Source organism: Microcebus murinus, chromosome X (assembly GCF_040939455.1).
Source record: "Microcebus murinus isolate Inina chromosome X, M.murinus_Inina_mat1.0, whole genome shotgun sequence".
Classification (NCBI taxonomy): domain Eukaryota; kingdom Metazoa; phylum Chordata; class Mammalia; order Primates; family Cheirogaleidae; genus Microcebus; species Microcebus murinus.
Window position 1 is genome coordinate 117,708,278 of NC_134136.1, and position 110,301 is coordinate 117,818,578.

A 110,301-nucleotide genomic window follows, 5' to 3' on the forward strand; every position below is an offset into this window, starting at 1 on the left:
ACTCCCCTAGTTAAAACCTTCCAATGATTTCCAGCTGCTCAGAAATAATATCTCAAATCCTAATCATGCCCTGAGTAGAGATGAAGGGAATGCTTCCCTTCCTCTCTCTCTGAAGGTTTGCTAAAATGAGCTGACAATAGGCAGATTAAGAGGAGAAAAGGTATACAATTTTATTTACCTGCACTTTGACACAGGGGTCCCACAAATATGAAACTCAAAGAAGGGCCAGATGGTTGAGACTTAAATACCTTCTTCATAGGGGAGAGGAAAAATGGGGGATGTAGGTAATTGTGAGGGGTAGTAAATGATTTTCAGGGGAAATATATGAGCCCAAAGAGCAAGCAACTGGCCTGGGACAAAGTTCCTCTGAGCTTTGGGCGAGGTGGTGGCAAATTGTGGGAAGGTGAGAGGTGAAACTTCACAGTGTACGAAGGTTGTCTTATCATGCAGATAAATTTTCCCAGGTAATCACTCAGAGGTTCACATAGAAGAATACATAAAAAAGTCTCTCTGGGTGTGGTGATGACTTTTATTCTTTCCTCTTCTCTGGTGGTTAATCTTTCCTGGTTATTTGATAAAATTTCTAGGGAGAAAGTTTTAAGACAATTGCATTATTTCTGGAGGAAGTTCCCTTAATGGGATAAGAGAACTTCAGAGAAAGTTCCTCCTGGTGTCAGTGAGGTGCTTCCAGAAAGAAAGGGAATCAGAGAGTGAGGGCAGATCAGAGAGAGACCTTGGTTCTTAGGCTTATTTCTGAAACCTGTCCTTTTTTTTTTTTAATTCGAAGCACTCAGCATGCCAAAGTGCCATATTTTGGGGTATTGTTTTCTGAGCTCCACCACCTTCAAGACCTTACATAAACATTCTACTGCCCGCTTATCCAAACTCACACTGCCTCCACATGGGGCTCATCTGATTTCCTAGACTATGCCAAGCCTTTTATCAACCCAGGGCCTTTGAACTTGCTGTTTTTCTGCCTAGAGCATGCTTCCCCTGGCTTTTTGCAAGACTGACTCTTGTTCAACTTCACCGTCGTTCCTGAGAGAAACCTTTTGTGGCAATTCCACCATAAGTACTTCACTTTCTCTCTATCATAGCTATTAACTTACGTGTTTCCTTTCATTGTTTGTCTTCCTCACTAGACTGTAAAGTCTATGAGGGCAGGAACTATGTCTGTGTTGTCTCTACTTCTTAGTACAGTACCTAACATATAGCAGGTATTCGAAAATGTAGCTTGAATGAATGAGTTAATCAAAAATAATTAGCCATTAAACAAGGCACAATGAAGGTGTATTTACACATAAGATAATAGCTATAAGAATACATAAAAAGGATATGATTAATTCTCCTTGTTAAATAATAATGATTACAATGAGATAGAATTTAAGGCAAAACTAATCTATGCTGTCAGAAATCAGAATGATGTTTTCTCTTGGAGAGGTACAGGTAATGACTAGAAGGGAATGTGGGTCAGGATTCTAGAGTGCTGTTTATATTCTGTTTCTTTATTTGGGTGCTGATTATCCAGGTGTGTTCAGTTTGTGACTGTATACTTATGTGTACTTTTCTTGAATATACTTATATGTATTTTTTCTTCAATTAAACAATAAAATTGAGGGAAAACAGTTTATATGAACCATTTTACATCAAAGTACAATAAGTAATGTTCATAATGATGGCCTAAGTCATCAAAAAGATTGAGTGTGACCATTTTCAAAAACTTGAAGTGCACATAATGTAGTTTTTAAAAGATTTTCACTAAAAACAGTTCACATTATGCCACATAGGTGTGTCTATTACCAGGAAAACTGACTTAGGTAGAATGCCTTATGTTTCAATGATGCTCAAGAAATAAAATATTAACACATGAATGCCATTAAAACAACTACAAAAACCAGGCCAGGATTATTCTCCCCCCCTCATTTTACAGAAGAGGCAACCTCAGGGAGGTAACCTGATTTCTTCAGTTGCACATAGAGAAAATGGTGCTCAAAGGCCTAGAGTGCAGACTTCAAAACCAGGACACTATGCTTCTTACTATTCATTGTATGAGTACACAGTGTCAACTGAAGAAATGATGAGGTTCATAAATTTGGATAAGAGAGCTCTATTTCTCATAAAGGGTTACAGCCTACAGGGTGGGAATTCTGACAGGCTGGGAAGCAGAGCTTCTGGCAGAAGCCAAGGACTTGTACTTTGAGGGAGGGACAATGGGAACAGGAATTTATGCTGAGTGGGATGGTCAAATATACATATTTAAGCTATGGGAGGAGTCATGAATATTTAAGAAAGGAAAAACACGTGCATGCACAATTGAGTTTTGTGCCCCTTTATGGAGTTCATGTTTAGAGAATGGCTGACTCTAATGTCAAAAAGGGAACCAAGGACATGAGAACCCTTACTGTACATACTCCATAGACTGGTTAAAATCACTCTATGGTTGGTGGTCTCTTATCAGGAAAGAATGCTGGTCAGTTATAGTGCTAAAACCACAAATAGGGAGGAGTGGATCACAAGATTAGCCCTTAGGTTAGCAAGGGAGGGAGCATAATGAGGCCTGTCTGACCTCCCATCTTGTCATGGCTGAGAACTCAGTTTTAAGATTTCTCTGGGGTCCCCTTGTCCTAGAGAGGGCTCTGTTCAGTCAGTGGAAGGGGCATTAGGATTTTATTTTAGTTCACAATGTTAATCTGGAAAAGAAGAAGTAAAGACAATGGCATTGAGCCATCTCAAGGAGAAGGGTCTGTTAAGATGATGTGTGGCCACCCATCTTCAAGATTCCCCTTAATAGCTCCCATGCCTCCTCCTCACCTCCTTTGAGTGGTACTTTGACATTCTTTTGAGCCATAAAACTATGATATTTCAATAGGTATTCACTGAGTTTTACCATGTATATACCTGGGCTCTGAGTAGAGCCATCTTTTATTTCTAGAAGCCTTTGTATCTGTTCTCTAGTTATAAATAGTATTAATAATAAATATATACAGAAATAACCTTGCAAAATGAATATATTCTGTTGGGGTCTAGAAATTTGACCTCAAAGCATTTAAGCTAATGTTAGGTAACCACTTTAACATTCAAGTTCTAGATTCATGACCCAATTAAGGACTATCAGGTCCATATTGAGTGAGGAAGTCAAGTGTTAGAGGAAAAGAAAGAAGTGAAGCCTACTCTTATGTATAGTGGTTCTGAGAAGGCCAGATATCTCACAATCCTATCACATCCAGAGGGCTTGGTACAGGCCTCTTCTTAGGTCAATATGATGAGTGTGTGTACATTAGATAAAACCCACATAGCCACAAAGTCCCACGGGCCTCAGAAAGGGTAATACTATGGCCCAGGAAGAGCCTTGTTCCAAAGCTCTTCCTTGTTCCAAAGGTAAAGCTCTAGGTAAGACCCAGAATTGAGATAAGATCTCAGAGGAGATTAGTTGAACAAAGCCATACTCACCTTCCCAGATCTATAGAAGACCAGACACTGTATGGCAGAGAAAGAGTCATAACCCCCAAAATTGCAAGTTTTGCCAATATTTTTAATGCTACAGTGGATGCTATGGTCTGTCATCCCAGATTCAACCAATAGGACTGAGACATTTATCCATTATCCCAACTTCCAGGAATGTTGTTGGCTGGTAACCATCAGTTGAGTCCCTGTCTAGGAGTTTCCATAAGCCAAAAAGAGCTAACTGCCTTAAGGTTATACTCCCTGTGTATGGGTAGACTTCATCCAATGACTAGTCATGGCTGGAGTCAAAAGCCTGGTCCCTTTGTCCCTCAAGGTAGGACAACACTGAAGAACCATCCCTAGGAGATATCTGAGATCTTTACTGCCACTGCATCACAGTCCTGCTTCCTTCACTTCCGATGTTCACCTCAACACTTCCAGGTGTTGATCCAAAGGAGGATCCTTAATACATTTCCTGTACATGAAACTGGTTCAGAGTCAACTTTCCCAAGAATACGGAACCTGACCTCAAACAATCCCTCATAAAACATAAAAGATACTATAAGTTTAGGAAACAGAAAGGCCACAAGTACAAATAGCTAAAATATGAAATGCAGAAAATACCTTTCTTAGAATATTATATTAGAAGCAGTAAGCTGGGAAACTTTGAAAAGAGGTCAATATACTTGATTTAAAAAAAAAAAAAAGATTTAGTTTAGACTTAGTATTACTTTTAAAGATGTTCCAGCCTATGATGATTTTAGAACTAGAGATCCTAGCAGAAGTGCTGAGTTTTCATTTGTGGTAAACTTTGCATAGATCGACCAAGGGTTGGTATTAATATCTAAGAAGCTCATACACATCAATTAATAAAAGCATGAATACCTCAAAAGATATAAATGTTTAATGGTGTAAGTATACAACTTCAAAAGCAGCAAATAAGAACAATCTCCAGTAATAAAAAAGTAATTAAAACTAAATAATATTTTCTCTATTAAATAAGTTTTCACATTAAAAAAGTTATAAAATACCTAACCCTGGTAAGATTTCAATGAAATGTACTCTTACTTACTACCAATGGGGAGCAAATCAGCACAGACTTCTTGGGAATCACCTTAACGTTTGATATTAAAACTAAGATCAATATTCTTTGTTAAAGTAATTCCATTTCCTGGAATCTATCCTAAAGAAACAATTCCAAATATAGGAAAAGCTCTATTATACATTCTTTTTATCACATTAATTCAAGTTGCAAAAACATGAAAACAAATAAATATGAAATTTGATTAGGCCAGGTATGATGGCTCATGCCTGTGATCCTAACATTTTGGGAGGCCAAAGCAGGGGGATTATTGAGGCCAGGAGTTTGAGACTAGCGTGAGCAAGGGCGAGACCCCATCTCCACAAAATTTGACAAATTAGCTGGGGATGGTAGTGCGCACCTGTGGTCTCAGCTACTCGGGAGACTGAGGCAAGAGCATCTCTTGAGCTCAGGAGTTTGAGGTTCCAGTGAGCTATGATGAGGCCACTGAACTCCAGCCAGGGTGACAGAGCAAGGCCCTGTCTCAAAAAAGAAAAATTTGCTTAAAAGAGTCATAATATGCCTTTTATGGGCTGTTATGCAAATAAAAAGTAATGACAATGAGTTTAAAAAATGTGGAGAATGCTCATAATTTAATGTTAAGTGAAAGAAGAAAGGCACATAAGTTCTATATTTCCTCTCTGCTGTTGAGTAGAAAATTTCTCTTCCATTGATACTACTTTTAAACAATTATATCCTGCATTTAAACTATTTTTTCTCTCAAAAAGTTAGAACACTGAAAATATATTGTCTTTGTCAGTTTTATTTAGTTTTAAGATGATCCTTATCATGTTGGATATGATTCATTCCCATCAGTTTTCTCAAGGAATTGGACAAAATGGTTCACTGAAACTTTGATTGGAATGCAGCACAGTAGCAAGTTAAAACATTGTCCTACTGTGCAGTGGTTTCCATGAATTTTAGGGCTTTTACACACTCCAAAGCCCTGGACTATTGCCTTAACTGTATTTGCTCTAGCAAATGCAGTAACAAGACTTTATTTACTGAACCATCAAAGAGATTTTGCCTCAAGGTCTCTTGACCCATAAAGCCATCAACAGTAAAGCTCCAGGACATTCTGGCAGGGATACTGCACCCTACTCGTGTTAGCTCTGGCAGGAAGTTACACTTTTGTACTTGAAACTGCACTTCATCATTAACTGGTTAGTCCCTGTGTTATTTGAGCAGTGTGCAGTCAGAAGTAAAGATAATAAGCTCTATGTTTTGTACAAATGTTCCAGAGCGAAATCCACAGTGATTAGAAATACAAAAATGCTTCTACCATGCTGCATTTCTAGAAAAATAGTTCTTGAAGGAAGGAATGCTCATCAGATAGCTTGTTTGAGACTTACTTCCTTAGCCAAATTGCCCTGGAGGACTTCGATACATATAAAATTCTATTCTTTTATTGGAGCAGTACTTGGAAAATCACTTATGTATTACCAAGAGGTGTGTCTATTTTCAATCACTTTAAATGTTTGAGGTTTTATCTCATTTCAAACCAAAAAACTGTGGTGAGAAATATATCATCTGTCCTCTTGTCATATAACTTTGCAAAAATTCTTTCTTTTTTATATTTTAATTTTAAAACCAGAACTAGAGCTTATAATAATAATTATTTATAACATCTTAAAATATCTTAGCTATTAAAATAATGCCTTTCTTATTTTTTATACTTGAACTTTATCGCTTTGTTTCTTCTCATCAGGATATGATTTTCTATAAGAAGGTAATAGGAATCTGAATTTTAAGAGCAGGTAACATTTGTTAGAACCATATTATTTGTCACAAACAGATGATTTATATGCACTCTTTAACCAAAACAAAACAAACAAACAAACATTTCTCTTAAGGCACAATTATTACAAATCCATTTCTTCAAAGTGACACTCTTAATATTCAACAGGATATGCAAGTCTTTGGAGGAATTGGAATTCTCACAGATTGTTCGTAGGAATGTAAAATAGTACAATCATTTTGGAAAACAGTGTGGCAGTTTCTTAAAAAGTTAAACATATACCTACGTACAATCCAGCCATTCCACTTCTAGATATTTTATTCAAGAGAAATTAAAGCATAAGTCCATACAAAGACTTGTACACAAATGTTCATAGTAGCTCTGTTACTAAAATCTCGGCACTTGTCCCTGAGGCTGCATCAGAAAAACAAGGACAAGTGGTTTGAGGAGAACGAAAGAGAGATTTATTAATTTGCCAGCAATGAGGAAAATGGCAGATTTCCATTCCTCATCATAAGGAGAGATACAGAGCTTTTTGAGGGTTTTCAACTTCAGGGCTGTTGTTCTTCAAGTACAGTTGATGATTCTGATTGTTCCATCTCAGGTGAAGATGATCCTGTGAACTCTGTCCCAGACCTCCGCTGCTTGGACCTCGGCTGCCTGCACCTCCCCAGCGGATGTCTACCTGGACAGTTCCACTGAACCATCTCCTGTAGCACAAAGAACAAAGGATGCTCCCCTGCCTCTCCCAAACACTGGCCTGAGGCACGTATGCAGGCTTCAGTTCTCAAAAAGGGTGAGGGGGTTTTAAAAACACAGAAAACATTTTTACTCTTTTTCTGGCCATCCCTTCTGTTACAGCTCTATGTAATAACCAAAAACTGGAATCACTCAAATGTCTATCAGGAGGTGAATGGATAAACAAATTGTGGTATATCCACAATTGTCCAATATCAGTGATAAAAAAGAATGAACTGTTGAGGCACACAAAAACATGAATGCATTTCAAAATAATTATGCTGAGTGAAAGAAACCATATAAAATATAATACGTTCTGTTTGATTTCACATATATAAAATTCTAGAAAATGCAAACTAATCTACAGTGACAGAAAACAGATCAGTGGTTGCCTGGGAGTTAGATGTATGAGAGGGGCAGGAGAGAGAGACGACAAAGGAGCTCAAGGAAACTTTTGAGGCTAGTAAATATGTTCATTTTCTTAAGCATGGTGATGGCTTCAGCCATATGTACATATGCCAAAATGTATCAAATTATACTCTTTAAGTATGTACAGTGTTTTGTGTGTCAATTATACTTTAATAAAGCCCTTAAACATAAATAAATATAAGTAAGATAGAAGGAATAACATTCAATAGAACAAAGGTGGTACAAAAATAGCAAGTGATAACTGAGTTTCTTTAAAAAGATATAGAATTTACACATCCTTTTTTTAAAGGAATTACTTGGGAAGTTACATAAGAACTAATGATAGACTTGGAAAAATCTTGTGGAAGGGACAACCACTAAGCAACTTTCTATTCACTAAGTCACCAGCTATGTAATAATATTTCTAAGATAGATAGAAATGTTCTATAATATTTTGTCAATAATTATGTAGATTAAAATATCAGCAACAACACTACAATCAGAGATTTGGGGAGAGGATATTTGCAGTAGGATACTGAAGAAATAAAATCCTGGTCCAAATATGACCTAAAGTTTCTCCATCCATGAAGAAGAATATAAAAAATTAAAAATCTCCTAGACTACACAGCCGGCACTCATCTTACAAATTATAGCTTATTACATGGGCCAGAAAAGGTGCTAGGAGTGCATATGAAGACACATCCTACAAAATCCCTTCCTTTAATAAAAGTCCACCTATGAATAAGTTATCCAAGCATCCATCAGTAATTAAAACTTAAACACAATAGAAAAATTTTACATTTCACTTAGGGACAAGCTGAAAAGAGACAGTGAAAGAGAAAGAGAGAGAATAAAGGTTAGAGGCCTGAGGGTCTGCCATCTCTGATTTAATGTGCTAGGAAGCAGGTATCCTAAATGAATTAGGATTATTGGATCTGCCTTCCTCCTTGAAACAAGGGATAATCCTATTGAATATATCATCCCTCTGAGGCTGCTTGGAACTGCTGTTTCACCCTAAATCTTCTCTGGATCCTTTTAGAAAATAGCTTTGAGATGACATGATGAAAATGGACTTTAGGTCTTGTTTTTAATGATATTCATGTAAACAGATAAGCTCCCATCTAAAAGCCTGACATGGACAAAGGCAAATGTTGTAAGTAACACAAGTACGAAACATGCAAGACAATGAAAAGAAAACCAAGGAATATAAGAAGAGATGAGAGGAGGGAAGAAAGCCCCTAACTATGATTATTTGGAGGTAGAGAAGGAAACAGGGTTGCCTAGAAAGGCAGATCTTGGAATAACTAGGACCCCACAACATTTACTGATGGCTACAGCTTCATTAGGAGATAATAATTAATTTAATCTAGAAGGATGAATAGGGAACATCCAGGCAAAAATTCATATAGAGGGAGAAAGAAGCATAAGAAGTAATACAAGTGAAAGGGTGACATTAGGAAACATTGTGCTGCTATTGCAGCATAGAATGTGTATATATTGGGGATAGAGAGTGAAGAAGAGGGTGGAGGCCAAAACCAGGAAATGACATTGGTACAATACAATTAACTTGACTTCAGATCTTACTCAGATTTTACCAAAATTTTTAAATTGAAGTGCTAGCATTTCAATAGTGGTATGTATATAAGTCAAGTATATTTACTAATGGCTTATGTTGGCCATCATTCAGAAATAACCTCAGTGATGCTAGTGAACAAGTACCAACCTATATAAGTACATATCCTGGTATAAGACACAGATATCTGCTGTCTAGTTAGGAAGCTACTATAGGGGAAGAAAAATAATTTTCTCTCTACCTTTGATAGTTCTTAGTTGGGATGGCACCTTGTAACATAAGACAAATTAACAAGAGAAAAACAAACAGAAGTTTAATAACACATATACCTCATATATATTAATACATGTCAGATACCCAGGAAAAATGAGTAAATCTCAAAGAGGTGGCTTTGAATTCAGGCTACATATCATCTTTAGCTGAGAAAATCATAGTATAACAAGAGTCATGTTTGTTATACAGATTTAAGTCTATGCCTTTACCATCAATAAGTCTCTGGTGATTTAGTGTCTTACTTCTCTTCCTGATATAAAGATGGAGATAGCCTTACAAATGGATATTTTTTTATAGATATAAATTTCCCTTATAAAGGGTATCTTCTACTCTGTTTTCAGAGCTTCTCCTATGGCTGCTGCTTCTCAAAATACTTAGCTCAAAATAATCGTTATGCCAAACAGATATATTTTGAGGTGGCATGTTCTGGTCTCCTATAGTCATATTTTGAGGTGGTGTTAGGGCAGAGAGAATGATACCCGAAAGCATTGTGCTTTGACATGTCAAGCACTTTTGAATTAAAGGAAATTGGAAGGCATTAGAAGCTGCCTCAGAACCAAGGACTTTCTAACTTTCTCTTGTTTCTCTCCCCTAAGCACAAGGAGAGACTCTCTGGAATTTCCTTATCTAAGAAAATTTCTTTCCAAAATAAATACAATTGTCTTAAGACCCCTTCCCTAGGAATCTCATCAAATAACAAGGAAAGATTAACCACCAGAGAAGAGAAAACACTAAAAGTTGTCACCATGACCAGACAAATTTTTAATCTATTCTTCTGAGGGAAGCTCTGAGAGGTTACGTGGGAGACTTTATCTGAATAATAAGACAACCTTTGTTCACAGTGGAGTTCTGTCCTTCACCTTCCCACCACCTCCCCCAGAGTTAAGAGGAACTTTACCTCTTTGGATTCATTCATTTATGTTGAAATCATTTATTAACCCTCACAGTTGCTACACCCCCCATTTCCCTCACCCCTATAAAGATAGTATTTAAGTCTCAACCATCTAGCCCTTCTTTGAGTCTCATATTTTATATGGCTCTCATGCTTATGCTGTTAATAAATTTGCATACCTTTTCACCTGTTAATCTGTCTATTGTGCTCAAACCTTCAGAGAAGGAAGGAAAATTCCTTCTGCCATATTTTGGTCTCCTACACTGGACAATGCAAATTAGAGATGAATACACAATCCAAGTTATTAATAAAATTTCAAGGTTGAAGCAGTCCTGTTGGAACAACTGGAAACATGCTTGCAGTGGTGACTTCATGTAACCCAAAGATAATATGGCAGAAAAAATTTTAGATCTAAGTGTTGAAAGGGCTGCTTGCCATTTCTGATGGAACAGCAGGTATTTATAAGCAATGACTTTGATCTATTGAATTTGGAAGTTTTCTCCTTTGATCCTCAATTGTGAACAAATGAGTTTTCCAAAATGAAAACAGAAAAAATAATGGAGAATGGATTCCTCTATCCCCAGGGGACAGTGTTCCTAGGAGCATTTTCCATGGAAGTTACTTCTTCCTGGACTCAACAGACGCTAAACATCTGACTGTTCAAAGGGTAATGACTGAAGTGGTCATTGAGATCTAAAAATCAGCAGAGATAAAATAAAAGGAAAAAAATTAAAAAATTAAAAAAATAAAAATCAGCAGAGACTAAAAAAAATTCAATGATTTCTGAGTCTGGGCTGCTTGTTTAAGACAAATGGTCTTAAAGATTTTTGTGCCATGGACTCTTCCACAGTAATAATGTTTCTAAATGAATAAAGTACAAGATCTAAGATTACAAATGAAACAAATTACATTGAAACACAGTTGTGAAAGTATAGAAAATTTTATAATATAATAATATGTGTGATTTTTATTATGCATTAAATAGCAAGGTCTAGTAGTGGGCTTTATGAGAAATTTTGAAGTACAAATTGAGCATCCCTAATCTGAAAACCCCAAATTTGAAATGTTCAATATCTGAAACTTTCTAAGCACCAACATGACACTCAAAGATCATGCTCAAAGGAAATGCTCATTGGAGCATTTCAGATTTCAGATTTTTAGATTAGGAATGTTCAACTGGTAAGCAAATGCAAATATTCCAAAATCTGGAAAAAAAAATTCCAAAGTCTGAAACAATCCTGGTCCTAAGCATTTTGGATAAGGGATACTTAACCCATATTGTGATTAGCATAAAGGATTTTCAAGATATCTATAAGAACTGCTATATGATATGACAACATCTGTGATATTTGTTGGTGACGAAGTCACAGGTACTGCTAATACTAAAGTTTTACTTACATTCATAATCAAAAGAAATGTTCATTTCACTTAGAAGTTAGTGAAAATAAAGATGTAATTTTTTTTTTTCCTTTTCAAGATCACAGATCTTCCTGTATTCTATTAGCTGACTCCAAGTTAAGAACCTTTGATCTAAAACTGTGTGGCCTTATTGTACGCCCCCACACTGGATCTGCCAGTGTGTCCTGAGAAAACCCCCATTGTATAGCAAACTACATGCTCTGAGACAATAGCCAAGCCTTTCCAGATCCCTCACCTCTTTCAAATCATAGAGAAGTGGTAAAGAGCATATGCAGGGCCTGACAACTCTGCTACTTGCATAGAATTTGCTTGTGTCTTTTTATCGGTAAATCCTTCTGCTTGTCCTGTCTCTGATGTCCCTAGGGCATTCTGATCTTTTTTTTATTGCAGTAATCATGGTTTCAGCTTTTAGTTCCCTCTAGGAAAAACCTTTTTAAAAATTTTATCTCAATATATTACAGATGTAAACTGGAGGGATTTCTGTTGACATGGATCCTGTACATTTGTGGTAGGAGCTGTTACCTCCAAATGTTTATTCCAAACATGAAAGCAATTGAAAATAATGAGAGGCTGACTCATGTTCATACTTACCAACCTAAACCGTTTTGAGGAATGTTCACCCTCATACAAAGGACTGTGGTGGCTGATAACAAATGGCACATTCCAATGTTCCACTTTCTCTAATTAAACATTCTTTTCCAGCTCAGCAAATTTAGAGTGATATGGTCACTGTCCATACACACTGTGATTACTACTTCATTTTTGAAATATTTTTAAGGGACTCATTCAAAAGCACAGCATGCAAAGTGGACATAGCTCCAAAGTCTTGTTTATCAGTTGCTATAGTAGGTCATATTGACACAGTTGCCCATCAGTCAGGGTCCTGATAAGAAACACATGACAAACTCAGCTGGGATATTTGTACTGACTTTTAAAGTAGGGAATATTTACAAATTCACAAAGGTATGGGCTGGGTTAAGGGAACCAACAAGGGATGTTGAAGCACCTAGGGACTAGCCATTATGGGAAGCCATTACTTGGTGTGACAGGATATGGGGGTAAAAAGGTGTTAAGGGATCCCAGCTAGAAGCTAGACCTGTGCAAGATTACAGGACAGAAGCAATCGTTAGGGGGAGGCCACAATGGCCATGACCTCAGCTAAGGGAGGAAGGGTGAGGAGGGATGGTGATAGTGATGAAATAAACATCCTGACCTTTCTTTCCTGTGCTTCAGTCTTTTGCCAGCTCTCACGCCAATGGCCCAAGCCAATCAGAAGCTAAAAGGCAGGGGTGCCCAGGTGATGCCTTACATAGGGGTCAGAGAAGGGCAGAGAAGGGTCAAAAATCAATGTGAATGAGGGAGAAATGGATAATAACCAGCACATGCCCCCAGCCCTTTTGAACAGTGCTTATACAAAAACAGGTTGAGATCATTGAAGGCAGTTATCTAGTTTATAATTCAAGTCCCTCTTAAAATGATGCTTTTAAGGAAGGTCTTGTTTTCCTAGCTTCCATATTGATCAAATTGTGTAGATAATTGTTTGTTTACCCTACCATTTTCCTTTGCCTTCCTGGTCCCCATCAGTGGGAATGCCTAGAGCTGTATCTCTTAAATGAAGCTGATTTGAATTTAATTGCTTATCTGCTCAAAGGAGGGCCCTGCCTGGCTTTTTAAAGAAATCATTCTTGTTCAAATTGTGTCTCGAAATATTGAAAGTTAAAGAGATGATTTAAAGAAGAGCCTGGACTTAAAATTGCCTAGAGCGGCATGATTCAGAGGATTCTCCGAGTTTTGTCTATTTAGGTGAAGGGAAGAATAAACACATTTGTAAATGTCAGATATGGCCCTTGTGGGGGCTATTGATGCAGACAGCCAGAGCCAGCATTTAAAAAATTATCCAAAGGGCTTGATTCAATATCATTGCTGACCAGAAGTCTGGGAAAGAATTGAGGTTGATGTATTTAGAAAGCCCTACCTTTCCCCGATCTTCCGTCCCTGCACACAAGAACTTCTTTAAAGGGGCAGCAGTTCTTGTGGTATGAGTATAAGAAGCTTCACCTTCAACCATTGAGTAACTGGAATGATGTACTTCCCACCTCACCATTATACATCTAGTACCTCACTCTGAACTTAAGTAACCTGTCACTTATTAAGGAACTCAACCACAGACATTTATAATTCTTGTATCTGGGAGATTCTTCTGAGAATTTAATTCAGTCCACATCTATCATACCTCAGCAATACCATCACTAGTTATCACCATGATAATTAGTGCAGCCATTTCTTTCAGTGGGTTATACTTCAAAGTTTTATTCTGGTTGTTTTCAGTGTTTTCCCTTGCTCCCTCTTCTCTCTCACTTATATACTACGGACCAATTCACTCTTCCAGCCTACAACAAAGTTGAAATAAAGATACATAAAAATATTCCAAGAAACTTTTAACTTAACTGTCAAATGAAGATTCTCAGAAATGTGTATGCCAGATTTTCTTCTCCCAGAGATTAGATGAGACAGAGCATAGGCAAAGTGGAAAGAAATGGAAAAGTAGAGACTCAAATGGAAGAGGAAAGACAGAAGAATGGGAGGAATAAAGTTTTTGTCAAATAACCAGAGAGCTGAATAAAAGAAATTAAAAGGAGGGGCTGTCTTTGAGTGCAGATTCCCCTTCTTCCTCTTCTGCCAACTCATAACTCATGGACAATCCACCTTTCAGCAACATTGGACATTTCTAAGTCTCCACCACCCCCACCCACATTCACCCCTGACCAAAAGGTAGAGATGGGGGCATGAAAGGAGAACCTCAGCTCCTAGTAAGGTGGACCTGAACAGGGCCAGCAGAGAGTATCCTCCTTGAGCGGGGCCACAGTAGACACACATTTACTATTCCATGTTCATTTGAAGAACTGTATCAGAAAGATTAAGTTTAGCTGCTTATGACTGAAAACCCCAAATAATAGTGACTTAAACAAAAACAAGTGTATCTATCATGTAAATGGAGATTAGCAATGAACATACTCCTTCCAATTATTTTGCCAGCCTCCTTCTATCTTATGACCTAAGATGGCAACATGAGTTCTAGCCTTCATGTCTACAGTCAGGTAGCAGGAAAAAGGAAGGAAAGAAGAGGGGACAATCCTTCCCTTTAAGAAAACCTCCTCAGAGTTTCTTTCACATGACATTTTCAATTATATCTGTTGACCAGAGCTCCGTCACACTTAGCTGGAAGGGAGGCTGGGAAATGATGGTCTTTATTCTGAGCAGCAAAACTGTGAGTTCTATTTCTATGGAAGAAAGTGAAAACAGATATTGAGGGATAACTGTCTCCTCCACAAGGATAATCAAAATGATCTTCCATTTACAAGGGAATAAGAGATGGGTAGAAGATTAGAGTGAGAAAGACAGATAAAAGAACAGAAATAATGTCAAGAATTTATCCTTTTTAAGAGTAAAAGTATACTTTAAAAATCAGTACCTCATAATGAACAGGTAATTTTAATATATTTGTACTATATGTAGTAGAAGATATAATACTCACAGTAGGACCAGGGGATAGACATTTATTAAGGACTGGAGCTGGATCATAAAGGGCTGCTGTCAGGGCCAGGTAAATCATTTGCATGGCCCAGTGCAAAAATGAAAATTCAGAACCTTTTGTTCAAAAAGGGCATTGTTAGCAGGGCACAGTGGTGGGCACCTGTAGACCCAGCTACTCAGAATTCTGAGGCAGAGGCAAGAGGATCACTTGAGCCAGGGAGTTTGAGATCAGCCTGGGCAACATAGCAAAAGCCCATCTCTAAAAAACAGGAGGCGCATTGCTAATGCTATATGCAAATAGGGCAACAATGGTGTCACAAGGAACAGAGCACATGCATATTATCTCTTCAGCTCACGTGCACACTCCATTTCCCAGTGAAGTCTCATTGGGCTTCATTTACAAAACATGTCTTTAAAAATAAAATCATTAACAATTTCAAGACAGAGACAGTGAGGCATTAAACCAAGGGCAAGGCCCTTCTGAGTGTGAGGCCCTGTGTGATTGCATAGGTCACATGTCCATGAAGCCAGCCCTGGGTGCTGTATCAGGCATGGAGATACACCACTCATAATCCCCCTTCAAGAAAGGATTCTGCCCAGATTTGAAGAGTATGTTTTTCTGACAGCCTCCAGCTGTGATTTTCCTCAGGATCTGCCTCAATTTTAGAGCTAACTTCACAATATTCTTGGGAAATCACAAGCCAATGACTAAGCAAAATAGTCTTCTTAGGGCAATCCCAATGAATGACTAAGCAAGGCAGTGCCACTCAGGGCTGGCCGTTTACACCCAACTCAGGGCTTCTCTAATGGGCATCCTTTGCTTGGTGGTCCTGCTGGGCTGGTAGAGACTTTTCAGATCTGCAGTGCAGAGACCCTGATGGTTCCTCCTGCCCAATCCTGCTTCTTTTCACAGCAGGTGATACTCCCAATAAACCTTTTGCATTCCTAGCTCCATTTCCACTTCAGCTTCCCAGAGAATCCAATCTGTGACAGCTTCATAAGGAGATAATGATTTAGTCTAGAAGAATAAAGAGGCAACATCTAGACAAAAGTTCATATCAATGGAGAATGAAGCCCAGGAAGCAGCACAAGTAAGGGGGTGACATTATAAAACATTCAGCTGCTATCACTGGCACATAGAATGTGTGTGTGCTGTGTGTGTGTTGTGGGGTGGTGTAGGATGGGAGAGGAGAATGCAGGGGCAAATCAGTAAATTGACATTAGTATAATGAAAGTAACTTAACTACAGCTATTCCTCGGATTTTGCCAAATAACAATATTTTAAAAGTTAAAGTGTTAGCATTTCAATAGTGATATGTATACATATCAATTATAATTGTTAATATAATTGCTAATAGCTTATGTAGACCACTACTCAGAAATAAGTCATTTTAGTGAGTACATACCAATCTATACAAATACATTTCCTGATTTTGATAATGTACTATGATCATGTCAGGTGTTATAGTTGGGGGAAACTGGATGAAAGGTACACAGGATCTGTCTTTATTATTTTTGCAAGTTCCTATGAATCTATAATTATTTCAAAATAAAAACTTAACATTTAACTTAATGTTTCAACAATTCTCTCTTATTGTATACATTTTACTTTATGCAATTGAAACCACCTTCCATTTAAATTTTTATCATGCTTTTTATATTCACTCAAGCTTATACAGTCATGCCATATAAACATTCCTTGTCACATAATTTTTGAAGGCTGCATGACCTCCAATAACATCTTCATAACATCTTTCCTATTTACTTTTTGTTTCATGTTTCATTGTTCTGAGTTTTAGAAGGTTCTCCTTTGGAGGAGGTTATAAAAAATGATTGAAATAAAGTCTTTGTACATAAATCTTCTGCCTGTGTTTGTATTTTTATGAAAGATTCTCCAAAATGGAAATGGTAGTCAGTAGGAGTGAACATTATTGACACTTTTGATACACACTGCCATATTGTGTTTCTAATAAGTTTGTACTAATCCACCCTTTCAAGAGTTAGGTGAGAGAAAACCTTTCACTGCATTATTAAATTGTCATTTCTGAAAGAACACACCAAAAGTGAATTTAAACAGCAGATTACTGGAGAATTTGGAAAAATGAAGGTTAATATAGAGTTTACTGGCTCCTTCACTACTAGCAGATACCATTTTGGTCATACCTAGAGATTTCGTTTTTGCCAACTAAAATTGTCAGAGCAGATGAATGGCAAACAATCAGAGACTGAGGTTGCTCTCAAGTTAAAATATGTTTATTCAAAGAGCCATGTATTCTAGGCCTGAAAATGGCAAAAAAAATGTTTTGTGAAAATCAAGGTATCTGATTCATAGTCTTGCTTAGTTGAAAGCTGCCTGCACTGGATGTCTTCTAGTTCCCCCTCCAGATCTATCTTCTACTCTTCTCCACACTGCTTTCTGCCATGAGATGCTATCCCATATAGTCTTAACAGACCCCATATTCTCTGCCTTCTGGTTGAATTTGTCCCATGGAGAGTCCAGTTGGGAGATAATATGGAAAACGTAGTAAGTTTGAGATACTTATTCCATGGCTTCCTCCCTGTGAGGTCTCCAGGGGCTACCTATATCTCTCAACCAATGGTTATAGCTCCTCTCAAGCTGGTCCTCTCCATACGACTTTATCCTCCCAGATTGCAATAACTACTCCCTCCTTCCATTTTTCTGGCCCTGCCTAGGGTCATAATAGCTCTGCTATTACTTCCTCAGGGGTACCTCACTATCCTTTGTAGTCTCCCTCAATCCTGCCCACACCTTCCACTTATGAAACCATCCTCAAATTACTTTAATTTGTATGTGACTTTGTTTTCCTGGTGGGTCCCTTCTTCAAAGAGTGGCCAGCTGTGGTAGCTCTGAGGAAGATAGGGGTACTCTCTTATTTCCAGAGAAGTTATGGACCCTGTCACAGTAAGGACTGTGCTTGTGCTGCAAGGTACTGTTGCATGAACTGGCTGCAGGAGAGTGGGCAGATGCAAGTCATGAGGTTGTTTTGGCATCTGTCAATCTTGTGTTAAATATTTTTAGCAAGTAACTGCCTTTACAGAGATGACACAAAGATATTGGGAATTTGAAGGCAATGGTCTCTCAAATAATTTCCATGACTTAAAATCGAGTGCTCTAGATAACAGAGGGGGGGTCAGTGGAGAAGTCCCAAAAGCATGTGACCAGAGGAATTGAGGAAAGCTCATAAGCAATGATGGCATACAGGAAAACTGAACAGAGTGGCCTATGTGCACGTCCTACCTTCTGAGATGAGTAAAACTTAGCCATGGAATGGACATGTTGGGCAGACCTAGGGGCAAGGCTATGCCTAGCCATATTTGAGCCTGAAGGCAAAAGTAAATAGCATAATTACTGCTTCTGTCTTTATTTTAAAATTTAACATTTTGTTCATCATGAAATTTGCATTAATTCTGATTTTTTTTTTTTTTTTTTGGACCAAGTCTCACTCTGTCACCAGGGCTAGAGTGCCATTGTGTCAGCCTATCTCACAGCAACCTGAAACTCCTGGGCTCAAGCGATCCTTCTGCCTCAGCCTCCTGAGTAGCTGGGGCAACAGCCATGCACCATGGCTAATTTTCTTTATTTTTGATAGAGACGGTATCTCACTCTTGCTCAGGCTGGTCTCAAATTCCTGACCTCAAGTGATCCTCCTGCCTTGGCCTCCCAGAGTGCTAGGATTACGGGCGTGAGCCACCACACCTGGCTGGTTCTGATTTTTTAAAATACTGAATTAAAGCATTTGTCTTGATTACTGAGTTTTTGATACCCCCTTTAACATTGTACCTGAGGAAAGTGCCTCATTTGCCTCACCCTTGTCAGCGGAGACTGCCACAAGGAGTCATCTTTGACTCTTCTCTTCCCTTCACACCTCATGCCTGTTTTTATTGGTTCTACTTTCAAAATATTTTCAGAATCTGACTTCTTACACGTCTACCACTCAGGTTCAAGCCACTGTCATCTCTCACCTTGTGTTCTGGTTACTATTCCTGTATAACACATTACCTTAAAACATAGTTTGTTTTGCTCATGATTTTGTGAGTCAAGACTTCAGGAAGGACTTGGCTGAGCAGTTCTTGTTTGGATGACTTCCACCTCTCAGAAAAACTATCCAAAGTCCTTAGCAAGACCCTACGATATTTGCAACCCCATTTCCCACACTTCCCCATTGCCTACTTTACTCTAACATTGTGGGTCTCTTTTCTGTTCTTCAAACCAGCCAGGCATATTTCTAGCTTTATAATTTTGTGTTTGCTATTCTTTTACCTGGAATGCTATTTCCCTAGATATCTTCTTGTCTATGCCCCTCAATTAATTGACATCTCTACTCAAATATCACCATATGGGAGAGAACTTCCCTGAGCACCTTGTACAAAATATTAAACCCTATTCGATTACTCTCTTTCCCCTTGTTCTGCTTGATTTTCTTCAGAGTACTTTTACCACGTGAAATATTATATAGCTTTTTCATTTATTTTTTGTTGTTTCTTTTGCACTCCCCATTAGAATGTAAGCTCTGTGAGGGCATAGACTTTATCTGTTCTGCCCCCAACGTAGCCACAGCATCTAGAACAGTGCCTGGCACTGAACAGGTGTTTAATAAATATCTCTCAAATGAATCAATGGATGAAGACAATGATAATTGATCCCGAATGAAATATATATTACCATTTTTCAAAATTGCATTCATCCATTTTATGGGTAAACCAAAATGAATTTCACAAGTCCCTTATATTTGGGTTCTTCTCAATGTATCACTTATATAACAATAAACAAGTGTATAGATAAATCCCTTCTTGTAATTATTTTCTTAGGACAATTTCCTTAAGTAGAATTACTAAATGAAAAGATATCCATGTTTTCCTATTCTTTATCCCACAAATTTGCAGGGAGCCACCAGTCACAGACCCACTAATCAGTGACACTGAATAGGCCCTCCTAGGATGTATTGGACTTTCTCAGGACTAACCAGGCAACAAAAGTTGAGACAACAAAAGCCCTTTATGGGTGAGATTTCTTATTAAGACACACTCCCCCGGGAGCTTGGCACATATGGATCATAGGGTATGCTGCTTAATAGCTTAAGTGTCTTAGAACTCCCAGTCCTTTGAGACTGGCCACTGGATGTGACTTGAAAATCACCTCCCCCCCATGGCAGAAGACGAGGGAGTGCTCCCACTTGTTCACAAGTCAAGCTCTCAAGGATATAAGACAAGATGAGAAGGACTCTTCATGACAAAGGATGCAGAAAGAGAGACAAAGAAAATAAAAACTATTTCTAGGAGAAAAAGTATCACACAATATGAATATTCAGGGCATCTACACATATATATGAATATATATATATAAGAATATATATATATATTATATATATAATATATATATATATATTCTTTTTTTTTTTTAGATGGAGTCTCACTTTGTTGCCCCGGCTAGAGTGCGGTGGCATCATCATAGCTCACTGCAACCTCAAACTCCTGAGCTCAAGCCATCCTCCTGCCTCAGCCTCCTGAGTAGCTGGGACTACAGGTATGTGCCACATGCCCAGCTAATATTTTCTATTTTTCGTAGAGACAGGGTCTTGCACTTGCTCAGGCTGGTCTCAAACTACTGACCTCAAGCAAGCTTCCTCCTTGGGCTCCCAGAGTGCTAGGATTACAGGTGTGAGCCACCACGCCCAGCCCAAGGCATCCATACTTTTAAGATTTTTAATAATACTACCCTCAAATAGACTATTGCAATCTACACTTCTATCAGGAACATATGGGAGTGCTTTTTTCCTATAATCCCAGCTCAGAGTACTATTTCTTAATTTATCTATTTTAGAAACTGTCTATTGACTTCCTAGTAACTTAGGTGAGGATTTTATTCAGTTATACCACTTCCACATTCTCTCCTCACTACCATTTTTGGTTGTTGGTCCATTAATTTAGCTCCTCCTTTATCTTTGAGTAGTATACTCCAATCCTTATTTCAGTTTCTACCAATTTTCTACAGTATATTTTGACACTTGATAATGATGTGACACTTGTACACTGTCCTCTATTCCCTCCTCCCCATCACTTGTCAGCTGTTCCTTTCGTTCTATATTGTCAAGATCTGATAATGTTTAGATTATTTTCTGTAGCCATAGCTAAGTGTTCTAAAAGTGGACAAATCAATAAAATACTTATGAAATAGCATAGTTATGAGAATACTGTTCATTGTAGAGCCAAGTACTATGGCATAATTATACAGTGTTTTCTTCTCTCTGGTTTCAAGGTCATGATCCCTATGCCAAGCAAAAGAGAATTTGCCTAGTGTTGAGGCCAAATGGATTTATTTGCCTTTCTTAAATGCAGCAAATCGGTTAATAATGCCACACTTTTGTTTGTTTCTCTGTGACTCTTTGAGAGGACAATAATTGGCATTTGTAGGGGAAAAGAAATATCTTTTCTTCCCACCTTAGACTCATGGCTAAGGCCACTATAACGACATACAGATTAACAAGAGAAAAGCATACAAATGTATTTCCTATAAGTCTTACGTGGTCTGGGAGCTTTCAGAAATGAAGACCCAAGAAACAGGTAAACTTGTTTATTTTTATTAGGTTTGATAAAAAGTGGACAGTCGTGGAGAAGTATGATTGGAGGACAAAAGGGTATGATCTAATGTTAATAAACTGGAGGAAACTTAGCAAGTCCTGTTTGTTCAAATTCTAGTGTCCCTATGTCTTTAGAAATAAGGATGCTCTTTTCCTCTGGGTATAGGAAAGGCATCTCTTGATTGAGGGTCTTTTGACCTGTTTCAGGGGAGCAGGGTGGGAGACGATTAGAGAGTGACCTTCTTAGGTTTTATGACCTGCTTCAGGAAGAAGGTTGAGAGGAAGGTGAAAGTAGCCTTCCTGCTTCGGTGGTTTTCTTAAATGCCAAGGTGTCATATTTTGAGGTAGCATGTCCCGAACCCCATCATTTTCTTTACCATACTGCTAATTTTTCCAGTTTACTCGTTCTTGATCTCCTTTGGAATCCACTATATTCTCCTTAGAGCTCACTGAATTTTGATTTGGCCTATTTGTATTCCAGACTGTTGATTGGTCATCATTCTGATATTTCATTGAATTTCCAGTTAGTTCCTTTCATGGAATAGCCCTCTTAGTTTTCAGCCTTATTTTTCTGGAGTGCATTCTTAGGAAGTTTTCTTTCAGAAAGAGAGGTAAAGTTTTCTTTCTTCTTGTGTGAAAATAAATTTCTTTTGCCTTCATAATTGATTAATAACTTACTTTGGTAAAGAATTTTTGGCTCAAAATATTTTTTCTTCTGAACTGTTTTCCCCCAACACTTAATATTGAAAAAATGTCAAACCTAAAGAAAAGAATACTTTGATCAACACAATATACCCTTCATGTAGATTCACCAATTGTCATATATATTATCACATTTTCATTATTTGTCTGTTTTTCCCCTGAATTATTTGAAAATAAGTTTTAGCACTCATAACATTTCCCCTCAAAGAACTTCAACCTACATATATCCTAATCATAATAACATTCTCCCCCATAACCATAGCACCTAGGAAAATTAACGCTAATCAAAAATATCATCTAATATACAATTTATATTTAAATTTTCTCAATGTCTATAGCTTTTTAATTTTCCAACCCAGAATCCAGTCAAGTTTCACACAGTCTTTGGTTATGGCTCTTTATTCTCTTAATCTTGAACAATCCCCCTGCTTTTTAGTTTTTTTCACAACAATGACTTTTTTTGAAGGATCCAGTTGCCTTATAAGATGGCCTATATCTGAATTTGTCTGATTATTTCCTTATGGTTGGATTCAAGTTAAACATTTTTTTTTTGTAAGAATACTGCATAAGTAAGGTTGTGAACTTCTTATTACGTCTCATCAAAGGACATATTATTAATATATTAGATCATTATGATTAGAGACCTTAAGTTGATCATATGGTTTAGGTGGTAACTGGCAGATCTCTTAACTATAAAGAACAATTTTTTCCTTTATAATTAATAAAACAATGTGTGGAGTGATACTTAGAGACTTTGTGAATGAACAGTTTTCCAGTATATTTCACTCAAGGTTTTTAGCATCTGCTGAAATCCTTGCTTGAATAGATTCTTACCAGAGTTAAAAGTGGTGATTTTTTATAATTTCTTCTATTTACTACTTGATATTTTAATGTAAAAAAATAGTTGTCTTTTTTAACTCCTTTCTCCCTATGTTTTATTAACTTATTATTTTGGATTATCACAATGGGCTGATGGGTATTTTATTGTTTCATTATTGGAATTCTTTTTTATGCTCAAATTGTTCCAATTCTAAGCAACATTACTTATCGGAAAAAAGTACCCTCTGATTCATAAATAGCATCTGGACTAGTAGACACTATAAATGAACTCTAAATCCTAGATGCAAATGCCATAATTTTGGGCTTCCTTTGGTGTGTTGACTGTTACAATTGGTTATGTCCCATGTGAGGAATCCCAGAAGCTATAACTGTGGAATTATTATAAAAGTTATTGGCTTCTATGGAGCATAAGGCTGCTAACCAAGGCTAGGTTCCACACTTGTCTGATGTGAAACTTTTTTCCTTGTACCTAAACTACCACTTGGGAAACTAATTAAAATAGCTGCAGTGTAGCTATTTGGACTGCTCTATGATCTGCTGCAAGAATGCCCGTGGAAGATAAACACTAGACACAGTCCACTGACAAGCTGTGGTTTCTGTCTTGTATCCTTTTGGGCAGACTGATGTCAAATATAGTCCATTGTAGTTTCATGAATCTGAAGGTTTAGTTGAACCCATGAATATTCCCTGATGAGAGCTGCACTGTTTTAAAAAGAATACTCAGAGAAATTTCACTTCCATTCCTACCCCTTTCATCCCATTCTCACCCATTTGTCCATATATTATTTTCTCCTTCCTATTTTTTGCAAATGTAAGTAAATGTTTTTCTTACAGGAAGATACAAATCCACCCACACTCACACAAAGAGATATTATATACATTCTTTCATACCTTGATTTTATCACTTGATGATATATCCTGAAAATCACTCTATATCAGGTCATAGAGATCATCATTTTTTCTTTTTTTTTGTAATGGCTGCATAGTGTTTCATTGTGTAGACATATGCAAGAAATAGTCTTTCTTGGATGTGCATGTAAATTGTTTTGAATATTTTGTTATTCAAAATAATTCCATAACAGATAACCTTGTACATATGTTTTTTCTGTTTGTGGAAGTGTATTGTTAGTGTAAACTCCTAGAAGTAGGGTTACTGGCTCAAAGAGTAAATGCTTAAGTGATTTTGTTAGATATTATCAAATTCCTTGCCACAACTGTACTGCTTTGCATTTAAGTCAGCAATGTATGAGAATGCCATAGATATCTGCAGACAGAGAATAGTATTTTCAAAAACAATTGTCTCCAGAACATGCATAAAACTAGGCCTCTATGAAACAAAATCAGGAAGTCATAAGGAGAAAATTCACCAATGTATGCATGGCATAAATGAAAAGTGAATTGGCTGAAATAAGAATTTAAAGTAAACAACAAAACAAACCCAAAGTCTACAATGAAATGACATAGTTAAAATCTGCATCAGAAACAGTAAAATAGAATTAGAACTTTAGAAAATTAAATCAGTAATATAAAGGATAAATCTAATTAACTCCCTCAGAATTCAGAAGAAAAGGACAAAGAGATGGTAACAATGATAAAGGACATAGAAAGGTGCTCCGATAAGATAATTATAGGTGTTTTTCAGGAAGAAACCAAAAACTTAAAGCAGAAGCAATAATCCAAGTCAGAGTAGGAAAAAAAATGCCCTAACATAAGAATTAATAAAATCCCCGAATTAGAAATCCACAGATTTCTGATACTACACACATATAGACACATAGACACAGACAATCATATTGCCCTCACAAAATTGTTTAATTTCAGGGATAAGTAAAATGATTTCCTATGAGTATTCTGAAAATGAAGACTTCTTTAAAAAGGCATTAAATAAGGCTGCCAGATATAAATTTCTCACACTGATGCTTAGGAAATACCATTAGTCCAATTAAATTAACCAAGAGTATTTTTCATGGATGACATTCTGAAATCCATTTAAATATATAAGGATATATTAATGGAAGGAATATGTAAGAATATTATAAATAATTTGTAAAAAAAAAAAAGACTATTGGGAAGGGACTAATCCTTCTATCTGGTAAAATCTACTGTAAAGCAACAATAAATAAGTCAATTTGGTATTGATGGCAATGTGGCAAAAATAAGCAGATCAGTATAACAGGAGAGAGCTCAAAAACAGATTTCAGTATTTATGTTGGATGAGGTAACACTAATCAGTGAATGGAAGGATTTTTCAATAGGCAGTTCTGTTACGATTGGTTAACTATTTGTGGTAAAAGAGGGGAATCCATTAAGATCCTCACCCTATATAGCACATCACAAAATACATATCAGTAGATTAGGATTGAATAATTAAATCTAAAAATATCAAACCATCACAAGACTAAAAGAAAATGTAGATTTTGTCCTTAAGATCTCTGAAAGACAAGAACATTCTAAGTTTAAAAGCAATGAAAGAAATCACTAAATAATCGATATAAGCACATAAATTTAAAATTTCTGCATACCTAAAATGTCATAAATAGTACTAAAATATAGATTGGAATGAGCAATCTTGAGTGAAAATAATATACATGGGGTTAATGTCTTATTATATAAAGCACTTACAGAAATGAACTACAGAAAGATACGAACTGATAATTCACAAGAGATTGAAGTGGCTAATAAATATATGATAAAAGTATTTTATCAGTAATGAAAGAAACACTGATTTAAGTAGCAATGCCATGCTAATTTTTCACCTTTCAAGTTAAGAAATGTTAAAAAGTTAACTTGCTTAATGTTGGAGTAGGTGCAGTAAAAAGACAGCCATTCATAGGCATTGGTGATCAAGTATAAATTTATATGGTCTTTTGGGCACATAATTTGGGAACTTCAATCAAAGAACTTAATAATACTCCTACTTTTTTACCTCATAATCCTATTTTCAGGATTCTATCTCAAAGAAATGCTAAGAAATATATACAATATTTTATGCATAAAATGTTCATCCCCATGTTATATATTAAAAATTCAAAAGTACTAAGTGCTTAATGTTAGAGAATAATGGTTAAGTAGATTACAGTACATGACATGAATATATAATTTAGTTTTTAAAAATTAAAATGCAAATATGTATTGAGTAATGATTACATGTCAAGTACTACACTAAATATTTTAGATTCATTTGCAAATTTAACCTTCACTTGAGCTATGCTGGATAACTTCCCTTTGCCCCTCTGGGTGCACCCACTGCATTTCTCTACTCTGTTCTTGCCCCTGAAGGCTGACCTGTGTCAACTAAAGAAAAAAATCAAACTTTTAAAGAATTAAATTTAGACCAAATTAAACTATAGACTAAGATATAAAGTCTGGAGCAGCCCTTATTAAAAAGTTCTGTTGGACTGCTCCTGCACAGTATACTGAGCAGGACTGCTCACTGCTTATATACAAGTGATAGGGGTTTAGTACGCGCAAAATTACATCAAACTTGCTCAGAAGTTACACTGAAGCAGAATTACATCAAGGTTTGGGCATAAGAATACACATCTGGTTATACATTACAGAAGCATAATCACTAACCCTGTCAGACATTATTTTATGTATAGAGAAAGGCAAGGACTAGAGTCATCTTTCTTTTAAGGAATATAGTGACTCAGGCATAGATGTGGAGGGGCTGTGTGCTCTATCGTGTTTTGTCTTCAAAGCATCTTGCCAGAAAACTACACTCAGTCACAGAGGAAGGGGCTTTGTGAAATTATGCTGGCAAACAGAAATGAGCAAACATGGCTTCTTAGGTTTGCTACTTTGTCTCACGCTGGAACAACCTGCATCAACAGGCTCCATTGCCTTCTAGCTTCTGGTTGGGTTAGGTCAATGGAGAGGACCAGCAAGATACTGGAGGTAGTGAGGGTGATTGGATATTTCTTCTTTGAAGAATGCCTAACTCTGGTTTCCCTGTATCAATCTACTCCTGCCCTATTACTAACATGGCAGGCATATAGACCTTTTCAAAATGCAAGCTAGGCGCATCACCCCTTGATTAAAGTCTTGCAGCCGTGTCTGTTGCTCTTAGCATAAAGACCGAGGATGTTACCTTGGCTCAGACACCTCAGCAGCCTTGTATCTTGTGCTTCTCCCTTTGCTGTCAGCTCCACTGGCTTACTTTACATTGTCCTGATAAACCATGCTTGTTTCTACCATAGCACTTTTGCCTACATTGTTCTGTCTTTCTGGAACATTTTTACACTCCCTGTCCCAAAGTTAACCTCCAGAGGGATCAGGACAACCTAACACTTTCTTATCACTATGGATCTTTCCAACATAACGATTATCAAAGTTTGTATTTACACATCAAGCATGCAGTTGTCTATTTCCTCTACTAGCTCCTCCACGAGACTGTGTGTTCAATGATGATGATCTCTGTCTGTCTTGTGTTGCCTGCGTGTCCCCAGTACCTTGCTCTATGCCTAGCACATAGTGGAAATCGAGCATTTGAATGAAAAGAAATGAAAGCAATGAAAATAAGGAGAAAGGTGGGCAGAATCACATTATAAAGAGCTGAATTATTTATATCTATTATTTCCTTTCTTTATGTTTCAAAGTCTACTGAGAGAAAAAATGATTTTAATTTAGTCAAGTCTCAAGTCCTATTCTAGGAAGTAAGAGCTTTTAAAACAGGATGAAGAAAAGACGAACTCCATATTTCCTTACAGTTTATTCACCAAGATGTTTGATATAGAATGGAGGGGGCAGGAGAAATGTTCATAGGCGGGAATGGATATCTAGTTAACTTTCTAGTGTTCTCATCGCTTACTCTGAATTTATGTCATAATTTTATCCATTTTTGAGGGTTCCAGTTATAACGAATTCAGCTTTAGGAGGATAAGAAAAAGGGGGCATTTAAAGAAGGGATAAAACTAGCAAACAGACAGCTGACTGCACAGTAAAATATGTGCACTAAATCAACACTCCTTTCAGTGGGATGAGGAAAACACATTTTACTTTTTTAATTCTTTCTGCACCTTGGCCATCCCTTGACCTTCGCTTTTTAAACTGCACTTAATCTGTGGTAGCCGAGATATTTTTCTAGCCTACTTGCTTAGATTTTGGTTAAGCGCCTCAGCTTGAAAAACTCCACAGACAACCAATAGTTGCCAAGTCTCCCCCAATTGACAGTTACTTCTCGCTCCGCCCCCTCCCCAGAGAGGGCGCGGCTGCGCAGACCTCAACGAGCCCTCCCTGACGTCACAAAGAGCCAGACCAAGTAGGGCGGCGACCCCGCGACCCTCCAACCCTAGGCGGGTGTGCTTCCTTCAAACACTTGCTTTCCTAAGCCCACTCCGGCCAAGATCCCTTTCAGTTAAAGTCATAGAATGAAAGCACCAGGTTGAGACTCCAAGAAGTCACGCCCACGCCCACTTCCTCACTCTTGCCAAGCCATCGCGCCCCCCCCGCACCCTACAGTGGCATTGCCCGGCTACACCCAGTGGGAGGGTAATTAGTGCGCGCCGGCCGGTAGGCGGGGAAGGCGGAGCCAAGCCGCACCAGCTCAACATCTCCCCGCCTTCCTCTGGGCTGGCCTCCCAGGGCGGGCCTCCGACAGCGTGGACAAGGGACAGCCGGGTTGAAGAGGCAAGCGACCATAGGGAAGGGTAGCGGAGGGCAAAACACCGCCCCCAGCGCCCAGCGCGCTCCAGAACCATGAGCGCTTACAACTCACCCCCCTCCCACGGCGGCTCCGGGAGGGGGCGTGAGGCGGAGCTCTCTCCTCAAGCTGGGGACAACTCTGTCCAGGTCCCGAACGTGGCTTCCAACTCTGGTGAGGCCTCGTCCTACCCAGAGGAATGGAGCATCCCCTCTCACTGGCAGACCCTCTTCCACCCATTGCCTAGCTCCCTGTCAAACGCGACCACTGTGGACGCGGCCGACAGCTGGAGTACTAATGTAACTTCCCACCTCAGCACCAGTTTTGACCAGAAGATTGACTCCGACTCCAAGACTGGCTGGGGCTTCAGCGCCGATGGCCTGAACGATCAGATTCCCATGTCTGCCGCCTTCTACAACACCTCTGATAGGGCCGCCCCAAGCTCCAGCCAGGACACCGACATCTCCCGGTTATCGGTGGCAGGATCTCTCCCACCCTTGAGGCCCTTGCGAGGGCCAGTACAAAGGTCAGCCCAGCCCTCAGTGCCCAGGTACCCCCAGAGTTCAGTCGAAGGATCTGCCCTGCCCTCGGAGTCCTCCCCTATCTCAGTGCCGGACTACCCTTCGTTATCGGTACCAGGACCTAATATACCCGGTAACATTTCTCAAATGTCCATGGAGGGACCTTCTGTACCCTATAACACCCCCCGAGATTCAATACAAGAGCCCGCCACATTCGAAGTGCCCGACTACCCCTGGATATTGGAACCGGGATCTCCTATGCCCAGCACCTTTTCCCAATTGTCACTACCAATACCTCCTACACCCCATAACTCCCCCGGGAATTCAATACAAGAGTCTGCCCCGCCCTCAGTGTCCAGCACCCCCCGGGGTTCAGTACAAGGACCTCCTCCTGCACCCAGTAGTCCTTCCGAAGTGCTAATACAAGTATCTCCTAAACCCAATAACTCTCCCGAAGTGTCAGCACAAGGGTCCGCCCCGTTCCCAGAGCCCGGCTCCCCCCGAGTATCTGCAGAAACATCGGCTCCGCCCTCGGGCGCTCCCGGAGAGTCAGCAAATGGATTCGCCCCGCCCTCAGCGCCCGGCTCCCCCCGGGTATCTGAGGAAAGATCGACTCCGCCCCCGGGCTCCCCCGGAGAGTTGGAGGAAGGGTACATCCCGCCCTTTGGCGTCCCCACTCCTGTACCCACGCCTCGGGAGAATCTCTTCCAAAGAATGGCGAGTCGGGAGAAGACGAGTGTAGCAGACCACATGTTCGACGTAGTCGTGATAGGAGGCGGCATCTCAGGTCAGTGTGGACAGTAGCTGTGGCCTGAGGGGCCCTGGCCGGCTCGGGGTAGGGGGCTAGAAGTAGCGTTGTGCGGTTTGGAGGGTCTCTCATCTATGTGAGAGTGTAGCCATGGTCGGCTCGGATCCTGAGAGGTGAGAGTGGGGGTTGGGCCAGTTTTGCTGTTGGTGTGAACTGGGGGAGGTAGGCACAATAATTTTACTACTACTATTAAATACTAATATTTAATGAGATCTTGCTGTGCAGTTATATTTGGTACTTTACATGTATTTTCTCAGTCCTCAGCAGTTCTGTGAGGTGGGTACTAAATTCACCCCCGTTTTACGAAGCCAAGAAACTGAGGTCTGGGGAGTTTCAATAACTCTCCTGAGGTCAAATCGCCTGGCTTGGAAGTGGCTGAAAGATTTTCTCCCATTTAAGGCCAGCAATCCTAATTCCGGAGGTAGCTGCTTTGCCTCACTGATTTCATATCCTTTGCCTTAAACAGTACATCAGCGTATGCATTTCTGGTATTGAGGTATTATTATTCCAGCCCTGCTCTTCTCTAAGCATCTTTCCTTAGAAAATTTGGTAGGTGAAGAGGAAGCAGGCAGAATCATTTAGGAAAAGGTTAAAAAAAGAAAAAAGGAAAGAGGGGTGAGTTCTTAGTTTTAAATTACTCCTGCCTTTTTTTAGAACTTGCAGGAAGTTGTAGGGCATTTATTGCCCCAAGGGGGTCCCTTTTTGAATCAGAGGCTTAGTGCCCTATTTCATCCTCTTTCCTTCTTTCCCTGAGAGTTCCCCCTTCCTGAATCTTGCCTTCTGATGAGCCAGCTGTCAGACCTGAGATCCCCTGGTCCTGGCTTAGGTTTGTGGCTGATCAAGTGAGGGGTGCATGAAGCTTTTTAGTATCTTGCTAGAAGCCTTGTCATGATTCATATATTAAATTGTCACGTGTGTTGTCATAATTGGTAAAATGTTTGAAATTTAGGACTTGTGTTGCATTTCATTCCTAGCTAGAATCCCACACTGACCTCTCCACTCCACCCCATACTTGCAGGATCTGATTTAGACAGAAGAAGAAAGAAGGTGGGAGGAAGTATGTAGGGTGGCCCCACAGTAGCCATTTTTATGTATAAGCCTTTTGAGGAGACTGTGAACATGCTTACAAATTAGTTTTAGATGGAGATAGCTTTTGTCTTGGCATGTTTGGGATGACCAGTCATAAGAGAAGAGAGTGGTGTAATGAACTGTTGCTTTGACAATTCAGCCAGTGCCAGCAAAAACACACATATATGTTGGAGCATCAGAGGAAAGCAGATCCTGGTGGAGAGTAAGAAAAAGGAGTATTTCTCTTGTTTCCCTTCATTTGTTCATTCATTCAACAAATACTTGTTGAGTGCCGGCAATGAAGTAGACTGGTGTTTCCAAAAATGTAGTCATTCTAGGTAAGCTTCCTAGAAGCAATATCATCGTTGATCACTGGGAAATAAATATGATGATAATGTGCTGTGAAAATTGATTGGGAGTTCTTTGTCCTTTCCCATCTCCATATTATCCTTATTCCACAATTCAGGGTTCCTTCTGCAATTTTATTCTTTTCTGTTTTTTATTCTGTTTCCAGTACTCCTTAAGGAATACTGTCTTTTATTCCCTATGCTTTCTTTCTTTCCTTACTTTCCTGTCAATACTTGGTCATTAGCAGAGGTAGATTTAGCACATAGCTGATGAACCTTATTCTTTATACAGCCTTACAACTGCAGGTCTTGTCTGGTTCTCATTGTAAATAACCAGTTTCACACTGAATCTTGTGTGCACAATTTTTTCTTTCTTATTGTATATAAGCTTCAGGCCCCATAAAACCTGGATCTTTCCACGGTCCAGGATCACCATTAATTATTAATTAATTTCCATTTGGGAGAGGTAGAGGGCAAAGATTTCTTGTACAGTATTTCACACACCTATTTCAGAGACCAGCTTCTAGTCCATCAGCAACTGGTAAAAGTACTTGGCTTCCTGTAATGTTATCTCCATTAGTTATATCTGAGTGATTTTTTTAACTCACAGACCAGAAACATTGCTTTCTGTCTGTAGTACCTTTCCAGATAGTTCTCAACTAAATTAAAGTAGACGTAAGTCTGGCTCAAGTTAGATCCTGGACATAGACTGGGTGTTTCATGAGCAGGTGAGAGGCATCACTTCTCAAGCATTCTTGTGAATTCAGGAACACATTATCTTTGTGTGTGCTTGGCAGTATCCCATGAGTTACTTAATAGTCCCTGGGTCAGTTTTAAATGCCTTTTGATATTCCTTATAACTTTTGTCAGGATTTGCACTCTTTGATATATTACCTACACTTTTATAGCATAGCGTCAATACTTAGTGTCTGTGGTGCTATTCCTATTATATAGCTCCAAAAAGAGTAAATATTCTCAATGACATTACTCAAAACCTATCTACATTATCAGCATTATCTTTTATCTTTTACAATTCTCTTTGCACCAAGAAATAGCAACATGCTGCTGTATCTCCTTTTTGTAATTAAAAAACATAAAATAGAGCATGTCTTACAGCACAAAATTCTTTTCTCCTGTCCACCCACCAATCAATGTCATATGGTATACTGTGTTAGTGGTTGAGAGGGGAAACAACCTTGCCCATTTCTTAGTTTCGTGGTATCTTTAACATGCTCTTACCCTTATCCATCATTCCTCATGTATCACACATTCGTCTCTTAAACTCCTTTCATGTTTTCTGTGACACTGTTGGATTTTTATCCCACACTGATTGCTCCTTTTCCATTCCTTTCATTGCGCTTATATTCTTGCAAACTTCCAGTTTTGAAATGAGCTGTAGGTTCTGCTGCTCATCACTTTTGGGCTCTTCTGCATACTCTCCACTTTCTTATTCTGGGACTTCAGCTTTCTCTTATCTATAGAAAGCTCTCAAGTCTCTAATTTGAATTCTTTTCTTTCTCCGAACACCTATTCCATAGTTTATCTGTTCTTGGATATTTCACACTTTAATACTTCAGATTCAACATGTCCAAATGCTACCCTGCCTGCCAAACCAGCCTCTCTTCCTCAGTCCCATGACTCTGTTCTTGGCCCTGCCATCCTCTCCATCATTTTGAACACATTCTTTTCTTTGATTTTCTACATCCTTTTAGTAGATCCTTGTAACTCCTCTTTTGGGCTATCCCTCTTCTTCATTCCCTGTGATGCCCTCCAACCCCATCGCTGAGACAGACTTTTGACCCCTGAAGCCTACCTGGTCATGACCCCCTTCCCGGTGGGTCATAACATATATGACCCCTTCCCAGTGGGTCATATAACCTTTACAGCAATGGCTCTCCCTTCATGTCCATCCCACATACAGTGTTCTCCCAGACTTGATTTTTCTTAAATGCTCTTTCATCACCTCGCTCCTCTGCTCAGGGCCTTAAATGGTCTCCTATTACCAGCCTCTCAAGCCCTGCTTCCACACTCCCAATTATCTGGCCCCACTTTGTTGGACAAGTAGCATTTCTCACTATTCCTCAACATAGACTTGAGCTTTAGTCCCACTGCCTCTTGACCTCAGAGCTACACTATATTTATTTTGTCCTTTCATGCCTCTCCTGTTTTTGTCTTTCTTAACATGGAGGTGCTTTTCTCTGACCATTTATATCCTATCCATCCTTCCATACCTGGTTGAAGATCCTCTCCTTGATCACTCTGGCTCCCATTGATTTTTCTCTCCTCGTGTAGAGCTTGTAATCTATACTTAATGATTTGTACTTATTTTCTGTCTCTTATTTCTTGATTTGATTTTAAGTATAGTATGGTTCCGTCACTGACTTTAGATACTAGTTCCTGTTCATGAGCTGTCACAAATATAACATATGACAGAACGCTAGTGGTGGAAAATTTTAAAATCTGCCCTTAACTGAGAATTTCTCAAATGGTTCTCTTTAGGGAGAGAAAAAAAGAGAAAGAGAAAAAAAGCCTACCTCCAGTGGACAATGCATACTTCCTTCATGGGTCTGTTTGAAATTTCAGAATCTTTGTGATCAAAGAAGTTTTAAAAGGAAATCTAGTCCATTACCTAAGATTTCAATCCTTTGGACAGCATTTCCTTAGTGATTATCTGGCTGTAACTTTGAATACATTTAGAGAAGGGAAATACTCTATCTCCCAAAGCAACTCATTATAAATAGAGGTGACTGGCTCCTGGGCTTAGTTCCAGTATTTTAGGAGCCTCTACCACAGGCTAGGTAGCACATGGGTAAAGAAAGAGTTACATAAAGATGTGTAAGTAGTGTCCCTGCACATAAGGTGCCTATGCCTCTTGGTAGAAGTAATCAAATGGGTAAATAATTGACATGAACACAAAGAGATATATATTAATGTTATAAACATGAACAAAGTTCTGGAACCTTGAGAGATAAGTAGAATTTTAATAGGTAGAGATAAGAAGATGGAAAAAAGATATACCAAACAGTAGAGATTGGAAGAGCACAGATAGAGTCATGAGGGTGTAAGGCAGACATGAGCAGTGCTTAATTTAAGCCCATGGTGAGAGTTCCAGGAAAGGAAAATAGTTGCTTCTTATGCCTCTAGGGATGTGATCGTAGTAGCTATTGAGATAACCCCCAGTGTGCCTCATCTGCCCGTGATTTTTGTGCCTCTGTGAACTGTGGATGGTTAGCGAGTATACAGCAAAAATACCTTAGTCATAATGCTGGATGGTCCTGGGTGAATAGAGGGTTTCTCCATGGTTTTTTTTTTTGCAATTAAATTCCAATTGTCAAGTGGAAAGGGCTCTTAGTGTCCAAATAATGTTTAAGCAATACAACTTCTCTCTATTTTTGTCCATGAGCCAAGCTGTACTAAAAAAAATGAAAGAACTAGCCACCCAGAACTCGGTGCTGTGTAAAACCAGTAAGGATTGAATTGTTCTCATCTGAGACAGAAAAGCTGTTTCACAAGAATGACTAATGTTCGGAGTTCTAATGATTGAATCCACAATATACCACAATTTCCCTTTTTGCTGAAACACATCATCCATACAAATCATTTCTGCCAGGACTATTTTAGGCATTTTAACTCAGAACTTGGCAGAACATATGGTGTGGTTTCGTAGTGACTAAGAAAAGCTTCCATTTTTAAAATGCTGCTTATTTTTGGTGTCTTTGTTATTTAGAGATTCTGAGGTTCAGTGTTGTCTGAGCATTAATTTCATGCCTTTTAGGATACTTCTCTGCCCTTATTTTATTTTTTTTATCAAAATGAAACTAGGATACTTTTACTTTATAGACTTTTTCATGCTGAACAAAGAATATAAGAATTACATTTATTTGGGTTCTGATTTTTTTTTTTAAATCTTCATGATTGAATGAACTTTTGGGTTTATTTGACATTTAATGGGTAATTTTAGCATTTAGTCAATACTAATTGATTTGAATTTATATATAATCCTCAGCTAATATGAAAAATTTATTTAAGAATAGATCTAATTATAGTATAATTCCATACATCACAGAGGCCAATAATGGAGAAAAAGAAACGTGGAAGCCCATTATGGGCAAATATTGGATCACATAGTCATACAGTTGTGGCATAGAAATATTTCAACATATGAAAAATCTTGCAGTATTTGGATTCAGGTGTACCCAGAGAGAATGAAGTTGTATTGTCGTTTTTTATCACATACAGAGACTTGCAAGAGTGCCAACTCTGTGATTTAGAAAGTATAGACACCCAATAAGTACTTGTTTAAAGAATATATTTACATATATAAGATGGATAGATTTCATAATGATAGGGGTTTTTTTTTCATTTTAAGTTCGAGTGATTAGAACTTTTACGAATTGATTCAAAACATTCTAAATGTTGTGAGCATTTGAGACAAGTTGATTGTTGGGCTGTTTCTCCCCCTTTATTGTGACAAATATTATATATTTTTACCAATAATTTATATTTTCCTTCAGACAATATATTTCCTGTTATGTCATCATTTAGCATTGTGTAAAGTGTTTGAACTGTGGTTTTTGTCATCTAAGGCACTAGATTTAGTTATATGTGCTATATCTTCTGGTATCTTTTTTAGAACTTAGTTTCATGAAGGTCTGTCTCCTTAGCTTCCTTTTAAGACACCTCCTCAATAATTTCTTTCTTCCATGATTTATTCTGGAAATGGTTTGCATCATTTCATATTGACATCTTTCACTCACTTAAATCAGTGCCTGGGTCTCTCCACAGGTGGTCATTCACCCCTTCCCCATGGCTTCTCTGAGTCTTTGTGTAAAAGCCCTTTTCTAGTTGTTGCTAGGCCAAAATAAACAGAGCCCCATTTATTAACAATATTTAATTTGATCGATTAGGTAAGAGTGTCAATAAAAACATAAAAAGCCAGATGATAAGCTTTGAGAGGTGAGTTAATTACATATTAACCACGTCCAAGGGTCACAGAATGGTGGCCTATGACAGTTCAAAGGGACAGAAACGGAGGCTCAGAGAGGTCAAGTGAATTACCAAATGCCACAAAATTCTTAATGACATAACTTGACCTTGGACCCCTAAAATACTGTCTTCCAATACAGGGCTCTTTCTGTACCTCACCTCATTGGACTTTCTCTGTCAGCCCATCTATAGATCTACAATAAACCTTATTATTGCTTTATGTTGAAGCTTGATGCTCTCAAACCTCGACAGTAGTTAATACATTAGAACACATTACACGAAATGTTATTGCTTTGAGAACATTTAAATTTAAAAACATGGGGCATCCTATTAGGTAAAATGACTTTCATGTGACAATTTTATTTCCTTTTTGAAAAGTTCATTCCTAGTACGTAGAGATTATCTAATCTCTACGATAATGTGTAGAGATTGTTTGAATAGTTTAGATCAGTGATTCTTAACCTTTTGGATTAAATGTCCTTTTGAAAATTTGATGAAAGCTATTGCACCTTTTCACAAAAAAAAAAAAAGGAATAGATGTTTTTTCCCCCTGTACTAGGCCATCTAGAACATCTGATGTTTTAGAAACCTCTTCAATGTCACTGTCCCCATAGTATAATTATTTTGGGCTGAGATTTCATAGAAGTGGTCAAAAGTAAAAATTCAAAGTATTCATTACATCATTAAATAGTTATTAGTAATGAATTTGTAAATATACCATGATGAAAACAATCAACACAGGCTGAAAACAAAGGCACCTACATTTCTTGTATTAAGCCCACAATAAATAGAGAAGGGAACCTGACATGTCTTGAAAAGAAAGGATTTGGGAGAAAACATTGGTGAAGGAAATGATAGGCTGTGGTGGTTGATAGGATTTCTTTTAGTAATTTTCCAAGATCGATATTTAAAGATTTTACATATTGAAGTGAAGCTATTGATATTAAATATGCATTTCTTAGTTAATATGCATTTGTGATAGTTTGTAAAGATCATTGGCCATTGAAAGCATTTGACAAAATTCGGACCCAAATGGAAGAGGGAACTTTTGGTCTGAGGGCTTTTCCTAGTTTATCTGTCAGCCTAGTTGTCTGTCCAGTAACTCGTGTGAGGGATAAGATCCCTTTGTGTCACAGGGGTTACAGCTATGAGCCTGAAGAAATGTGGGTATTGAGGTTGGTTCAGAGGTCCAGTGACAACACAGAGAAAGAAATATTTAATTCTACCTGGAGTTGAAAAGACAAGGAAAGGATTTCATGGAGGAAGTAATGTTTGATGGAAGTGTCATAGATTTTGGATAAATTCTGAAATGTAATGAAGATGACCTTTAAGGTAACCATTAAATGAGTTAGCTGAGAGCTATGGCTAAGTCAAAGACCTTTCTCTTGTATGCTTGCATGTATTTGTTCATTCATTCAGTAAATATTTGTCGATTGTGTATTCACTGTGTGCCTTGAGTAAAATTTGTGGGTTTTGCTCTTTGCTCCTGCTTCAGGAACATTGCCTAAAAAACTTCAGTATGAGTTGATGTTTGACTATACTTTTTATTGTCCTCATTGTGTTCAGACCAAGAGTCCAAAAGTGCAATTAGTAAGAATTCTATTGGCCAGAGACCAGTTCACTGAATAAAAATTTACTTTAAAATGTATTAATATTTTGCAGTATACTCTATACATATTCCTAGGTGATGATGAATGTCAAAGTTGCAGAAAAGTGTCACTTTTAGGAATAAAGAGAACTATGAGAGGCAGCAAAGCATAAGCCATAGCTATAGCTATGCCAAAGCCTCACTCCAACTCTCAGCTTGTGCTCTAGGCATCATTCACCTCAGACCCTATGGGAGCTTATTACGCTATTTGAATTATAAGAGATGAAACCAGCTGTCCCAAAGTGTATTTTGAAGTATGGTTTTGGTTTTGGTTTTTTAATGCAGAGGGTGGAGAAATGCTGAGATAAACAAGTCTCTTTGCTATAGGACTTCTCCGGGCTTTTAATATGCCAGTGTGTATTAAACATTTTCTGAAAGGAGGAACAATATAAGATGTCCCAACTTCCAAGAACATTGACATTTTCCCCCAGAGCATCTTGCTTGAGGACTAGTGTTCCATAAAACATTTTGGGAACTACTGCTTTAGACTACAGCCATCCCAATGTGCCGAATCTGAGGACGGCAGTATGGAGTGCCCCTGGTATATTTTACGTTTCAATGAAAGAATGAGGTGAATAATGAATTAAGGGGTAATTGCATTCCCTAAGTTGGGTGAAATCCTTTTATCTTAAGTGAAGATGAATGCTGAACAATAATCTAATAAATTAGGACTGTCTAGACAACCAGTCTGTCGAATTCAGGGCAAATTGAAGTTAATTGTTAGCTTTCATCTATTTATCATTTGAGACAGCCCTATCATTTTAGCTTATCAAAGGGATTAGAAGATTTGGCCTTTCCAAAAGCAGAAAATTATGTCTCTGAAGGGAAGCCCAAAATACAGATGGGTATAGGTATAGATTAAATTGATAGGAATGGTTTTATGTATCACAGACAAGTTTGTGTGTGTACATTGATATTCTCTCTGTCTTGTTTTAGATGTATTAAATTTGAGATGCCTAAATGAGCTAAATGTGTGTTACAAACTTCTCGAGAACAAAAATGTGTTACGCATCTTTGTATCCCTAGAATGGAGCCTGCCACATTGCAAGTGCCCAAATGCTTGTTGCAACAAATAGTAGAACCACATACCAAGAAAACAAAATCATGCTCATGCAGATGAGGGCAACAGGAAGTTTCTAATGATACTTGGATTATATTTATCTCAAGCAACTAAGAAAGACTGACAAGGATAAGATGCCAGGTCATTTTAACTTTATGCCTAAGTAAGTCAGCAGATTCTAAATACTAAATACTCTTTTTTCTTTTGCTAAAAAGCACAATACTGATTCCAAGATGAGAAAATGTGCTAGTAGTATTTACAACCTGTTGCCCTCATCTGCATGAGCATGATTTTGTTTTCTTGGTATGTGGTTCTACTATTTGTTGCAACAAGCATTTGGGCACTTGCAATGTGGCAGGCTCCATTCTAGGGATACAAAGATGCGTAACACATTTTTGTTCTCGAGAAGTTTGTAACACACATTTAGCTCATTTAGGCATCTCAAATTTAATACATCTAAAACAAGACACTTAATATTTTCCCATGACTCATTCTTCCCCTGGCCATTTCCACCTTAGTATATGGCATTACATTTACTCAGTTGCTCAGGAATCTTTGCACTTTTCTTCAAGTTTGACATTCATCATCCTCTAGGAATGATTATAGAGTATGCTGCATAATACATTTTAAAGTTAATTCTCTATTATTCAGTGAAGTGGTCTCTGGTCAATAGAATTCTTTTTTTTTTTTTTTTTTTTTTTGAGACAGAGTCTCACTTTGTTGCCCAGGCTAGAGTGAGTGCCGTGGCGTCAGCCTAGCTCACAGCAACCTCAAACTCCTGGGCTCGAGTGATCCTTCTGCCTCAGCCTCCCAGGTAGCTGGGACTACAGGCATGCGCCACCATGTCCGGCTAATTTTTTTTTATATATATATCAGTTGGCCAATTAATTTCTTTCTATTTATAGTAGAGACGGGGTCTCGCTCTTGCTCAGGCAGGTTTTGAACTCCTGACCTTGAGCAATCCGCCCGCCTCGGCCTCCCAAGAGCTAGGATTACAGGCGTGAGCCACAGCGCCCGGCCTGGTGGTCAATAGAATTCTTACGTAACTGCATATTTGGACTCTTATATAACTCCACTTGGACAGTGGGCTGAACACTCTGAGGGCAATAAAAAGTATAGTCAAACATCAATTCATACTGAAGTTTTCTAGGCAACGTTCCTAAAGCAGGAGCAGTGGGCAAAACTCACAAAGTTGACTCAAGGTGCATAGTGAATGCACAGTCGACAAATATTTACTGAATTAATGAACAAATCTTGGAGCCATTCTTGACTCTTCTCTTTTTGTCATACACCGCATCCATTCTGACAGCAAATCGTGTCGGCTGTAGCCTCAAAATATCTTCCAAATTTAACTGTTTCCCACAACTGCAACCACAGCCACCCCTGTCCAAGCCATTGTGGTCTTTTGCCCTTGTCCAAGCCACCATGATGTCTTGCCCAAAGATCTGCCTCTAGTACTAGTCTCCCGCTTCCTTCCTCTTTTGCCCCTTTACAGTTTGCTTTCCTTACAGAAACTAGGATGATCTTTTAAAAAGTTGAAATAAGATGAATCACTTTCCTACTTATAAACCTGTAGTGGCTCCCCATCACACTTAGACCAAAACCCAGTATCTTTTCTATTGTCTACAAGGCTTTATGTCATTTAGTCTCTTCTTACTTTTCTGCTCTCATCATCTCTTCACTCATTCCCTTTGGCTGTGCCAGCCTCAGTATTCTTTGAGCACATGAGCCTTATACCTGTCTTTCCCAGAAACTTGTGTGACTTACTTCCTTACTTCATTAAAGCCTCTGCATTAATGTCACCTCTGAGATGTGTTGACTGATGGTCCTATCCAAAAGAGCACTCCCCAGCTCCATAACTCTTTCTTCCCTTAATCTGCTTTATCTTCATAGCACTTAATATTTCTTTAATAGTTGATAATACAATATTTATTCCTTTTGTGTTTGTCTGTCTCTCCCATAAGAATGTAGGCTTCATGAGGACTTTGTTATAGTCACCTCTATGTCACAGCACCTAGGACAGAGCCTGGACCTAAAAGGAGTACAGTATTATTTGTTGGACAAATGGATAACAGAATGAATGTAGCTGGGTTTATGATACTTGTGAAGGTGTAAATATATGTACTTGAAAAGGATTCAGTTGCTGTTCATGCCCTAGATGCTTGTCATGAAGATGGCCCACATTTCATATATCTGTAGGCTGTATTTAAAACCTTTTAAGGGGAAAAATAATTTTGTATGGAAAAATTGCTAGTTTGTGTATAGTAGTTTTTTCTTTGCAAATAAAGTGATGTTCTATGTAAAAGGCATGCAAGCAATAGATTCAAACAAGTATATATTGAAAGATGACTCTTCCTTCCATTCTTGACCCCCAGCAGTGCAGCCTGAAAGATAACTGCTGTGGTTGTTTATTGTGTGTATCTTTTCAGATGTTTCCTATGTAAGTATAAAGTATGTACATTGTTTTTTTTTTTTCTATAATGGGTCCATACAATATACAGGGATCTCGACCTTGCTTATTTCACCTTATATATTTCAAAGAAATTTCACTCCTTTTAATAGTAGTATAGTATTTTACAGAATGCCTCTACCATGTCCTTATATGAAGCTCTTTGAGCACATGGTGAGTTTATATGTAGGAGCGCTTACTAGAGATGGAATTGCTGGATGAAGGGAATGCACATTTAAAGTTTTGATGGCTAATACCTACAACATCGATCACTTTACTTTGCCACCAACAGTGTAAGAGAAGTTCTGTTTTTCCATATCTAATTCAATACTTCTATCCAATAAGTCAAATGGTACCTTATTTTAATTTATATTTCTCCAGTTGTGAGTAAGATTGAGCACCTTTACATTGAAAGACATTTACATTTCTTCTGTGAAACTTTACATTCACATTTTTTACCCATTTTAAAAGTATGTTTTAGGCCAGGCGCGGTGGCTCATGCCTGTAATCCTAGCACTCTGGGGGGCTGAGGCGGGCGGATCGTTCAAGGTCAGGAGTTTGAAACCAGCCTGAGCAAGAGCGAGACCTTGTCTCTACTAAAAATAGAAAGAAATTAATTGGCCAACTAAAAATACATATAGAAAAAATTAGCCAAGCATGGTGGTGCATGCCTGTAGTCCCAGCTACTCGGGAGGCTGAGGCAGAAGGATCACTTGAGCTCAGGAATTTGAGGTTGCTGTGAGCCCGGGCAACAGAGTGAGACTCTGTCTCAAAAAAAAAAAAGTGTGTTTAGTTTTTTTATTATTGAGTTGTGAGAACTTTTTATATTTTGAAGAAATGAATACTTTGTTGACTGTTGCAAATATTTTCTTTTTCTTTTATGGCTTCTGGGTTCTGTGTATTTCAAAGAAGGCATTCTTTACTCCGAGAATATTATTTTAGAAAAATCTACCCTCCTTTATTCTAGTTGTATTTGTTTTTATTTTTTTATTTATTTATTTTTTTGAGACAGAGTCTCGCTTTCTTGCCTAGGCTAGAGTGAGTGCCGTGGCGTCAGCCTAGCTCACAGCAACCTCAAACTCCTGGGCTCAAGCGATCCTCCTGCCCCAGCCTCCCGAGTAGCTGGGACTACAGGCACAAGCCACCATGCCCGGCTGATTTTTATATTATATATATTAGTTGGCCAATTAATTTCTTTCTATTATTATGGTAGAGACGGGGTCTCGCTCAGGCTGGTTTTGAACTCCTGATCTTGAGCAATCCGCCCTCCTCGGCCTCCCAGAGTGCTAGGATTACAGGTGTGAGCCACCGCGCCCGGCTGTTTTTATTTTTTACATTTAAATCTTTCATCTGAGCTTATTCTGAGTAAAGAGTTAGAGAGAGATTCTTTACTTTTTTTCTTTCCCCAAATCTGATGTCTCAACACCATTTATTAACTAAACCAGGATTTGTCTACTAATTTGTATAATTCAAGGTACTTCTGGACCATTATCTTTCACATTTCTCTCTCTAATCTTGTACCAGCACCACTCTTTTTACTGTAGCTTTGTCATATATTTTAATAAAAGGTTGGGCTAGTTATGTTATTTTTTCAGGAATTTCCTGGCAAGCTATTTTTCCATATGAACTTTAGAATCAAGCTCTTTAAAATAAAGAAAAATAGTATTCATATTTTAATTGAGATTTCATTACATTTGTAGATTTAATTGGAAGAATTAAGGTCTTTATAATGTTTCCTCCTATCCAAAAATAAGGACTATCTTTCTATAATTTCACAACTAGACACCTTACTCCTTGAATTCTTTTCTTGTTTTTCTCTTTTGTTCATTCGTTTGTTCGTTCCTTCTCATCAGTTTTCTAGGCTAAGTGTCTACTATCTACACACAATGATAATTTTATCTCTTCTCTAAATGTTATGTGTCATTTCACTCTTATCTAAGGACATTGGCTAGCTAGCCACTCCAAAAGTCGTGGAAGCTTTCCTAAGTCACTCTAGCCAAACTTGCTTAAGTACCCTCATAGCACCTTTTGTATACCTTTATTATAGTCTGGAACACAATGAACTTGATAATATGTTTATCTTATTGAACAACTCTAAAACATCCTGTACACATTCCCACAGAAGTACTTTTCCACAGAACACCCTTTGGGAAACTCTGAGTTGGAGAAATCAGGACCATGGAAGTATTGCTTAAGGAAGAACTTGAGGTTACAAATAAGTGATCAGCAATACCAAGTACAGCACAATGAAGTTTAAGGATTGAAACAAAACCATGAGACTTAGAAAAAAGGAGGTCATCGATGACTTTAAGTATAATGGTGATGATGCCAGTTCACACTAATGGGACATTTACTACACACCAGTCACTTGGCTGAGTAATTACATGCATTACCTTGTTTAATCTTCACATTGGCTCCCAAAGCAGAATGATTATTATCTCTGTTTACAGATGTGAAAACGGTCTGAAGAAACTTGCCTAAGATTATCATGCAGTTAATGACAAAATGTAATTCCAAATCACACTAGCTTTACAGTGGAGGCTCTTCCACCTATCACTAGGACAATTGGATGGGAGTCTGCCCAGGAATGTTTCATTTGACCAAATCATTATGAGATTTTTTAAAACTGAATGTCTTCAGTAGGAATGCCTGTCATTGAGTTTGTGAGGGTTTTTGAATTGTAATCTCTGAAGTAGTCTATTCATTCATTAATAAATTATTTCAATAAATATTTCCTGAGTTTCCACTGTGTGCCAAGTACTATGCTAGGCTCTGGAGATGTAACAGTAAGCAAAAACAAGCAAGCACCTTACTTTCATGGAGGCTTAATTAAACAATATACAAAAAAATTGTGTGTGTGTTTGTGTGTGTATACGGTGCTAGGTGATGATATGTGCTAAGAAGAAAAATCATTGTAATAGGGACAGAGTGTGACAGATGACTATATTAGTTGTCCATTTTGACAGTAGATGACTATATTGGTTGTCTACTCTGACAGTAGGATCACTGGACATCTTTCATGAGGAATGTGCTACATTTCAAGGTTTGTTCTAGTGAGGAAATGGAGACACCAAATCATATGTTGTAGAAAGAAAATCAGAAATTGCACAGGAATTGGAAAGGGTGGCACAAGTCAGATGGAGGAATTTCTTTCTTTCCTAGGATAGAGTAATGTAAATGTGCTTGAAATACATAAAGCAAGTGGCCCAGGGCCACGGTAGAAAAGGCAGGGGCAAGTGTGGAACCTAGGTTCTCTGGTGACAGGAAGCTTGAGATTTATGTCCCAAGAAGCAAAAGGATCATTTCCTTGGAGGCTTCATTGCATATATTAACTGTCAAGGTGCACTATGTGGGTAAAATAATTTCCTATACCAGTTCTCTGGGGACAGTAGCCATTTGGGGGCATTGAGAGCACTGCAGAATTGGTGAGAAGAGTTTCTATGGGCAGTGGCTTTAAGAAGCTGGAGGTCAGTTAAGTTGCCATGGCAACACCACTGCTGGCTGCATACATCTCACCCAGGCTCTCCTGATCTAATAACCAGAACTAACATTGCCTTGAACTCTCAAACAAGGTGTGCTATTGGCAGACTTGCTTCTTTTTTTTTTAACCTCTCTATTAAATCCATTAATCTATTTTATTTTGCTTTCTGTAAAACCCAAATGATGAAAGAGAGAGAAATCAGGAGAGGAATTGTATTGTTTTAAACTCACTATCCCTATTTAAAATACTTATTGCAACTAAATTAAAGATTCACCTGTGCCATGAGCCACTATTTTCCTGTTTTCATGTTTTTGCATTTTCAAAGTGGTTTCATCTCCTTATACACATAATAAGGCCTTAACAAAATCTTTGTGAATGTTGCCTCTGCGGGCTCTCTGCTCTCATAGAAAACCATAGGACATTCAGGAATCGTGGGCTCTTTTTTTCCTAGTGCTATGCTAGGTTTGGGAGAGGGAGACCTCTGGTGTAGGGGATGGCAGATTTTGAAATGCCCACTTAGACTTCTCTAAAAAACACAGGTGGGAGAATTACAAACTTTTAACACTAGGACACTTGAGAGTCTGGCCCAAAGGCCCCTTCCAAGGTGGCCTCTCATGTACAACTCAGTGAATATCATAAACCCTTGCTGATTTAATAGACATTGGTAGCCTGAAATCACACTAGTAGTGTGAAATCCATGGTGAGATTGTATAATACACCATGGAAATCCAAATATTGCAAAACATATGCTCCCCCAACTCCATACGTTTCCCCTCCCCAGCTGATTGTTAATCATTTACTGGCATACCTGTATCAAACCCTTTCCTTATCTTGCAGGTAGGGGGAGTGGTGAGAAACAGGCTTCTTATCACTTTAGATTTCACGTGGCCATTGAATGATGGAAAATGAAAGAAAGAGAGAGCTATAATGCACAATGTTCTTCATTTTTGCTTAGTAATCTATATTACTTTGGAACAAGATTAAATAAAAGTAAACCTTTTTTTGAGATGAGAGTTTTCTCTTTTCATAATAAATATGAAAATAAAAATGTGTGATTATAAAGTCTGTTTTTATAGTAACCACATTTTATTTGGTACCTTGCCTTCAGACTTAAGAACCTTGTCTAACAATTGTATCTCATTTAAAAAAAATACTAAATAAACGTTTTGAAAGATTATGGCAAAAGTCCTTAAGCTAATCTGTAGAGTTGAAAATTGAGATATAATTTTCTTTCTGTAAGTAATAGTTGAATTTTGTAGTGATAACGGGAAGGTAGAATGCATAGTGAGTGATACACAAAATAAATATGAACAAGAGTTAAAGAATATAATTTAAGACTTAACATCTTTAGTTTTGTCCATTCAAATCAACAGATAGCCACAGTTGTTATATTAGAAAAGCTTTTTTGGACTGTGGGTGTTTGCTTGAGCTTTATGACTTACTGAATATTCAAAAATAACTACTTTCCTAAGCATCTTACCTTTATTTACATATTGTGTATTTTCTAACCTTTAAAGGATCATGGAAGTTCCTTATCAGGGTCTTCTTCACAGTAAACTTGCAAACTGAAACATTAACACCTATTTACTTAGCATCTTAGAAGAAATATGCTTTGCGTATAGTGGATTTTTCGAAATAACTTGAATCTTCCCCCTTCAACTTCCAAGATCTTTTTAAAACTATTTTTCTGAAATCCATTCTAAATATTTTAAACATATTCTTTATTTCTTAAGGTAAGAATTTAAACTCTCCTTGTTGAGATAGGGCCAATCATTTTCCCATAATGTAGAAAAACTACCTTTTACAACTTTTTAATTTTATTTTGCTATGTCCTTAAATACCAAATTGCAAAGTTACCTTTGTCACTGGTGTGATCATTGTACTAGCTCAGATAGTCCTGCTCCCCACATCCCCTTTAGTCTCCTGAATAATATTTATTTATTTGACACTGAATGTCACTCAGCAAACTTGGTTGGAGTTATATGCTAGATTAGATTCTATTAAGGTTCCAAATGAGGGTGTGAGAAGTAAAATCCTTTACTTTTCAGGAGACTTTGTTGTGATCATCTCAGGCACTTGGTTTTCTCATCTGAAATATGGCGATAATGAAATCTACTCCGAGGGATGGTTGTGAAAGGCAACAAAGAAAAGCAGGAAATATATCTGTAGAGTGTCATTGCAAGATGCCACCTCATTGTGCCTCCATGGGTACAACTGCTACCTGTCCCACTGTTGTTGATGTTCAAAGACACTCCTGCTTCTCCTTAGGTAGTGTGGAGAGGGCAAGTTTCTCCTCCTTAGAATGACAGCTGCCAGGGTAATTCTAGTAGTCTCTTGGTTATATTTATCTAATTAGTTTATAGTTAGGTTTATTAAAAGGAACAGGGAAGAAATGAAACTTTTTGCATCCGAGTTTCTCTATTTTTAAATATGGAATATTACTATGAGGAAAAACCATGTTAATCTCTTTTTACCTAGTAATGCCCATTCTAGAACTTAACCCTGAAGAAATAATCAGACATAAGAACAAAGATTTATGCATATATATATTTTTCGTTTCACCTTCATTCCTTTTTTACATCAGTCAGCACAAGAAGCCTTTGGCTTTGTCCCAGAAAATAGATTACACCAAGATTGGCAGACATTGGCTTGAATTTATTTAACTGTTAGGGGATGCCTTTCTTTGTTAGCAGATTCCAAAGATTTGTTGCATACCTAAATGTTTGACAGACATCAGCAAGGTAAGGGTAGTGTACTTGAAAGGGTCAAAATTGCACACAAACATTAGCAGATGGCAATGCTGGATATGGTTTAGACTCCCTGTGTTTTAGATCTTATAGACCCAAACTCATACATGGCTATGTATATCCCGTGCTGTTTTGTGCATGAATAAAATACTATGTCAGCCTGGATCCTCTGAGAGCAGGCATCGAGACAGAACTAGTTGTCTAAGAGATTTATTGTAGGAAAAAGCCCATGAAGGATAAAGGGGAGAGAGAGCAGGAGTAAGCAATTAAAAAAAAAAAATAAACCAAGGTAGTCCCACCCACAGTGTATAAGTGTTCCTTTCTCTCCACATCCATGCCAGAAAACTAGTGCAACCTCTATAGAAAATAGTATGGAGGTTCCCCAAAGCACTAAAAGTAGACCTACCATATGATCCAGAAATCCCACTACTGGGTATTTACCCAGAGGGAAAAAAGCTATTTTATCAAAAAGACACCTGCACTATAATGTGTATTGCAGTACAATCTGCAGTCGCCAAGATGTGGAATCAACCCAAGTGCCTGTCAATTCGTGAATGGATTAATAAAATTTGGTATATGTACACGGAGTACTACTCAACCATAAAAAATGAGTTAATACCTTTTGCAACAATCTGGATGGAACTGAAGACCACCCTCCTAAATGAAGTATGCAAGAATGGAAAAACAAACACTACATGTTCTCACTATTAAATTGGAACTAACTGATCAGCAGTCATGTGCACAGATGGAGGTGAAATTCAACGGAAATCATGTGGGAGGGAGTGGGGAGGAGGGGATGGGTAAATCATAACTAATGGGTACAATGTATGTTACCTGGGTGATGGGCAAACTTATAACTTTGATTCAAGTAGTACAAAAGTAATCCATGTAACCAAAATATTTGTACTCCCATGATATTCTGAAATAAAAAAATAAAAAAGGAAAAAAAATTATTTCTTCTAGGCTTGCATAAAAGCTTTTCTTTAAACTACTTACAATACCCTTTTATCATATGCCTTGCAATATTTCTCTGTACACATTTTAATACATATTTTTGCATTTATTAATGAATAAAATTTTATTTTCCCCATTTTCTAAAAAAATAAGAAAAAATAAACCAAGGTAGTCCTGTATAATTTTCTACAATCTGGATTTTGTTGATTGCATCCTGGTAGTGTTATTAAACATGTTCCTCTGACCCCTTGCTATCAGGTGTAGAGGCTTGATCACATTAGAATTTAATTTGTTCCTTCCTTCTGTCTGTCCATCCATCTGTCCTTCTTTTTTGCGAAACTTATTCATAGGTAGTGGTATGTACTTCTATCCAGAGACAGATAACATCTGGTTATCTCTTTTTTGTATGTATTGTTAGCAGCTGTTGATGATCATTATGCTAGACCCATTAATTCATTAGAAGTTGCAAAATGCTGACATTCTAATTATTTCTATCTTTACTTACTAGTTGACATACTTTTATCCCTTCATTAGCTATTTGGGTGCTTTGAGATTCAGTGTAAATAAGAAAGGTAGGATGAATGCTAGACTCTTTTGTTTATCATTTTTCAAAATGATAAGTTGGTTCCTCATCATTTTCCAAAGGTAGCCAATGAGAATTTTTGTGTTTGTTTAGTATTGTTATGAACTCATGGATTTAAGCCATTGCAGTCATCTTTATTTGATACTCAAATTATTCCATCTTTGGCCAGTGGGAGTATATAGGTAGGCTTCTGAGTCTTATTGACAAAATCCTAGTAGTTTCTGACAGTCTTCTTGCTTTCTAGTATGATCTAATACTCCAGGCTCATCTTATACATTTCCTGCTTCAGATCTAATATAGGTCACAAGCCATGGCTCATTGTAGTAGGAATTGATTTTTTGGAAAACAAAATCTGGGTGTTAAGAGTGTTCACTGCTACTGGGCAGGTTATCTTTTCTATGCCTTTTCATTGAGCAAGACTAAGAAATATGTTTCTTTTTAAAAAATATAGAGTATGTCTAGAGATAATACCAATAATTCTAATTCACATTTAGAACTATAGGATTATTATTTCATCTCATAATTGTTACATCTGAATTTCCTTATCCCCATGCCCCAAATCCTGCATCTCATCAATACCTACCTGACTACTCAATTGCTTTATCCCACACTACACATATAACAGTCTCAGGATAACAACACTAATACTAGCACCAACCAAATTACTATTGAAAAAAAAAAATGTTTGCAGTTCTTTCTATCCTTAGGGTATCTACCAGTAAATGAACCATCAAATGACTATGTTTTAAAATCACTTGGAATAGTTCATCTCCTCAACCATTTGTATATATATATCTACATATCATTTATATCATTTTACTAGTCTTATCCCCGGTACCATTCTTATTTCTCTTTTACTCTAATATTCTAACTAGCATTTCCCCCCCATGGTATGATTATCTCTATAGTTTGCTTCATTTTTTTGTAATGACGAATATAAAGATAAGTAGATACTAAGATACTGTTTGAAGTACAAAAATAAATGTAGATTTAGAAATAAATGTATGCGCACATATATTTCCTTACTCTGGAGCTGAGAGCTCCTAGAAGCAATGACACCCAAGTTACAATGAGCACAACTAGAGCCTAGATCTTTGTTTCTATACTATTCTCCAATAAATGGGACCAAGGCTCATTGGAGAAATGGCTGATTCTAAGGCTGGGGCAGGGAAAGACAAGATGAGCCTGGAGCATCTTGTAGTACCAGAAAGTAAGGAAGTATACATACACACACACACACACACACACACACACACACACACACACACACACACCCCATATGCACACATGCACACAAAATAACGGGAATACTGAAAGAGCTCTCAATGACCAAAGCTGGAACAATTTGACCAATAAAATGATATCATAGTATCAGATTCTAACCCAAAGTATAAAACAAATATCTGTGAGTCCATATCAATATAAATAAATGATCAGATAAATAAATAAATGGGAAGAAGAGACAAATACCCAGTGCATAAGAATTCCAAATACTGTATGTATGGGGTTATTAAATATGAAATGTCCAATTTCCTTAAGTGCTAAGTTTGACAGTTGATAACTCTGACATTTCACTTTGACATTTATTATTTTATTTTTATTGTGAAGATACATCCTCAGTCTTTCAAAGCACATTTTGGCTTGTGATTATCTGTCATATTTTTTTTTTAGAACTAAAATGAAACCATGGATAAGTAAAAAATTTGTGTTATTTTCAAAGATGAGTTCCATCATGGAACATATGCAGTGCAAACACCTCAAAATATCAATGAAGTGTTTGAGAAGGATGTGGTTAATGAATGTACAGTACATCAATGGTTTGAGAAGTTCCATTTTGGTGGTTTTAATCTTGAAAACGAGCCATGTGGGCGACCTGAGACCAAGATGGATAATGATAAGCTGAAAGCTGTAGTGGAAGTGAATCCATCTCATCCTATGTATTTATTAGCAAGTGTTAGCATTATTATTCCAACAATTTTGGACCATTGGAAACAAATTGGCAAGGTAAAGAAGCTGGATAATGAGTTTGCATGAATTAAATGAGCATCAGAAGAGAAATTTTCTTGAAGCTTGCCTTTCTTTGCTGTCATGACATAAAAGTGAACCATTTTTACACCATATTGTTACATATGATGAAAAATAGATTCTTTTTGACAATTGCAAGTTTTCACTACAATGGTTGGATAAAGATGAAGTGTCAAAACACAGTCCAAAACCAAATATTCATCAAAAAAAGCTAATAGCGTCTAGTGGTCCAGCACTGGTATTATCCATGACAGCTTCATGAAACCTGGTCAATCGATTACAGCAGATGTCTACTGCAACCAATTGGATGAAATGATGAGGATGCTTGCGATGAAGCAGCTGAGATTGGTCAATAGAGACAGGCCAATCCTCTTGCAAGACAACATTTGACCACATGTCACACAAACAACATGGCTCAGACTACAGAATCTGGACTTGGAAACTCTCTGACATCCACCATATTGACCAGGCCTTGTACCAACCAACTACCATTTCTTCCAGTCTTTGGACCACTTCTTGTAAGGAAAAATATTCAATTCTCAATAAACTGTGGAAAAGCGCCTTTCATGATTTCATTGCTACTCGCTTTCCAGGTTTCTTTGCTGCTGGCATAAACAAACTACCGTTAAGGTGGCAAAACTGTGTTGATAGTTGAGGCACATACTTTGATTTAATTGTACTGCTTCATGTTTGAGATGTAATAAACTAAGCTTTTGATTCGAGATTGGACATTTCATATTTAATGACTTAGGTGTGGGCTACGCATAGCCTTCCTTCCAAAGAGTACAGTATGGAAAGGGGGGAAAGAAGTAACTTTATGGTGAAGAAACTTGACAAACACTACCTCAGCCAGGTGATCAGATCAGACTCAACATCACTGATAAATCATGTTGATAGCATGCACCTTGAATATGTTGATCTACAACATTTTCTCTACTTTTCTGGTATTCCTATGTTGGGTTTAAAATATTCTTTTCTGAAAGCTTTTATTTATAAGTGAAAACCTGTTCTTGGCTGTGTTTGAGCCAGTGAATAAAGTATGAATCATGGTTCCTACCTGTTGGTAACTTAGAATCTAGTGAGGGAAAGATCTACCAAGCATGTAATATAGTTGTAAATCATAGGAAGTGACTATATAGGGTTTTCAAGTTGAGAAAAGTGTAGATATACTGAGGCCTGGTTTACAGGAAACACATTCTTCTGTTTATACTATTAGGCTGTCTGGAAGAGGGACACAATAGGGGTTGATTTAGGGCCTCAAAAATTCTCTAAATGTGATATAATTGTCACCAGAAAACAAGATATACATTTTAAAAATTATTACATTTTGTTTCTGTTGATCAACCTGAAATGGAAGATGACTAAACTAGTCGTTTGGGAATCCCTTATGACAGATAATAAAATTGATGGCTTAATCAGTCACAGTGTGATCAGAATTTATTAGAAAGACAGCAAGATCATTGGATTGGGTATGATACCTTGTGTTCATTTGATGTGTTAAATCATGGATGTCTAGCATTTAGATGTTCATATGTTTTTCTCTTTTGTTTTCCCTTCAGGATTGTCTGCTGCCAAACTCCTCTCCGAGCACGATGTTAACGTTTTGGTTTTGGAAGCACGAGACAGAGTTGGCGGACGAACATACACCGTGAGGGTAAGTGATATTAATATTTACATATAATTTCTCATTCAAACAACAAGTGAGGCAATTGGAAGTCACAGGGGTAGAGGAGATCTCATGAGTTTCATGCAGGCAAGCCATTTGTACTCCATAGCTCTAAAGTACTTCATCAAATAAAAGTCCATTCTCTTCAATAAGCACTCACTAAAGAGTGACAGGCTCTGACCTTCAGTCACTCACATTGTAGTGACGACAACAAACGTGAAGAAATAATTTCAATATGGTGTGATAATCTCCATACTAGAGACTTAAATCAAATGTGTAGTATCTCAGGTGGGGTTACAGTTTGGCTGGACTGGAAGTGACTATATACCCACAACACACACGTCCACACACACACAGACATGCACACTTGCTATATGTTCCTTATTTATCTGGTGATACACAGCTTAATAAAAGTGTGGTGGCTACAGTAAGCAGGACTAAATGTAGCATATTTTTGTGCAACTTTTCTCCTTGGCCCTTGTTCCCTAAGAGGTATGCTGCTGCCAGAAACACTCTTTGCTCAGGTTGGGTCTGGCTACATATGAGAAGGAAACCCAGTTCTCGCTACATCATTGCCTTTTTATACTTTTTCCATTCTGGACAAATGCATGCTCACTATTATTTAAGATATTTACTATTATTTACTAACTATTTACTACAATTTAAGGGAATGGTTGCAGTTATTTGAATCTGTGGGAGCTGATGAAAGTACATAGGGAGATAATGAAGGGTGGGAAGGAAACAGGGGCAAAGATGGAAGTTTGGGGCACATGCAGATAAAAGCCAGGGCAGGGGCAGAGGAACCAGAGAGAAGCAGTAGAGGCAAAGGAGGAGGACCAGACTAGAGCAGTGCTTTGCAAGTCACTGAATGAAAGAGGAAGGGATGCTCAACGGAGTCAAATGACATAGGATAAAGGCAGAAAAGAGACCCTCACATTTGGCAGTTAGAAGGTCATTAATGAGACCCTTTGCTAGAGCATACAAATAGAGTGTTAAAGGCTGGGGATCTGAGGACAAGACTATTAAAGTGACTGGAAAGAGAGGATGCATCTATCTAACCAGAAGTTGTTTCAGTGAGACTAATAACAAAATGGCTTAGGCAATGATAATAACAGAATATAATGGCTTAAGCAATGCAAGCATTTGATTATTTCACAGAAGTCTGGTGGTAGGTAGTCCAGGCTAGTGCAAGAGTTCAGTTAAGTCGTCAAAGCTTCAGGCTCTTGCTATCTCTGTGCTTTTCCATTCATTTCATATTGGCTTATCGCCTTGTGGTAACAAAGTGGATGCTGTGATTCTAAGTGTCAAGTTCTCACTCAGGGCAAGGGAAATGGAGGGACAATATCAGCCTTGTCTGCAACAGAGGCTTTCCTTTAGCAGAAGACCCCAGTGACATTTGCTTTAATCTCATTGGTCAGAGTCGGGTCACATGGCCACCTTCAGCTGCTAGGGAGCCTGGGAAAGCAAGTATTTAACATTTCCAGGCTGCATAATAGAAGCAGGCATGGGAGGGAAAATATGAATGGACATTGGAATAACCAATAGACAACATCTGACCTAGGATATTGTAGCAGCTCTTTCAGTCACACTATGCCATGCGACCCTTCTGTCATTGCTTCTTACCATTTTAAATATATAGGGATATATCATAGGCCTATTTCCACCTTGCTCAGCTTTAAGAATACTCGACAGCCTTGCTACTCATAGTGTGATCTGTAGGTCAGCAGCCTCAGAAGCAACTGGGAACTCAATAGAGATGCAGAATCTCAGGCCCTGTCCTAGACCTGCTGAATCTGAATCTGCATTTTGACAAGATCTCCAGGGGACACTACAGAAGTGCTATTCGATGTTTGCTTGCTTGCCTTAAATTACTGTCAATCCAGATTAAATTTATTTGGGGAATTTCTGAGTACTCCCTTAGATGTAGTCCACTGGGAGGCTATTGGTTTGGGAGTGAAGAGCCTAGGATTCTAGCTCCTGTACTGGCCTGATACATTGTCTTGGGTAAGTTCTATTAGCACTTTATATCTCAGTTTTCTCATCTGGGCAATAAGATAAAATCTACATGCCCTAGAAGAAGATCCCTTCCATCTTCAAATTCTAATTGAAGGCAGAGTGTTGTAGTGCAAAGGAAGAGTTGCATATTCTGCCTGTATGTCCTTATTAGATATGATTCTTCTGTCATTTTCTGAAAAATACTCCTTCATTTTGGAGATAGTTATTAAGTTGTTCCTTAGCCCTACTTTTCTTATCTCTGAAACCTTTTGGTTATTAAATAGGAGCATCAGTCATGTTGCAGATTTTCAGTTAAGAACAAGTTTCTTTGTATAAGGGAAATGAGAATTCCAACATGCTTGTCGGCATCTGTGTTATTGGCCTGGGCTGCTGGGCCATACTGCACCATTTATATGTGTCAGCACCATACAGGAACTATTATTGTATATTCAGCATGATATTATACCCCCCTTAGGTAGGTGAGAAAGGAATCTCTGAAATGCTTAGAAATTAGGACTTAGCATTTACATTTCAAATGACTAGAAGGAGAAAAAGAGAGCTTATAGGAAGCAGGGATGAAAATTGTATTTATTAAGAAACTGAATCAAATACTATTAAGAATTGCTTATAATAGCATAATCGATTATGATAATTTTGGGAGGAAATGTCATAAAAACTACTCTGGGTCTTTACTGAAATGTCAAATGTCACCTGAGAGCTGTTCAGATAAATCTCTCATTAGTTCAGAACGTCCCAATTTTTTCTAATGTGATTCATCCATAATTCTTCAGAATCAAATACATAAAGTTGAAATGCCTGCAAGCCACCATAGGGTTGGTATATTTGTTTTCTAATATAGTTGCATGTTTTCAGCTTCTTCAAAGGCTGAATAGTGAGATCTTAATCAAGACCCTAAAGACTGTGGTACAACATAGTAGAATACAATATTACACTTCTAATGTTTTCATGGCACCTCATTTAAAATGTTTATATTGTTTCTATTATTTAATGTTTAAAATGTTTCTATTGTTCTAATGTTTAAAATGTTTCTATTTTGTAAAGAATCATTTTGTAGAATGCCTCACTCTTTTTATTGCTTCATTTAGGATTGTTTGCTTTAACGATAGTGTTATTGTTCCAAAGACATCATGTTTGAATATTCCCAAGAGTCTTCTTGCTATCTTTGTAAACGCCCAGAAATTTATTGAAGTACTGACTCCAGTTTTGTTCTTCATATCTTAAATTGGATGTTGGAGACTAGAAAATATTTGAAGGACATTACCAATGCTTAGTAAAAGAGAACATAAGGATATATGAGAGACAGATTAAAAAGTCAAAGAAGTACTTCATTTCTGATCTTTGGACAGAATGGAAACCCTGAGTAACTCCCCACTGAAATAAGTAAAATGCAGAATAAAATATACTGTGTTTATCTGACATAGAAGTTTGAAATTTACAGATCTCCTGGATGTTGAACAGGTATCTCAAGCTTCACAACATATCCCACTTCTGATCTTCTTCATCTAGACTGCTACACATGAGTAACCCAAAGGCAAAAATCATAAAACATACAAGCAAACAAAGCACCAAAAAAGAATAAGCAGAAAAAATGACCCAGAAAGATTTTGTAATAGTTGAATTATACACAGAACATAAAATTACTATTTAATATGTTTTAAGAAAATAAATTCTTGGGCCGGGCGCGGTGGCTCACGCCTGTAATCCTAGCTCTCTGGGAGGCCGAGGCGGGCGGATTGCTCGAGGTCAGGAGTTCGAAACCAGCCTGAGCAAGAGCGAGACCCCGTCTCTACTATAAAAATAGAAAGAAATTAATTGGCCAACTAATATATACAAAAAATTAGCCGGGCATGGTGGCGAATGCCTGTAGTCCCAGCTACTTGGGAGGCTGAGGCAGGAGGATTGCTTGAGCCAGGAGTTTGAGGTTGCTGTGAGCTAGGCTGACGCCACGGCACTCACTCTAGCCTGGGCAACAAAGCGGGACTCTGTCTCAAAAAAAAAAAAAAAAAAAAAAAAAAAAGAAAATAAATTCTTAAAACTAGGAGCAGGGAAAAATAAACTAAAAAAATCAAGTAGATTAAAAATGATTTCTAAAGATGAAAATATACCAATTAAAATTTTATTAATATAAAGTTGGTGGATAGATTAAATAGTATATTAGACACAGCTGAAGAGTGAGTGAACTGATAACATCTGAAGAAATCATCTACAATGCAGTTCAAAGATAAAAAACTGGAAAATATGTTGGGGGAAGCAGAGAGATGGAAGATAGTGTTATGATGATATAAAAAATTAGTGGCTAAGGATTTTCCAGCATTATTGGAAAACAACAAGATACCCAACATGCCCAAAGCATGATAAATAAAAATAAACTCTCACCCAGACATAGAGAAACTGCCGTATACCAAAGAGATCTCAAAAGCAATTATTTTTCATAAGATAAAAAAGGCAAATCATACCATACTATGAAAAGTCAACAATTAGACGTATGAGTGACCGTGACTCTTCAACAGCAAAAATAACTGCCAGAAGATAGGGTAATAATATCTTTACTGTTCAGACAGAAAGAAAGAGAATGGGAAATTCTAACCAAACTTTGTTACCTGCTAGAACTATCTTTTTGTCCAACTGACAAAAATAGAGAGTTTAGGACCCGTAATGGGAAGAAATTACAAAGAATATGGTTCAATCAGAAGGAATATGATTACAAATAAAAGATCTGAGATTTAAGAGGGGACAGTGAACAAAGATATTGGTAAATCTTTAAATGTAGTTAAGTAATATCAACAACAGCATAAAATAAAATTAGTAATGTCAAGTTTGTTGGTTGACAAACCTGAAACAGAGTATTTAATACTTTCATAGTTTACAGATTAGATGAAAGATGATCACAATTAAAGCATGAATATTTTTCTGTTTTGCAGTAGAAAGATAATATATTAATAAACTTCAGACTATATTAAGTATATATGTTAATATAGCTAGGAACATTGTCTAAAAGGCCTGACTGTATAACTTCCAAACAAGTAGAAGAAAAAACTTTAAAAGAAGAAAACTCTTAATCCAAAAGAAGGAAAGAAATCAGGGGGAAAACTATTCATGTGGGACAAATGGAAAGCCATAATATAATAAGAAGTAAAGTTAAAACATTTAAAAAAGAAATAATAATAAATATAAATGAACTAAACTTGTCAATTAAAAGAAAAAAGTAAGAATAAAGAAAACCCTACTGAAAGATAACCCTGCTGAAAGATAAAGAGATATATAAATACTAATTAAGCTGTTATAATTATATTAATATCACACAAAATAAGATTTAAACAAATTTCAATGAAATAAATATCACTACATAATTGAAGATTGAACAATTTTAAACTCATATACACTGAATAATCTAGCTTTAAAATATAAAGCAAAAATTGACAGGAACCAAAGTTAGATGTTCGATAGAGTAAGAGATTTTTAACAAGCTTTTTAAGGTTAATAATAGATTAAGCAAATAAAAAAGGGAGAGTGCAATTAAGTTTATTTTAGTGGACATGTACAAAATTTGCATGTAGCTTTTAGAGACTATGTATTCTTTTCAAGCAGGAATATAAAATCTTTGAATACTGACCATGTGCTAGGTCATAAAGTTAGTCTCAAAGATTGTTGTCATATAAACCACATTCTTTGACCACAATGCAGTTATGATAAGAAGATAACTGAAAAACATTCCAGCTGTGGAAATTAAAACAAAACACAACAAAACTTCCAGAAACGTGAGTCTAAAGAGATATTCTAATAGAAATTTGAAAATACTTAGACTTACACAATAATGGAAATGCTAAATATAAATTTGTGGCTGTAGCTAAAGCAATACTTAGAGGAAGATTATAGCCTAAATTTTTCCATTAGAAAAGAAAAAAAGGCTTAAAATATGAATAAGCTAAGCATGCAAAGAGTTTGAAAATTATGAGTGTAATAAATCCAAAAAAGAGGGGAAGAGCGCAAATCACTGATATAGAAAATAAACACACAGTAAAGAGGATCAGTGAAACAAAAGTTAGTTCTTTGAAGAGGCCTGTTAAAGATAGAGAAGTGCCTGGTAAGACTTTTAAAGAAAAAAAAAAGAGACATTCCAAATAAACAATAAAAGAGATGAAAATGAAGATATAACTACTGATGCAATGAAGAATAAATGAAAAGAGAATGTTATGAACTTGAAAACAACAATTTAAAACATACATGATATGTAAAAATTATAAGAAAAATGTAATTTATCAAAGTAACACTGATTTAAGAAGAAATAGAAAACATGAGTAGTGCTTTTGCCTCAAAATAAATTGAATCTGTAGTTTAAGATTTTCCCACAAAGAAAACAATAAGCCTAGATAGCTGTGCAGGTGTGTTCTATCTAATGTTCAAAGAATAGATCATTCTATTTATATACAAACTCTTCTAGGAATAGGAGAAAATATTATCACTAACTAGTGAGAATAGCTATACTCTAATGCAAAAAAACAGACAAGGGCAGTAGAAGAAAGGAGAATCACAAGCCAATCTCAGTGTCTCTTATGAACCCAGATACAAAAATCCTAAACAGAATGTTAGCAAAGCATATCTTGCAATGGAAAGGTAATATCAGGTTAGGTAATCCCAAGAAGCCAAGGTTGAATAATACTAGACCATCAGTTTCCCGGAAATAACAGATTAGGTAAATTGTACCAAAATACAGAGAGACTAGACAAAATGTACTGTACACACTCACACACACATACACACACCCAAATCTTCAATGCATTAGAGAACCAGAGAGCTAACAAGGTAGTGAAGAATCTCTGGGCCAACATCTGGAAAGCATTGACCTACTTTTTCCTGGAAGTTGGGGCAAGTTGCTGACCACTGAAGAAGCTGCTAGGAAGCTGAGCAGTACTTGGCAAAGTCTTTCAAAGCTAGGGTGACAGAAGGTCAATTCCAGAGTCCAGCAAAATTTGTGTATATGGTGGAGAGGTGTTGGTCAACTCCTCATGCTTTGGATTGGGCTGCATCCTAGGACTAAGAGTGAACTAGAAGAGGACTAGGCCACATGTGCATTTCAGCCCATCTTCAAATCGTCTCAAGCACTGAAAATGGAATAAAGTTATCTAGTACTGTTAGTGTCCCAGGCTCTGGGCAGAAGCAAACATAAATCCTCTCTGAGAAAGATACCATCCTCCTAGGATTCAAATGATTTCTGCATCTGTTCAAGTACAACGAATGGCACGCAATAAAAAAATAATCAGGCAAGCAAGAAGAAAAGGCAGCATGCATGAGAACTGGTATAAACAACAAAGTATAAATAGATCCTTAAGAATTTACTATACAAAAACATGAAGGAGTTGTAGCTCAATGATATGCGATTTATTGATTAAATCATCAGTAAGTGTGTTAATAAAAAAGCTGAAAAAATTGGAGAACTGCATTTAAGAGGGGGGAAGTAAACAATTTTAGTTTATGAGAGGGTTTGCATATTTGTAAATAGTAGTATATGAATCTTTTTATAACTTTTAGTACTCTTTTCCTATGATGTATTCTTCCCTGGAAGTGTTTTAAAATAGTATCTAGAGCCTACCAATGTGGGCTGATTTAAGATTTCATCTGGTAGAAATCAGGGAATTAGGCCTAATAAATTTCTAGGTGGCTCTTCCACCAAGAACACCAGAGAAAAGTATACGTAATAACTTAAATGTTTTGCAAAGGAGCTAGACCAGCAGTATATTCTGCAGTGTTCTTTATTCTTTATGCATTATATTGCTGAATCAGCCTCACTTATATCTCTACAAATGGTGGTGCTTACTGATGAGGGTCAGACAGGGTTGTGCCCCAGTTCTTGAGTAGAGGAGAAAAAGATTGCTATTTTCAGATGCACTTTATAAGGGAGATGTAAAGCACAGTTAAGTTTTAAAAAATAAATGGGGTTATTTTTTATAAGGCATAAAGACTTTCCCCCCAAGTTTTAACAAAAGTCTTCTGATCATTTTTTGTCTTTTTGCAGAACAAACATGTGAACTACGTTGATGTTGGTGGAGCTTATGTTGGCCCAACCCAAAACAGAATCTTACGCTTGTCTAAGGAGCTGGGCATAGAGACATACAAAGTGAATGTCTCTGAGCGTCTTGTTCAATATGTCAAGGTAAGGCTGACAAGTGACCAATGAGGCAGCATTTTATTTGAGAAAATATTTGGTTTGCTTTCAGTTATTTGTTTTTTTTTCTCAAAGCAATCATAAAAACAGGCTCCTGGCTTTAAAATAGTAGTCTGCCTTGCTTTTCTTTTCTCTTTTCTTTTCTTTTCGAAAAATCCCGAAGGACTCCTGGAATCACTGTGGGAGATCATGGCTCAGTTTGGCACCCCTCCATGTCATCCACTGTGGCCCTCATAGGCTATGCCCCAACTCCCAGTCCAACCAAAGTAGACAGGGAGGCTCTTGGCGCCCTCCTAATGCATTTGCAGGGCATAGGAGTGTGGGTGCCTGCAACAGACATGCTCACACATACACACGTGCATGCACACCCCACAAGCCCCAGGCAATCCCTGAGTCACCTGGGAGGCAACTCTAAGGCCCCAAGGAACATGATAGTTTGAGGCCACTTCTTTTTAGTCTTTGAACTGGTTATTCATCTTCATTCTTACCTGGCATTTCTTTGAACACTTTGATCATTTCTTCTGTACCTGCCCTTGACTCTTGGGAAGTCTAGCTCTGTTGTGCAGTTTTGTACTGTTTAAACAAGAGATTGTTTAAACTCTAGCTGCTGATACCCATCCAAGAAATAACAGCTGTTGCCAATGTTTTTCTTTCTCATTGAAGCCAAACATGGAATGGCTGGAGTCCAGAAACATGCCTCAAGAAATCAAGTTTCCAATCTGACATTGCACCCCACTTCCTGGAGCTAGTGTCACGGGGGAAGGGATCATTTATTTATTCATTCTAATGCCAGGATTCCCATGCCAGTAACCATGTTACTTCCCAAAAGACACATCTCCTCCCCCACCCCACCATAGGCAATCACTGTGGGTCTGGAGGCTGCAGGGCTTTTGGAATGTGCTAGGAGTTAATGTTAATTGCAATGCCTGCACACTGATGCCCAATCAGGGCACATAGGGAATCTTTGTGAACTCTGATAATCATGTGTTTTGGTATGTTTGGGAGAATCTGGCAGTAACACACATGAAAAAGCAAACCAGTAGTCTTTAGAAAAACTGTGGGTTCAGAGGTCAAGGGAGAAATGAAGGAAGTATAAAACAAATTATACAAAATGTTTAAGAAACTTGGCTTCAATGACCTTTGGCCTCATGACCAAAAAGGAAAAACCTCTTTGTTTTCTTACTTTTTCTTTTCCGCACTGCATGCTGTTTCCCTGGACTAGTAAATAATAGCAGCAGTAAGTAAAATAGCAGCTAACATTTACTGAGCACTTTTACCTGTATTCTCACGTTTAATATATGGAGAGAGACCAAATCCTTTGCACTCAATTACTAATTAAATAATCACGTAAATTCATTCTCCATTCTAACTGGGAAGCAAATGAGCATGATGATTATCCTGGAATCTAAGCAGATTCATGCTTATAATCTTTTCCTCCCTAAGATTCAGGTGCTGAGAGAGTTTTACTTCACCTGGAGGCTGACAATAAACAACAACTAAGCACTTTTTATGCATGAACTCATTAAATCCTTACATCCACCCTGCTAGGCAGGCATTATTATCCCTACTTTACAGATGAGAAAAGTGAGGATCAAAGAGGTAAAGTCAATTGAAAAGGCTATAAACCTAGTTACAGTCTACCTAATCCCTGAGTGCCTACTCTTCATTAGGAAATGAAACTGAGGGTCCTGAACTGAAACGTGCTGAGCTTTCAACATTTGTTTGGCCAAACACACATCTATTGTAAGTTATCTCACCATCAATATCACTGCAGCCTGGCTCATACAATGAGTTTTTTTTTTTTTTTTTTTTTTTTTTTTTTTTTTTTTTTGAGACAGAGTCTCGCTTTGTTGCCCAGGCTAGAGTGAGTGCCGTGGCGTCAGCCTAGCTCACAGCAACCTCAAACTCCTGGGCTCAAGTGATCCTTCTGCCTCAGCCTCCCGGGTAGCTGGGACTACAGGCATGCGCCACCATGCCCGGCTAATTTTTTTTTATATATATATCAGTTGGCCAATTAATTTCTTTCTATTTATAGTAGAGACGGGGTCTCGCTCTTGCTCAGGCTGGTTTTGAACTCCTGACCTTGAGCAATCCGCCCACCTCGGCCTCCCAAGAGCTAGGATTACAGGCGTGAGCCACAGCGCCCGGCCACAATGAGTTATTAAATGCAGTTATTAAAGATGCAGTTATTAGTAAAGATGCAGTTAATAACTGCATAGATGCAGTTATTAAAAGACCACTTTTCTTTCACTTTCTTACCCTTCTTCCACTTCCATGTTCCTTTATGTACATTTTGAAAACTGGGAAAAACTAGAAAGTTGTAGGTATGTCCTCAAACTTGTTACCTGCTAGTCTCCCAGCTATGCCCACTCTAAAACATGATGCGAAGGTGGGATTTTGAAAGGGGCACCCATAGCCAGCTTTTGTGAGTAATTCAACTCCTCATCCTTTTTGATGGAGGCACACCACAAAATGAGAAAGTGCTGTTTAAGAATCTTGACTTTGCCTGCAAGTTATCAAGAGATCATGGCATGCTGTCCAACCTTCCTGATAGGTCCTTACAAGTTAAGTATCTTAAGTTGTGTTGGGATTTCTGATGTCTCTGTAATTTTCTGGGCTTCACATGGAACCCCGCTTTCCAGAAATCCAGGTATGATTGTTCTCTACTTTGAAAGGGTCCTGCTGCAAGCTTTAGTAGTCAGTGAACTTGTGGAAAGATTTAGGGAAATGCTATGTGCTACATCAGATGCCTAAGTAAGGAAAGAGAAATGTTAAGAGTAGCATCCCTTTCTTTGTAGTTGCTACTGCTGAGTTATTCTCTAAGGTATGTCCAAGCCACCCGATAGTCCCGTTGCTAAGGAAAAATACAGCTTCAGCCTTCTAGAGGGGAGAACTACTCACCTTTTACCATATTTTTCTGTCACAAAAATACAAATATAGCTGAGCATTGCATAACCTACTGTAAAAAGGCATCTTATCACGAGATTGGACTTGGTAGCCTGAGGCTGCTTTTGTAGGGCATTATTAACCTCTGGATCTTTGCCATTGCATGGCCATACACATGAACATGATAGTAAGATTAGATCGTAATTATGGAAGACTCAGCATGTGGCAGGCTTGGTGCTAAAATGCATGCTTCACCTGCACTGTAGATAACTAATGGCATGTTTAAATCACAACCTCAGTGATTGAACCCTCAAGGTCAGCACCACTTCCATAGTAATGATTAACGATGACTCTCCTTTACTGAGCTCCTAGTATGTTCCTGGCCTTGTTCCAAGGCCTTCCCCTTCATTATCTTAACCCTCACAAGGATCCTAAGGCAGGAATTGTAGCTCCATTTCACAGAAAGGGTCTGAAGTTCAGAGGTCAAGTAACCTGCCCAAGCCAATAAAGGCCACAGAGCTAGAATTCAGATTAAGATCTTTTGGCTTTTCCATGCTATCTCTTGCCAGGCAATATTCCACTCTCAGGGACTGTGGACTCCAAGAAGCTGCCTTACAGTTTGTGCTTGTCCTAGTCTTCTTTGGCAGCTCTCTTCTGAGGGTCATCCTGTGTCCTTCGCTGTGTACCCGTATGCAGTGCTGGTGACCATTTTGCTCAGTTGTTTGGCCTGGAAGCCTGAAAGAGCAGTGTATCAACCTGCTACAATATAATCACTGTGCCTTGCTTATTATGTGATGGATGTAGTAACTGATAAACAGCCATTTAATTGCCAGGCAATTAATGTTGAAGCTCTATTTTGAATTTTAGTACTTAACAATAACCACATATTTAAAATGCCAAACATAATTCTTTTTATTTAAGATATAATATCATCTAACAAAAAGATGGAGAATAGAAATACTTATGATTAATCCATTCTCTCACCATACTTTAACCTTCCCAAGAACACATATTTTCACCGAGATAGACAGCAATGTTAAGGCAAATAAAAGTAGTAGGTTAGTTAAAGATTATTTTATCTGAATGAGTGCCTTTTTGCTAGTGTTTTCTAATAAAACATATCATTTCTGTAATGAGAAATATTCAGTGTAGTGGGTGTTTTTATGATGATCAGGAAACTGTAAAAGGAAGAGGCCATATTAGGGAAAAGCAGAAAGATATTTAATCTAATATTCCAGATAAGATTGTTAATAAACTATAGTAAAAATTTTAAAATTTTTAAATTAAATTATTAAATTTATTATTGGTAATTTTAATTTAATACTTTTTATTTATTGATTTATTATTAATATATTATTAAATTATTCTTTAAATTATTAAAACATTAAATATAATTAAATTATTTAAAATACCTCAACTCTTACTGTTCTCTCCACTTGTACAGGTAAATATAGGCTTTTCCCCAACATTATAGTATATTGGGTTAATGATACAAATTGTCTTTGTGACACTTTCTGCATTGCTTTGTGACAGTCCCAGCTTCCCTAATCTAATACAGTGTATTCTTTTTTGTAAATAACACTGAAATGGAGGATTGCCATTGTCTAGATAAACCCAGCGATGTCCTTTATGATCCAGATTACTTCAGCTCTTAAATTTTACCAATGTGAAACATTAAAGAATGCCTAAATTGTTTCTTGTGTCAGCAATATGTAGTGTATCTAGTTTCAATCTAGGATAGTTTTTAGTGTCCACCAAAGAACTGCTCTATACATTTGCTAGATTGTGTTTACAGAGCAAGTTTTGACATAACAGTGTGTAGTTTCAAGCCTGACCCTCTTGGCTGAGCACTGGGGATATACTTTTAGTGATGTTGCCCCCCCATATCTTTCTAAGAAGATTCATAGAAGGTTCACATCATAATGCTCAATTCATTTATCAGTTCAGTAAGTATTTACTGAGCAATCTACTCTGTACCAGATATTGTTTTAGGCTGCAGATAGAATGGTGAACAAATGATCCAAATTTATGCCTTCTTGGAGCTTCCAATCTAAAGGGGAGAAGACAAGTAAACAGTAACAATAAATAAATAATAATAGCTAACATTTTTGCCTGAATCCTTCATGGATCCTGTAAGTAGAATCCCTTTTCTAATTCTAGTTTAGTAGATCCTGATTCTTATGTAACAGTTTCCTGACAAGTTTCTACAGTGAGTGGGTTTTATGAATGTTGTGAATTTGATATGAGTTTATTTAGGAGATTATACCTGATCTGTGAAATTAATATAAATTAATTGTGTTTTCTTTAACCTAAAAGATAGATTTTTAAAGTAGCATCAGCTAGACATGTTTAAAACATTCTCTTTATAATTTAAATTTTTTTCCTTTGGATGGTGTAAGGGAAGCAACTGGACCTAAATGCCAAGTAAATTGATTTATTACTTACATTAGTAAATAAGATGCTCCATCATTAAGTTTGTTTTATGAGTGAGTTTCATTGGAGATCTTTTGTACAATTTTTCAGTGCCAAGTAGTGCACAAAAAGGAGGAAATGCTTGATTCCTTTATTTTGCTTTACATGGGTTCTTCCACATCATAATACAGATGGGGTGAGGGGCATGAGGAGAAAGAACCCAGCCATAAACAGAGCAAGTCATTTTGCAGGAGCTACTTTGAAGGAGAAATTGACATTTTCTTACATTTCCACTTTCTTCCTTCTTTTTACATCCTTCTCTCAATAGAAGTAGAGACTATAAATATATGCCACATATTTGTTTTAGAGAATGGTATGATAAAGACTTATTTAAAACAACATAGACTTTGCTGATAGTAACAGCTCAGCAAGCAATTTTTTCTAGTATTAGTTCTATTCTTGCCACAGCCATTTAGTCCAGGTTTCTATGCCAATGACTAATCAAAGGCTTTTCACAATGTATGTGTTCTGGAATACTAAGTAAATTTTGTTGTTGCTAAGAAGTAAACTTGATTCTAGCCAGTAGGTCATGTAGAAAGCAGCGAATGTATTTTTTGTTAGTTTGTATTAATGTTGACCATATGTAACTGTGTTGTTGAATCCTTGCTTACAATAGAGTGTTCTTTTTTTGGGATAAGGGACATTTAGTTTTAAGTTTCGTTTAGCATCTTTTCTATATCAACTCACAGAAGATGTTTCTTTTGTCGTCAAAGAAAGTTAGTTAACTAATCCACTATTTTTATTTGCCTCAACATTACTGTCTACCTTCGGTGAAAATATGTGTTCTCTGGAAGGTTAAAGTATATGAAAGAATGGATTAATGAGTTATATCAAATTATATTTTCACTTTCAACCCCTCTCGGAAGGAAACTCAAGAAGCTGAAGGCATTAATAGCCCTTGTAGGGATGTTGTTTGTTGTGTCTTTTCTCCTTCATTTAATCACCTAAAGTCTTCCCTCCTGACTCCATGCTATTAGTATTGTCTTCCATCTGTAATGTGCCCATACATGTTTTACCTCATGTCAGTTTCCTAATGGTCCTATGAATTAATAAGCATTATTTTTTCCATATTACAGATGAGAAAACTGAGGCCCAGAGACTTTAGGAGCCAAAGTCAGGCTTTTCAGCTCTGTGCCCAGTGTTGTGTGGGTTACATCACATTCTTCCTTATTCCATGAAGAGAAAGTCAACTTGTGAACCCCTCTGATAAACTGCTCCAAGATGTAACAAAAATCACTTTACCCCAACAGGCTCCGGAGTCATAAGATGCCACTTTGGAAATAGAGGCTCCTGTGGACAAGGGGGTGGTGATGCTTGGGAGCTGTATGTGGCACAGTTCACCAGGGGGGCTTATTTTGTTCTCTTGTACCCGGAGCTGTAGATCAGGAGGCCCTCTGACCTTCATGAGCCCCTGGCTCCTGAACAACTCCGAGGCTGCCCCAGGTAGGCTCAGCAGGCTGAAGACTACAGATGGATTCTATTATTTTTGTTAAAATACTAAGTCTAGGCCTAGGGCATGGTTTGGAATTATTGGCCATGTTCTTTTCATTGATGATTTATGTAAACTTATTAGTCAAAGTATTGACCAAGATAAGAGTATTTTATTTTGTGCCATGATATCCTGCCTGGTTTTAAAAAGAACAAAAAAAGGAAAGGATTTAAAGTGAATGTTGATAAGTGTTACTAATCTGTATAGGTCAGGGTAGAAGATGAAAAAAACAAATAGGTAGGGATACGCAAGTGGTTATGGGCCTTGTGTTCATGATAAGAAATTCTGTTTTGATGGTAGAAATGAGGTAATACAAGAGGAAGTGTTTTATTCTCTAAATTACAGGTAGGTTTCTAAAAGCAGAGAGCCTAAAAATGTTTACATATTTTCAGTTTGATCCACCAGGTATCCAGTATAAAGATATATGGAGGTAGCCGGTAAAAAATAGTTTTTAGTAACTTTCATGCTTTTTTCCAATTTTGAAAAGACTTCATTTACTGTTTGTGGGTTCCCGGAGAGCTTTATGACAGAATTACTCTTGAAACCTTATGCTGTTTAGAGAGCTGGGTCAGCGTTAGCCATTTCCTCTCAGAGGCTCCTTTTTCCTAGAAATTCTCAGAGACAATCTCATATTTGGCTTCTAGAATATGAAGTTCCTACTCAGTGGAAGTGATAGCCCAATATATAGCAAAGTGAGGTCAATTATTAGATATTAGATATTTTTCCTTCCATTCATTTTCTTCTTTTAAAAGTTATGGTAAATGAACTGCCACAGAATTGACCATCTTTATTTTTAGGCATATAGTGTTCATTAAGTACAGTGTACAGATTAAGTACATTCACATTATTGTGCTACCATCACTGCCATAGCCATCCATCCACAGGACCCTTTTCATCTTCCTTCCATTCATATTTAATAAGGGCTAATTCACTATAGAAATTGTTTTCTAACCATTCATTGATAAGTAGTCTAGAGTCACCCTCCTGTGTTGGACTGGCCTTCACTAGTATGGAAAGGGAGTTAGGTCATTCACAAAGGATTTCTCTCACACTCAGGATATGGAACTTTGTAATCACCTCTTCATGTGGGGCCTCGGCATTTGGGTTAATGGCCAAAGGATCTTTGTAGATGGAATGAAACATTACACGAGCAGCTTCCTCAAGAAAAATCACTCAAGTCTCCATAACTGAACTCCTTTCAGGTTAGAATGTAGTTACCCCTTGAAGATTAAAATCTCCCCCTTTCTCCTTACTTTCTACTTCCTCCCTATTTCTTCTTCTGAAACCTTAGTCCCCACCCTAGTGTTCAAACCCACTACCCTAACCAAAAGGCTCCATCAATGATCCTGAATTTTCAAACTTTTGCGGAGTAGCCTTCTAATAGTTGAAATCTTCAAAATGTTCTAATGTCCAATGAATCCCATATCTAGTCCATTCTGGGCACTTCCTGAAAAAGGGAAGTTCACTTGTCCCATGAGCACATGTTGATCCAGCTAGAAAATCTTTTTTTGTCATTGTTCTATTCTGCCACCTAACAGGACTGATGCCAGTATGTAGCCCTCTGTCTCAGGTACGGACTCAAAGCTTTTTCTTTTCTGTGTCAAACACAACAAATATATACCTTTTGGAAACCTACTGGGCCTCAGAGTTTTAGTAAATAACAGTTATCCCTACTTTAGAGATAAGAGAAAGCTATAAGAATAAGGCTGTTTGGTTCAAGGTCCTACACAAGTGAAAGAAAGACAGACATAAAACCCTAATCAATCACTAACCTTCACAAACACAAAACTTGAAACTGAAAAGAGACAAATAATAATAATAATGTCAACATTTGATATTTGCACAGTCCAGTACTATTTTTATAGCACTTCATTTTGGTTTTTGCTTTGTGTTTAAGTTTTATGCAACCAGGCCAGATGCGGTGGCTCACGGCTATAATCCTAGCCCTCTGGGAGGCCTAGGCAGGTGGATCATTTGAGCTCAGGAGTGTGAGACCAGCCTGAGCAAGAGCAAGACCCAGTCTCTACTAAAAAATTAGAAAGAAATTAGCTGGACAAGAAAAAACATATAGAAAAAATTAGCCAGGCACAGTGGTACATGCCTGTAGTCCCAGCTACTCAGGAGGCTGAGGCAGGAGTATTGTTTGAGCCCAGGAGTTTAAGGTTGCTGTGAGCTAGGCTGATACCACTGTACTCTAGTTCGGGCAACAGAGTGAGATTCTGTCTCAAAAAAATAAAAGTTTTATGCAACCACAAAAAAATTCTTGATGGAATCACAGAAAATTTGAGTATTAATTATAGTTCAGTGTAATGAATGCTTTGATCCTGAAGGCTGTATAACAGAGTCCTTTTCGTTTAGAAGACTTTTCTCATGTCAAGTTTTTCAAACAAAGGGATGATTACTGAACTAGTTCATTTCCTTTCATTCCCATTGCTCTCCTGTAATTTGTAAAACTCAAATGATACAAATGATACACAGTGAACCTAAGGCTGAGATTTAATTTTGTGTGTTTGCCAAAGTACCCAATGGCCTAGTTTCCACAGCTATATCCAGCAGAGAAATGTCTGAAAAATACATCAGGCTTCAAAGACAATGGGAGGAAATTACTGTGGCTCACACTTGCTGACCAGCATCGGGTGATAAATGTGAGACCCTGGGATATAGATGCAGGTGCAGTCACTAATCCACATAATTATTTGGGCATCCACCAGTGGAGTAGTCCTGAGTACCTATGACTTTTCCCAACTGGTAGATTTTAAAAATGCTTTTCTAATGTTCAAATGCTGGGAAGATTGTGCTGAGAGTCTGATGGCTCCTGGTCCACCTTCCCTCCCACTCCATGCCATCATCTTATCTTTGCCACCATGGTTGCAGAGCCATCACTTAAGTAACTTTGTCCAGTAGAAAGCCAGGGCTACATCCACCCAGTTACTGGGATATACAAGGTGAATGCACTCAGTTAACAGCCGAGCTGCCAAGAAGCTCTGCTTTGCCCTTGGCTCTCTCTACCTGCTCTGAAATACTTTCTCACTGTACTATATGGTTATAAGAGGGATGAGCCCAGGGCAGAGACTCAGCACGGAGCCCATGATGCACTTGCAGTTTTAGCTAAAATGTACAAGCAGTTTCATTTAATTGCTCCTGTTTGACCCAGTGTTGTGGAATGATGTAGCCTCATGTCCAGAAGGGATACAATTGAGAATGTATTTCCATGTGTAGCATTTGGAAAATAAATATTCTGGTTATCACCAACCCTCTTTCATCTCATGTTTTCCTGTGTTATCTCAGGCCCCTGCCAGTGCCAGCCAGAATGTGAAGAATGCCCGAGTCTTTTCTAAGCAACATTAATCCAAAAATGTTTTGCAAAAGAGGGTATTTGGTGATAAGATAAATTTTGGAAGTATTTCATATTCTATCCCTATCTTTGAGAGTCAATATGCCTATTAATAAATTAGGAATCTTAGGAGGTCTGGCGGTAAAAAAAAGAGTACTTAACATAAACCAGGATTTCCCAGACTTAAGACCATGGAACCCATTTTCATATAGCATCCCTAAAGATCAGAGTGAAAAATGTTAATGCAGAAAATATTTTTTAGAGAGTTAGGTTCACTAAGGAACCTAAAGATGCAAGGAATCTTGCATCTTTTTTCTGTCCCCTTTAGCACCTTACATTTAGTGCATTCTAATCAATTTGATAGTAATATAGATTCTGGCTATTTTGGAAAAGGTTTATATGTGGAACTGTTATTAAAAATAAGTACTAAGGTGCATTCATTAGAAGGTCTTATCTGAGGTGGGAAAAGGGGGCTATTTGCATGGAAAGTAACTGGACCCTTTCTGGGGCCTGGGGGAGCTAGATGTGATACCAGATGGGTTATAAAAGCAAGAATTCCATTCTTCCCTCCATTACTTCATTTAAAAAACATTTCTTGGATCTCTGCTATTTACAAGTCAGTGTAGGAAATAGAAACACATGTGAGGCATAGTTGTTCTTCTTAGGTGTGTTGAGACTAGTTGGGAAAGTAAGACATGCACATATCAATATATCAGTTTAATACAATATAGAGACAAGTGTGGGCCATGAGTGTTGAACAAGGTGCTCTGGTTCATCAGAGAAAGCAGAAGTAGTTTCTGACCTAGCATCTAGGTGAGATATTTGCCTTATTGCCTCTAACCTTGGTACTGTGGGTGTGTTGCAGAAGCCAGGACCCTTCATCACAGAGCTAAATAAACATACCTGGCCTAGGAGTTGGAGAAGCTGAAGGAGAATCCAAAGAAAGATGGAGCAGTTGCAGGCCCAGCCACTATATCATGTCATGAGGTTAAGCAACAATATGTATGAGCTATAAAATGGATGGTGCTTCACTTTTGCTCTCCAAATCTCCCATAAGAATCATTCTTGTGGCTCACCCTAACCAGAAATCTATAGGAAAGAAAATTCTAGGAAATCGAGTTCAACCTTAACAAGTGGACACATTACAAAGCTCTCAGACCATCTCTTTCCACTGTTGCTTGCTCATTGGGCCCATTTCTTTCCAACATACAATGGGCACACATACAAAGTGGCCATAAACAGCAAGGATGGAGGCCATGTGTAGGCTCACCAACATGACCTTTCACTCACCAAGAATTCCTGGTTTGGTTTTGCCCACTGCCAAGTATCTAACCTGTGAACAAGAGACCAATGCTGAGCTTCCAATGTGATGCCATTTTCTGGGGCAACCAGCCTGGAGACAGGTTGATTAGATTGGACACCTTCATCGGGAATATATAGCAATGATCAATATATATACAACAACAAAACCTCAAATATGTGAAGAAAAACTGAATTAAATGGAGAGATAGACAATTCCACAATAACAGCTGGACACTTCGATATCCCACTTTCAATAATGGATTTTGAATAACTAGGCAGAAGATCAACAAGGAAACGGAATACTTGAACAACACTATAAACCAACTAATCCTAACAGATACATCTTATCTTAGTCAGCTCGTGTTGCTATAACAAAATACCATATACTGGGTGGCTTAAACAGGAGACATTTATTTCTCACAGTTCTGGAGGCTGAGAAGTCCAAGATCAAGGTGCCAGAAGATTTAGTTGCTGGTGAGGACCCTCTTTCTGGCTTGCAGACAGCTGGCTTCCCTCTTGCTCTGTCTTCATATCATGGCAAGGGAGTGGAAGCAAGCTCTCTGGCATCTCTTTTTTTTCTTTTTAAGAGAGAAGATCTTGCTCGCTCTGGAGAGCAGTGGTGTGATCATAGCTCACTGCAGACTTGAACTCCTGGGCTCAAGCCTCAAATGATCCTCCCACCTCAGCTTCACAGATTTCTAGGATTATAGGCATGGCCCACCATGCCTGGTCCACCTCTCTTCTTATAAGGGCACTAATCCTATGATAGGGCCTCATTCTCCTAACTTCATCTAAACCTAATTTCCTCCCAAAGGCCCTGCCTCCAAGTACCATCACATTTGGGGTTAGAGCTTCAGCATATGAATTTTGGGGGGACATAAACACTCAGTCCATGACACCTATAGTACTCTCTACCCAATAACAGCAGAATAGACACTCTTCTAAAGTGTATATGGAACATTTTTCAGGATAGACCACATGCTAAGCCATAAAACAAGCCTCAATAAATTTAGAAGGATTGAAATCATACAGACTATGTTCTCCAACCATTATGGATTTAAGCTAAAAAGAAATAACAGAAGGTAATTTGGAAAATTCACAAATATGTGGAAATTAAACAGCACATTCCTGATTAATCAATGGGTCAAAAAAATCACAAGGGAAATTAGAAAATACTTTAAGATGAATAAAAATGAGAATAAAACATACCAAAACTTATGTGATATATTTAAAGTAATTCATAGAGGGAAAGGTATGGTAGTAAACATGTATATTTAAAAAGTAGATCTCAAATCTATTATGCAACCTTCTGCCTTAAGAAGCTGGGAAAAGTAGAGGAAACTAAACACAAACCAAGCAGAATGAAATAAATAATAGAGATTAGAGTGAAAATAAAATGAAATAGAGAATAGAAAAACAGAGAAAATAAATGAAACCAAAAGTGGTTCTTTGAAAAGATCACAAAATTGACAAATATTTTGCTAGAATGACCAGGAAAATAAGAGAGAAAACTCAAATTATTGCACATATAGTAGTAACATCCACGGAGTGTCAGGCAAGTGGGAGCCAGGGGAAGAGGATGGGTATATTCACACCTAATGGGTGCAATGCACACCATCTGGGGGATGGACATGCTTGAAGCTCTGACTTGGGTGGGGCAAAGGCAATATATGTAACCTAAACATTTGTACCCCGATAATATGCTGAGAAAGAAAGAAAGAAAAGGAAGGAAGGAAGGAAGGAAGGAAGGAAGGAAGGAAGGAAGGAAGGAAGGAAGGAAGGAAGGAAGGAAGGAAGGAAGGAAGGAAGGAAGGAAGGAGCCGTATGCAGTAGCTCATGCCTGTAATCCTAGCACTTTGGGAGCCCAAGGTGGGAGAATTGCTTGAGGCCAGGAGTTTGAGAGCAGCCTGAGCAAGAAAGAGACCCTGTCTCTACAAAAAATAGAAATATTAGCCTGGTATGGTGGCACATACCTGTAGCCTCAGCTATTCAGGAGGCTGAGGCTGGAGGATCACTTGAGCCCAGGAGTTTGAATTGCAGTGGACTATGATGATGCCACTGTACTCTAGCCCAGGTGACAGAACAAGATGCTGTCTAAATAAATAAATAAATAAAATATGGGACATCAATACTGACATTAGAGAAATAAAAAAGATTATAATGGAATATAAACAACTATATGCCAGCAAATTAGATCAACTTAAATATAATGGAAAAGTTCCTAGAAACCAACAAATTACCAAAACTATTCAAGAATAAATAAAAAATCAAATAGACCTATAACAAGTAAAGAGATTGAATTAATAATTTAAAATCTTCCCACAAAGAGAAGCCCAGGCTCAGATGGCTACATTAGCTATTTCTATCAAATGTTTAAAGAATTTATACCAGTTCTTTACAAATTCTTCCGAAAAAATAGAAAAGGAGGGAACATTTTTCAGCTTATTCTATGAGTCCAGTGTTACCCTGAATAACAAAACCAGTCAAAGACGTCACAAGAAAACTACAAACCAATATCCCTATATATAGATGCAAAAATCCTCAACTTCATCAGAAAAAATTTTTTAAGTTTTGTCATTTGGATACCATCAAGAAACTGAAACGACAACCCATAGGAGAAAATATTTGCAAATCATATATCTCATAAGGGACTTGTATCCAGAATATATTAAAAAATACTCTTACAACTCGGAAGACAAACCAATTCAAAAATGGGTGAAAGATTTGAATATACACTTCTCCAAAGAAGATATATTAATACAAACAGCCCATAAGCATATGAAAAGATGTTCAACATCATTATTCATTAGGGAAAAGCAAGTCAAGACGACAGTGAGATACCACTTCACACCCACCAGGATGGCTATAACTAAAAAGTCAGACAAGAACAAGTGTTGCGTAGGATGGGGAGACATTGAAACCGTCATCCATTGTTGATGGGAATGTAAAATAGTATAGTATAGTCACTTTGGAAAATAATTTGGCAGTTCTTCAAAATGGGGTGGAGAATGAAGAGTGACTACTAATGAGTAAGGGTTTCTTTTTGGAGTGACAAAAATGTTTTAAAATTAGATGTGATGATGGTTGCACACTGTGAATATACCAAAAACCACTGAATCGCACACTTTAAATGAATGAATTATAGGGTATAAGAATTATATGTTAATAAAGCTGTTGTCAGCCATGTGTCCTCACAGTGTAACATATTTATCTTTTTTCTAACTGCCTATTTCTCCTGAGTTAATGGCATTTCTGAAAGAAAAAAAAGTATTTTTTAAATGTTGTCAGTAATCTATAATTACCCAAGAGCCTACAGAAGAACTTGTATTGTTTCTATGTTAATTGTTTTGTTTGTATTATAATTTCTATATATAACTAGAATCCCTTGGGAAAGATGGCATAATTATTCATTTAAAATCCTTCATTCTTGATGCCATGGCATCATTTATATCTGAGTTTAATGGTTCTCTTTTTCTAGAGATAGGACTGCACAACTCAGCTGCCTACTGTGTTATCAGGTAGCTGTGCAAGTCTCGATTGTCTCAAGAGAAGCCAGAAACTGAGAATATGATGAAATGGAATGGGTCATGAGCAAACACACAGGAATATGCTGCCAGCCTTTGAAGTTGTGTGGGAGGTTTTAGATAATTTGGTACTCACAAAGATAGAGGAAGTAGAGGAATGAAAAATGCAAACCATAAGACTGTGCAAATATAACAACAACAAACCCAGATGGTGGATGAATTCCCCAAGGAAATGGGAAGTGGGTGAGCAGAGGAAAGGAAAAGGCTAGGGATCAGACCCTGGGGGATTAAGTGGATCAGAGAAGGGAGGGTCTTGGGGAACTAGGTGGAAACTTGGGAGAACCAGCACAATCCAATGAGGCAGTGTCAAGTGCAGCCAAGTGCAAATGGGATGGGTGCATCCCTTCAGATTTGGCTAAAAGGAGCTTGTTGGTGACTTGAGAAAAAGCGTCAGTGGACTTCTGAGGATACAAGTCAGATTTTAGAAAATAAAAGAGTATGAAGAAAATGGAGACATCATTTAAGTGGGACTGTTAAGAGGATGGTAATTGAAAAAGATGTTTCTATGGAGAGTATGAAGGCTTTTTCTAGGTAGAGTAGAAGCTATGTATGTTTGAAGAGAGCTTGGCTACCTGCATTTGGAAAGAAGAAGAAAAAGATTGTGTTAACTATAAATACAACACAAGACTGCCATCTTATTTAGTGGGTCTCGTTTTTTAGATGATTTCTTTATTTAAAGGATTATTATGCGATATAGAAAATAAATTATCAAAAGATTTATTTTACAGGCTTTGTCACAAAACCGTGGGACTAGACAGATCCCAAGGAATTCATATGAGCTGGACAGGCATGTTCCTAAAGCAATCCAAAAGATATCTGTTTATTTTCAAGATGATTAAAGAAAGAAGTTTGGCAGCTTCCCCAGTAACCTATGATACTCTAATAACACTCACTTCCTTTTGCTTAAATATAAAAGTACAGAGAGATGAAATTCTAGCATGCCAATCAGTAAATGCTACTTGCTTACTATTAATATAAACTTGGCTTATCTTATAGGACCAACAATAAAGAATGATGTGGGGGGAATAAACTGTTATCCTCTGGCAATAATCTCCTGTTATTATGAACATTGGTAGATTGAATATGTAGTTTTCAAAGGGACTTAAGTATTTGGGGCACAATTCCAGGGACATTGTGTTTTACTTGACATCAACAATTTCTGCTTTATCAAAGACACTGCCCTTTAGAAATTAAAGGCCACTTTGGAAAGGTAGTAAGTTTTTGGAGTATAGATACAGAATGAACTTGACCATTACTTTAGGGTTTTTATTGCCTTTTATTTTTAAAGAGCAGTGGTCATTGGGAAGTATTCCCAGTGCTCTTGCCTCACACTCTAAGGTCATGAAGGCATTTCTTACTGAGAAGTGGGATTGAGAAACTACTGACAGCTTGGTGAAAAAATACGGAATCACATTTAGGAGACTGAGAAGGTCCCCACTCTGAGCCAGTTTTCTCTCAGCAAAGGGACATCTCCACTAATTTAGGGATTGGCACACGCAAAAGTAACCTTAAGTTGTCTAGTCTAGAAGTAGGCCAGGGAGGAAATAAGCCCTTTCAGGTGCTTGTGAGAAAGGCGGATGTGAATCATAGTTACCACTTCCCCACATATGTGCATTTCTTTACTAGATTTAGGTTTTCTGTGGAATGGGAACAGAGAAGCCAGAAACTGATGAAAGTGAAAGTAATTAATGAAATCCTTTATCTACTTGGTGCATTTGTCAACAGGATAAAAGTGTATGTTATGGGCTTTTATGATCTTCTAGAATATTCCATGGCTCCCATTCCTAAAACTATTGCCAGGCCAGATTCTCCTCTCTCCCTGAACTCTTCACTTCTCCTGCCATTTCTGTTTGTTTATCAAGGTTCAGATCACAGGATCTTTGGACCTTGTTGAAATCATACTCAAGTTGGCATCATTCTGTGAAGAACTTCTTTAGGAATGTGGAACACATTTTGTTGAATTATATTTATAACACTTTTCTTAATGTTTCCAGACTTATTGAGAATAAGTTTTTTAATAAAATATATTTTTCAAAGCAAAGATCAATTTTGTATTAGACTATTCCTCCAGTATAAATGCATTTTAGAAGAAAATGGAGATTTTTCCAGATCTCAGTTAAGGGAAGAATTATAACATGAACCAGCTGTTCTGAAGGCGGCCCCCGAGTTATTGCTTAACCTCAGCCTCTCTCATCTCCATAGCTATTTTTGTGTTCTGCGTAAAATGTCTGTGCCCATTTCTCTCAGAACATGCTTTAGTATTTCCCAAGGTTGGCCATGTTTCCTCAGGAGTCATCATATACCCCTACAACTTCTTGGTCTCTATTTTTACTCTGTAGAAACAGAAAATATACATGTGGAAGATTTATAAGTTTCACATTTCAAAGTTCTCTTTCTTTTAGTTGGGAAGGTTAAAATGTCTCTAGAATAAACCTATCTCCATATTCCATCAGCTGTATAGAAGGCAGGAAAGCATATTTTATGAGCAAAGGCTTTGGGAGCAGGAAATTTCTGTTCTACTATTTACTAGTTACTGTCACTGGGCTTCAGTTTCCCCATTTATAAATGGAAATATTAATAGTGCTTGCCTCCACAGGATTGGAGAGAGCATTACATGAGACAACGTGTAGGAAGAGCTTCAGCCAGTGCCAGACATAGAGAAAACTCTCAATAAATGTTAGTGATGATGGTGGCAGTGATGATAAAGGATTTGGAGTCTCTAAAAGTTGTATTGCAGTATTACAGCATAGCATTTTCGGATAAGAAATCAGATCACATAATCTGCCAAAGTTATTCAAAGTTGCTATGTGAAAGGAAAAATTACTTATTTATCACTTAAAGACTGCTATATATTCTTACTCAGTTGGGGGTGTGCACACGTGTGTGCATGCTTGTTATGTCTTGTGTTCCTGCCTTGATGGTCCAGAGTTTTGCTTTAGCCCTTTTTAAACATCCAACACAGCTCTTAATATTGTGCAATACACACAGTAGGCCTTCTTTATAAATAATTTATTCAATTAAAAAATCAAATTCTCACACAAAATCATACTAGTAGAAAAGATTTGGAATTTACGAAGATCTACAAGACATTTATTTTTAAAGTAAAAAGAATTAAATTAGCAAATAAGGCCTTAGAGACTACCTAGACCTGGTATCTTTTCCTAAGGATTCATTCTGCACTCAGCCTTGCTTTTTTTTAAATTTTATTTATTTATTGTAATGTATTATGGAGGTGCAAGTGTTAAGGTTACGTATATTGCCAGTGCCCCCCCTCCCACCTCGAGTCAGAGCTTCAGGCGTGTCCATCCCCCAAATGTTGCACATTTTACTCGTGTTTGTATACACCCATCCCTCCTCCCCCTTCCCACCTGCCCGACACCCAATAAATGTTATTCCTATATGTCCACTTAGGTGTTGATCTGTTAATACCAATTTGCTGATGAGTACATGTGGTGCTTGTTTTTCCATTCTTGAGATACTTCACTTAGTAGAATGGGTTCCAGCTATACCCAGGAATATACAAGAGGTGCTATATCACCATTGTTTCTTAAAGCTGAGTAATACTCCATGGTATACATATACCACATTTTATTAATCCACTCATGAATTGATGGGCACTTTGGTTGTTTCCACAGCTTTGCAATTGTGAATTGTGCTGCTATAAACATTCGCGTGCAGGTGTCTTTTTTGTAGAGTGTCATTGGATCTTTTGGGTAGATGCCCAGTAGTGGGATTGCTGGATCCAATGGTAGATCCACTTGTATCACTTTGAGGTATCTCCATATTGCTTTCTACAGAAGTTGAACTAGTTTGCAGTCCCACCAGCAGTGTAGGAGAGTTGCTCTCTCTCCACATCCATGCCAGCATTTATTGTTTGGGGACTTTTTGATAAAGGTCATTCTCACTGGAGTTAAGTAATATCTCATTGTGGGTTTGATTTGCATTTCCCTAATGATTAGCGATGTTGAGCATTTTTTCATATGTTTCTTGGCCATTCTTCTGTCTTCTTTTGAAAAGTTTCTGTTCATGTCCTTTGCCCATTTTTTGATGGGGTTGTTTGATTTTTTTGTGGCTGATTTTCCTGAGTTGTAAATAGATTCTAGTTATCAGCCCTTTATCAGATGCGTAGCTTGTGAACATTTTCTCCCATTCTGTGGGTTGTCTGCTCTCTTGACAGTTTCTTTAGCTGTGCAGAAGCTTTTTAATTTGATCAGGTCCAATTTGTTTATTTTTGTTGCTGCTGTGATTGCCTTTGGAGTCTTCTTCATAAATTCTTTGCCTAGACCAATGTCTAGAAGAGTATTTCCAACATTTTCCTCTAGAATTCTAATAGTTTCACACCTAAGGTTCAAGTCTGTTACCCAGCATGAGTTGATTTTTGTGAGAGGTGAAAGGTGTGGATCTTGTTTCAGTCTTCTACATGTGGCTATCCAGTTTTCCCAGCACCATTTATTGAATAAGGTTTCTTTTCCCCAGTGTATGTTTTTGTCTGCTTTGTCAAAGATTAGTTGGCTATACGAGGCTGGTTTTATATCTGGGTTCTCTGTTCTATTCCACTGGTCAATGTTCCTGTTCTTGTGCCAATTCCAAGCTGTTTTAATGACTATAGCCTTGTAGTATAGCTTGAAGTCTGGTAAATTGATACCTCCTATTTTGTTTTTATTGTCTAGGATTGATTTTGGTATATGGGGTCTTCTCTGGTTCCATATGAAGCATAAAATTATTTTTTTCTATATTTGTGAAAAATGATGATGGTATTTTGATGGGGATTGCATTGACTCTGTAGGTCACTTTTGGTAGTATAGACATTTTAACAATGTTGATTCTTCCGACCCATGAGCATGGTATATTCTTCCATCTGTTTACGTCCTCTGCTATTTCCTTCTTCAGTGTTTCATAGTACTCTCTGTAGAGGTCTTTTACCTCCTTAGTTAAATATATTCCAAGGTACTTTATTTTCTTTGTTGCTATTTTGAAGGGAATTGAGTCTTTGATTTGGTTCTCACTTTTACTGTTGTTGGCGTATATGAATGGGTCTGATTTCTGTGTATTAATTTTTGTATCCTGAGACTTTACCAAATTCATTTATCACTTCAAGGAGTCTCTTGGTTGAATCCTTGGGGTTTTCTAGGTATAATATCATGTCATCAGCAAAGAGTGAGAGTTAGATCTCTTCTCCCATTTGGACGCCCTTAATTCTGCTCTCTTGTCTGATTGCTATAGCAAGGACTTCCAGCACTATGTTGAATAGAAGTGGAGATAGTGGGAAACCTTTTCTTGTTCCAGTTCTAAGTGGGAATGCTTTCAATTTTTCCCCATTCAGTATGATATTGGCTGTGGGTTTGTCATATATGGCTTGTATCATTTTTAGGTAAACCCCGTCTATGCCTATTTTGTTGAGCATTCTTATCATAAAAGGGTGTTGAATTTTGTTGAATGCTTTTTCTGTATCTGTTGAGAAGATCATATGGTCTTTGTTTTTGCTTCTGTTTATATGGTGAATTACATTTATAGATTTGCATATGTTGAACCTGCATCCCTGGGATGAAGCCCACTTAGTTGTGATGGATTATTTTCTTGACAAGCACCTGGATTCGATTGGCTAGGATTTTGTTGAGAATTTTTGCATCTATATTCATAAGGGATATTGGTCTATAGCTTTCTTTTGTTCTGGCATCCTTTCCTGGTTTTGGTATCAGGGTTATGTTCACTTCGTAAAATGTGATGGGAAGTATTCCATCTTTCTCGATGTTGTGGAATAATTTCTGCAGGATAGGCACCAGATCTTTGTAGGGGTGGTAAAATTCGGGTGTGAAACCATCTGGTCCAGAACTTTTCTTTTTAGGAGGGTTTTTTATTGTTATTTCAATTTCATTACTTGATATTGGTCTGTTCAGGAATTCTATTTCTTCCTGGTTGAGCCTAGGGGGGCTGTGTGTTTCTAAGAAATTGTCCATTTCCTACACATTTTCCAGTTTGTGTGCATAGAGGTTTTTGTAGTATTCATGAATTATATCTTGTATCTCTGTGGCATCTATTGTAATTTCTCCCTTATTGTTCCTGATGGAGCTTATTAGAGATTTTTCTTTTCTACTTTTAGTTAGTTTAGCCAAAGGTGTGTCAATTTTGTTTATTTTTTCAAAGACCCAAATTTTGTTTTGTTAATCTTCTGTATGGTTTCCCTATTGTCAATTTCGTTTAGTTCTGATTTGATCTTAATGATTTCACTTCTACTGGGTTTGGGGTGGGTCTGTTCTTCTTTTTCTAGCTCTTTGAGACGATTCATTAGGTTGTCTATTTGTGATCTTTTAGACTTTTGGATATAGGCATTTATGGAAATAAAGTTTCCTCTCAGGACTACTTTAGTTGTGTCCCATAGGTTTTGATAACTTGTGTCTCCTTTGTCATTTAGTTCAAAGAATCTTTTGATTTCCATCTTGATTTCCTCATTTATGAAGTGATCATTCAGCAGAAGGTTGTTTAGTTTCCATGACTTTATGTAGAAATGAGAGTTCCTGTTATGGTTGATTTCTACTTTTATTCCATTGTGATCTGAAAAGATACATGGTATAATTTCTATTTTTTTAAAATTGTTTGAAACATGCTTTGTGTCCTCGGATATGGTCAATCTTAGAGAATGACCCATGAGCTGATGAGAAGAACATATATTCAGTGGTTTGGGGGTAGAATGTCCTGTAAATATCAGTCAGGCCCATTTATTCTAGAGTTCCACTTAAGTCCATTATTTCTTTGTTGATTTTTTGTTTGGAGGATCTGTCCTGTGCTGTCAGTTGGGTGTTAAAGTCTCCAACTATTATTATGTTGTTGTTTATCCATTTGTTTAGATCAAGTAGAGTTTGCTTTATAAATCTGGGTATACCTAAGTTGGGTGCATATATATTTAGAATTGTTATGTCTTCTTGTTGAACTGTACCCTTCACCATTATATAGTGACTTTCTTTGTCTTTTATTACTTTTGTTGATTTAAAAACTAAGTTATCTGTAATCAGCACTGCCACACCAGCTTTCTTTTGGCTTCCATTTGCTGGAAATATTGTTCTTCACCCCTTTACCTTTAGTCTATATGCATCCTTGCAGGTTAGACGTGTTTCCTGAAGGCAGCAGATGGTTGGCTTGTATTTTTTTATCTATTGGGCCAGCCTATGTCTCTTGAGTGGGGAGTTCAAGCCATTCACATTTATTGAGATAACTAATAGATGGGGCAGATTTCTGTTCATTGTGTTGGGTTGAACTTTGTTGCTTTGTTTTCTCTCTTGAGCCATTGTGGTATCTGGGCTTTGATCTTTAGCTTTTGAGTAGATTTACATTTGTGTGTTTATTGTGCTATTCCGTGGGTAACACTGTTTTGAGTACTTCTTGAAGGGCTGGTCTTGTCTTGGTGAATTCCCTCAGTCTTAGCTTATCTGAGAATGTCTTGGTTTCTCTTTCGTATATAAAACTTAGTTTTTCAGGGAATAAGATTCTAGGCTGGGCATTATTCTGTTTCAGAAGAGTGAGAATGGGGCCCTAGTCTCTCCTTGCTTGTAAAGTTTCAGTAGAGAAGTCTGGCGTTATTCAGATTGGCTTTCCTTTGTATGTAACTTGCTTCTTTCACCTTACAGCTTGTAGATGGGCCTCGTTAGTTGATATTTTGGTCGGTCTGGTGACTGCATGTTGTGAAGTCCTCCTATTTGCATTGAATCTCCCAGGGGTCCTCTGAGCTTCTTGAACTTGTATATTGATATTTTTACCAAGGGCTGGGAAATTTTCCTCTATTATATCTTTGAATAGCTTATCCAGCCCTTGAGTGTTTTCTTCTTCCCCTTGGGGTAACCCTATAACCCTCACATTAGGTTTCTTCACATAATTCCACATCTCTTGTAAGCTTTGCTCTTTTCTCTAGTTTCTCTGCTCTATCTCTGTGACTGATTTATTTAATTGGAAGGTGTTATCTTCAATCTCTGAGATTCTTTCTTCTGTTTGATCTACCCTGTTCTTGAGGCTTTCCACTGTGTTTTGTAGTTCCCTGAATTGATTCTTCATTTCCAGTCCAGTTAGACTTTTCTTCATTGTTTAAATTTCTTTAGTGAATTTTTGTTCCAGGTCCTGGAGTCTTTTTTTGGTTTTCTTTGTATTGATTATCCAGTTTTTCTTGAAACTCGTTGAATTTTCTTATGATCCATGCTCGAAATTCTTCTTCTGTCATTTTAGTGGTCTGATTTTGGTTAGTGTCCATTTCTAAGGGGCTGGTGTTCCTCTTTGGGGGTGTGGTTTCCGTTTGAGTTTTCATATTTCCAGAGCTCCTTTGCTGATTTCTTCCCATCTGGATCAGTTGTTGCTTCTTTCCTTTAGGTTTTTGTTTGGGTAATGATATACCCTGTTTAGTCTCTGAGCCAGTAGATGGTGTTTGTGGGTGAGATTCGACCACACCCTGTATGATGAGTCAGTAGGTGCTGTGAAAATGGTGTGCAGAGTGTCCTCCCTGTCGGTAGGTGGTGCTTGCTCAGAGGAGCAGGCTGCACTGTTGTTTTTGTGTCCTGTAACCAGCTCTTGTTCCTCTGGAGATGCACTCTAGTGACTCAGGTGGTGGGTCGGGCTCTGGGACTTCCAGGTCTATCCTTATTCTCCACCTCAGTGAGGGCTGGTCTGGGAGTGAGTCTGGGAGGAGCTGGGTTGGGTAAGCCTGCCCTCAGGCACCACAAATGCTGTTAGCAGGGGTCAAAGTTCTATTCTCTGCTTCCAGAAAAATCTGTCAGGGAGGGGCCGGAATGGCCCCCGCTCAATCAGAAAGTCTGCATGTGGGGTTGGGGCTGTCTGAGACCCACAGTCTGGAGCAGGCCCCACTCCTTTCCACCCTCCTCAACTCCACAGCTTCTCCTGGGCCTCTGCCAGCAGGCCAGACTTCATGCTACCGGATCTCCCCTGGCTGTGATGCGGGCCGGGAGGTTCCCTGTGCAGGGCCATTGCCTGGGCTGGGCACATGGCCCCCCCTTGGAAGGAGGGTTGCCCTCAAGTACGCTGATCTTCCCTTAAAGGCACACACACCTCAGTAGGCTGTTCACGAACAGCCCTTCTGTGCCCCGTGCAATGCAATACCTGGGTGCACAGGATCTGGTCCAGAGGTCTGACCTCTGGACCCCGGAATTCAATCCCTGACCCCACCAGGGATAGGAGTGCCAGTCCCAATTCACTCATGGGGAGCCCAAGCTGGGTCGATGTCTCTCTGCCTCAGGGTCTGCCCCATTTTTCTGGAGTCAGCAGGCCAGAAGCACCTGGAAGGGCTGGAGGGTAGGGAGCTCACAGTCTGAGTATCCCTCAGTCAGCTGGAGGGCCCCAAAAGGGAAGGTTCCGTTCCCTGGTGATGTCTCCGGCTGGTAGCTATATTGCCTCTCTCGGTAGCCATGGATAGGGACAGTGGAGGGGAGAGTGAAGCAATATGGCGCCTGCCACGCGGCTCAGGTCTGTGCACACAGAGGTGCCCCAAGGGAGTTGGGAGCCTGGTGCCAGTTCCACTACAGGCTTACTGCTCACTGGCGGTGGCAGTCTCTGACCTGGTGTCTGCCTCTGGCCTGGTGTCCGTAGGTTTCTCCACTTGCTGGGGAGCCCACCAGCTCTCTGAGATGCAAAGGAGGGGAAAGTTAACCACTCCACCTACCCTTGCCACTGGTCTCCAAGCTTCTTGGGAGGTCTCTGCTTCTAGTTCTCCGCAACCTCCTCCCATGGAGACTCCCGTAGTCTCTGGTACCCCTCCTTCTGACCCTCGTCCAATGTATGCTCGTCTGCTTGCTTCTTTCTTCTAATTTCTTCTAGAAACTGTCTTTTTTGCAGAGACACTCTATCTGGTGGTGTTTCTTATCCATCATCTTGCTCCACCCCCTCCTCAGCCTTGTTTTTGCTTAACATGATGTCTGTCACAATGAAATGAAGTAAATGGTTGCTAATAATGAGTATCTTCGTATTAGAAGTCTTGGTGCCAAGCAATAGAAACCAAATTGGATTGACAAGAGGGAATTTACTGAAAGGATATGAGAGGGCCCACAGAATTGGCATGAAGCTAGAGGACCACACCTGAGAATGAGCAGAAAGCAGGATAGCTCTGGCAAGTTAGAGGCAGGAACCATAATCATGGTCTTCATAGCAGGAAGCATCTGCTCTACACGCTGCCATGGGGAAGGAGAACCCACAGTCCAGTTTCTTCTACACTGGGGTGACCCACTTCAGGGTCAGAATCCTCTGGGAGTGTGTGCTTAGCCAAGCTCAGAACACAGGCTCACAGCCAGGAGTCAGGGGGTAGGAGGGAGGAGAGAAATTACTAGCCCATCACCTTCTATAATGGGAGCTGGTACCCGGGACCCTCCTCCCTACACAGTTGTACACAGAGGAAGAGAGGCAGTTTCCCAAAAAGAAACAAGGGTACTATTAGGAAAGGGGAATGGATGCTGGGCAGCCCAAAATGACAAATGCCCATTATTCCAAATTATTAATACTCTGATTATTAATACTCTGATTTACATTGGGCATAGTCTGTAGTCTAGCCAGTCTTTATTTAACCTGTGTAGTTCTTGAAACAGTCTGAAATATTCCTCTTTGCTATTCCTGTCCTAGATGTGGACTAAAGACAATCCTCCATATCATCATCCTGTTCTCATCTGAGTGGGAACATCCTTCCAAAGAGATTAGATAGGAACTCAGAAGTTGAGAATATTTTAGTAACAGCACTAGATACTAAGATAAGCTACCTTTATTTATTTATTTTTCCAAATAAGTAGAAATACATTTAAAGCTATTATTTCCTTAAAAACAGCTAACATGGCACCAGAGAAATTTTGCTCATCTTATTAAAATTGGGGCCTGTATAGGTAAAATGTATTAGGTAAAATGTATTTAGTTTCCATTAAAAAGAATGCTTCTGACACAGTAGAGGTTACTCTGTCAGAACTGTGTCAGTAACTGCAGTTACTTTGAAAATGGCTGTCTTAGGTTGGTTGGTTCTTAACCTTTTCAACTGATTCCATTTGCTTTTATGTTACAGGGGAAAAGTTATCCATTTCGGGGAGCTTTTCCACCAGTTTGGAATCCCATTGCATATCTGGATTACAACAATCTGTGGCGGACAATGGATAACATGGGGAAGGAGGTAAATTGCATATGACCAATTACTGATACTACAATGGCAACCATTTAATATCCTTGTGGTGCAGGGAACATTGCTCCAGACATTGATGCATATCATTTCCAATGCACCAAACAACTCTGGTAAGTTGTCCACTTGACAGATGGGGAAAATGAGTGGCAAGAACTTATGTAATTTACCCAAAACCACACAGCAAGGGATTCAAACCCACTTTCTTTGATACTATTGCCTATATGTCTTCAACTCTACGCCATTGAGCACTTTTATGACATATTGTTGCCAGGTATCTCTATTTACAATTGTCTTATCCATACATAATGTCACTTTAGATTGTAAAGGAGAGAAGGATTTGCTGCCCCAAAGTGTTGTTGTTTGTTTGAGACAGGGTCTTGCTCTGTTGCCCAGGCTAGAGTACAGTGCTGTCATCATAACTCACTGAAGCCTCAAACTCCTGGGCTCAAGTGATCCTCCTGCCTCAGCCTCCCAAGTAGCTGGGACTACAGATGGATGCCACCACACCCAGCTAATTTTTTAATTTTTTTGTAAAGACAGGGTCTCACTGTTGCTAGGCTGGTCTCAAACTCCTGGCCTCAAGTGATCCTCCCACCTTGGCTTCCCAAAGTGCTAGGAATATAGGCAAGAGCCACCACGCCTGGCCCTCAAAGTGTTTTTACTTAGTCTCAAGCTCTGTAACATCACTCTCAAACTTGAATTGGGAACATAAAATGGGTATTAGCTTTCAGTAATAATAATAATAATAACAGCATATCAATTTATACATTGTTTTGGCAATAGTATGAAAGCATAGACTCCAAAGAGTTCCTCGCTTTTTTTCTACATAGAATTACATGCCAATCACACATTCCAACACAGAGACCGAGAGACCCATTTTCAGAGGTTCTCATGAGGGCCTCTGGGCAGTGGAATTACCATCACACTTCAGTGTGGAACCTCCTTTCTCTGCAGATTCCAGCTGATGCACCCTGGCAGGCACCACATGCTGAAGAATGGGACAGGATGACCATGAAAGAGCTCATCAATAAAATCTGTTGGACAAAGTAAGTAGGCTTGACTATTTAAAATTTACTTTTTATCTTCCTATCTTATCCTTCCAGGAATGAGCCAGAGGGGCAATGGTGGGAGGGGACAGGAAAAGTGGATGTTTGAGGGGAGTATCAGCCAGGAATCACCTGCAGGATTGGTGGGGGGTGAGAAGGATGGATACTGTGGGGAGAAGATATCTTCTAGGATGACCCCCAGGGGCAGGAGGGAGACACTCAGAGTGGATGGTGTGGGAAATGGTGTCTTCCAGGAAAGACCCACAGGGTTAGGGAGGAAGAAGGATAGATGATGTGGGGGAATGATATCTTCTAGGATAACCCACAAGGGCAGGGGAAAAATAGGGGGGCATAGATAATTTCAGTGGCCAGAATCTTACAGGAATGTGACAGAAACACTGGGGGGAGAAAGAGAAGTGTGAATATTGTGGGAGGCGAATAGTATTATTCCAAAATGACTCAGAGGGTTAGGGGAAAGATAGGAAAGTTGAATGGTATGGCAGAATAGTATCTTCCAGGAATGAGCCACAGAGGAGGTAGGGAGGGTAGATAGGGTGAATGGTGTAGGGGGATGAAATCATGCAGGAAGGACCCAGTGGGGTAAGGTAGAGAGAGAGAAAACATGAATGGTCTGGCAGGATATATCTTCCAGGAATAAGCCACAGGGCAGAAGTTAAATAGGAAGGGTGATTTGTGTGAAGAGGATGGCATCTTCCAGGAATGATCCATAGGGCCCATGAAGAGACAGGGACTTTGGATGATGTGGGGAGAATGGTATCTTCCAATGGTCAGCAGTGGGGAGACAGGAAGGGTTCAGGGATTTGAGGAGGTGGGATCCAGGAAGAGAGGACAGGTGGCAGCTTTTGTGAAGACCTTGAGGTAAAAAGGATATTGGCATGTTTCAGCAGCTAAATGGACAGTATGTCTAGACTCCAGTGGTGACCAGAGCAAGTGGTATAAGGGGAAGTTGGAGGACTGGTAGAGGATATGTTGGCCACATTCAAGCTTTGGTCTTTCTTGATTGAAAGCCATTAAAGGGTTTTAAGCAGAGAGATTTTTTTCCAGAATATTATGGGGATACAAATGCTTTGGTTACATAATTTGCTTTTGTCCAGTTTGAGTCAAAGTTATGTGTGTCCATCACCCAGATAATGTGCATTGTACCCATTATGTGTGAATTTACCCATCCCCTCTACTCCCCTCATTCCTGCTTGATTTCTGTTAAGTTTTACTGCCATGTGTGCACATAAGTGTTGATCCATTAGTTCCAAGCAGAGGGTTTTTTAAAAGACCTCATTGGCTGCCATGTGGAGAAGGGCACAAGAGGGGATGTAGAATGACCAGGTAGGAGCAATCATTGTTGTAGCCCAGGTGAGGGACCATCGTAGCCTGGACCAGGGTCATGGCAGTGAAGATGGAGAAAAGAAGATGGTTGTTAAAACAGACGAGAGCAAATAACCCAGATTAACATATTTGAAGCTAACCCATAATTTCTTAAAAGCAGGAGAAAACTTTAGTTTCCCCAAGAGTTAAAAAATGCATTCCTTCAGAAATTGAGTCCATGAGGTTTTTTATTTTTTTTCTTCTTTCGATTGCAATAGAAATACTTTCTAACCACTCTAAATTGTGTTTCAAAAACGTGAGGTCCTCGAACACCTGTATGTATTGATGCCTGACTTCTCTTGTTCTGTGAACAGGACTGCTAGGCAGTTTGCTTCTCTTTTTGTAAATATCAATGTGACCTCTGAGCCCCATGAGGTGTCTGCACTGTGGTTCCTGTGGTATGTGAAGCAATGTGGGGGCACCACTCGGATATTCTCGGTCACCAACGGAGGCCAGGTATGATGTGTCCATTCTGATACTATAACTTCCTTAGTGACTTTGCCTTCCCCCCAGAGGAGTATCTTTAATGATTACTTAAATATTTTGAAACATGAATAATTAGAAATGTGAAATGGTCTCAAAAAACTTTTCTGAAAAAAAAAATTCTCATTTCCTTTTTTTTTATTATTTTTTATTTTTTTTTTTAACACAATGCCCCCAAGACAATCATTTCCTTTTTTTTATTCCTGAAAAGAAGTTCACAGCTAAAGAATGTTTCATTTTGAATTAATTAGTTTTTAGGAATTAAGTTCCTTCCTTTTGGAGGCAGGTAAAAATAGGCTGTTTATGTTGGAGAAGCTAAATTATGAAAATAAATTAAAATTAATTTCCAATAAATTCTAGTACTTGCAAAATTATTGTACTTAAAGTCATCTCTGTTCCAGACATGAGGCATCTGCCCTATGTGTTTCTCAGAGTTATGTTTTTACATTAACTGTCATAGAATGGAAGTAACTTTTCTTTTTTCTAATTCACACTAGTGATTTATGGCTACTCTTTCAATAGTAAATTCTACATTTTGAATTCTAAATTTTTGCTGCCCACTTGCATTTGTCCAGCTTCCATATCACTTCCTTTACTAATAAATGAACTCATCTGGTTCATTGGCTGGACACACAGCAAACCAGTGGTGAAGCTAGAATTTACTGAGGGTAAATTGCAGGGGGTCCTGAGTGAAGCATTGAACCTTGGGGAGGTTCTCCTGGCCCTGTGTTAGTGGTGTGGACTCAGTGGTGGGGTCCTGGGGTCCAGACATAACTCTAGAGTCTCAGGGGTAGAGTTGCAGGCCCAGCAGCAACCCTGGATCTACAGGGGCAGAACCTCAAACTTGGGCACAGTGAGAGCTTCAGAGCTGGCTCTGGGATTTCAGGGGCAGAGTCTCCACCAGTGTGGGGACTGCTCATGCCCAGACGCACAGGCAGGGGTTTGTCTCAGCATACCAGGGGCCACATAGATGGGCTGGGGCTGCTGGTTGGCCAGGTTCCCACACACGCAGCTAGCACCCACTGAGGCAGTTGCCCCGGGCTTGCCAAGTGGTGCCTGTGGTGTCTGAGGCTCCTGCTCTGTTCAGCTTCCACACCAGGGTGGAGGCATGTCCAGTCTTCTGTCACAGGGCATGACATGGGGGAGCATCTGTTCCCTGCCTGGCCTGGCAGGGGTGATGCAAGGGCTACTTCCGGAAGGCTGGGTCCCGAATGGACCTGGCTCCGTGTGCCAGAATCATCAGGATGGCCTCAGTTGCAGAAACCTGGGATTGTCAGGCACCAGCTCTCTGCTGCATCTGCTCTCTAGTGCACAGACTCTGAGAAGCTCCCTGATCAGCCCATAGGTCTGCAGTGGAAGAGCGTGACCCCTCACAGATTGAGCTGCCTGTAACTTTTGTTTCTCCCCTAAAAAGCAGTGTCCCCTCAGGTTGCTTCTATCCTGGTGTCTTCACCTCTTCCCAGAAGTGTGAGTTGTATTGAGACCCCCCGGTTTAATCTCCAACATGGTGGGTGATGCTTGTAACAATCAGCCATGTCCTGTTTGCTTGAATTTGTAGATGCTGTGATGAGCTATAGAGTTTTTCTCCCTGTCAGTGTTTGATGCTTGCAGGAAAGAGCCAACTCCAGAGATGTTCTTTTGTGTCTGTAATAAGCTCTAGTCCCTCAGGAGGAGCACTTGAGTGCCCCAGGCTTTGCGGGGGGGTGGGATGGGGGTCCTGTAGCTCCCAGGGGGTTGCTTGTTCTCCTCTGCAGCAGAGGCAAGTGGAAGAGCCAGGCTGGGTGTGGTTAGGTTGGGCAAGCCTGGAAGGCTTTCCAAAGCCTTGGCAGGGCTCAGAGGTTGTTTTCCTAGCCACTAGGGGGAGCCGCTGGGAGGAGCATTGAGGCCAGCTCTCCAAACTGGGTTACTACTCATGAGGAAGGGGATATTATTTCCTGACTGGCTGTCAGGAGTAAGCTCTGCCCCTTTTGCGTTACCCTTGTCCTCCAGTGTCTGGTTGCGCTTGGACACCTGAACATGCTACACTCAGTTGCTATAGCGCAACAGTCTGGGATCTCCCCTGCCAGGGGACCTTCACTAATCTGACAGCATACCTTTGAGCCTCAGCAGGGCTCCAAAGTCATTTTGCCAGCTGCTAGGGAAAGCCCCTGGGAGGAGGACCTACCCTAGCCCCGACGGCACAGCTTTCCTTTGGGGGTGATGGGCACTTCCCCAGATCACCATGTCTCCAACGCCCACATATCCTCCTGCCCACATGGGTTCCCTCACTTTCTGATTCCAGCTCTCAAATCTCCCCTGTGTCCCTAGCAACCGGCTCAAGTCCTTGGGGCACAGGATCTGGCCTGTGTGTCTGACCTGCTGGCATGCATCTCCAGGAAATGCCAGCAGGCAGAGGGCTCGAGATTGGGCACCCTGGTCCACTGCAGGTCCTCAAGGGGAAAGGTGCGAGCCTCACTCTCTGTGAAAAGCTCAGACTAGAGGACATGTGAGCTGGGGAGAGGCAGCCACTTGCCAAATTCTCAGCTCAAAGTGCTCTAATGGTTGCAGTGAATGGGGTGGGGTGGGGAAAGATAAGCGTCTGAATGGAAGAAAGCTGGCTCTCTGGCCTCTTGGGTCACTCTCCTTGGAGGAGAGCCCTGCTCGGAATGTCCAAGCTCTGGGATTGTGCAAGTTCTTGCCACAGTTCCATGGTTGCCACAGTGCTTGGGCTCATGGGGATGGAAAAGCTTCCAAGTAACTTGGTAGCTCACTGATCACTGAAGGAGTGTGGGAAAGAGAGAGGGATCCCTTCTTACCCCTTCACTGAGCTCCAAGCCTCTCTGGGTTTGATCCCCACTGATATCGTTTTTCTTTTTTCCTCTTCCTTCCTTGCAATTTCCTCCTCCTTCCTTTGCAATTTTCCCCCTTGAGGTCTCTGGCAGGTTTTGGTAGTTATTCCTCTGACCTACACCTGAGCTGTGTCCTTTCTTCCCTCCCTTTTATCTTAAACCCTTCCTTCCCTTCAGGATGGTCTGGTAAATGATGTCTCTAGTCCGCCATCGTGCCTTGACGTGGCACATTTTAAGTTTCTTTACTTACAAGCAGAAATTCCACATTACTCCTTTTAATCTGTATTCGACTTTCTGAGATATCTTGACTCATATTTGACATTTGTATTCTTCAGAGGATCCAGGATACTTTTTGGGAAGTATAGTTCAGATGGAATCTTAAACAGTTATCACACTATCTCTATTAAAAACTTAGGTTTATCCTGCAATAATTTAATTCAACAAATAGTTCATGGTCTTTCTACCACACTAAAATTCAAAGTAAGTCTTGGAAAACATAGATCAGATTATAAGTTAAATGGTACTAGTTTCTTGAGCAAGAACAAATTGTGAATTTAAGTCTGAATCACTATGGGAATATTTTTATAAAGAACTTTGGTGGTGTTATTAAAACAGTAGCCAGTTATAAAAGTACAAAACTCAGTTTGGCTGCTCGTGCAAAGTTTTCTGGCGGAGCATGATTAAGGTACCTAATTGCCAAATGGTGAGCTGTGCCTCGATCTACCACTGTGTATTTCTAACCATTCAAAGAATATTCTACAACAGGCTAAAAATAGTCCCCTGGTTCTTACCCAATGCATTGTGTTAAAGACTTACCTCCTTAGATTAAGCTGGAAGCATTTCCATGGTGATCATACCAGATGACGGTGGGCAGAGCACTCCTGGTCTTATAATGGCTGCTCAAGAGAACTATTTAGCAGTGTCTAAAGGAACAAGCAGATGCTTAGCCTTCACTCCACTGCCTCTACCTCAAAACTTCCCAATAGTTATGCAAAAAAATCTGTCAAGGTCTGAGATTCAGATTCTTAGGACATCATTTGGTGATGACTGGTAGGATGTAGCTATCCCTAAGAGCACCTTGAGTATGTTCTCTTAGAGTGACGTTGTCTATAATATGGCACCATATGCATCCTTACCTGCTTGGACAGCCCCAGCTTAGGACTGTGAGTATCAAGGGAAGTTAGAAACTGCATTTCTCAGGCTAAGCATAGCACCCTCCTCTTTCCAGGGCTCCCTCCATTCCCTGCACTCTTGGGCATTTGAAGCTCACAGACTTGCTGATATTCCCATTTGGTCAGGGCAGCAGTGGCATAGGGGAGCATTTTTTCTGGTTTTGTGATTTTATAAACTAGTAACAGCTTTGCACTATTGGAGGCTGTGCAGAAAATGATCATTGAGATGTCTTGGCATCCTCTGCCTCTGTCCTAATGAGTTCTTCCAATAGTTAGGTGTGCAGAGTGTAAAGGTCTGGCCTGTGACTTTCTCAAGGTTTTCTAATTAGTGACAAATAAAATTTTTCTTCTTTGGGCTTTTATAACGTTTCCTTTCCTGCCTACCTCCTGTAGGAACGGAAGTTCATAGGTGGCTCTGGTCAAGTGAGTGAACGGATGATGGACCTCCTCGGGGACCGAGTAAAGCTGAAATGTCCTGTCACCTATGTTGACCAATCAAGTGACAACATCATCGTAGAGACGTTGAATCATGAACTTTATGAGGTAACTGAGTTTAGTCAAAAGGAGCATGTAGTAAGTAGGCCTTGTGTCTTTTGCAGCTTCTAGCCAGATATAATCCAAGCAGTAGCATAATTGATGCTGACATGTTTCTGCCTCACTCTTCAAAATCACTACCCTTGGTTGACCTACCTAGTTCTGTTTTGTTGCCTCATAGTTGCCTCATTTTGTATGTTCTTACTGCTCAGTGTTATTTTAAAATGATAAATATGATTTGTCATACCTTCTGCAAAGCCTACAGCTCACATTTGAGGTGATACTTTGCTTGTGTGTGTTTTAGTGCAGATACGTAATTACTGCAATCCCTCCGGTCTTGACTTCCAAGATCCACTTTAGACCAGAACTTCCATCGGAGAGAAACCAGTTAATTCAGCGTCTTCCAATGGGGGCTATCATTAAGTGCATGATGTATTACAAGGAGGCCTTCTGGAAGAAAAAGGGTAAGGTGCTCTTATTCATATTTAAACTGTATTAAGTGAAGGAACTATACTCTTTTAGGAATATTGAATAGAAGGCACTGAACAAAGTGCTTTCAAATTGATAGAGGAAGGATCAGAATTCTTGGTCTGTTGATTTTCTCAGAGCCCCTGGCAACACAAAATGATGCCAAGAGCACTTGTTGGTAATGGGAGGGAAGAAGGAGATCACATCAGTTGTGTGGCCACCATTGCCTTGGCTCCTGGCACTTGCTCTGCTGCTTACTGTTCATGAGCAGAGTGAGGCCAAGGAGCACCATGGAAAGAGCACTGCACTGAAGTCGCACATTCATGAACTTCACTTGCTTACTGGCATCAGTCTGTAAAGCATAAAATGGTGGCAGGAAAACCTACTTTTCAGAGAGTTGTGAGGATTAAATGAGGCAGCGTTGTGGGACTTAGCAGGCTGCCTGGAGATGGCGACTACTGTTGATAAGCCTTTTCCTTATACTCACAGCATTTCCTCCCACCATTTCTTTCATGGGTTGTTAGGGCTGATTTCCTCTAATGCATTCCCTCTTTCTCCATGTATTCCAGAATCCAGGGCTATCTTACCATTTTTGCCATGCATTGTTTGGTCCTAAGTCCTTTATGTAAAGGTGATAGAGATGGGTCATTTTCAGTGTGCAGGTGAATAGACATTCTTGTATAGTCAGTGTGTGTATTTAACAAGAAATAGCTTGTAGAGTTGGAGCAAAGACCAAGAGTTTCAGATTTTCCTTCCTCTTGGCAAAATAGTTTATGTATATTTTATATACGTGTGTGTCTCCAATGAAGTGATTAATGAAAATCAATCTCCTATTGATTTTCTCCTGGTTAAGACTACTGTGGCTGCATGATCATCGAAGATGAAGAATCTCCGATTTCAATAACCTTAGATGACACCAAGCCAGATGGATCACTGCCTGCCATCATGGGGTAAGAAGCTGGCGATTCTGTGTTTTCCAAGTTGTGTTGATGTATTGATGTGGATACTGGCAAAGTATATTGCTTTGGAATTGAGCTCAGGCAATGATGAATACCCCTACAAAAATATATCATGTTTCTATGTATTAAAATATTATAATAATGTTTCCTCTGTGACACAAGAACACTGGGAAACTTTACTAAAATTGACATCATTTTGAACTTGTGCCCATGTATTTCTTTCACCCATAAAGCTTACATATTGAGGATGGAGTGATAAAAGGAGCTAGACAGGTGGTGTGGTAGCCGGTCTTGCCTAGAGACAGAATGTTCACAACCATCCTTGAATGAGAAGTAACTGCTTTATCTTGTAAAACCTTCCAAATTCAGGGTTTCTGGGCTTTTCTCCATTCAAGACATCTGCTACATAGCAAATGTTAGTTGTTACCCTGAGATATAAGATGGCTGACCCGTTAGCAGGCACTGTTCAGAGTCAAGCCAGGTCTCAAGTGGACGGCATGGCACTTTTTCTGGTCTGTAACTCCACATTTATCTTTCACCAGCAGTGCTTCACTTACTTTGAAGTGTGCAGATGGTCTGGGCTGTGGTTTTGTTTAGGGAACCCATCCCTGCACACAACTGTCTTACCTGTTGGGGACTAGGAGTCCAGAGAAAGAAGTGGGGTCTCTAAAAAGTAATTGCCAAGGAGTGCCACAACTCTCAGTTGCCTGCCTTTTGACCTCCATCAAAAGCTATACAAATAGAAAGCTATGTATTCTACCACACCGTAACAAAAGAATGCAGCTTCAATAGCAGTCAAGTAACTCTTAGAGACCAGTGGTTTCCCCTTCACCTCTGGGAAATGAATACCTCCTGCTTGAAGAGAGAAGTAAGCTCATGCACATTATGTCATGGAAGGAAAATTATAAAGACAAAGGTAGCCAGACCCACGTCCCAGGGGACTTAGAAAGCAGGCTGTGGTTTCTTCTAGAAAGCAGGTCCTGGTTACCGATGACACATTTTGTAACCACTTTTTTGGTTGTAAAATATTAGAAATAGTACCAGCTTCCCTAAGAAGGGCATATGCTTACCCCATATTGACCATCGTAACAACACATCCTCTTCATCTCTAACCCCATCAGGCAAGAAAGGATAGAGATTATTTTGGCAGCTTGACATCACCTTCTTTCTATATGTCACAGAGAAGCAGGAGGTTGGGGTACAAATTTTGGGAGAATGTCAGTTAAGATCAATCCAACTATGGATGGGAGAACACTGATATTCTTCTTGTCCTGGGAGTTAGATGTAGTAATATCTGACCTTCTTAGCTTTCTTTGGCAGGGCCCTTCCAGATGTTAATGGAGTTACTTAAACAGTTTCTAGCAAGTGATATTCTAATCCGTTTTATCTGGACAATTGCCCCACCCTGCTCTTTGCTTTTGGCTATGGGCACAAAAGCCTAGAGTAGTAACTGCTCAGAGCTAAGTTTGTAACGAATAGTTCCTTTGGGAAACTAGAAAAGCCCTTGTACTTTAGTAATCATGTTTAATTTCCTCAATAAAACACCAAAGAAAGTTATTAAAGGATATTTGTCCAGAGTTAGGATTAGATCAAAGAGGTTATTTCATTCATGACTTGAGAGTTGACAGAAATAGCCAACACTAACCACCCATTGGGAAACGAACTATAAAAAGCTCACAAGATGAGTTGACTAAAGAGGTTTTCAGATAAATCATTTAATCCTTTATCAGATATTGGGGAATTTATAAATTATAAAAATCCAAATCAGCTAAAGGACAATGAAATTATTTCCCCATTAAAAAAATTTAAAGTTGTATTTCTCTTATTCTAGACCAAAAAGACAAATATGTCAGTGCCGAAAACAGATATTTCTTCCTCTTACTACCCTCAAATTAAAGTGTTCCTCAAATTTGATTGGCATTTCATTTAGGGCTATTAACAGAGATAAATTATAAATTTATAAATTACTGCATAAGTCTAAACTTATTTATTCTTGTAAAAAGCCAAAATTTAACTAAAATCATTAACAGTGAGCCATAACTTAAGGAGTAAAATAGATCATGCAAAATTCTGACTTCATCCCATAAAATTAAATAGTTCAAATTTCTTAAATAAGCCACAGCTTCCTCTGAAGTACTGTTCTCTGGATTAACATATTTTATATCTTTACTTCCCAGAATGATCTCTGATAACAGCCCTAAATGAATTGCCAATCAAATTTGAGGAACACTTTAATTTGGGGGTAGTAAGAGGAAGAAATATCTGTTTTCGGCACTGATGTATTTGTCTTTTTGGTCTAGAATAAGAGAAATACAACTTTAAAATTTTTTAATGGAGAAATAATTTCATTTCCCTTTAGCTTATTTGGATTTTTGAAAGCTTTCTAATAATAGTATAACTAAGGATTTCCATGTCACAATGCAATTCTTTAAAATATATGTGCAATTAGTAATGTAAGTATAATAAATAGAATCTATTTGATTAAAGGGAAGCAGACAGGTTATAACTGAGTTTTACTGAGTTACTTTATTTAGAGATTGTGTTAGGTCAGTTTGCAAGGAAGCTGACTGGGAGATGGAGATTTGGGTGCAGGAGGTTTATGGGGAAGTGCTTTGGGCATTACTACCTATAGGGGAAGGGAGGAAATCAGAATCAGGCAGAGGGAGAAGCTGGTCTCCACTGTTGTCCCAGCAAAGACCTCAGCCATCCCCTGGGAAGCTCTGGAGCTAGTATGGGCCTTCAGAGTTGTCCTGAACTGAGACAAGGCCCTTCTCTGCTGCCTAGTACAATTGCTGGGGAAGGTCAGCTATGAGCTAAGGGTACCGAGTACCTAGTCCTTAAGAGAAGGTTTGGGGGCCCACCATGGTATCCACTACAGATACATATTTATATTTGTTTTTATAGCTTTTGTGGAGCATTTGGCAGAAGGCAACAGTAATTACTAAAATAACCACTTAATGCAGCATTAATTCATCTAACATTTGACCTCCTACTGTATACCCAAAAGTGTGTTAAATTTTAGGAGTAAAATATTGAATAGGAGGTGATGACCTGTCATTTAGGAGCCCACAGCTTAGCAGGGGTTTTGGACACAGAGGCAGACTGAAGACAACATGGCATTTGCTTTAGTAGAGGGGATGGGTTGGGCAGAGTTCATTAATACTGCGTAGGTGGAGGTAAGAGCACTTTAAAAAGGAGCGTCTCTTAAGATAAAGGGCTATAACCTGATCATTTCAATATATCTCCTCTCTCCAGCTTCATCCTTGCCCGTAAAGCTGATCGACTTGCTAAACTCCATAAAGAAATAAGGTAAGACTTTATAGCTGAAAAACAGATAAAAAGTTAGCATTGTATAGTGTGTTTTTCACTGACAATAGTAGACTAGCATCAGGAGAAATGTAATACTTCACAAATATTCTTAAAATCCCAACAAGCCAATCTTTTTGTATTTTGCTATAGCCCCCTCAACCCAGCCTTTGCCCATAAGCATATACTAATTTAATTTTATATATTTGTGTTTATTTCACAGTGGTTAAGAGGTAGGATTTCCTATAAGATGTATGGAGAAAAACTTTAGATGCAAAACTTTAGTTATTAACTGAGTAGCACCTAAGTGGACACATAGGTACTACAGTAATAGGGTATTGGGCAGGGGGGTGAGGGGAGGGGGGCGGGTATATACATGCATAATGAGTGAGATGTGCACCATCTAGGGGATGGTCATGCTGGAAACTCAGACTTGTGGGGGGAGGGGGGGGAAAGGGCATTTATTGAAACCTTAAAATCTGTACCCCCATAATATGCTGAAATAAAAAAAAAACTTTAGATAGAAAACTTTAGATGCAAAAAAAGCTGTAGAAACCAAATCCTGATCCCTTTGCAAGGCTATCATCTATTTTCTAAGGTTCTCTGACAAGGACTGTCTACAAAGCAAATTCCTACATATGTGTTTTGACCTGTAGCAATGTATATACATGAAAATATTCACCACTTATTATCTGAGACATAGTTTGATGTTCTCTTCCTCTGAAAGTTTCCTAATATAAAAGTTATTTTAGGACAGTGACTTTTTTCTCTCTCTCCCTTTCCTTCTTTCTGTCTTATTATATTTGTTTTGTTTTGACTTGGATTCCTTTGTTCAAATATAAATCTTACCTGGAAAAGTAAGCCTTGAACATGAGAGTCATTTGGCTGTTGGGGGGAATGCCCCAGGGAATTCCCAGCCTTCCCTTTAGGGTAGCCCTAAATCCTTTGCTAGCTTTTAGAGAGGTCCGCTGCAAACCCTGACTTCAGTATAATACAATTTATCCATGTAACAAAATCACTTTTACCCCCTAAATGTTTGGAAATAAAAAATAATAATAAAGAGGTCCAATACAAACACAAATATAGATTTCTCTCTGAATTTAATTTAAAAATTAAACAGCTAACCCACTAGCAACCCTTGCTTTGGGAGTTACTTTGATGACTTTAGAAGTCAAGGAAAGGTTGTAGAATATGTTCCCATATGTGCACACAGATTTATTTATTTGAGCAACCATGAGAGATTTGATGACAGGAAGGGAACTATTTTAGTTTCTACCTACTTATTCAATAGAGGAGGAATTTGAAGTCCAGCAATGGGAAATCATTTTTTCAAGGCTCCACAGCTAATGTCTTAGTCTGTTATTTGTGCTGCTATAAGAAAATACCTGAAACTGCATAATTTATAAAGAACAGAAATTTGTTTCTCACAGTTGTAGAAGCTGGGAGTCCAAGATTATGGTACCTACAGATTCGGTGTCTGGCTAGGGGGCCTGTTCCTTAGATGGTGTTTTCTTATGGTGCCCTCACATGGTGGAAAAGGCAGAAAGGGGAAGGACAAAAAGCAATGAACTCTGTGTCCTCACATGGTGGAAGGCAGAAGGGCAAAATTGGCCTAGCCAGTTCCCTCCAGTCCTTTTTAGAAGGTCATTAATCCTATTCGTAAAGGCAGGGGCCTTGTGGCTTAATCACTTCCCAAAAGGCCCCACTTCTTCATGCCATCACCCTGGGGGTTAAGTTCCAACATTTGAATTTTGGTGGGGTGCATACATTCAAACCAGAGCAGCTAGCTTGTGACAGAATTGAGCACATAACTCATACTTTTTTTCATTACACCACACTAAGCTTGACATTTTCTTTTGGATTTCCTGCTTTCCTTATTAATAGTAAAATAAATACCAGCCTGGAGGTAGACATTTGGTCATGATTCAACATGGGGGCAGAACTTCTCAAAAGTTCTTGCAAAGCAAAAACCTTATTGAATATGTCATTGATGAGAATAGTGGTTCCTAGAACTAACTACATCAACATCTCCCAAAGGATGTTTGGAAAATATATTTTGCTGAGGCCTGTAGAGTATGATTCAGTCGATTTGAGGTGAGGCCTGAATATCTGTATTTTTTAATTAGCATTTTTGGGTGATTATGATGAATAGACAGATTTAGAAACCAGTGGATAAATTCAACTGCAAGATGATTTGCACAGTGACCTCTTTCGGCCATCATTTAAAATACATTCTATTTTTAAGGCCAAACTAATCAATCAGTGCATTGCTCTAGCATCTTAGCCTTATATATCTTTTCTAAGAATTTTTAATTTCAAAGGAAGGAAAGGAAGGGAAAGATAATTTCCTGATGTGTTTGTGTGAACTCGTCCTTGGCTCATCTAATAATATGAAATGCAGTAAATAATGACTTACAACTGTTATAACTGGTTTTATCATTCATGAATAAAAACTCCACTACAGTGTAGGTTGATTGGATTTTAGGTTTCACTATGCTTTAATAAAGATTTTATTATGTATCCCAAAAATAAGGTAAGGATCATTAAGCTTTTTAGTATAATGATTGCCAATACTTTTATTTTCTAATTAATTCAAAATGTCTGAATTATTGCTTGTAACACCCTTGTAAAGTAGGTAAGAATTAAGACATCTCTTCATAGACTAAGAAAGAGGGTACCGTACTAGACTGAGGATGGATTTTGATTCAACAAATATTTAAGGGCAGGATGAGGATGAGCATAGCCTCTCCCTGCCATTAATTTGCCGAGCAATGGTGAACAAGTCTCTGCAGCTCACTGAGCTTCAGCTTTGATATCTCTGAAATGAGGGTCTCGGATTAGACAGAGACAGACAGATGGGGCAGACAGTAGTCTTGAGACTTGTTCCCATTCTTCCTTTCCTTCATGATTTTTGATGTGCAGCATGAACACCTTCTTGAAGGAAACCAAACTTTTCCTGATTATCTTGGAACCTAACTATCCACCTAATGTGGAATGATATCATTTCAGGAGTGGCATTTGCTTCTCCCTTAAAAACTTCTATGGGAAAATGATAGCAGTAAGCAACATTTATAATGTTGCCTCCTCCTCCTGACAATCTATACCTATGAGATAGAAGTTCTGGGAGTTCTATAAAATGTGTAAGTGTGAGGATTTAGATAAATTTATAAGGTTACATTTTATCCCACATTTTTCAGAGAAATTGTGGGGGCATGTCTTAAAAATATTTTCTAATGTAATTGGCAACATAAAATCCTATATTTTTAAAACTCTGTTTATTATTAGTAAGCTTGAGTTCCCTGCCCCCCCCCCACACACACACATGCACGCACACACATTTTTGGCCATTTGTCTCTTCAGCTTTCAATGCTTGTCTTACAGATTTGAGTTAAACCTTTGGCCACATTTTTTGACAAATATTTTTCCTATTGCTTGTTGGACTTTAACAAATATTTTGGAGTACTTTCAAACATTTAAACTATATAAAGATTTAAAAGAGGTAAATAGGAAAAGTATGTAACTGGGTCAGTGTCAACCTATTTAAATGAATGCTGCAATAGAATCATTAATTTCTAAAATGGATGATTTTCATAAATTAGACCATCTTTTAAATTTGAGCAAGAGGGGTTGTAAGTTTAAAATGTATTTTGTTTCAAGAAGTGTTTAGACAACTACTGATTTTTCAGACATGAAAATGCCATGTTCTGTGCTAGTCATTTATACAATGAATTATGAGGGCAAAGATTATGTTTGAAGTAACATCACGTGGTAAGTATATTATGCCCACCCCTTAGATGCCCTTTGAGTACTGTGGGCCACAGACCAGTGTACTGATCTGTGACAAGTGACAGGTATCAAGTGACAGGTCACTGGACTGATATGACTATAGCTTCTCCCAGTATAGCATATCTTATGCTTTAAAGATTAAATGAGCTTTATACATTTACAGATATTTAAAACACAAGTATAGGATAAAGGGCACTCACTATCATTTGTACTATAGACCTATAAAAGAGATCATTCTAGAATTCTACATATTCCAGAAAAATGACATAGAATCAATTCCTAAGACTGACTAAATTTAATTGAATCTTATTTTTCCCATTTTATCTCAAATAGATAGTATATTGGGTAGTGAGAGAAAATGTAAAAAAGAAGGAAAATTCTGTTGAATCTTCAAATCAAATGACTGTATTGAGGCATAGAAAGCTAAATTTGAACACTGAGATTCGTGGAACTGTTCATTTTGTGTAATTACAGAGGGCTATTGATTTTCATTTTTCTGTAATAAATTTGGTTCGTTGGTAAGAGCCCTGGAACTTACTGTATTTATTCTATACCCCTCAGTTATTACTCCCCTAACATGTTTTGGCTCTTTTTTGTAGGAAGAAAAAAATCTGTGAGCTCTATGCCAAAGTGCTGGGATCCCAAGAAGCTTTACAAGTAAGAAATTGCCAACTTTAATCCCTAGCAAGTTCTGCTCTCTTTGCTCTAAGTGGTAAAGCAAAGCAGATTCTGGTTTCCTGACAATCTTATTAAGAGAGTATAGAGGGATATTCTTAAGTTGGAGGAAAAACTTCAGCAATCACAAAAGGCCATTAGAAGCTGGTATCAGCTGCATGGAATTTCTGATGCAGAGTCTTCTCCAGGCTGTTTAAATGTTCCCTGGATAACTGGCAGTCAGTTGTGATCAGAGCCTGGAGCTGCAGGTATTATGTCAAGGATGAGGGAGATAGGTTCCCAGAACAGAGGTCCTGCCCTCCTGTCTGTGTCACCTGCCTGCTGTACAATAAAATTTCAGATGTGTCTTCATTTGTCAGTGAAGGCAAAAGGGTATATACTTGACAAGATAGACTGAATCTAGACTCTCTGCCCAGGTCAAAGTCATACTTATTTAACTTTACAGGTGTAGACTCAATTCACAACTCATTTGGGAATGTCATTGCTTTAAATCCACCACTGAAAGTGATGAGGAGAATGAAATTACATATTACTGAAGAACCTACCAATAGCTGGAGGCTCTTTCAGGGGATTATCTTTGAAGCATTCAAATACTAAACTTTCAGAATATGTTAGAGAAATCAGAGAAGTTTCTTTCCTGTCCTCTAGGAAACATTTTCCATCTTAATTGCGCTCCTTTTAGTGGGATTCCCATCATTTAATTTTCCAGCTTAGAGAAAGGATTGGGGAGAAAGTCTTTCTTAGACATTTTTTTGTCTTCTACCTCCTCCTCCCCACCCTTTTCGTAGCAGTAATGTCTGGGTAGATGGGAGAGTAAAGTCTGTTATTTTATAGACTCCAGCAATTTGAGCAGATCTTTTCACAAGCTGATTGTTAATGGAGTTTCCTGGAGACTTAGCTCTAAAGACTTCAGAATCTGTGTGGAGATGCCCTCTCTCCTAGATATTGGAATACTTCATGTCTTCCCTAGTCAAAAGGTTGAGACAATCAAAGTAATATACATGTTTTATCACTTATTACCTCACAAAAGGCCATTACTTGGTACTTTCGTGTTTCCCCCTTAAATGAGTTAGCAAAACAGGATCGTCTTTATTTTCTTAATGTAAACTTTTTGTTAAAGTAAGACACACAAGAGCCTTTACTGTTGACTGGCAGCATTTCAGCTTTGTTTTTCCTTTGGCATTTTTCTCCCCACTGAACTGCAGCCTGTTCATTATGAAGAGAAGAACTGGTGTGAGGAGCAGTACTCTGGGGGCTGCTACACGGCCTACTTCCCCCCTGGGATCATGACTCTATATGGAAGGTACCACCCAAGCACCATGCCAATTAATACAAGACCTGCACCAAACTTAAAAGGAGAAGCAAAGTTCAATGGGAATTCTAGAAACAGTAGTCAGCATCCTTATTTCTAATATCCTAGATATAAGTCAGTTTGTATATTTCTGAATGTCCATAGAAAAATAAGGATGTCAGTATGTAGAACAATGGTTGTCAGCATGTGAAACAATAGCAGAAAACTGGGGAGGACTTCAGATGTCAGCAGTATGGGTGAGAATGAAGCAAGCTACAGTGTCCTCCAGGGGACCTCCTTGAGCTCAGCTCAACATTTAGTCTCACTTGACTGCCCTAGGTTCCTTGGTATCAGTCTACACAGAAGGACATTGAATATGCTTATCTAACACATCTATCTTACCAACAGAGAAACATCAGACACTCCGCCTCAAGGGGTGGAGTTCTAACTGTATACAGCTAAGGCAAAAGGAGATGAAATCCACATAGGATACGGGAGTTCACCTTGACCTAGAAGCCCCTTGCTTTAACCGCAGAAGCAATTATCTCCTTGGAGGAAACAGTTGCCCATTCAGTCCAGCCCTTCCTTGGTTCTCTTCGGCAGGACCTCTTTGTAAGAGGAGGCCATTTTCCTTGCTCTAAGCTAGTCTCCAGAGTTCAGAGAAGCCGTCTTTGAAGGAGACACCCCATATAATCTCTCAGATCTTCCCTTTGCCAGAAATGGCAGTTAATTTCCCTCTCTTCCCACTCACCACCGCAGTTCCTCCTAACTCACTGGGAGTGCCTGCATGGCTGCAGTCTGTGGCCATTCTCAAGAAGAATGTGCCCCTCGGAAAGACTGTACAGCACAGAATGGGCTGTAAACAGGAAACACAGCAAAGTAATCTGATTTTTGGATTGAATGCATGTTCTTAGATTCCAGCTCTGGCTGACTTGGTAAGGTCAGCATCACCTTTAGTGATTAATGATCTGACAGCCTGATTCTCCCTGACTTGAAGGTTCAGATCCTTGCGTGCAGACCCAGGAAACCAGGAGTAGCCTTTCACCTTGGGCTGAGTCATGTGGGTGTTTTTTAGAATGCTGTGAGTTTCCTTGTCTTCTCCAGAGTAACTGAGGGTAGATTGGCTTTTTTATCCTCAGCACCTTCCCAGGTAACTCTGTGTGACCTCTTTGTTCCCTTGAAGGGTGATTCGTCAGCCAGTGGGCAGGATTTACTTTGCTGGCACAGAGACTGCCACACAATGGAGCGGCTACATGGAAGGAGCAGTTGAGGCTGGTGAACGGGCAGCAAGAGAGGTAAGGGGAGGAAGCCAAGGCATTCTCCCTTCTGAGTCACCGCAGGGTTTTTGGCATCTGATCCTGCTAGTTCTTGACGCTGATAAAATCTGTATCTCCACTTCTCTGCTCCTCACTCATGGGGCTTATCTATGGCAAACAGGGCCTTGAGTCTGTCAAAACTACATGACCTCATCTCATTATACCATGGTCACTGTCTTTCAGGTCTTAAATGCTTTAGGGAAGGTGGCCAAGAAGGACATATGGGTTCAAGAACCTGAATCAAAGGTAAGTTCGGCAGCTTCAAAATCCATTGCCTTAAACTAGTCATGGCACATAAAACTCACATCTCCCTTTTTCTAGTCTCTAATTTAATTATAGATATTCATGCACAGATCTTATAGCTATGTTTCATTCCTCCTTGTCAGCACAAGAAGTTTTGCTAATGATCTGTGTTCATTCATCTAGGACATTCCATCAATAGAGATCTCCCGCACCTTCTGGGAAAGGAACCTGCCTTCTGTTTCAGGCCTGCTGAAGATCCTTGGATTTTCTACAACAGTAACTGTCCTGTGGATTGTAATGCACAAATTTAAGCCCCTGGCACGGTCTTAAAGTTCTATGTCATGCTTTCTGCTTATGTCTCAGTACCATCAAAAGGAAAATGTTAACAAAGGTTGTGTCATTGGGTCATTTTTAAGTGCACTGGATTTATCCCCCTTCAATTTAGTCTCAGTCAATGTTAAAGTAAAAATAACCCAAAGAATCATCTAATTAATTTTAGTAAGATCAAACTCCATCTTATTTGTCTGTGTAGACTAACTCGTATTGATTGATAGAATAAACCCTGTGATCGCCTTCAAAAAGTTAAAATTGATGTGTTCATTCAGAACAATTTCTGTATCCTGTTTTTCTGCCCTTTACTGTAAAAAACCTGATGATTTTTAAAAAGAAAGCATTTGATTTTCTCTCTGTAGAAGTGGAATAAGTTAAGGCCCAGTCTGTGACTGTCCTAAGGCAATGGTGCAGTGATGCTACAGAGCCCGGTGGCTCACAGCCTCCTGAGGTGAGCAGGTCCCACTTCGGATCAGAAAATAGTAGAGGAAAGCACTGTGGGAGCAGGGGCTTGCAGACCCTCAAAGCAGGAAAGGGGTATCTTTTTGGGCTGCTGCCTTAGGAAGCTCCTGACCACTTCCAATTCCTGTGACTTTTCTAGGCATCTAGCCTCAGCACTAGCTTAATTTGCATGTTTTCCCTCTTTTGTGTCTTACGGAGCAGAGAGTTTACCGAGTTATAATGCTTAAATTGACGTACTGTGACTTGTGTATAGCTCCCCGGATAAGCCAAGTAAAATGCTGGTCGGAGTGTCCCCCAGGAGGCCTCCCAGCCTAACACTGTATGAGACCAACTAGAATGGGCATCTCCTCTTCCCCCTGAAAGTCAGCCAGACACCAATAGATCCTTGTCAATGACAACATTCTATGCTGACTTCAGGAAAGCAGTATTTTCCATTTTTTTCTGGTGGCCCCTGGCTGTCTGAAGGCCCTTAGGGGCATATTTTTTTTTCTTTTTTTCTAGGACCATAGAATTAAAAGATCTCTTAGCTTACATATGTCTTCAACATGGTTACATTTCTGTAAATATTCAATCTCTCTCAAGTACTGAAATATACATGATATATATCTGATTGTTATTTGATGAGACTGTCAAAGACAGAAAGGAAATTAGGACTCTATATCATAACCGCATTTGATTTAGTTATTAAGTTTTATAAAAGACATGAAATTGAGTGATTTTATATATGAAGACTGAGTTCTCTATTTTAGGAGTAATGTGGGCCCAGAAGCATGTCCATCTCTTATCTTTCCCATTTTAAAAAATGGTCAGATTTTTTTAAAGCTCCTTCCAAAGGTTTCAACCATAAAATACTTCTTTTTAAAAATATATTTTTATTTAAGGAGAGGAAACCAACCAACCCAATTTTATTACGTCATTAACTTCATCATAAATCCAAGTTTAAGTCACTGGACCATGGTGTGAAGATGTAAGGTCTGCCAAAGTTTTGCCTATCCTAAGAGCTGGATTTTTCTGCCACTGTTTACCTTGCAATTCAAAAGCATTTTAGCTAATTTAGGCATTTTGTTAATATCTTAGATGTGCTCCCATACATAAGGAGTTGCCGCAATTTACACTAAACTGATTCAAGAAATCTCATCCCTAATCTATTGCAGCTTTTTCTATTCACTTACTGATTAACTCAGTCTTGACACACCTTTGGGGAAATACTGATTTAAACTCCTTAACTGTGAACAGTTTCAACAGTAATCAGGTTGTTAACGTATTTGAATCTTGAATGTTGAGGGACTTGTTAATATGTGATTTGCCCTCTAACTTTTTGAGAAAATCAATTTATTCTAATTAGATCAACCCTATTAAGCTACAGATTTGAGTATCAAAATAAATGGCAGTCCAGATGTGCCTACACATGAAATTGAAGCTAGGAACTCCCACCACATGTGAAACCTTGCAACATGAAGATACCATAGGTCTTTCTTCTGAACCAGAGAAATGAAAGTCAGTTTAAGAGGCTGATAGAGCCTGGCCCTGTTAAGGCATCCACTTCACCATTCTGAAGGCTAAGTCAACCTCAGTCCATAGTTTGGTAAGGAATTATAATAGATTTCAAAAGTTCATCTGTGTGTCACAATTAACTGTTAAATAAGGTCTCATACTCCACTAAAGAAAAAAAACATTAAAGGATTGTGAACTATGTGTAGTATGATTGTGAATTTGGTGCCTAATGTTCCATGTTTGACGTTTGTCCCAATGCTACATGTGGGAGTATGCATATGTATGTATTTTGCCACTGAAGTAGGATTTTGCCTGTATGGTACTGTTTTGTTGTCTAATAAAGTGCACTAATACCCCTGATTCAGACCTGGCTCCTCTATTCAGTTGATGGCTCTATTCAAAAGATTCAATGGCTTCTTACAGCAGGAGATCATGATGACGTGTTGTTCATGAAGGACAGATTCAAAAACTACTGGGTATTAACTCCAAAGTCTCAAAGTCGGGTTTGACTATTGCGTTTCCTGGGAACTAAGTGCTAGAATACTATAGTTGGCCTGACTGAGCCACAGGTGTGGATTCTGATCCAAGGTTTCTCACTTAATTGGCTATGATACCTTGAGCAAATCACTTTGGTTCTCTGCCTCAATCTCCCCACCTTGAAAAGGGTGGGTTGTACTAGATGGCATCTAAGGATTCTTTTCAAGGCAGGATAATATAATTTATGTACCTTGTTGCCAGCACTATATCTACTTTTTGCCTTTTGATATGGCAGGGGCAAGACACTCAGTCTTTCTGTATCTGGATTCACTCCTTGTCTTAGATCGTGCTCCCTGGAAACAGACTCTGAGATGCAGAGTCAGGGCAGAAATCTTACGGAGACAGCTCTCAAGAAATACACCTAAGGGGCT

The 110,301-nt window shown here is 38.6% G+C and overlaps 1 protein-coding gene across 2 annotated transcripts; it reads left to right on the plus strand.

Annotated features, from left to right (window-relative positions):
- The first annotated feature begins 28,743 nt into the window (after nt 1-28,743).
- Nucleotides 28,744-109,753, plus strand: MAOA (monoamine oxidase A). Of its 2 annotated transcripts, XM_012754058.3 has the most exons (16): nt 28,744-28,869; nt 29,199-30,190; nt 53,119-53,213; nt 61,255-61,392; nt 87,504-87,608; nt 88,572-88,663; nt 90,361-90,502; nt 94,923-95,072; nt 95,368-95,527; nt 96,385-96,481; nt 99,746-99,799; nt 104,182-104,239; nt 105,463-105,560; nt 106,732-106,843; nt 107,048-107,110; nt 107,291-109,753. In XM_012754058.3, exons 2-16 carry the CDS (start codon nt 29,281-29,283, stop codon nt 107,435-107,437), a joined length of 2,421 nt encoding a protein of 806 aa, XP_012609512.1. In that variant the 5' UTR covers nt 28,744-28,869; nt 29,199-29,280; the 3' UTR covers nt 107,438-109,753. The 2 variants fall into 2 exon arrangements, with proteins under 2 accessions (XP_012609512.1, XP_012609511.1); XM_012754057.2 differs by having other exon boundaries at nt 28,744-30,190.
- The last annotated feature ends 548 nt before the right edge of the window (nt 109,754-110,301 follow it).

Coding starts and splice junctions, on each gene's coding strand:
- MAOA (XM_012754057.2), top strand. CDS start 28,939: ATGAGCGCTTACAACTCACCCCCCTCCCACGGCGGCTCCGGGAGGGGG. Junction 87,609..88,571: donor TGGATAACATGGGGAAGGAG/GTAAATTGCATA, acceptor CTTTCTCTGCAG/ATTCCAGCTGATGCACCCTG. Junction 88,664..90,360: donor AATAAAATCTGTTGGACAAA/GTAAGTAGGCTT, acceptor TTCTGTGAACAG/GACTGCTAGGCAGTTTGCTT.